This window comes from Salvelinus namaycush, chromosome 14 (assembly GCF_016432855.1).
Source record: "Salvelinus namaycush isolate Seneca chromosome 14, SaNama_1.0, whole genome shotgun sequence".
Classification (NCBI taxonomy): domain Eukaryota; kingdom Metazoa; phylum Chordata; class Actinopteri; order Salmoniformes; family Salmonidae; genus Salvelinus; species Salvelinus namaycush.
In genome coordinates, this window is record NC_052320.1 from 37,535,135 (window position 1) to 37,641,445 (window position 106,311).

A 106,311-nucleotide genomic window follows, 5' to 3' on the forward strand; every position below is an offset into this window, starting at 1 on the left:
TGGGTGATCAGAATGTCTTTGTGTCTTATGAAGAGTTTTCTGCCCAAAACTACAACATCAAACCATGGACACTGGGACAATATATTTGAACATCCGAATATTGGGAATGATGCCTATTTTGTGACGTTATTAAAAGTTGCATGAAGATGTTATAACGAAAACATTGTAACTTGAAGAGTTTTCATACTGTGTATATCATGTTTACATACTTTATGTTGTGTGGAAAATATCCAGGATAAAGAGAATGTTTTTGTGACAATAAGATTGTGATTTCAGTTCTCTAATGAGATCATAGTAAATTGTGATACCTTGCATCGTAACTAGCCACGCCCCAGGGAACCCAGAGAGCGTGTCAGCCTGATGTAAACGCACCCATTTTTTACCCGAGGGTATAAAGCATTTGAGTTAAGAATTAACATAACTGACTAAAATGGACCACAGCTGCAGTGTGGGCTAAGATAGTCGCGACCCCGAAAACACAACACGAGCTTGAAGACAAAGGAACCTCTTAACAATCAATGCTACAGTTGAGTAACTGCTATGGTTGAATACTGTATCTAAGAAGGTGAATTTAAGTAGGACCATCAAGTTATTCTCTTCAAATCATTGTGTCCTACACTTATTTCATCACCACTCTGATATTTTGGGGTATTTTATTAGGATACCCATTAGCTGTTGCAAAAGCAGCAGCTACTCTTCCTGGGGTCCACACAAAACATGAAACATAATACAGAATGACAAGAATAGATCAAGGACAGAACTACATAAAAAAATGTTAAAGGCACACAGCCTACATATCAATGCATACACACAAACTATCTAGGTCAAATAGGGGAGAGCCATTGTGCCGTGAGGTGTTGCTTCATCTGTTTAAAAAAAATCACGTTTGCTGTTTATTTGAGCGATATGAGATGGAAGGAAGTTCCATGCAATAAGGGCCCTTGTCATGCCCTGACCTTAGTTCCTTTGTTATGTCTCTATTTTTGTTTTGGTCAAGGTGTGAGTTGGGGTGGGCATTCTATGTTTTTGTTCTATGTTTTATATTTCTGTGTTTGGCCGAGTGTGGTTCTCAATCAGAGGCAGCTGTCTATCGTTGTCTCTGATTGAGAACCATACTTAGGTAGCCTCATCCCACCTGTGTTTTGTGGGTTGTTGTGTGTCTGCACCAGCCAGAACTGTTTCGGTCGTTATTCTTTGTTATTTTTGTTATTTCAGTGTTCATTTAATAAATATGGACACGTACCACGCTGCACCTTGGTCCTCTCCTTCCAACAGCCGTTACAGCCCTATATAATACTGTACGCTTTCTTAAATTTGTTCTGGATTTGGGGACTGTGAAAAGACCCCTGGTGGCATGTGTGTGTGTCAGAGCTGTGTGTAAGTTGACTATGCAAACAATTTGGGATTTTCAACACATGCGCATATACATACACATACATACATCTACACACGCACACCACTTTCCTCTCCCCGCTTCTCTCACCCCATCCCCATCATTGCGTCTCTCAATACATACATTTTAAACAAACTTACAAACAGAAATTAAACAAAAGCTCAGTTTAAACTAAGAAGTTAGGTTCCACACATGGAACGTACAGTGTAATTCTGAAATACATAGATCACCACCATTCTAAGAGAATCCTTGCAGCATAATAGCTGATACCTCAGGTTCTAGGTAATTTAGATAGGGTTCCCATACTTTGTAGAACTGATCTGTTTTAGAATGCAATGTACATGTCAGATATTCCAGAGGTACCCATTCAAATAGTATCTTATGCCAATCTTTAATAGAAGGAACCTTCTCACTAATCCACTGTAAAAGGATGTTTTTCCTTGCTGCAAAGGTAAGGATGTTGTAAAGCCTCCTCTTACCCACAGAAGTAACATGCCTACTAGGGAGACCCAACAGTAAAGAAACTGGGTCCAATTCTAGATCAACCCCTAGGATCTTTTCAATTTCTTGCAGAACACCAGACCAGTATCTTTGTATTTTGGTACATGACCATAAACAATGTGTTAGGGTGCCTGTATCAGTTTTACATTTAAGACACTGAGGAAGAGGGGCTAAAAGCATGTCTGCGATTTGGGGATATATGCAATCTGTGTATTATTCTTAATTGGATTGCTCTAGTACGATTACATATAGATATTGTTTTTGCATATCTCCAAATGTCCTCCCACATCTCTTCGTCAATAGTGACAGACAATTCTTTCTCCCACACTTGTTTCACCCTCTGTGTGTCGACAGCAGAAAAGGACCTTAAAGCATCATAAAACAGACTTACAGACATTTTCCTTTGTGGGGAAAAAAGCATTCTTTCAATGACAGACATATCAGGGTTACCAATTAAGGTGGTGCTCTTCACAATATAATGTCTTACTTGTAGGAAGCGGAAAAAGTCCTGCTTTGGGAGTCGATATTTCTCCCCCATCTGCTCAAATGACAATAAAATCTTATCAGCAAATGTCACGCTCTGACCTTAGTTCTTTTGTTATTTCTTTGTTTTAGTATGGTCAGGGCGTGAGTTGGGTGGGTTATCTATGTTTGTGTTTCTATGTTGTTTTTTTCCTTTGGCCTGGTATGATTCTCAATCAGAGGCAGGTGTCGTTAGTTGTCTCTGATTGAGAATCATACTTAGGTAGCCTTTTTTCACCTGGGTTTCGTGGGTGGTTGTCTTCCGTGTCTGTGTTCCACACGGAACTGTTTCGGTGTTCGTTCGTTCAATTTATTGTTTTGTATTTCAGTGTTCAGTTTGTTCTATTAAAGTTTCATCATGAACACTTACCACGCTGCGCTTTGGTCCTCCTCTCTTTCTCCAGACGAAGATCTTTACAGCAAATAAGTCATTTAGTCTGCGTATGCCCGTATTAAGCCAAAAGTTAAAGCCAGCATCCAGCAATCCTGGACCAAAATCTGGGTTAAGAATTGGGGTAAGAGCAGAGGTTAGTTTGGACCTTCCCAGAAAGCGCTGAACTGACCTCCATATGTTGAGTGTGTTAAGTGTAATAGGATTATTGCAGTGATCTTCTACAGACTTGAAACTTCTGAAAAATTAAAGATCCTGTAAGGGGTATTTTGAAAGAAGTCTCAATGTCTAACCAAATAGAGGAGTCATCGTTTGTGATCTAATCAGAAATATAACATAGGTGGGCACACCACTGATAGAACCTGATATTGGGCAGATCCAAGCCCCCCATAGAACTTGGCAGCTGCAATATTGCCATCTTAAGTCTTGGCTTGTGTTTACTCCATATAAAGGAACTTAGCCATCCATTTACATCCTTTATTACCTTATTGGAGAGTAATACTGGGATCATTTGGATTGGGTAAAGTAGTCTAGGTAAAATGTTCATTTTCAAGAGGGATATTCTACCCAACCAAGAAATCGGGAGAGAGTTCCAGCGCTCCAGATCCTGTCTTATTGTATCAAACAAGGGAACAAAATTGGCTTTGTACATTTGCTGGAAATTAGGAGTTACAAATATACCCAGATACGTAAAACCTGAGGGAGACCATTTAAAAGGGAAGGGAAGGGGGGAGAAGTATTAGGTACAGAGTGAAGGTTACCAAGTGGCATAGCCTCTGATTTAGTTAAGTTAATCTTGTAGCCTGAGAATTCGCTGAATAATTCAATAATATTAATAAGAGATGTAGTTGAGGTCTCGGGATTAGAGATGAATATCAGGACATCATCAGCATACAAGCTTATTTTTATGGTGAACATCACCAATGAGCAGCCCCTGTATAGCAGGCGTTACCCTGATGGCCTCGGCCAGTGGTTCCATAACGAGTGCAAATAGGAGAGGGGACAAAGGACAGCCCTGTCTGGTACCTCTGTATATAGAGAAGCTATTTGACCTTAGCCCATTAGTAAGGACAGCAGCCTGAGGATCATCATATAAAACTTTTACCCATTTTATAAAGTTGTCCCCTAGACCAAATGTATTTAGGGCAAAGAATAGGTAAGACCACTCCACACGATCAAATGCTTTCTCAGCATCTAGGGAGAGCACAAGACCATCCCTAGCACTTTGTTGGTAGGCTTGAATTACATTAAGAAGTCGCCTGACATTGTTGCATGACTTACGGCCCTTAATGAAGCCAGTTTGGTCTCTTTTCACAATTAGTGGCAGTGAGTCCTCTAATCTTGTGGCTAGAATTTTAGAAAGCAATTTTCTATCCACATTCAGAAGGGAAATTGGTCTGTACGAGGAACAAGACTCTGGACATTTTCCCTTTTTGAGAATAAGTGATATGTTGGCTTCTCTCCGCGTTTGAGGGAGCTGGTCATTTGAAAATGAGTGGTTAAACATATCACGCAATGGCTCAAGGATCAGGCCATGGAACTCTTTATAGAACTCACTACAAAACCCGTCTGGTCCTGGGGCCTTACCATTTTGCAGATTCTTAATTGCGAACATTATCTCTTCCTCGGTAGTAGGGGCATTAAGGAGAGACCTCTGTTCTTCGGAGATAGTAGGGAGCTCAATCTTAGAAAAGAAGTTCTCCATTAATTTGGGTGCATCATTTGGCAGTTCTGAGGCATTAAGATTTGCATAGAATTTCTCAAATGAGTCATTTATCAATTTATTTTCATATAAATGATTGCCATCAGTAATAGTAGCAATTGACTGTGAGTAGGTACGCCAAGTACGTTCCTGGCTTATCGCCATGTTCATATAGCTTTTGCCTGACAAATCTCATTTTCTTTTCAGCGTCCTGTGTTAGGAGAGAGTCCAACGTTGATCTAAGAACTGATATTTCCTTTAATAGGGCAGGAGTGGGAGTTTTAATATAGTCCTTCTCTTTAGTTCCTAATTCACCCTCTAACGTTTTTTGCTTTTCACGCTTTTTCCGCCTCTTAGTGGCTGTGTATGACATAATCAGACACCTGGCGTACGCTTTACAGGTTTCCCAAAGGAGCGAGGGGTTATCTGTTGATTGAGAGTTAATAGAGAAAAATGCTTTAAACTCTGTAATAAAATATGATGTGAATGTATGGTCTTGACAGATTGAATGCCCCGTTGAGTTTTATGTCCAGGATCACCTCTGCATGATCAGATATGACTATGCTTCCTATCCCAGCGGATAAAACAGACTGCAAAGACGTCCTGGGCATAAAAAAGTAATCTATTCTAGTCTGACATCTATGAGGTGCAGATAAAAAAGTGAACTCTCTGTTGGAGGGGTGAAAAGTTCTCCAAACATCAGCGTACCCCAGATCATCACAAATAGCTTTAAGTGACTTAGCTCGAGGAGAGAGTGAAGCTATACCGCTGGGAAACTTATCAATAAGGGGGTTCAACAAACAATTAAAATCTCCTCCAACCACTGCAGTGTCTGAGTTTAATTCTGAAAAGTCTAGAAATACCTTAGTGAGGAAATCAGGGGGGTGGGCAGGGGGGAAGTAAATATTCATTATGGAGATGTTCTGCCCTTGTAAAGTACCATTAATTATAACAAAGCGACCAAATGTATCTTTCACACAATTCAAGACCTTAAGTGGTAAGTTATTTTTCACAAGAATTGCTACACCTCTACTTCTGGATGTAAATGATGTCCCCCGAATTCAGGTATTCTTGAAAGTCAGGACAATCCTTGCAAAGAATTTTTTTTGTAGTTGAAAAAATATCTAATGTTGTGGATCTCTTGAAAATGTCTCCTATGTGTGACGTTTCCATTACACGTCACAAAGATACATTTTTTGCGACATTGCTTTTGTCAAATAAACCTAGGTCAATGGACAAAATTCTTGCTTGAGAAAAAGAAAAGCTATTTTAGCCCATTTGAATGGAAATCTATTACAGTAAGGTACTTAAAGGTCCAATGTAACCGTTTTTATCTCAATTCCCAACATTTTTTGGGTAACAATTTAAAAAAAACATAAATAGCTTCTTAGCAAAGAGCAATTTCTCAAGCAAGAATTGTGCTAGGACTGTCTGAGTGGGGAGGGGAAAACAGAAAAGGAGCTGTTATTGGTTATTTCTTATTGTCCTGGTAACTAATTTACTGCCTGTTGATGTCACTAGGCAGGCCAAAACTCCATCCCACCTAAATAGGCTGAAATTTCAGGCAGGCTTTTCAAACAGCTCTTACACTTAAAGGGCATTATCATCACTTTCACAATAATATTAAACATAGTGTGTAAATATATATAAAACACAGGAAAATGTTGTTTGATTGCACTGGGCCTTTCATTGTTACTCATAAATAATTTGATATTGATATGAAAAGGCTGCATTGGGCCTTTAAATCTTAAACTGATGGATTTCTTAAGACTGTATGAAATATATTTAACAGATACACTCAGTGCTTGAATTGGGCAGGAGCTCACCGGAGCTGAGTACCGGCACCTCAAATGTTCTACTACTTGAGCTCCTGCACCTCTTATAGAGTATTAGCTCAAAAGTATTGTGGAGCTCCTGCACCTAAATATAAACAGTACCGACACCCAAAATGAGTACCGGAACCTATTTCAGTCCAAGTCAAGCACTGGATACACTACAGTCAGACGGTAGCAGTTGGGGTGTTTAAGTGTGCTTGTTCTCTAAAGCAGTCTTACACTCAAAAAATTAAGGATTCAACAAGGGCTCTTCTAAGATCTTCAAAGTTCGTCAAAGAACCGTAGGGTTCTTGGCCCTGAAAATTGTCCCAAAAGGTTCTTCCAAGAACCCCACAGGAGGTGGGATTCATCAAGGAACCTCAGTTGGTGGGGGTTCATCAAGGAACCTCAGTTGGTGGGGGTTCATCAAGGAACCTAACTCTCCAACTGAAACATTTGGATTTGAAAGGACAGCAGGTGCTCCTCAATTTAAGGTAACGTAAATTGATATTGTTGTATGATGACACCATCTATCTTTTCATATTTGTGCAAATCTTTCTAAAACAGAAAATGGACACAATTCAATGGATATCAATTAACAAAGAGGTACGAATATGTAGGCTATAAGAATATGTTGAAGGCTAGCTGAATTGGATGCAGATGACTGAACTGCTCAGTTTTGTGTCTGCAGGTATACAGACGAGGAGGCATACAAAGGTATGTCAATTGGTATTGGTATGTTATGCACATCACATGTACCAACCGTGAAGCATCGAGGAGGAGGTGTGATAGTGCTTTGCTGGTAACACTGTTGTTGGTGATTTATTTAGAATTCAAGGCACACTTAACCAGCATGGCTACCACAGCATTCTGTAGCAATACGCCATCCCATCTTGTTTGCGCTTATTGGGACTATAATTAGTTTTTCAACGGGACAATGACCAAAAACTCCTTCAAGACTGTTGGAAAAGCATTCAACCTCATGAAGCTGGTTGAGAGAATGTCAAGAGTTTACAAAGCTGTCATCAAGGCAACGGTGGCTACTGTAAAGATTCTAAAATATATTTTGATTTGTTTAACACTTTTTGGTTACTACATGATTCCATATGTGTTATTTCATAGTTTTGATGTTTTCACTATTATTCTACAATGTAGAAAATAGTCAAAATAAAGAAAAACGAGTAGGTGTGTCTAAAATGTTGACTGCTATTGTAACGGCAGCCTTCCTCCTCTTCGTCTGAAGAGGAGGTGTAGCAGGGATCGGACCAAGACGCAGCGTAGCTCGTGTTCAACATGTTTTTTAATAAACAAAATAAACAAAACTGTGAACACTTACAAAATAACAAACGTGGCAAACCGAAACAGCCCTATCTGGTGCAGAGAAAACACAGAGACAGGAATCAACCACCCACAAACCCCAACACAAAACAAGCCACCTATATATGATTCCCAATCAGAGACAACACAAAACACCTGCCTCTGATTGAGAACCATATTAGGCCAAACATAGAAACAGACAAACTAGACACACAACATAGAATGCCCACCCAGCTCACGTCCTGACCAACACTAAAACAAGCAAAACACACAAGAACTATGGTCAGAACGTGACAGGTACTGTATGTAAATGAGATATTTATGTATTTCATTGTCTAATAAATTTGCTAATATTTCTAAAAACATTTTCACTTTGTCATTGTGGGTTATTGTGTGTAGATCGGTGAGAAAAAAAATCGAATGAAGCCATTTTGACTTCAGGCTGTAACACAACAAAATGTCCCTCTCGTCACCAGTGAAAGTTAAGCCCCTGCTCAGCACAAGAGATCAATTTAAGTTTTGCAGACTCTATTGAGTAATTCCAATGTAAACTCGGCAAAAAAAGAAACGTCCTATCATGTTTCAGTGTTACTTGCCTCGAAGCGAGCATAGATGTTATTTAGCTCATCTGGTAGGCTCGCGTCACTGGGCAGCTCGCGGCTGTGCTTTCCTTTGTAGTCTGTAATAGTTTGCAAGCCCTGCCACATCCAACGAGTGTCGGAGCCGATGTAATACGATTCAATCTCAGTCCTGTGTTGACGCTTCGCCTGTTTGATGGTTCGTCGGAGGGCATAGCGGGATTTCTTATAAGCTTCCGGGTTAGAGTCCCACTCTTTGAAAGCGGCAGCTCTACTCTTTAGCTCAGTGCGGATGTTGCCTGTAATCCATGGCTTCTGGTTGGGGTATGTACATACGGTCACTTTTTTGGACAACGTCATCTATGCCCTTATTGATGAAGCCAGTGACTGATGTGGTGTACTCCTCAATGCCATCGGAAGAATCCCGGAACTGTAATGGTCCTGTGTGTAGCTGGTGTAGAGTGTCAGGTGCAGTATGAGTATTCAACGTACTTTACTCAAAATATACAAATACAAAGCAATATAGCAAGCCCACAATAATGGACCAATGTACAACGAACAATTACTCACAAACAAACATGAGGAACAGAGGGTTAAATAACAAACAAGTAATTGGGTGAGTGAAACCAGGTGTGTAAGACACAGACAAAACAAATGGAAAATGAAAAGTGGATCGGCGATGGCTAGAAGGCTGGTGACGTCGACCGCCGAACGCCGCCCAAACAAGGAGAGGGACCGACTTCGGCCGAAGTCGTGACAGTACCCCCCACTTGACGTGCGGCTCCAGCAGCGTGCCGACACCGACCTTGGGGACGACCCGGAGGACGAGGCGCAGGGTGATCCGGATGGAGACGGTGGAACTCCCGCAGCAACGAAGGGTCCAACACGTCCTCCACCGGCATCCAGCGTCTCTCCTCCGGACCGTACCCCTCCCACTCCACGAGGTACTGAAGGCCCCTCGCCCGACGCCTAGAGTCCACGATGGCTCGAACAGCATACGCTGTCAAGGGGGCGGAGGCGGAGGAACCTCCCGCACCTCAGACTCCTGGAGTGGACCAGCCACCACCGGCCTGAGGAGAGACACATGGAACGAGGGATTAATACGGTAATCTGGGGGAAGCTGTAACCTGTAGCATACCTCATTCAGTCTCCTCAGGACTTTGAATGGCCCCACAAACCGCGGGCCCAGCTTCCGGAAGGGCAGGCGGAGGGCAGGTTTCGGGTCGAGAGCCAGACCCGGTCCCCCAGTGTGAATACCGGGGCCTAGCTGCGGTGGTGGTCGGCGCTCGCCTTTTGCCGCCTCACGGCCCGTTGTAGGTGCACATGGGCGGCGTCCCAGGTCTCCTCCGAGCGCTTAAACCGTTCTTCCACCACAGGAGCCTCGATCTGGCTCTGATGCCAAGGTGCCAGAACCGGCTGATACCCCAGTATGCACTGGAAGGGGGAGAGGTTAGTAGATGAGTGGCGGAGTGAGTTTTGGGCCATCTTTACCCAGGGGATGAACGCCGCCCACTCCCCCGGCCGGTCCTGGCAATATGACCGCAGAAACCTACCCACATCCTGGTTTACTCTCTCCACATGCCCGTTACTCTCGGGGTGAAAACCTGAGGTGAGAAAACCTGCCCTCCAGACCCTGGACGTGAACTGGGGACCCCGATCAGAGACTATGACCTCAGGAACATTGTAGTGCCAGAAGACGTTAGTGAAGAGGGCCTCTGCAGTCTGTAGGGCCGTAGGGAGACCGTAGGGAGGAGACGGCAGGACTTAGAAAACCGATCCACAATGACCAGGATCGTGGTGTTGCCCTGTGAGGGAGGAAGATCCATCAGGAAGTCCACCGACAGGTGCGACCACGGCCGTTGTGGAACGGGTAGGGGTTGTAACTTCCCTCTGGGCCGGTGCCTGGGAGCCTTGCACTGGGCGTACACCGAGCAGGAGGAAACATAAACCCTCACGTCCTTGGCCAAGGTGGACCACCAGTACTTCCCACTAAGGCAACGCACCGTCCGACCTATGCCAGGGTGACCAGAGGAGGGTGACGTGTGGGCCCAATAGATCAAATGGTCGCGGACAGCAGACGGAACGTACAGGCGCCCAGCTGGACACTGGGGGGGAGTGGGCTCTGTGCGTAACGGGACAGTGCGTCTGCCTTAGCGTTCTGGGAACCTGGTCTGTAGGACAGAGTGAAAACAAAACGAGTAAAAAACATGGCCCACCTTGCCTGGCGAGGGAACCTGGTCTCCTCGCCGCCCGGATGTACTCCAGATTGCGGTGGTCAGTCCAGATGAGAAAATGGTGTTTAGCCCCCTCAAGCCAATGTCTCCAAGCCTTCAGAGCCTTGACAACAGCCAACAGCTCCCTGTCCCCCACATCATAGTTTCGCTCCGCCGGGCTGAGCTTCTTCGAAAAGAAAGCACAGGGGCGGAGCTTTGGTGGCGTGCCCGAGTGCTGAGAGAGCAGGGCTCCTATCCCAGCCTCGGACGTGTCCACCTCCACTATGAACGCCAAAGAGGGATCCGGATGAGCCAGCACGGGAGCTGAGGTAAACAGAGCCTTCAGGTGACCAAAAGCCCTGTCCGCCTCAGCCGACCACTGCAGCCCCACCGGTCCCCCCTTCAGCAGTGAGGTAATGGGAGCCGCCACCTGACCAAAACCCTGGATAAACCTCCGGTAGTAGTTGGCATACCCCAGATACCGCTGCACTTCCTTTACCGTGGTGGGAGTCAGCCAATTACGCACGGCTGAAATGCGGTCACTCTCCATCTCCACCCCTGAAGTGGAAATGCGGTACCCTAGGAAGGAGACGGACTGTTGGAAGAACAAGCATTTCTCAGCCTTGACGTACAGGTCATGCTCCAACAGTCAACCAAGCACCCTGCGCACCAGGGACACATGCTCGGCACATGTAGCGGAGTATATCAGAATGTCGTCGATATACACCACTACACCCTGCCCGTGCAGGTCCCAAAAAATCTCGTCAACAAAGGCCTGGAAGACTGATCGAGCATTCATCAACCCGTACGGCATGACGAGGTACTCATAGTGCCCTGAGGTGGTACTAAATGTCGTCTTCCACTCGTCCCCCTCCCGGATACGCACCAGGTTGTAAGCGCTCCTGAGATCCAATTTTGTGAAGAAGCGCGCACCGTGCATTGAATCGATCACACTGGCGATGAGAAGCAGCGGGTAGCTGTACCTCACAGTGATCTGATTGATACCCCGATAGTCAATACACGGGCACAGACCTCCATCCTCCTTCTTCACAAAAAATAAACTTGAGGAGGCAGGTGAAGTGGAGGGTCGAATGTATCCCTGCCCAGGGATTCGGAGACATATGTTTCCATAGCCGCCGTCTCCTCCTGTGACAGTGGATACACGTGACTCCTGGGAAGTGCTGCATCTACCAGGAGATTTATCGCACAATCCCCCCGTCGATGGGGTGGTAATTGAGTCGCCCTCTTCTTACAGAAGGCGAGAGCCAAATCGGCATATTCAGAGGGGATGCGCACGGTGGAGAACTGGTCTGGACTTTCCACTGTAGTCGCACCGATGGAAACCCCTACACACCTCCCTGAGCACTCTCTTGACCACCCTTTGAGAGCCCTCTGTTGCCACGAAATAGTGGGGTCATGACAGGCCAACCAGGGTAGGCCCAGCACCACGGGAAACACAGGAGAATCAATAAGGAAGAGACTGATTCTCTCCTTGTGACCCTCCTGCGTAACCATGTCAAGTGGAGCGGTGGCCTCCCTAATCAGTCCTGACCCTAATGGTCGACTATCTAGGGCGTGCACAGGGAAGGGCATATCAACAGGAACAATGGGGATCCCTAAACTATGGGCAAATGAACGATCAATAAAATTCCCAGCTGCGCCTGAATCTACGAGCGGAAAACTCAGAAAATGTAATAAACACATACATGTGAGCCACAGGGGGCTCTGGGTGAGCCTGGTGCCGACTTACCTGGGGTGACACGATAGTGCCCTGCCTGCTGCCTCGACTCCCTGAGGAACCCCCCCAGCACCGACCAGCAGTGTGCCCTCTGCGGCCACAGATGGTGCAGGGAATGGCCCCTCCTCCGGTCGCCCTAAGCGCAGCACCTCCCAGCTCCATGGGCGTCGGAGCGGAGGTGCTGGGGGATGGAACTGACAGGCCCCGATCCGGATGTCCGCGGGTAGCCAGCAGGTTGTCCAGCCGGATGGACAGCTGGTCCAAATGGACAGCTGGGCCAACTCCCGACGGACATCCTCGCGCCCACTGCACCGGTAGTGATTGATCAGGGCCCTGTTGTTCCATCCCGCGCTGGCGGCCAGTGTCCGGAAGACCAAAGCGAAATCCTGCGCACTCCTCGTCCCCTGCCTAAGGTGGAACAGACGTTCACCCGCCGCTTTCGAGCAGTGTTACGGGTGAACGTCTGCGTAATGGTCCTTCACTCCATACGGCGTTGGCCCACTCCAGGGCTTTGCCTGAGAGGCAGGAGACGAGGGCGGACACGCTCTCACATCCCGAAGGAGCCGGGTGGACGGTCGCCAGGTAGAGCTCCAGCTGGAGTAGCATCCGGCAGCCGTCCCATCATACTCCCTCGGGAGCGCGAGTCGAATCCCGCTGAGACCAACTGAAGGAGGGGTGGACAGTGGGACCTGCTGTAGTGGGGCTGGTGGAGGCGCTGGAAAACCTCCTCCTCTCTCCCAACGATCCATCGTCTGCAGCACGCGATCCATGGCGGTGCCCAGACGTTGCAACATGGTCGCGTGCTGCTGGATGCGCTCCTCTACTGCCACAGGGAGGGCGTCTGCTCCTGCTGACTCCATTCGAGTTGAGTGATTCTGTAATGGTCCTGTGTGTAGCTGGTGTAGAGAGTCAGGTGCAGGACAGCAGATATGAGTAATCAACGTACTTTACCCAAAATATACAAATACAAAGCAATATAGCAAGCCCACAATAACAGACCGATGTACAACGAACAATCACTCACAAACAAACACGGGGAACAAAGGGTTAAATAATAAACAAGTAATTGGGTGAGTGAAACTAGGTGTGTAAGACACAGACAAAACAAATGGAAAATGAAAAGTGGATCGGCGATGGCTAGAAGGCCGGTGACGTCGACCGCCGAACGCCGCCCGAACAAGGAGAGGGACCGACTTCGGCGGAAGTCGTGACAGGAACATATTCCAGTCTCTGCTAGCAAAACAGTCTGCTTCACGGATTTAAGTTTCCCTGCATTAAAGTCCCCGGCCAACAGGAGCGCCGCCTCTGGATGAGCATTTTCCTGTTTGCTTATAGCCGTATATAGCTCATTGAGTGCGGTCTTAGTGCCAGCATCGGTTTGTGGTGGTAAATAGACAGCTACGAAGAATATAGATGAAAACTCGCTTGGTAAATAGTGTGGTCTACAGCTTATCATGAGATACTCATGAGACTTCCTTAGAGACTTCCTTGAGACTTCCTTAGATTTCGTGCACCAGCTGTTGTTTACAAATATACATAGACCGCCACCCCTTGTCTTACCAGAGGCCGCTGTTCTATCCTGCCGAAAAAGCTTAAAACCCGCCAGCTGTGTTATTCATGTCGTCGTTGTCACGTTCCTGACCTGTTTTATGTTATTTTTGTATGTGTTTAGTTGGTCAGGGCGTGAGTTGGGGTGGGCATTCTATGTTTTGTGTTTCTATGTTTAGGTCACTTGTAATTAGCCTTATATGGTTCTCAATCAGGGACAGGTGTTTGACGTTTTCCTCTGATTGAGAACCATATATAGGTTGGCTGTTCACACTGTCTTCAGACAGGCTTGAATGATGTGTCTACCCAGGGAGGGGAAAGACCTTGGGTTGGTTGCAGATATTTTAACAGGTGGCAGATAGTAATGAGAACGCTAACTATACTGCCATTGTATCCGAGAGGAGGGTGGACATTAAAACCTATGACATCATCTTTATTATATAACCTGATGTAAATTGTACTATGATTCAGTACTCTCGAGAATAAACGCTATTGATTGATTGATTTTAAGACTGGTTTCTGTCCATTTAATGCTTATAAGTATCTTACAAATTCTTATGTATGGACAGAGTGTTTTAATTGAATTGGTTGATAACATATAGGAATTGAAATTCCTTTAACACATAGCCAGAGAGAAGTCCTTTCATGACAAGTCACAGTTCACAGATATTTGAAGTTTATTTTTGATCAGCTCTGTCACAGAGCCTCTGTGCTGCATCTGTTTCTTGAGTCTGGCCATTTAATGGTCATCAGAGAGAAAATATTCTCTACAAAGGCATTTGAGCCTGGCACACTGAGGACAAATGAGACAATCCTGAACATGTTGATCAAGTAGGCTTTCCCTAGGTTTTGGAAAACTGCCACCCACTGGTGGATTTTGTGGTATCCTGTCTGGCTTTCTTTCCCGGCTAGCACAAAACTCTTCATAGAGTTGGTCCATACTGACTGTCTCTGCCATTTTGAGGGCAACCACCACCTGCTCCAGGTCAGTGAAGGAGAGCTCCTCATAGAGGACGATTGGTTTCAGTTTCACCATTACATTTTCTGGTGAGAAATCAAACCACTTGTCAATGTATGTAATGACAGTGTCATAGAACTTCAAAGTCCTGTTGATGCTTGGACCTTTGTGATGACAATTGTTAGTCCATCAGCTGCTTGGTCTGGTATCCAAAAAAGCTGTCCTGTTTCTGCTGAAGCATCTTCATTTTGAAATGTTGGACTTCCTCATAAACATCTGTGACCGCAGAGCGTCGTTTCCTCCAGCTTTTTACGAGTTGGTCAAAAACACACCCCACGTTGTGGAGAAAGCACAGATAAATCTCAGCAGCTTCCGTTTTTTCTTCATACTCAAAAATACTCTACAGTGCCACAGGACAGTTCTCCCCAAGGGACTTGAAGTATGAAGTGAGAGTTGGCCAGCTTTGCAGGAGACGATCGACAGCTGGACGAAGAGAGAGCCATCGTATGCAAACATGTCGCAGAATTTCACGCCACTCAATGTCAACAAAGGCAAAAAATGCACGCAGTTCCTCTCTTCGGGAAGCAGATACTGAGAAGTGGCTGTAGATCTTTAAAACAATTGTCTCAATATCCACTGACAGCTGGCGTGCATGCAGGCTATGTGAGCTGGGCAATTAGCTTTCTGAATGCGATTGTTGGCACTGCTCAATAACTGGTAAACGGAGTGGTGTTTTCTAAAGTTGACATTGGCATTATCTGCTGCATAGGCTGTGATGTGTCTAATATCCAGTTCATGCTTTTCCAGACAGTTCATCAGAGCTTGATGTATGCCATTTGCAGTTTCATCACTGTCTTCATAAAAGTCAAGTAACTTGCACTGCACTCCATCAGACACAGAGAAATATCTCACGCACACTGGACACATTTTCATATTTGACTTGTTTGAGGCATCACTGGCAACTGAGAAATACACGGGCTCGCCTTCGGTCGGGGACAGATCATCCAAAATATCCCACACAGTCTTTGGTCTTAAAACATTCATTGTAATCATCTCCGCTTTCGTTCTTCCCAAGTGCATCTTCTTCACAACATTTGAGTCATGAAACAAAGCACCGTTGAGCTTCTTGAGCTTAACAAGACCGTCGGTGCTGTTGTAGCCGAGTCCGTGTTTAACCGTGTGGTACACATACGAGACTTCACTTGCCGCGATTTTGTCATTTTCAGTAGACGTCACGAAGAATGCACCGATATTTCTAGCACCTTTAGCTAGCGTGGCCTTCTTGTGCATTTCTGTGGATACATGCTGAGTTAGGTCATTCTCCCCTCCATGGCCAGTTGAGAATTCCCGACGGCAGAAAGTACAGAAAGCTTTCGTCGACACACCTGTGGTGGAATTACCACGCTGCACATTGGTCCTCCGATCCTTCTCTCCTCTCCTCGTCCGAGGAGGAGGAAGAGCTAGACTGCCGTTACAGAATCACCCACCCAACTCGGACCAAGCAGCGTGGCTACGGGCAGCGACAGCAGCAGCAGCGGCCAACTACACAGGACTCCTGGACATGGGAGGAAATTTTGGAGGGTAAAGGACCCTGGGCTAAGGTTGGAGAGAATCGCTGCTCTCGGGAGGAGATGGAGGCAGCTAAAGCCCAGGAGCGGTGGTATGAGGAGGCAGCACGGAAGCGTGGCTGGAAGCCCGTGAAGAAACCCCAGACATTTCTTGGGGGGGGGGGGTGGCGAAGGCAGGTAAGATACCGGCGCCCACTTCCCATGCTTACCGTGGAGAGCGGGAGTACGGGCAGACACCGTGTTATGTGGAAGAGCGCACGGTGTCTCCTGTACGTGTGCATAGCCCGGTGCGGGTTATTCCACCTCCCCGCACTGGCCGGGCTAGATTGAGCATTGAGCCAAGTGCCATGAAGCCGGCTCAACATATCTGGCCTCCAGTACGTCTCCTCGGGCCGGTGTACATGGCACCAGCCTTACGTATGTTGTCCCCGGTTCGCCAACACAGCCCAGTGCAGGTTATTCCACCTCCCCGCACTGGACGGGGTACGGGGAGCATTCAACCAGGTAAGGTTGGGCAGGCTCGGTGCTCAAGGGAGCCAGTACACCTGCACGGTCCGGTATATCCGGCGCCACCTTCCCGCCCCAGCCCAGTACCACCAGTGCCTACACCACGCACCAGGCTTCCAGTGCATCTCCAGAGCCCTGTTCCTCCTCCACGCACTCTCCCTGTGGTGCGTGTCTCCAGCCCAGTACCTCCAGTTCCGGCACCACGCACCAAGCCTCCTGTGCGTCTCCAGAGCCCTGTACGCACTGTTCCTTCTCCCCGCACTCGCCCTGAGGTGCGTGCCCTCAGTCCGGTACCACCAGTTCCGGCACTACGCACCAGGCCTATAGTGCGCTTTGAGAATCCAGTGTGCCCTGTTCCTGCTCCCCGCACTAGCCTTGAGGTGCGTGTCTCCAGTCCGGTACCACCAGTTCCGGCACCACGCACCAGGCCTACTGTGCTTCTCAGCAGGTCAGAGTCGGCCGTCTGCCCAACGCCCCCTGCACTGCTCGTCTGCCCAACGCCGCCTGCACTGCTCGTCTGCCCAGCGCCGTCTGAGCTGCCTGCCTGCCCAGCGCCGTCTGAGCCATCCGTCTGCCCAGCGCCGTCTGAGCCATCCGTCTGCCCAGCGCCGTCTGAGCCATCCGTCTGCCCAGCGCCGTCTGAGCCATCCGTCTGCCCAGCGCCGTCTGAGCCATCCGTCTGCCCAGCGCCGTCTGAGCCGCCCGTCTGCCCAGCGCCGTCTGAGCCGCCCGTCTGCCCAGCGCCGTCTGAGCCGCCCGTCTGTCCCGAGCCGTCAGAGCCGCCCGTCTGTCCCAAGCCGTCAGAGCCGCCCGTCTGTCCCGAGCCGTCAGAGCCGCCCGTCAGTCAGGAGCCGCTAGAGCCGCCAGCCAGTCAGGAGCCGCCAGCCAGTCAGGAGCCGCCAGAGCCGCCAGCCAGTCAGGAGCTGCCAGAGCCGCCAGCCAGTCAGAAGCTGCCAGAGCCGCCAGCCAGTCAGGAGCTGCCAGAGCTGCCTTCCAGTCATGAGCTGCCTTCCAGTCATGAGCTGCCCTCCAGTCATGAGTTGCCCTCCAATCATGAGCTGCCCTCCAGTCATGAGCTGCCCTCCAGTCATGAGCTGCCCTCCAGTCATGAGCTGCCTTCCAGTCATGAGCTGCCTTCCAGTCATGAGCTGCCTTCCAGTCATGAGCTGCCCCTCAGCCCGGAGCTGCCCCTCAGCCCGGAGCTGCCATTAGTCCGGAGCTGCCTTTCAGTCCGGAGCTGCCTCTCTGTCCGGAGCTGCCCTTCTGTCTTGAGCTACCTCTGTGTCTTGAGCTACCTCTGTGTCCTGAGCTACCTCTCTGTCCTGAGCTACCTCTCTGTCCTGAGCTGTCTCCTAAATTTAGTGGGGACCTTGGTGAGGATTCCTAGGCCAAGGTCGGGGGCGAGGGTTGCCACTCAAAGGACGCTAAGGAGGGGGACAAAGACAATGGTGGAGTGGTGGCCTCGTCCACCGCCGGAGCCGCCACCGCGGACAGATGACCACCCAGACCCTCCCCTTGAGTTTTAGGGGTGCGTCCGGAGTCCGCACCTCAGGAGGGGGGTACTGTCACGTCCTGACCATAGTTCTTGTATGTTTTGCTTGTTTAGTGTTGGTCAGGACGTGAGCTGGGTGGGAATTCTATGTTGTGTGTCTAGTTTGTCTGTTTGTGTCCAGCCTAATATGGTTCTCAGAGGCAGCTGTCAATCGTTGTCCCTGATTGAGAATCATATATAGGTGGCTTGTTTTGTGTTGGGATTTGGTGCGTGGTTGTTTCCTGTGTCAGTGTTTGTGCCACACAGGACTGTGACGGTTAGTTTGTTTGTTATTTTGTATAGTGTCTATGTCTAACGTTAGTAGCTTGTGTATTGCACTTTCGTTTGTAGCTTCACGGTCGTTTGTTGTTTTGTATTAGTTTGTCAGTATCTTGTCTTTGTGTTAATTAAATTCATGGAAAATTACCACGCTGCACATTGGTCCTCCGATCCTTCTCTCCTCTCCTCGTCCGAGGAGGAGGAAGAGCTAGACTGCCGTTACATAATTACTGCAGTAATGGAGCTGGTCGGTAATCACCCCTGAAGGAGATCACTGAGAACTCAACGAGCTGGTTTAAGCCACATCATTTTATAGCAAAGTCCATCCTCCTTCAGTCTACATAACACACAACAGATGTATGGAATGGGTCACAAGGTTAAGATTTGTATGAAAGATACTTATAATTATGTGTCAACAGTTTTCATTGTGTAGAGACCAGTGTCTGGCCCCCCAACTCCATACAGGAGCCATGTCTCCCTGGTACCGTATAGAACAGAAACATTAACTCATGCTCTGGAATGTGGTATCCCCAAAGACATCGTAAATCTCCTGTCAGTGTTATCTCCCAGAGGCCCACTTTCAGTTCACACAGACACAATAGGGAGTTATAAGAACCCCCTTTTCTGTTGCATAAAACAACCATTTGATGAAATAAAAGTATTATAACATAGGCTTGTAATTTCCACCATGCACCACTGACGGGTTTAACCCACATATTTTTTGCTTCCTATTGTTGTTTGTAGCTGCACAGTCTTTTCTTTTTTGCAGGTTTATCCATATTTCCTTGATATGCCAAACCGACCGAACAACAACAGGTACTACTTTGCAGGAATTGGCGCGTTTACTTTATACTGTGATTGGATGAATATACAGGACAGGGGAGGTCCCGTATGGGACAAACCAATTTAGCCTAATATCCCGGCTAACACGGGACAGTTGGCGACCCTATAAGATCTCCTAACCCTATAAGGGGCAGAAACATTATGTACAAAATAAGTTACAAATAACGCGAAAAAACACGCACAATAGCACAATTGGTTAGGAGATCGTAAAACGGCAGCCATCTTCTCCGGCAACATTACCTAACTTAAGTAGTACTTTCCAGTAGTTTTACTTAAGTACTTTACACCACTGATTAAAAGTTGATTTCTTTAAATATAGCAGACACAATAGCTTTTCAACATACCAGTTTTGGTGTAAACTTTCTAAAGAAATGCTGGTATAAATAATACAATATTCAAAATAAAAGTACGTCAAATGATCCACTTAGTTTTTCAAAGGGGGTTGCAATGCTGTAAAAAACAGTGGCTCTAGAGTGCTAAAAACAATCGATATTCCCGAAGTTTAGAATGTCTTGGCAGGGGACTCTTATTTTGAAGAAAAAAAATCAGTAATCGTGCTGCCAGCATAATATCAAAGACAGTAGAGTATGAAGATGGGCTAAAACTACTTATTCAATAGAAATCCCCCCTCAGACTTGTAGGCGATGTCATGGCGACGTTGCCTAGTTAAACTCATGTGTAGAAACACGTAATCGGGTCTAACTGTCGCAGTGTTGCCATGTTCGTAGTATTCCAGCATTGGGCTACTTTGAAAACGATGACGCGGGTGTAAATGTATTGGTCGCGTGTTATTGGGCTATTTCTAAGTTGCACTGCGGCCGCCAATGCATTTTTCTAAATATATACATATTTCACTGTGACCTGCTCCTGACTGTCAGGAAGTGAGACAGGCCGTTGCTGAGTAAGTGAATGAGTGAGTGATGATCTGATGATCTTGTGCTTCTGTCACCAACCAAGGAGGGCCTACAGCAGCACCTAGATATTCTGCACAGATTCTGCCAGACCTGGGCCCTGACAGTAAATCTCAGTAAGACCAAAATAATGGTGTTCCAAAAAAGGTCCAGTCGCCAGGACCACAAATACAAATTCCATGTAGACACCGTTGCCCTAGAGCACACAAAAAACTATACATACCTTGGCCTAAACATCAGCGCCACAGGTAACTCCCACACAGATGTGAACGATCTGAGAGACAAGGCAAGAAGGGCATTCTATGCCATCAAAAGGAACATAAAATTCAACATACCAATTAGGATCTGGCTAAAAATACTTGAATCAGTTATAGGACCCATTGCCCTTTATGGTTGTGAGGTCTGGGGTCCGCTCACCAACCAAGAATTCACAAAATGGGACAAACACCAAATTGAGACTGCATGCAGAATTCTGCAAAAATATCCTCAGTGTACAACATAGAACACCAAATAATGCATGCAGAGCAGAATTAGGCCGATACCCGCTAATAATCAAAATCCAGAAAAGAGCCGTTAAATTCTACAACCACCTAAAAGGAAGCCATTCCAAAACCTTCCATAACAAAGCCATCACCTACAGATAGATGAACCTGGAGAAGAGTCCCAACCTAAGCAAGCTGGTCCTGGGGCTCTGTTCACAAACACACCCCAAGGAGCCCCAGGACAGCAACACAATTAGACCCAACCAAATCATGAGAAAACAAAAAGATAATTACTTGATAGAATGAACAAAAAAACTGAGCAAACTAGAATGCTATTTAGCCCTAAACAGAGAGTACACAGTGGCAGAATACCTGACCACTGTGACTGACCCAAACCTAATGAAAGCTTTGACTATGTACAGACTATGTACAGACTATGTACAGACTCAGATCCACTAAGAATTCGAAAACAAACCCGATTTTGATAAACTCACACATCTCTACTGGGTGAAATACCACACTGTGCCATCACAGCAACAAGATTTGTGACCTGTTGCCACAAGAAAAGGTAAACCAGTGAAGAACAAACACCATTGTAAATACAACCCATATTTATGCTTATTTATTTTCCCTTTTGTACTTTAACCATTTGTGCATTGTTACAACACTGTAAATATACATAATATGACATTTGTAATGTCTTTATTCTTTTGGAACTTCTGTGAGTGGAATGTTTACTGTTCATTTTGATTGTTTATTTCACTTTTGTATATTATCTACCTCACTTGCTTTGGCAATCCCATGCCAATAAAGCCCCTTGAATTGAATTGAGTGAGTGAGTGGTGGAGAGGGGTGTGTGTGTGTGTTGAGAGAGTGCTACAGTTATTGGCTTGAGTCACGTGAGGGAGAGAAGAGAGAGCAGCATGCGCATTGTGACAATTTTTTTTACCAGTTGTAGGTAGGCTATTTAGATTGTCCTTATGGAGACACTTATTTACAAACCTTTTTCCATAAAACATATTAATACTCAGGAACTGATGCACATCAATAACTAATGGAGACAAAGCACTTAAAAATGACTTTGGGCACACTAGAGCACAAGTCAGTTAAGAACAAATTCTGATTTACAATGATGGCCTACCAGGGAACAGTTGGTTAACTGCCTTGTTCAGGTGCAGAATGACAGATTTTTGCCTTGTCAACCTTTTGGTTACTGGCCTAAACGCTCTAACCACTAGGCTATGCCGCCTAGTGGCGGCTACTTGCCGCCTAGTAGTGGCTACCTAGTGGCTACCTGCCGCCTAGTGGCGACCTGCCACCTACTGCCGCCTAGTGGCTACCTGCCACCTATTGCCGCCTAGTGGCTACCTGCCACCTACTGCCGCCTAGTGGCTACCTGCCACCTACTGCTGCCTAGTGGCGACCTGCCACCTACTGCCGCCTAGTGGCTACCTGCCACCTACTGCCGCCTAGTGGCGACCTGCCACCTACTGCCGCCTAGTGGCTACCTGCCACTTAAAAAGAAAACGGTACCAAGGGAAGTGCTTTATGCATGCTCATTTCTTGGGTCTCAGGGGCTGCAGGTGTGAACATTTGTAATGGAAATTATGGAATTCCCTCGCGTGGTTATTTTAATGGAGAAAAGTCCTCAATGAAACTGACATTAGGCTAAATGTGGAGATTTATACATTTGCCTCTGTTGGCCATCAAGTAACCTATTAATGTATATGCTTTTGTAGGCTACCATTTGATATAATAAACATGTTGAATTTACAATATCACTGGAGTCATTGCAAATCAATTTGTGCCACTTGTAGTCTACCTGGAGCTGGCAAATCAATGTAATAAATTGCCTATAACTTCAGTGTATTGTTGTTGTAGCCTTGTGATATTATGAACGCATTAGATTGGGGCGGCAGGCTGCCTAGTGGTTAGAGCGTTGGGCCAGTAACAGAAAGGTTGCTAGATTGAATCCCCGAGCTGACACGGTAAAAATCTGTCGTTCTGCCCCTGAACAAGGCAGTTAACCCACTGTTCCTAGGCTGTCATTGTAAATAAGAATGTGTTCTTATTATTAACTGACTTGCCTAGTTATACAAATATATATTTTTTATTGACGGTAACAATAGTCAGACTAGGCTACAGGTAAAACAAATTCCCCAAAATTAACACTGGCTATTGTTGACAAGAATATTCAGCTCATGTACGTATTATTAGTATTTAATTCAGGGATTGAAATTACGACCCCATCCTCAGTAGCCTATTCCAGGAGGCTATTGGGAAATAAACACTTCTTATTTCGAAATCTCCTCGCTATGCATGTTGAATAAATTAGTCTGTTAATTCGAACTAAGCAAGTTGCTAAATTGTTCAGTTTACATCTTTCCTACATCTTGTCTAGGCTACTGTAGACTATCTGAAATGAGACATAGGCCTATTAGGCTATCATTTATCTAAGCAAACAATGATTATATACAATTTTATTAGAATCATAAACACAGATTTGAATCATAAATCATAGCCCTTAGCCGTGTTATATTGGCCATATATCACAAACCTTGAAGTGCCTTATTGCTATTATAAACTGGTTACCAACTTAATTAGAGCAGTAAAAATACATGTTTTGATATACCCGTGGTATACAACTGTCAGCCAATCAGCATTCAGGGCTCGAACCACCCAGTTTATAATTACAATAATAAACCTGGTTCGAGCCCTGGATGCTGATTGGCTGAAAGCCACGATATATCAGACCATATACCACAGGTATGACAAAACATTACTTTTTACTGTTCTAATTACATTGGCAACAAGTTTATAATAGCAATAAGGCACCCCAGGGGTTTGTGGTATATGGCCAATATACCACGACTAACGGCTGTATCTAGGCAATCAGTGTTGCGTCATGCATAAGAACATACCACCTTATGCCTTGTCACTCAATCATAGCAGTCAAGCGAGATAAACCGACATCCATTAATGGAAAATAATCTGCCGAGTTTAAAAGCCTCTTAAGGATCAGACTCTTTTTTTCAATTTTCGCATAAAATGGCATACACAAATCTAACTGCCTGTAGCTCAGGACCTGAAGCAAGGAAATGCATATTCTTGATACCATTTGAAAGGAGACACTTTGAAGTTTGTGTAAATGTGAAATTAATGTAGGAGCATATAACACATTCGATCTGGGAAAAAAACAAGAGAGTAAAAGATAATACAAACAAAAAAACATGCATTTTCAATTTTTTTTGTTCCATCATCTTTGAAATGCAAGGGAAAGGACATAATATAATATTGCAGTTTAGGCACCATTTTGATTTTGGCCACTAGAGGGTAGCAGTGTGTTTCAGATTGATCCAGTGAAGTGTTGCAATAGTGCACAATATTTTGTATCTTGTATCAAGTTTGCCCAAACTTGCCGGATTGGTCAATTGATAAATTTTTAAGTACATAACTATAGAGAACATACAAAACTGATATGGTAATTTAAAATGTAAGTTTACACACTCCCAGGAATGTCACAGATGATTAGCTTATACACTAACTTTCACACATCTAGATGGCCGGGTGGGCTGGGTGTGGAGCCAGAGACAACAGGGGTTCAAACTGTAGAACCCAGTTCCTACATTTTAATTTAAAAATTGATTTTATCAAACAAAACTATGCTACATTTTATCTCTGGGAACCTCAGGATGACAAATCAGAGCAAGATTACTGAATGTAAGTACATTATTTACCTTCGGAGGTGAATGTTTCAAACCAGTTGCCGTGATAAACGTTTTTTGTTGTTGTGCACTCTCCTCAAACAACAGCATGGCATTTTTTCACTGTAATAGCCACTGTAAATTGGACAGTGCAGGTAGATTAACAATAATTTAAGATTTCTGCCCATATAAGACATGTCTATGTCCTGGAAAGTTGCTGTTACTTACAACATCAACCGGTATAGGGACAGCGATCCAGTAGAGGTTTTAATATGGGATAATTATATTTTCTCTTGTCACATATTCAAATTCCTTTATTACATCATGTCATAGCTTGCAATAAGTATTATTTTGAGGAAACCCAAATTTTGCTTCTAACGTCGTTACTATGATATTCCTTCTTTAATTGGCTCGATAACGTTATGGAAAAAGGGTTTATTGTATAGATATGGCAACTCCTCTCTTGCTGTGAAAAATAATAGTAATTGGACTAGTTTCAGGCATTTTGTGCTGGTTTTGAGTGGTCATTGGGCAATACATTGTGTGCAGAACCTGGCAACCCTGAACCGTCGTCTCGCGCCGAACAGCGCATGATCAAGCCTTCAAATCAACCGCACTACTTTGATATAACGATATAATATTCTGTTGCTAGGATAGGGGTGTGTTAAACTCATTCCGCGGAGGGCGGAGTGCAGAGTGTCTGCGGGTTTTTTGTTTTTCTTTTCAATTAAGACCTAGACAACCAGGTGAGGGGAGTAATTTACTAATTTGTGAACTTAATTCATCAATCAAATACAAGGGTCAGGTGAAAACACGCAGCCAGACACTCTGTGGAATGAGTTTGACACTTGTGCTAGGACGAGAACGGTATTCAAATGCTTCTTCCCGGCTGTTCTTACGGTCCGTGTTATCCCGGGATCCTTGGGACGTCCCTACTCCATTGAATTTGAAATGTAAAATTAAGTTCAGGGTAGGGACGTCCAAAGGATTCGGATAGAACTGACCCAGTTCCTACACACGAACCGCCCATAGACGTAGCTAGAAAATCCCGCTTCGTTGAACTCATGATTGACACTAGGCTGAACAAATGACGTGCAAGGGAATTGATGGAGGCGGTGTCGGGAAGCTTCCTACCCCAAGTCATGGGGAGGAAGATCTATATTGCATTCATAGATATCCTATTACATTAAGTTTTTAATTATGTGATTATTATGTGTAAGTAATCTAATTATTAATAGTAAGTAATCTAATTCCTAATTCTATGATTGCATAGTCCTCGCTCCTTATCAAAACCCCATTGCATGAGAAGGTCAGAGGGGAGGAGCCTTTGGCTTTTCATCCAATGGCTTTTGAGAAGGAGACGATGAGAGAAGACGCGAGAAGTATGCATTTGAGATTTTTCAATGTTGAAGCAACGAAGGGGATACCAAAGACTGTACAGAATGTTTAGAGACTATGTGGGGAAAACGTTACCTCCAAGACATTTTTTCATTCTGTCCAGTCATAAATATTGTTCTATAGCTGTCTTCATTTCCGGGTACGTATTGATTGTTTTACATGAAAGACCATGTATTCCTTTAGTTTTAGTAACATAAAGCGTTTAAAATCGGCATATTTCTCAATGTGAACCGGGAAACTTGTTATTAGCTAGTTAGGTACAGTAACGCGTTAGGCTAACTAGCTAACTTGCTATCCAGCAGAGCCCACTGAACGCAAAGAAAGTTGTGGTAAATCCAGTTTGATATAGTTAGCTAGCTACACTTTGCAAGTGTGAAGTATATTTAAGTACTGTAGATAGACACAATGAAACAACCTAGCTAGCAACAATATAGTCTCACCCTACTGTTAATGCCTTTCACCCTGGCCTGTCACTTATTCAGCCATGCCTGACCTCCTGACCCCAGCCCTCACATTCAAGAATAACAACGTTGTGCAACATATTTATTTTAGTATAGGTTGTCAAACCATATCGACATGAGTTGTTATGGCATGATTTGGCTTCACCTTATCAGTTGTACAAATGCCAGAAATCAGATATCTCAATGTCTGCATGTCATCATGTCCCTGTAGTGGGAGTACAGTGATGGATGACTTTTTCTGTACACTTCACTTTTTAAACCTAGCTAACTCCTAACTGTTCCAGGAACATTACACAATGGTCAAGGGACCAGGAGTATGAGCTGATTTATAACCAATCAAAGTAGGCCTAACCCTTTCAACAACATTTGCCATACAAATTTGTCAAACAAGTGTTCACTGTAACCTGGCCTAGATCCCCAAAAAGAGCACGTAGCAAAAGGCTCAGAGCTATAACCATCTGGCCAAACAGTTGTCCTTTTAGGCAACATAGAGCATAAATTGTTCAGAGGAGCATACATCTTATTTATCTAGGCTAGACAGCTGTCAAATTAGGCAAGGCGACTAAAGTAACATTTAGCACTTAACCAGTGACACGTATTCATTCAGAGACATCAGGGAAGAGTCAGCGGTGGCAATGGTGAAACAGTGAGGGTTTTGGGGCGGCAGGTAGCCTAGTGGTTAGAGCATTGGACTAGTAACCGGAAGGTTGAACCCCGGAGCTGACAAGGTAAAAATCTGTTGTTCTGCCCCTGAACAAGGCAGTTAACCCACTGTTCCTAGGCCGTCATTGTAAATAAGAATGTGTTCTTAACTGACTTGCCTAGTTAAAGAGAGGTTAAATAAAAAATAAATAAAAAAAGGGATAGGGGCGCCTGAACCTGTATTTAATAGCCTGACTGTCGCTTTTCTCCATGTATTCACTAGAGGACAGCATTGCACATGTGTTTGTTATAAAACCAATGACCTCTGTGTTCTTCAGGCCCCACTTCTCCACCAAGCACACATCCTGTGCTCACAACAACATTTCCTTTGTATAGATATAATCACTTTTCTATTCACAAGCCGTCCCTGTGGCAAGGAATGGTAATCAAAGTTACAAGCACAGAGTGTTACCATTGCTGTGACCTCTGTGTTGTGAGTGTGGCCTGGTTGGCTATTTAAAACCTACTCTAATTGACAAACTCCTGTCTGGGATCACGAACAATAACAGACAGGCTGTTACCTAGGTATAGTGAATTATTGATGATTTCACAAAGCACATGATGCAAGCGGGAGGTTTCTTGGAACACACCTACATGCACCCACTGTAACCTTCTTGGGTCTGGCATTACAAAATGCCATCCCTTTCCCCAACTTTTCTAATGTATTACGCACCATTTCCAACCTCAATTGTTGGACCAGAAATTAACTAGCCTAGGCCTGCCTATATGTTATGGATTAGGCCTTATAGAATACTCCAAAACAATAACCATCCACAAAATAGAATATTACACAGCTGGGATATCCCTACAACAAACATACACACAGCCCCAAAATAAGCGATTTTATATATTTATTTTCTAAACTTAATTTTAGCAAAAACAATATGGGACTTTCATTTTGAGGAGGCCCACTTGCATGTTTCACTTTGTCTATTTGGCCTGTACTTTAAAATAATGATTTTTGGCCTGATGATTTATTAATTTTATTTTGGAACAAGCCCATATATAGCCTTTTGTATTGAATTCATTTATATTTATTACAGAATATTTTTAACATGTTTCCTTTTATGTTAATCCTAATTTTTATATAATATGGATTTACCATTTAGTTATTTTTAATTCCACTAATGTTATAGGGGCAGATTCCCTGGTCTACATTCTATATGGTGTGCAATTTCTTCTAACCTTGGTTGTAGTTGTTTTGGTGAAGAACCGTGTGCCCTCTCTCGCTCGCCTGAAGACAGTTGAGGAGGAGGGAGGGGTTTAGACAAAGGCCTTCTCTACAAAAATGGAGGCTACAGCAGAGCAGCCCTGTTGTCCTTTTTTCATTTTCTACATGCTGACATTTCTAATATATTATCCATGAAAATAACACAACGTGCATCAGATGCAACCTTAGGTAATGGTATTACATTGTTATGTGTGTTCTTTAGGCCACAGAAATGCAGTTAAATGTGTTATTTTGTAATTAGGGCCTAGCTTTCTCTCTTTTTTTCTCTTCTGTCTCTCCCGCACTCAGAGCTGCTCCTGCCTGCGCTGAACAAAGATAATTACTCAGGAAATGCTTCGGCCAATCGGATGCGGCCTTACATCCCGCTTGTGAGAAAGGGGCCAGTCAGGGCCTGGCTACCATCAGACGGGCCTGATCGCCTTGCCTGAAGAGAGGAGCCTTCCCGGGCTGAGAGTGTCCTCCATGTTTTATAAGTGTTGACATAACAGTGTGTCAGGCAGCCATGCATCCACAGAGGTAAGCCCTGTCTTTATTTTGACTCTAATTACAACATTCCTTTCTCCTTCTCTGTTGTGTGACTGTTGTGCAAATCTAAATGTGAATACCTGAAAATCACAGATTGCTTTCCCAAAGGAGTAGGGGAGCTTTGTGGGCGGGTTAGGCCTCGCAAGGCCCCTGCTCCATAGAGAGCTGAAATGGGGGGGGGGGGGGGGGTTGGATAAGGACTCACCCCTGCTCTCTCTCTGTGTAGCAGGGTCACGTGTGCCCAAGACATCCAGACTGCCATGCAGTGGGCCATGGCAAATCCTTTTTTCCCATGGCTTTTTTTTTATTTTTTACAATGCTAAAGAGAGTGAGATCCAAGTGTGCACTCTCTTTTCTCCTCTCTGCTGCGCCAGCCTAGTTGTGTGTCATGGCAGAGTCAGAGATGATGGGGGATGGGTGGCAGAAAAAGGGTTAATGGGGGGGGGGGGGGGGTGTTATGTATCTTTTGTAAGCAGATTGCCTGTTTTTGTGATCTAGTGTGTCATGCCAGGCCAGAGAGAATGGACGTGAGGGCAACAGATGTGCCTGTTAGAGGGACCATGGGGGGGTCTTTAGGAAGGGGCTGATGGCTAACTGAACACTGGTTGCTTACAGTGAGAGGTGTGGGGGGGGGTGAATGTAATGATTTTCTCTGCAGATATGATCATAATTCTTCACCAATTGATGCAAGTACAAACAAGGCAGTGAATGCCTGCCGCATGAGGCTAAATGCCTCTCCAGTCTCCCCCGCATCAGAACTCACACAGGGTCCTCAGAGTTCATTCATTGTCCCAACCAAAAATGGGTTATCTGAGGGGAGTTCTTGAATTTCAGCCTGTCAATTGAACATTTATTTTATTCTTCCTCTACACATTAATAGCCCTGTGTAGGCTAGTTGTTTTGAAGCTAGTTGGGATACAGGGAGGCCCGAGGCCTCAAGTTTACAGGCCTGTGCTACGTTGACTCTGTAGCACTCATCTATGTAAAGCTGCTTCCTCTGCTCTGTGCCCCTCAAACGGTGGCCATTTTGTGTGAAGCTCTGCTCTTGTTATCACAGATATAAACTACCAGAGAAGCTCTTCATTTTTTGTTGTTGTGATTGTTGATTGCGTGTATTTCGTATGCGTGATGTTGTGTTTGTCTTCAGCTCGACTCATATTTGTCCGTATTTGCGTGCTTGTTTTCTCTTCCCCTCCTTGGCACTGCTCGGGCCTCACTCACCTATTTATAGCTGTAGAGACAAAAACACCATTGATCTGCTGCTTCATTTAAATGCCTGGTTTGACGTTTCTGTAATACTTGGTTCAAGAGAATCCTATCTCCCTTTGTAAGTAGGTAAGTGAAACTGCATAGCTGGCTCTCAATTCACAAGAATGCTTTTTTGGTAGTACTTTATTTTATAGTACTGTTTCCACTGGTGTTTGAATTGGAAATTACTTTATGGTTCTTAGTTCAAATAATTCATCACAATTAATAACTAGCCCCCTACTTGTTTTCAAATAGTGCCTAGGAGTGATTCATTTGAATGAATCAGAAAGTAATTCATAGGTTCTAAATGTGTAATAAGTTACCATGGCACGGCAGATCTTAAAATGCACATTTCACTTTGAAAAAATGATGAGCAAAAGCCAGTGTCAAACCTAGATTATAGTTTCTAAGCTTTTTGCTTTGTAATCTGTACGGGGGGGGGGTTTCTACGTTCCTTACTCTCAACCATCTTGGTATAGCTCTACACAAGCATGCTTCATTATGCGAATGGCACATCAGCCGCCATTACGTTAGCGTTCTCCTTTTTTAATGTGATTTATGTTAAATACACTTTCATGGACAAAACCGAAAACAAACGTGATCCAACACACCGGAATACAATTAATTTTGAACAGTCATTGACATTTAGGTGAGCTTGGAGACGTGTATAAATTCATGCCGTGCTCTGTTAGTGTTATGTTAGTGGGTATGTTAGTAATCTGGTGACAGGTTATCTTTAGACGATCGTCTGGGGTTGCTGGGGGTTTGCTGAGGCAACATTGCTCGTAAATTGTGATTTACTGCCTCTCAACCACAAAGAACAACTCATCCCTCTTCTAAAGCCTCTACCCGGTTCACTCAGTCACGCTCAAAACAGACAACCTTCTAAACCGAGGGGAAATTACACCGTTTGAATGCAAGGGGAATCTCTGCATTGCAGCAGAAAATGTTTTTAAGGAAGAGGGAAGCCTGCACACAGGGAGCCATATGGCATAGCACAGCCGACCAATCCTGTCCCGCCCTGCAGACCCTCCAGCCAATTACAGCAGCAGCTGAGGTTAAAGCTTGAAAATCGCTGTGAGTGCGGCAGCACAGGGAGAGCAGGGGCCTTCTGGAAAATTCCACAGCCATCTTTGTTTCGTCCCTTCCAGCCAAATGTAAAAACCAGGCTGAAGGATTTTCTTGCATATTCTGTGCTATATCACAAGGTATGCTACCACACTTCAATTATCTCTGTTGAAGAACATGTTATTCGGTTAAGAAATTCAGACAAAATTCAATCATGTGTATAATGAATCTTATAGTATGAAAAAGCAGGCAAAAGCCTGGCACCTATTTCTGTACCTAAAACGAGTTGTTTCATATTGTCTTGAGGGAACAGTACATTTAACCTTGATGGTATTGTTTGTATCTTGTTATGTCTCTCAGAGTCAGTCTTCTCTCTGGAGGACAGGGGCTGCATGGTGAAGAGGGTGCCAGGTTGTTTCTCTATCAACAATACTGGTTCTCAGTGGATTCAAGGACACATTACCAACTCAAAGCATACAACAAAACCACCCTGCTTTTATGGCACCACTTACAGAGCAGGATAGCAGGTTTTTAATCAGGACCCCAGACCCTCGCTCACATGAGACACCACTGTGTTGCATGAGACCAAAACAGTGTATTCTCCTCAGGGATACAGCATAGGTTTGTCAGATCTGTCTTTAGTCTCATAGTGTCTTCCCCCTTCTTATTATTAAGCCTAATTATTCTTCGACAGCAGTGTGTTCAATGAAGTCGAGACTGAAGACGGGGGGGTAAAATGGATAAGAGTGATCTCCAATTAGCTGGATTTATCTTCTATCCCTCTCGCTCTCCATCTGTCTCTCATCTATGTCTCCCTTTCTCTGTACTCTGAAGCAAACGTGGTTCGGCTTAACTGTGTTTTGATGTTTGGATGTTGAACTGTAATCTCCACGGATCTCCTGGTCCTCCTGTGTTTGTGTGTGTGTGTGTGTGGTGGTGGTGGTGGGGGGGGGGGGGGGGGGGGGGGTGCCAGTGCCTGTGACTGGAGCCTCGGTCTGTGTGGGGGATGTGTGAGAGGGGGGAGGGGAGCCGGCTGTGGCCTCCATTTTCTGTGACGAGAGAACCCTGCTCTGCCTCTGCTCGACTGTCTCTCTGAGGAGCCAGTGGAATCTCAAGGCACAGAGTCAGTGTGTGTGTGTGTGTTTTTTTTCTTTTATCAGGCATTCCTCCTTGCGGAGGGTGGGTGTTTATCAATGTTATCCTGAATTTTGCTCATCTGGAATATTCCCAGATCCTGAAGATTTTTCTGCTATCTGTTCTGGCATGTTTCTGGAATACTGCTCCTGGTCTGAAATGCCCTCTGGAAGAACATAGGATGACCAGTTGAGAGAGAGAAACTATCTGCCTAGTCAGAAGCTACATGATCAGGTGGTTATTATGTCACGCTGGCTGCTCGGTGAGCCTATTTTTGAGTGAATAAAAGAGTGTAAACCTTGGCTCACTGCTGGGCTGCATGCTAACAGTACTCTGTCATCTCACAGTGCTCTCGCTGCTAGCACACGTAGCACAGAGAGTTGGTTAACATTAGCTCTCTTTCATGTGGGCCTTGTTTTGTTTGTTCGCTCTCTGTGTCCAGAACAGCAAGGCCCTGTAGGGGGATATCTGTCAGCGGCGTGTCTAAACAAGAAAAGGCTCATATGCTGGATTATTTGTATTTTTCTTCATTTTTGTGTCCTCTTAATCTTCTTTCATTATCCAAATGACATTAGGGATTATTTGATGCTACAGTCGTTTTGATAGTGGCGATTTAACCTGGTGATCATTGATTGAGACTTTCCCCCGTTGGGTTTATGAATGATCAATGTCACGGACTTGGTTTGACGAGCAGGACATCAAGGTTTACAGTGTGTGTTAATGGGGGTGGCTGTATTGGTTTAGTATATTTAGTTAATGGCCTCTTTTACAGTGGTAGTCATGCTTGGGCTCATCAATGGCTGCCCTCAGCTCTGGAGCATTGTGCTGTCTCCTTTTTCTACTCAGTCCTTTTTTCCCTTTTTAGATCAATGACTGTGATGGATGTGGATTCTTAAGAATAGATCAACTCTAATCTCATTCAAGACTTTCCCATGTGACCACTTCTTGAACCTTGTCCAAAGGCTGTTTTTCTATCTAGCTAGTGCTGGATATTTGCCTGTTAGGCTACCTGTACCTAGACGTTCTTTGCCCACTGCCACATCCACCTACCAGGAGCCACCAGGGCTAAGAGCCTGAACTGGTTCAGCGTGTGTCCTGTGGTGGGTCCATTCCCGAGGAGGATTTTCTTTAAGAGGACGATGAATGGGACGACATCCTTGGAACGAGGCCCTCAGTGGCACTGACAAAGGAGGGGCTGAACTCTCAAAGAACCCCATTCATCACCAAGGACCCCCCCCTTTCTTCTCCTCCTCTTTCTTCCTGAGAGGAAATGAGATGAGAGCGGAACCAGAGACAGAAAAAGCTACAGGCTTTGATTTGGGCATTTCTTTGAATGAAAGAAGCTCTATTTTTTTTTTTTATATATTTTTTAATATATTGATATGATTTGCTGTGGAAATCTGGTTTATTGTTTGGGCTGTTCAGAACATGATGTTTAGGCTAGTTAACAGACCTATGTAACAGGTAAAAACCCTGTAGTTAGCTAATAAGACCAAGGTTGACTCCGTAAAGCTTACTAAAGTGATCTGGTGCAGTGGGTTTCTAGGAATAGGCTAAACAGCCTTTAGGGACACCTGTTGTTAGAGCTGGAGTTTGAGTGGCTACCAAGAAGCACCTTCGCTTGACACTCTCATCCATGACTGTCTGAGGCAATTTTCTGTGATTCATCGTCCATTTTGAAGGTGCAAATCCTTGCGTGACATAGCCTATGCAATTGTTTGTGTTTTTGGAATCATTGTTTTCAAGGCATTCCGCTTTTGAACGAACTTGCGTTGGACAGAAAGAGCATCTTGAATGTAGGTAGGTGGGCAAAGTGAGACGCAAACAAACTCGTCAATGCATGGCCCTCATCAGGACTGAAGCCCTTGTCTCTCCGTTGTCTCCTGGAGGACAGGAGCACACAGCCTACTCTCTGTTGGGTGGCCTTGTTTGTTGTGCTGAGGCACGAGTTGTGGCCCAGCTGAATCAAGAGGACTTGTTGCCATGGAGATCCTCTCCAGTGGCACCCCATGGAACACAAACACCCAAGTTTATCTGACTGTGATGACCAATGATTATAGACACGCATAGGAAGACATGGTGATCATGAAGGCCATGGTTCTGAGGTCCAAGTACATTTTGTGACACGTCGGGTTGCACCTTAGATTTGGTAGCCTAACATTGTTAACCTATTGATGTTTCTCATTAAAGCAGGCATGAGGAAACAGCAATGGAAACTCTGGTGACTTTGTCCTCTGGGGTCCTGCCTTAGGTGGTGTTCCACTTGTTTACTGTGTGGCAGGATTTCGTTCGTGAACACCGTTTGTGACTGACTCTCCCTTTCTTTTTGTCTCCGTGCCCTCGCTCTGTGCAGTCTGGCTGAGGAGGAGGTAAAGACCGAGTCCGAGGGGGTAGAGGGGATGGATGTGTCCATGCGATCCAAAGGTAAGAACAAGGCCTTGCGTACTAAGACAAATGTTACTGTGTTTTGAGAGGACCACTTATTCTAGTATTCTTCTTTTAGTCTTGATCTTACATTTAAACATGTTTGTTGTGAATCTCATTGAGCTACACTGAGCAACCATTCTGCCAATGAGTTAATATCAGATCACTGTAATGGAGCAACACTGCCTCAGGGATTGGTGAGGGAGGCATCCTTCACATGGGATCACTTGTCACAGGGCCCGAACACACTTCTCTTGGAATGTGGTTGCCATGTTGGCGTAGCAAGGATGATCAGATGTTAACTTATCATATGACATTTGTTGCCAGATTGAGAAACCAAGCGGTAAGGTTTGGTGGCCAAACTCTCTTATCTGGTCGGTATCCCTGGGCAAGCACTACTGTATTTAGTCTCTCGGTGATGGGGTTCTGCTAACAACAGAAAGGTCTGGGCTTTACACTGCCTTTGACCTTCACAATGACTCTTATCCCCGTCTGAGGAAAGATTAGTTGAGTAGTACTGAAGAAGATAGAGCCGGTCATTGTTGTGTAGACTGGCCTGAGACTGGGAGTGTCTCTGCTTCTCTAGTCTTTCATGCCAGGCGTCTAGTCTCACCTTCTAAGCCTCATATTCATGAGTTGCCCCTCCGTCACTCGGTCGCGTCGTTGCCATTGCTATCAACGTTCTACAGATGCTGCAGCCATATTAATGCGCAAAAGTTTGACGGGGGCTAATGACTGTTTTGTCTAAATTACACTTATAGGGTCTTGAGAATACGATGACATTGCTAAAGTAGGCACATATTTAGTAGGAATCAACTTTGCCATCATCAAGTTGTCAATTTACTTTAGACAGATGGCAATGTTGTCATTAGCAAGCAAAGTTTGTCAAATGAACGAGCAATGCTAACGTTAGCTAGCTAAAATCTGTGTCTCCCTTCAATCTTAGCTAGCTAGCTAACATTATACTGCATCTAAAGTCAATCTGGCTACCTCAAAATAATGACAAAAGGTTTTCCAACTAATTATTTGCCGCCTTTAGACACAGTAATGCACTTTAGACCAAATCTCCATCGGTGCCCAATGAGGACGCATTGAATAGAATGCTCAGTTAGGCAGCAGTCCTAAAACGAACAATCAAAACCATATCGTGACGCAACGTGGAACCCATTAATAAGCTGCTACTCTTGTTCCGTGTTGTATGTATGGTGACCTGGTCTCCCCTCTACTTTGGCCACTAGTGTCTGACCCTGGGTCAGCAGAGCGGGCGCTGGTGGCTCAGAAGAGGAAGGTGTCCAGCCCCACCCACTCCTCCAATGGCCACTCCCCCTCAGACACCTCCCCCAGCCCCCTGAAGAAGAAGAAGAAACCTGGAGCTGTCCATAGCAACAACAAAGACCAGGTGTGTGTGTGTGTGTGTGTGTGTGTGTGTGTGTGTGTGTGTGTGTGTGTGTGTGTGTGTGTGTGTGTGTGTGTGTGTGCGCAGGGGTGTGTGTGTGTAGGGATGTGTGTGTGTGTTACGGCTGGGCGATATTTTTTTAATGAGCGTTTTATGTCCGCTTGTTCTCATGTTGTCTTTTTGGTCTCGTCTCATTCACTCCTTCTGTACTGTACACCTTCCCATTTACACCAGAAATCTGTATATAATAACGAGATGCTCATGTCTCTGCCCTAACAATGGGAGTCGTCGTCCCAAAGGTGGGAAGGCAGGCGACAAGTTAGGTTCAAAATAAGCACATAGAAACGCATTGGGCTTATTTTGGACAGATTTAGGCAAGAGTGATACCTCTCACTTCGCCTCTTTCTCCCAAGCCCCTCCTCTACCATTCACAACAACAAAGATGAGAGATCACTTCTTCCACTCTGACAAACGGTTTCAAAGCGCTATTTGCATTTTTTTTTTTTTTTTTTACCTTTATTTAACTAGGCAAGTCAGTTAACAACAAATGCTTAATTACAATGACGGCCTACGCCGGCCAAACCCTAACCCGGACGACGCTGGGCCAATTGTGCCCTGCCCTATGGGACTCCCAATCACAGCCGGTTGTGAAACAGCCTGGAATAGAACTAGGGTCTGTAGTGACGCCTCTAGCACTGAGACGCAGTGCCTTAGACCCCTGCGCCACTCGGGAGCCCTTTCGTCCAACAGAATGGGTTATATGGACACCGAAACACATTAAGACATTATTTTACTCTAATGTAGGAGAAGTTAACCTTTCGAACCGTACGCTGTTTGTTTCAACTTCTCAAATTTCGAGCAGTCAGACACTACTAAAACAGATGTACAAATGAACATTCATTCTGGAAAATGAATGCTCAGTTTGTCGCGCGCGCATTAACCGTACCACATATCGCCAGCAACATTTTAGTCAAATAAAGATTCTTATACTAGCCGTTTAGTCTGTGTTTTTATAAATGTGCAATAAGCATATAAGGAATTGGCAACTTGTTCTCATTCTGAGAAATAAGGTAGGGCCACTCATGCTGTTCAAACAGTTGGAGACGGACAGCAGCTTGGGTTCATAACAATTCAACTGTTTTGCCTTTTTAGCTGAATTTAGAGCTTGTGAAATTATAGATCCAAGTTGGCTAAACTTGAAATATAAGTATTTGCTGCCTACTCACTAGCACGTGGGCTTGTACTTGAGAGTTTGTTCATGAGACCGGTGTCAATTTTCTACAATGCCTGCTACATTATTAGTGAATGTGCATTATGCATGGTTCTGATTTTAAATTTGTAACAAAAATGGCATTTTTCTAGACAGACCTGAAAGCCAGATCAGTGATTTATTAACTATTTTAATACAATTATTACTGGGTCTTATGGTCGTGGAAGGAATATATTCATCCTTGTTATAATTTCACAAGCTCTGAATTCAATAGATTATTGATGGCTGTTTTTAAATGCAGTGTATTTTACCTTTAAATTGTACAACAAAGCTTATTTAGAGAACATAAAAAAAAAAAAAAATCTAGATATATTTTGTGAATCGCCCATAAGTTAGAAAACATTTCTCATATGAATTTTAGGCGTTATCGCACAGCCCTAGCGTCTGTTCACAACGTATTATGCCACCAGGTTTGCATTAGTTCATATCAAAAACATAGATGTTTGTGTATCATGTATTGATGATTAAATGTTAAAATAATTGCTCTGATGATTGGTAATCATAACTGTTTATAGAGTGGAATAACTTAATTACTTTTCTAAACCTAAACAGCCTTTTGGGAAAGAATAGATATTAATGCATATTATTGTATGCTTGCCAAATATTTTATATTTTTGCACATTTATTCCCATTTGTTGTGAATGCTTTGTTTTACATGCATGACACAATTAAACCCCAAGCCAAAACCTTTGAATTCAGTTCCGCTGACAAATGAAAAAGTTGCATGTTCTGAACAGTGACATACAGTGAGGGAAAAAAGTATTTGATCCTCTGCTGATTTTGTACGTTTGCCCACTGACAAATAAATGATCAGTCTATAATTTTAATGGTAGGTTTATTTGAACAGTGAGAGACAGAATAACAACAAAGAAATCCAGAAAAACGCATGTCAAAAATGTTATAAATTGATTTGCATTTTAATGAGGGAAATTAGTATTTGACCCCCTCTCAATCAGAAAGATTTCTGGCTCCCAGGTGTATTTTATACAGGTAACGAGCTGAGATTAGGAGCACACTCTTAAAAGGGAGTGCTCCTAATCTCAGTTTGTTACCTGTATAAAAGACACCTGTCCACAGAAGCAATCAATCAATCAGATTCCAAACTCTCCACCATGGCCAAGACCAAAGAGCTCTCCAAGGATGTCAGGGACAAGATTGTAGACCTACACAAGGCTGGAATGGGCTACAAGACCATCGCCAAGCAGCTTGGTGAGAAGGTGACAACAGTTCGTGCGATTATTTGCAAATGGAAGAAACACAAAAGAACTGTCAATCTCCCTCGGCCTGGGGCTCCATGCAAGATCTCACCTCGTGGAGTTGCAATGATCATGAGAACAGTGAGGAATCAGCCCAGAACTACACGGGAGGATCTTGTCAATGATCTCAAGGCAGCTGGGACCATAGTCACCAAGAAAACAATTGGTAACACACTACGCCATGAAGGACTGAAATCGTGCAGCGCCCGCAAGGTCCCCCTGCTCAAGAAAGCACATATACATGCCCGTCTGAAGTTTGCCAATGAACATCTGAATGATTCAGAGGACAACTGGGTGAAAGTGTTGTGGTCAGATGAGACCAAAATGGAGCTCTTTGGCATCAACTCAACTCGCCGTGTTTGGAGGAGGACGAATGCTGCCAATGACCCCAAGAACACCATCCCCACCGTCAAACATGGAGGTGGAAACATTATGCTTTGGGGCTGTTTTTCTGCTAAGGGGACAGGACAACTTCACCGCATCAAAGGGACGATGGACGGGGCCATGTACCGTCAAATCTTGGGTGAGAACCTCCTTCCCTCAGCCAGGGCATTGCAAATGGGTCGTGGATGGGTATTCCAGCATGACAATGACCCAAAACACACGGCCAAGGCAACAAAGGAGTGGCTTAAGAAGAAGCACATTAAGGTCCTGGAGTGGCCTCGCCAGTCTCCAGACCTTAATCCCAGAGAAAATCTGTGGAAGGAGCTGAAGGTTTGAGTTGCCAAACGTCAGCCTCGAAACCTTAATGACTTGGAGAAGATCTGCAAAGAGGAGTGGGACAAAATCCCTCCTGAGATGTGTGCAAACCTGGTGGCCAACTACAAGAAACGTCTGACCTCTGTGATTGCCAACAAGGGTTTTGCCACCAAGTACTAAGTCATGTTTTGCAGAGGGGTCAAATACTAATTTCCCTCATTAAAATGCAAATCAATTTATAACATTTTTGACATGCGTTTTTCTGAATTTTTTTGTTGTTATTCTGTCTCTCACTGTTCAAATAAACCTACCATTAAAATTATAGACTGATAATTTCTTTGTCAGTGGGCAAACGTACAAAATCAGCAGGGGATCAAATACTTTTTTCCCTCACTGTAGATATGTGCTGACTAGTATTGTCTTGTTCACTGATTGGTTGATGTGGGTTAATGAGGTGTCAATCATGATATCCAACACAAGACTGATTATTGGTCCACCAGGTAAAGTCACCAATCAAATTGCATTTAGTCTGTAACGACATAAACAGATGACAAAACCACAAACTTCTGTTATAGATAAAGAACAATGGCATTACTATCTTATAGACAGACCTACATTGATATTGACGAGACCAACCAAAACAGTCTTGTGTTTTGGTGCCTGCTTGCTTATTACCCTGCCTTACTTGCCACTGTGTATTTCTCTCTGTGTTCTGTTGCACTGCACCTTTTGTGTTTTGTTTTCTGCGTGTGTTTTGAAACCCGCCCCCTGTTTCTCTTGCCGCATTTCAGTCAGAGCTAAGACATGGTCCCTTTTACTATGTGAAGCAGCCATCACTCACCACAGACCCTGTTGATGTTGTACCGCAGGACGGCAGGAATGACTTCTACTGTTGGCTGTGCCACCGCGAGGGCCAGGTGCTCTGCTGTGAGCTCTGCCCGAGGGTGTACCATGCCAAGTGCCTCAAACTGCCAGCAGAGCCCGAGGGCGACTGGTTCTGTCCAGAGTGTGAGGTACTCGCTTGTGTGTGTGCCGCGTAGGTGTATATACGTGCGCATGTTGTGGGAGTGTTCCCCGGCACCTTTTCGCTTTAGCACTAGCTTAATATCCGCTTGCTCTTTTGGTGTCAGGTGATGGGGTTGGAGGCAGGCTTGGGTCAATTTCAATTCTTAATTTCAAGTAAATAATGTAAAAATACTTATACCCATACTTCCGGGGTCAGTTCCCTAACCTTTTGAGTGGTTTTGACGATGATATCATACAATTCGTGAAAACGCGGTCATTTTAAGATATGTATAAAATAATATTTGTGTTTGTGGATGAGTTTACTTCTGCCAATTATTGCGCTGAAGACCATTGCGCTACGTTTTTCCCCATTTGAAGACCATTCAAAAAGCCTACAAAAGTTCAAAAACTACAAGGCTTCTTCCTGGAAAATGACGTGTGACTTTCATAGTGTATTATTCTGTAAAAAGGATAATACACATGGCACATTTTAAGTCTCGAATTGAAATGGAATCGAGCCCAAGCCTGTTTGGAGGGCAAACATAAAGTGGGCAGGATCTATATCTTCCCTCTGTAAATGGATTTCGCTGCTATGAGGACTAGTACTTATGTCTCCTATAGATCATAACACAGATGCATAGTTAATAGCCAGCCTAGCAGACTGCTGTGAGTGGTTGTGGGTTAGCCCAGTCCCTGTGCTTGGTATAGTATCCCTTTTGGTTTTACCAGCTACTGTTTGTCATTGGTACTTTGCCCTGACTTTTTAAAATGTTTCCAGAAAATCACAGTAGCAGAGTGCATAGAGACACAGAGCAAAGCCATGACCATGCTAACGATAGATCAGCTCTCATACCTGCTGAAGTTTGCCCTCCAGAAGATGAAACAGCCAGGGGTAAGTTCAAATCACATTTTTAAATCACATTTTGTGTGTCACATTCTTAGTGAACAACCGGCATAGACTAACAGTGAAATGCTTACTTAACGTGTCCTTTTTCAACAATGCAGAGTTAAAGATACATTTTTTGTTGTTGAAATAGTGACACAAGGAATAAGTACACAGTGAATAACGAATAACAATAGCTAGTAGAAAATAACATGGCTATATACAGGGAGTACCAGTACCGAGTCGTTCATTGACATTGATAGTTCTTTTGACATCCTCCAGGTGCCCACTGTGAGTCAGAGAGGGCTTTTGGTTGAATGGTGTGTTTATGAGAACTGATGCCTGTGACTGTTTCCTCTCTGGGCAGACTGAGCCCTTCTGGAAGCCTGTGTCTCTGGAGCAGCACCCTGACTATGCCGAGTACATATTCCATGCTATGGACCTCGCAACACTGGAGAAGGTACCGTTACATTCCCATTTGTCATTTCGCAGGCGCTTTTATCTAGAGCGACTACATGCCATAAGTGAATTCAACTGAAGTCGAAATGGTGTTATCTAATACTGTAAATTTTTCTCTGCTATATTTGTAGAATATGAAAAAGAAAATGTATGGCTGCACGGAAGCCTTCTTGGCTGACATGAAATGGATATTGCACAACTGCATCATCTACAATGGTGGTAGGTCACAAACACCTGCTTAACACCGTTTCCTTTCTGTACTGCTACTTGTTTTGGAGATCAACAACTTGGCTTTTACGAACATGCTTTTCTGTCTTTTGGTTTTGTTGCAGGTAATCACAAACTAACAGCAACAGCAAAGGTCGTTGTGAAGATCTGTGAACATGAAGTGAGTCATTTTTACACGATGACTAAAATGCCAGCCTGGGTTGTGTTTTTTGTTTTCTCCCTCCCATGTGTAAAATGGCCATTTCAGTGATGTGGAAACTGCTGTCTGTTTCAGATGAATGAAATCGAGGTCTGTCCAGAGTGCTACCTGTCCTCGTGCCAAAAGAGGGACAACTGGTTTTGCGAGCCATGTGTAAGACAAACGTTGCCTCACCTTCTTTTGCAATGGACATTTTGAATAGATGTAAATGTAACTTTTTGTCCTTCCACATACTATGTGACTTGGGGTCACAATTAGGTTTGTCCCGAAGACAAATGTAGACTAGCCTAAATGTCATTTTTGAAATCTCAAAAACACTCTTTAGAGCACAGGAAAGTCTTTGCGAATCTTATTCCACTGTCTGGTTTTATGCTGTCTTATCGGACCTTTCCCCTGGTGTGTCTCCCCTCTTAGGGTCATACCCACCCCCTGGTGTGGGCCAAGCTGAAGGGCTTCCCCTTCTGGCCAGCCAAAGCACTGCGGGAGAAAGACGGACAGGTGGACGCACGCTTCTTCGGACAGCATGACAGGTGAGCCTTGCCGTTGGATGAAAGGAGAGGATGGGAAGGGACTTTTCATCGTTTTTACTTGGACTCCTCTGAAGTAGTTCTATGCTTATCCTACTCCTAACAAGTCTGTCTGTTTTTTTTGTTTTTTTTTCTCCCGTAGGGCGTGGGTTCCCATCAACAACTGCTACCTCATGTCCAAGGAGATTCCCTTCTCTGTGAAGAAGACCAAGAGCATCTTCAACAGCGCCATGCAGGAGATGGAGGTCTACGTGGAGAACATCCGCAAGAAGTTTGGGGTGTTTAACTACGCCCCCTTCCGCACCCCCTTCACGCCCAACAACCAGCTCCAGATGCTGCTGGATCCAGCCAACCCCGGGGCAGGGGCCGTGAAGATGGAGAAACCCGACAAGATGCGCTTCAACTTCGACATGACCGCGTCTCCCAAGATGCTCCTGGGCAAGAGCTCTCTGTCGAGCGGGATGGGGCGGAGGATCTCTCTGACGGACATGCCTCGCTCTCCCATGAGCACCAACTCCTCTGTACACACGGGGTCTGACGTGGAGCAGGATGGGATGGAGAGAGGGCCCAGGAACCCCCCATTCCACTACAGTGCTGGGGAGGAGTCTATGGACTACACCGGTAATTAACATGCTCCTGACTCTCTAACACGTCATACGACTAACTAACACAGGGGTATTATCTACAGAATAGTCACAGTCAAAACATGGGTTGGGATCAAGACTCAAACCATTTGTGGCGGTTAAAGTGTTATGTGTTCTGGCCACAGCGTCCCCTGGGTCAGTGAAGATGGGCCATGCAGGCAGCTTGACGGGCAGCCCCAAGCCATTCTCCCCTGGTCTGGTGCCCAAGCAGGAGAGGGCCCCGGGCACAGGCAGCATCCTCAATCTCAACCTGGGTGGGTCCCATCTAACCTCTCCTCCTCCTGTAGCACCTTGTCTTGTGCTGTGTGTTTGGTTAGGGGTTATGTTTCGGTTGTGTGTTGAGTTCGAGTGTCATTTGCCACAGATCGTGTGAAGGCTGAGATGGACCTGAAGGAGCTCAGTGAGGCAGTACAGCAGCAGCAGCAGCAGCAGCAACAACAACAACAACAACAACAACAGGGGTCATCACTCCTCACCACCGCCCCCAAGAGACCAATCAGGAGCCTGGACAAGACCATCGAGAGCTGCAAGGCCCAACTCGGTACACTCACAAACCATTCATGAATTGTGTCTCAAGGCCTATAAATGATATGCTCATGACTTATGATACATATACAGTACCAGTCAAAAGTTTGGACACACCTACTCTTTCAAGGGTTTTTCTTTATTTTAACTATTTTCTACATTGTAGAATAATAGTGAAGACATCAAAACTATAAAATAACACATATGGAATCATGTAGTAACCAAAAAAGTGTTAATCAAAATATATTTTATATTTCAGATTCTTCAAAGTAGCCACCCTTTGCCTTGATGACAGCTTTGCACACTCTTGGCATTTTCTCAACCAGCTTCAACTGGAATGCCTTTCCAACAGTCTTTAAGGAGTTCCTACATATGCTGAGCAATTGTTGGCTGCTTTTCCTTAACTTTGCGGTCCAACTCATTCCAAACCATCTCAATTGGGTTGAGGTTGGATGATTGTGGAGGCCAGGTCATCTGATGCAGCACTCCATCACTCTCCTTCTTGGTCAAATAGCCCTTACACATCCTGGAGGTGTGTTGGGTCATTGTCCTGTTGAAAAACAAATGATTGTCCCACTAAGTGCAAACCAGATGGGATGGCGTATCACTTCAGAATGCTATGGTAGCCATGCTGGTTAAGTGCCTTGAAATCTAAATAAATCACAGGCAGTGTCACCAGCAAGCACCATCACACCACCTCCTCCATGCTTCATGGTGAGAACCACACATGCAGAGATCATCCATTCACTTACTCTGTGTCTCACAAAGACATGGCGGTTGGAACCAAATATCTCAAATTTGGGCTCATCAGACCAAAGGACAGATTTCCACCAGTCTGTCCATTGCTCATGTTTCTTGGCCCAAGCAAGTCTCTTCTTCTTATTGTTGTCCTTTAGTAGGGGTTTCTTTGCTGAAATTCGACCATGAAGGCCTGATTCACGCAGTCTCCTCTGAACAGTTGTTGAGACGTCTGTTAGGTGAATTCTGTGAAGCATTTATTTGGGCTACAATTTCTGAGGCTGGTAACTCTAATGAACTTATCCTCTGAAGCAGAGGTAACTCTGGGTTTTCCTTTCCTGTGACGGTCCTCATGAGAGCCAGTTTCATCACAGCGCTTGATGTTTTTTGCGACTGTACTTGAAGAAACTTTCAAAGTTCTTGAAATGTTTTACGGATTGACTGACCTTCATGTCTTAAAGTACTGAAGGACTGTCGTTTCCCTTTGCTTATTTGATCTGTTCTTGCCATAATATGGACTTGGTCTTTTACCACATAGGTATACCACCCCTACCTTGTCACAACACAACTGATTGGCTCAAATGCAATAAGAAGGAGAGAAATTCCACAAATTAACTTTTAACAATGCACAACTGTTAATTGAAATGCATTCCAGGTGACTACCTCATGAAGCTAGTTGAGAGAATGCCAAGAGTGTGCAAAGCTGTCATCAAGGCAAAGGGTGGCTACTTTGAAGAATCTAAAATATTAAATATATTTTGATTTATTCAATACTCATTTGATTCCATATGTGTTATTTCATAGTTTTGATGTCTTCACTATTATTCTACAATGTAAAAATAAAGAAAAACACTATGTATTGTTTCTTTGTCCTTGTGCAGGCATTGATGGGATCTCTGAGGACGTGTATAAGGGTGTGGAACACAGTGACTCAGAGGATTCCGAAAAGTCTGACTCCAGCGACAGCGAGTACCTTAGCGATGAGGAGCACAGACAGAAGAGCGCCACCCATGACGACAAGGACAAAGCAGAGAGGGAGTCAAGGAAGAGGCCCAAGGCGAGCGCACAGGGAGAGGACAAGGAGGCAGTCACAGAGACCAGGGATAAAAAAAACTCTGAAGCCCTGCTCAAAGACAGACAGGGCATCAATGGCCCAGAGAGAGACTCCCAGGAGAAGCCCAGGACGCCCCAGACTCAGCCCCCCACAGACATGCCCAAGGCCCCAGAGGGGAGGGCCCTTGCTGGCCCAGACCAGGACTCCGACTCGGAGAGGGAGCTGGTTATTGACCTGGGGGATGAACAGGGGGGTCGCGACCGTAAGGCCAGGAGGGAGCCAGGGGCTGGAGTCGCTAAGGCCATGAAGGAGCCCCTTGGCACCAAGCTGGAAGGTGAGGGTTCAGTTATTGTCTTGTTTCATTTGATTTGTGCACCCTAGTTGCTTTGTATCAGACATTTGTAAGAGACTGAGGCCTAAAGGCTCAGCAGAAAGGAGGAAAACACGTGATTGTTCTGTTATTTAATCAGTGTCATTTCTTCTCCGACCAGGAAAATTCCCTGCCGCGGTGACACCCTCTCCAGCCTCTGCCACTTTGTCCAACCTCAAAGACCCCAGTCAGCCACTCATCAACCCTCCACTCAACCTGTCCTCCAGCACAGGCTCTGGTCAGCCCAACACGGCCCTCAGCACCACCCCCTCTCCAGCCCCCACCTCTGCCCCCACCCTCTCCTCCGCCGCCTCGGCAGTGAAGAAACAGCGCCCTCTGCTGCCCAAAGAGACGGCTCAGGCAGTGCAGCGTACGGTGGTGTGGAACCCGGCCAACAAGTTCCAGACGTCGTCCCAGAAGTGGCACATGCAGAAGGTGCAGCGGCAGCAGCAGCAGGAGGAGCAGCCGTCTACGCCAACACAAACACAGGTTCCTGTTCCGGTCCAGGTGCCGACGCAGACCCAGGCACAGACACGCAGCCCACAGCAGCTCCAGTCACAGCAGCAGTTGCCGGCATCTTCCAGTATGCGCTACCAGACCAGACAAGCAGCAAAAGGTACATAGAAACTCACAACTCCCCAAATTCTTTACACACATTCATCTCATCTTAGTTAATATGAGCTATTGAATGTTTATTTTCATTCCTTTTCCCTCTTCTGTGTTTTGCAGCCGTGCAACAGAAAGATGGTCCCCAGACCTCCACCTCATCAGTCACCTTGGTCACCTCTGGTGCCTCCTCCTCCTCGTCTTACCTGGCAGGAGACTTTCAGATCCCCACAGCTTCAGCAGATGTGGCAGCTGACATAGCAAAGTACACCAACAAAGTGAGTCAGCAAGATGCTATATGCCTGCTTCACACAGAATGAATGTACTTTACAGAGGGAAGTTTATAGATTCACAGATTATATTTGTGTTTTATTGATCTGGAAAGTTACCTGTGTGACATCAATCTGTGAGTTGTAATAATCTCACCGGAACTTTTCAGATGATGGAAACGATAAAAGGAACGATGACAGAAATCTACAACGACCTTTCCAAAAGCACTTCAGGAAACACAATCGCAGAGGTGAGGGCTACGGTGAATAGACTTTTGGTTGAGTCCATAAAATAGATCAACCTCTCTCTCCCCTGTCTCACTGCTTTGTGACAACTGTTGAATATTTTTGCACAGATCCGGCGGCTGAGGATAGAGATTGAGAAACTTCAGTGGCTACATCAGCAAGAGCTTTCAGAGATGAAGCACAATCTTGGTTTGTTCCACTTGTTCCTTACAAATATGCACCTCTTTTAGGTTGGTATCATATATATATATATATATGTTTGTCTATAGACTGGTTGGTTGTTTAGCAACAAAAGCGTTGTGTGCGCAACTATGGGGCAAAACAGACAAGGTTGGGGCCTCCCGAGTGGCGCAGCGGTCTAAGGCGCTGCATCGCCGTGCTTGAGGCGTCACTACAGACCTGGGTTCGATCCCAGGCTGTGTCACAGCCGGCCATGACCGGGAGACCCATGAGGCGGCGCACAATTGGCCCAGCGTCGTCCGGGTTAGGGGAGGGTGTGGCCGGATGGGATTTCCTTGCTCTAGCGATTCCTTGTGGCGGGCCGGTACTGTACATTGTTAGAGTTGTTGGTTGGTTAGCTGGCTAGTAAATTTGAGCCATATTCGCATTGACATGAAGTCAGTCAAAGCACCTCAAAACAAGACATGGTATCAACAACAAGATAAAACTAGCTGAAAGCCACCTACAATTCCCCACATGGCTGGTTCTTGTCATTGTTGCTCGCAATCTGAATGTACAGAATCAAAACGCACGACTTCAGCCAACCAGTCTGTCAGCCAATTCATGTGTGTATGAGATGGACTTCATATCTGTGTTTTCTGACATCTTAATAATGCAAGTGTGTGCATTATAGCTGTATGTATAATATACTCATTCAATTCCTGTGTTGTAATCATAAAACATGCATCGTATACATTTTAATGCATGTTACATTCATATTAATAATTCATTATTTTCAATATAATGTGAATTCTATTGTTTTCTAAATGTCTATGTGTGCCGTGTAGAACTGACTATGGCGGAGATGAGACAGAGTCTGGAGCAGGAGAGGGAGCGCCTGGTGGCGGAGGTGAAGAAGCAGATGGAGGTGGAGAAACAGCAGGCGGTGGATGACACCAAGAAAAAGCAGTGGTGTGCCAACTGCAGGAAGGAGGCCATATTCTACTGCTGCTGGAACACCAGCTACTGTGACTACCCCTGCCAGCAAGCCCACTGGCCAGAACACATGAAGTCCTGCACACAGTCAGGTATTACATACACAAGCAACGTAATTTGCACGAATGCATAGAAGAAAGTGCCTGTGCACTAAAACTTCAGGCACCAACATGCCATACACATTACACACTCTCTTTAGCTCTCTCTCTTTATTTTATTTTACTATCTGAACTTATGTTTCATGTCTGCCTCCCTCTGTTCCTACAGCAACAGCTTCTCAGCAGGAACCAGAGGCGGAGTCTACCTCTGACCCTTCAGCCAAACCACCAGGTCACTCCTCCAGTGCCCAGACCCCTTCTGGTACAGGATCTGCTGCCACAGACAAAGGCCCCTCTCCTACCTGCTGTGTGGACAAGAGCAAGGACAGTGCCAGTGTTACTGTGCCCTAACCACTACACTGCACACACACACACATTTTTACTCTACAATCCTGCAGTCTGTAAAATGTATGTATCTGTTGCAAAGAGACAGATCCAATAAACCAAGCCTTTTTGCGACCAACTAATCTGGGAATGTCCAGCAAATCTCCGTATGAAAGACCACAGAGGTATCAAAACCACCCTCACCCTCTCCTAGCCAGGCTTAGGGCTTTAAAACGCCAAGGACACTCCTTGCATAAAGTCCTGCTCCTCTGTGATTCAGCTGACTCATCCCCTGTCCCGTGTTTTGTTCAACGTCTGCCTCGTGATCCGATGTTTTAAGCCATCCTTCATCCTCCTCAAAGTCTATGTGCTAGACTGGAGGATTCACTTACCTTGTCCTTGTGACTAGTTCATCTGGATATCAAACTTCAGTCTGTATACATTTGAACTCTTTCTTTCCTCTTTTCATCCTATTTTTATATCCCTCTTACCATCTATCCTAACGCTAGTTATCTACAGGAAAGTACATCAAAAGATCAGATATCAATGTTTTGTGTGTTCTTACAACAATCTTAAACTTGAAACCTGTGATGCTGCTCTTTAAAATATACCACAAGTCTTTATAGTTATTTGCCACCAGAAGTGAAACCGAGCACATTACTGTGCCAGCCCTTTTTGGTACACCCAAACAATCTCAAATGTAAATGATTCTACATTGTTAATGTGGTTTAAAAGGTATTGTCAATGCGGTTTAAAAGTTTCATCATTTTGTAAGGAGTTGACAAGGGTGTATTTGAAAATCCATGAACAGTATACACAGACATTTCATTCAAAGGGATAGCATTAAGTTGGTAATCACCCCCCCGTGTGTACGTTATTGTTTCATACTCATATATCGTAGTTCTTCAGTGTATACATAGATTTTAATAAACTGTGATGTATAAAAACTATAAAAAGGTTAAAACTGTACAAAGTTTTTGTAATAAGACACATGGACAATATTTATAGTGCTATGACAAGCATATGAGATTTGTTTTTTTTTTAAGTACTGTTTGTGAATGAAAATCACTTTCCAAATGTTTTGAAACGGCTCAGCTCTGGAAATCATTTTATTTAAATGCATTGTAAGACTTTATATGAATGTCACCTGGACCCTCTGTTCAGATTCTGTCAGAACTATTTGTCTCATCAACCTTCAATGGTTTGGTTATTCATTAACAATGTAAGCCTACTCCAGAATGACTTTCGACCATGATAGTGTTTTTGGAGGGTAAAGGAAACAGCAAAAGTGACTGACTGTATATTATTCTGAGCATGTTTATTTACCCCTTTGTTTGTCATATATTCCCTTGTTTACATATTGTACATATAGTAAATGGATTGTTAATGTCTTTAAGAAAAAAAATTAAACCGGTCTGACCAATGTTTTTTAAAAGTATTTTATTGGCATAAGTGGGCTTTGTTGCCACCTGGTGGACTACTGGGAACTGGTTTGGCTAAGTAAACATGACAAGCTTTGGTTTAATGTAGTAAATGTAATTTGTTGGTGTGCTCAAATTCAAAGTAAGGGATTGTTGCATTTAAGGGCAAATGGAAGGAGGATTAGGACTTCTTGGCAGGCTACTGTTTGAGCAGAGAAGGCAGATTTTGTACTAACTTGCTTTTTTGTAGCTATACTCTTGAGCCTCTTGCAAAAAGTGTTTGTCATAAGTTGCATCTGCTGTCCAGGTAGGGTTTATATAGAAGTATCACTGAAATATGTGAGAATAAAAACATTTAACCTCTCACACCTGCGCCATCAATTGACCTCGCGAGCACTGCATCATATATCCAGCGTACACCAAACTTCTCGCGACAGATTTATTTCAACCGCGAGAGCGAGAACAAAACTCTCACAGTGGAGGAGAAGAGAAAATGGAAGGTTGTGTAGGCTTCGTCTTATGATAGGACACAGCTGGATAACCAGAAAGGTATTGTTTAAAACAATTCTCGTTAGATGAACGTATGCAATGATATCTTACAACAACAGTTTGTTAGATGCAAGGTAGCCAAATTAATTTACACTTAAAAAAAGTCACGCGGTATGTATGGCTGCTTGACCCTGGACTGTGCATAGGTCAGTAAGCTAGCTACCGCTACTATAGTTAGTATACGTTATTGTAGTAAATTAGTGTCCAACTGTGTTCTTTTTGGTTTTGTATTAATAATGGATGGTTGGTATGGTAGATAAATATGCCCCCTTCACTTTTATGCCACCTTCACTTTTTTTGTTATACTGCTATCCATAATAACACTAACTATATACTCTGCTTGGCCAGCAAGCTAGTTTAAATTGTTTTCTTTTTTAGAACCAAATCTAAAGAAATATGGAAATTGAGCCCCGCAGTGGTCGTGTCATAATACCCATAACACCTAGCGGTCAAAGACTGAAATGGTTCCAATCGTTTTTTCACCATTTAAAGCTGCAATATGTATCCAAATTCTCATACAAATGTGAGTTAAATATCTGTCATTCTCATTCAAAGCAAGTCTAAGAAACGCTAGATCTGTTCCATGTGTGCTATTTCTATGCTTCCAGTGCTTGTGTTTTGTTCTTGTATTTTTTTACTCTTGGTTTTGAACACCAGCGTCAAACAGCTGAAAATACAGTATGTTGCTTATGGAAAATGTATTTCACAATGGTTTAGGTGGTACAATTATTCTCTACACTAAACTTGCTTGTTTTGTCACAAACTGAAATTAGGCAAACTAATAACATATCAACCAGGAAATGGCGGAGCAATTTCTGCATAGTGCATCTTCAATTTTAAGCTTAGCATGGCGTGTAAATCTTTCAGACAAAGTGACTTATCAATATATTAGGCTCTATTTACTATTAGTAGAAAATTCTAATTAGCATCCTGCAAGTCATCTCCCGCTGACACCATTGCTGACATCTATTAGCTACCTTGATCCCAATAATCTACTGTTCCATATTTTATTGAACTAATATTTGTATTATGAATTTGGACTTGTCTTGTACAGAACTATCCTAGTAGCAGTCAGGTATTTGTGTCATGAGTACTAGGCTAGTTTTTTGCAAAGAAGCTATGTAGCTAGCTAGCTACCTACCTAGATATTAGCAACATATACAGTGCATTCGGAAAGTATTCAGACCCCTTGACTTTTTCCACATTTTGTTACGTTACAGCCTTATTCTAAAATTGATAAAATAGTCCCCCCCCCCCCCTCAAACTACACACAATCCCCCTTAATGAAAAGGAAACACAGGTTTTTAGAGATTTTTGCTAAAAATAAATAATGAAATCACATTTACATAAGTATTCAGACCCTTTACTCAGTACTTTGTTGAAGCACCTTTGGCAGCGATTACAGCCTCGTCTTCTTGGGTATGATGCTACAAGCTTGGGACACCTGTATTTGGGGAGTTTCTCCCGTTCTTCACTGCAGATCCACTCAAGCTCTGTCAGGTTGGATGGGGAGCGTTGCTACACAGCTATTTTCAGGTATCTCCAGAGATGTTCGATTGGGTTCAAGTCCGGGCTCTGGCAGGGCCAGTCGAGGACATTGAGAGACTTATCCTGAAGCTATCCTGCGTTGTCTTGGCTGTGTGCTTAGGGTCATTGTCCTGCTGGAAGGTGAACCTTTGCCCCAGTCTGAGGTCCTGAGAGCTCTGGAGCAGATTTTCATCAAGGATCTCTCTGTACTTTGCTCGGTTCATCTTTTCCTCGATCCTGACTAGTTTCCCAGTCCCTGCTGCTGAAAAACATCATGTAAAACATGATGCTGCCACCATGCTTCACCGTAAGGATGGTGCCAGATTTCCTCCAGACATGACCCTTGGCATTCAGGCCTTAGAGTTCAATCTTGGTTTCATCAGACCAGAGAATCTTGTTTGTCTTTTAGGTGCCTTTTGGCAAACTCCAAGCTGGCTGTCATGTGCCTTTTTAATGAGAAGTGGCTTCCGTCTGGCCGTTACCATAAAGGCCTGATTGGTGGAGTGCTGTAGAGATGGTTGTCCTTCTGGAAGGTTCTCCCGTCCCCACAGAGGAACCCTAGAGCTCTGTCAGAGTGACCATTGGGGTTTTGGTCACCTCCCTTACCAAGGCCCTTCTAATCAAATAAAATGTTATTGGTCACACATGTTTAGCAGATGTTGTTGCGGGTGTAGCGAAATTCTTGTGTTTCTAGCTCCAACAGTGACGTAATATCTAACAATTTCACAATACACATCTGAAGGAATGGAAGTAAGAATATCAATATTTGGACAAGCAATGTCGGAGCGGCATAGACTAAAATACAGTAGAATAGAATACAGTGTATACATATGAGATGAGTAATGCAAAATATGTAAACATTATGAAAGTGGCCATTGATTTCAAGTCTATGTATATAGGGCAGCAGTCTCTAATGTGCTAGTGATGGCTATTTAACAGTCTGATAGCCTTGAGATGGATTCTGTTTTTCAGTCTCTAGGTCCCAACTTTGATGCACCTGTACTGACCTCGCCTTCTAAATGATATCGGGGTGAACAGGCAGTGGCTTGGGTGGTTGTTGTCCTTGATGATCTTTTTGACCTTCCTGTGACATCGGGTGGTGTAGGTGTCCTGGAGGGCAGGTTGTTTGCCCCGGTGATGCGTTGGGCAGACCTCACCACCTTCTGCAGAGCCCAGGTGGTGATACAGCCCGACAGGATGCTCTCAATTGTGCATCTGTAAAAGTTTGAGGGTTTTAGGTGCCAAGCCAAATTACTTCAGCCTCCTGAGGTTGAAGAGGTGCTGTTGCACCTTCTTCACCACACTGTCTGTGTGGGTGGACCATTTCAGTTTGTCAGTGATGTGTCAGTGATTCTCCTCTGCGGTCCCCTTGATGTGGATAGGGGGGTGCTCCCTCTGCTGTTTCCTGAAGTCCACGATCAGCTCCTTTGTAATTGTTGAGGTTATTGTCCTGGAACCACACTCCCAGGGACCTCACCACCTCCCTGTAGGATGTCTCGTCATTGTTGGTAATCAGGCATACTATTGTTGTCATCTGCAAACTTGATGATTGTGTTGGAGGCTTGCGTGGCCACGCAGTCATGGGTGAACAGGGAGTACAGGAAGGGGCTGAGCATGCACCCTTGTGGGGCCCCTGTGTATAGGATCAGCAAAGTGGAGGTGTTGTTTCCTACCTTCACCACCTGGGGGCGGCTCGTCAGGAAGTCCAGGACCCAGTTGCACAGGGCGGTGTTCAGACCCAGGTCTCGAGCTTAATGATGAGCTTGGAGGGTACTATGGTGTTGAATGCTAAGCTATAGTCAATGAACAGCATTCTTACATAGGTATTCCTCTTGTCCAGATGGGATTGTGCAGTGTGATGGCGATTGCATCGTCTGTGGATGCATTGGGGCGGTAAGGAAATTGAAGTGGGTCTAGGGTGTCAGGTAAGGTAGAGGTAATATGATCCTTGACTAGTCTCTCAAAGCACTTCATGATGACAGAAGTGAGTGCTACAGGGCGATAGACATTTAGTTCAGTTAACTTTGCTTTCTTTTTTTTGGTACCCTTCCTCAGATTTGTGCCTCAACACAATCCTGTCTCAGAGCTCTACGGACAATTCCTACGACCTCATGGCTTGGTTTTTCCTCTGACATGCACTGTCAACTGTGGGACCTTATGTAGACAGGTGTGTGCCTTTTCAAATCATGTCCAGTCAATTGAATTTACCACAGGTGGACTTCAATCAAGTTGTAGAAACATCTCAAGGATGATCAACGGAAACAGGATGCACATGAGCTCAATTTCCAGTCTCATAGCAAAGGGTATGAATACTTATGTAAATAAGGTATTTCTGTTTTTTTTTATTTTTAATAAACTTTGAAATTTTTCTAAAAACCTGGTTTCACTTCGTCATTATGGGGTATTGTGTGTAGATTGAAAAAATATATACACTACTGTTCAAAAGTTTTTGGGTCACTTAGACATGTCCTTGTGTTTTTAAAGAAAAGCACTTTTTTTGTCCATTAAAATTGATCAGAAATACAGTGTAGACATTGTTGTAAATGACTATTGTAGCTGAAGTTTTAATCGAATATCTACGTTGGTGTACAGAGGCCCATTATCAGCAACCATCACTCCTGTGTTCCAATGGCACATTGTGTTAGCTAATCCAAGTGTATCATTTTAAAGGGCTAATTGATCATTAAAAAACCCTTTTGCAATTATGTTAGCACAGCTGAAAACAGTTGTGCTGATTTAAAGAAGCAGTAAAACTGGCCTCCTTTAGACTAATTGAGTATCTGTAGCGTCAGCATTTGTGTGTTCGATTACAGGCTCAAAATGGCCAGAAACAAATAACTTTCTTCTGAAAGTCGTCAGTCTATTCTTGTTCTGAGAAATGAAGGCAATTCCATGCGAGAAATTGCCAGAACCTGAAGATCTCGTACAACGCTGTGTACTACTCCCTTCACAGAACAGGGCAAACGGGCTCTAACCAGATTAGAAAGAGGAGTGGGAGGCCCCTGTGCACAACTGAGCAAGAGGACAAGTACATTAGTGTCTAGTTTGAGAAACAGAAGCCTCACAAGTCCTCAACTGGCAGCTTCATTAAATAGTACCTGCAAAACACCAGTCTCAATGTCAACAGTGAAGAGGCGACTCCGGGAGGCTGGCCTTCTAGTCAGAGTTCCTCTGTCCAGTGTCAGTGTTCTTTTGCCCATTTTAAACTTTTTTCTTTTTATTGGCCAGTCTGAGATATGGCTTTTTCTTTGCAACTCTGCCTAGAAGGCCAGCATCCCGGAGTCGCCTCTTCACTGTTGACATTGAGACTGGTGTTTCACATAAGTTCTGAACCTATATACATTTTACTGATACAGTATATTTTACATTGGTTACCTTGTTAGTCCCACCCTTCAGCTCCACTCAACCCCTCTAATCTATCTCTTAACTCCATCCATTTTTATTTCTGTTTCAAATCAAAATCAAATTTTATTTGTCAAACGCTCCGAATACAACGGGTGTAGACGTTATAGTGAAATTCTTACTTACAAGCCCTTAACCAACAATGCAGTTTTAAGAAAATACCTAAGTAAAAAATAATTAAAGAGCAGCAGAAAAATAAGAAGAGCGAGGATATATAGAGGGGGTACCAGTACAGAGTCAATGTGCGGGGGCACTGGTTAGTTGAGGTAATTGAGGAAATATACCCTGCTCAAAAAAATAAGGGGAACACTTAAACAACACAATGTAACTCCAAGTCAATCACACTTCTGTGAAATCAAACTGTCCACTTAGGAAGCAACACTGATTGACAATAAATTTCACATGCTGTTGTGCAAATGGAATAGACAACAGGTGGAAATTATAGGCAATTAGCAAGACCCCCCCCCCAATAAAGGAGTGGTTCTGCAGGTGGTGACCACAGACCACTTCTCAGTTCCTATGCTTCCTGGCTGATGTTTTGGTCACTTTTGAATGCTGGCGGTGCTTTCACTCTAGTGGTAGCATGAGACGGAGTCTACAACCCACACAAGTGGCTCAGGTAGTGCAGCTCATCCAGGATGGCACATCAATGCGAGCTGTGGCAAGAAGGTTTGCTGTGTCTGTCAGCGTAGTGTCCAGAGCATGGAGGCGCTACCAGGAGACAGGCCAGTACATCAGGAGACGTGGAGGAGGCCGTAGGAGGGCAACAACCCAGCAGCAGGACCGCTACCTCCGCCTTTGTGCAAGGAGGAGCAGGAGGAGCACTGCCAGAGCCCTGCAAAATGACCTCCAGCAGGCCACAAATGTGCATGTGTCTGCTCAAACGGTCAGAAAGACTCCATGAGGGTGGTATGAGGGCCCGACGTCCACAGGTGGGGGTTGTGCTTACAGCCCAACACCGTGCAGGACGTTTGGCATTTGCCAGAGAACACCAAGATTGGCAAATTCGCCACTGGCGCCCTGTGCTCTTCACAGATGAAAGCAGGTTCACACTGAGCACATGTGACAGACGTGACAGAGTCTGGAGACGCCGTGGAGAACGTTCTGCTGCCTGCAACATCCTCCAGTATGACCGGTTTGGCGGTGGGTCAGTCATGGTGTGGGGTGGCATTTCTTTGGGGGGCCGCACAGCCCTCCATGTGCTCGCCAGAGGTAGCCTGACTGCCATTAGGTACCGAGATGAGATCCTCAGACCCCTTGTGAGACCATATGCTGGTGCGGTTGGCCCTGGGTTCCTCCTAATGCAAGACAATGCTAGACCTCATGTGGCTGGAGTGTGTCAGCAGTTCCTGCAAGAGGAAGGCATTGATGCTATGGACTGGCCCGCCCGTTCCCCAGACCTGAATCCAATTGAGCACATCTGGGACATCATGTCTCGCTCCATCCACCAACGCCACGTTGCACCACAGACTGTCCAGGAGTTGGCGGATGCTTTAGTCCAGGTCTGGGAGGAGATCCCTCAGGAGACCATCCGCCACCTCATCAGGAGCATGCCCCGGCTTTGTAGGGAGGTCATACAGGCACGTGGAGGCCACACACACTACTGAGCCTCATTTTGACTTGTTTTAAGGACATTACATCAAAGTTGGATCAGCCTGTAGTGTGGTTTTCCACTTTAATTTTGAGTGTGACTCCAAATCCAGACCTCCATGGGTTGATTAAATTTGATTTCCATTGATCATTTTTGTGTGATTTTGTTGTCAGCACATTCAACTATGTAAAGAAAAAAGTATTTAATAAGAATATTTCATTCATTCAGATCTAGGATGTGTTATTTTAGTGTTCCCTTTATTTTTTTGAGCAGTGTATATACATGTGGTTAGAGTTATTAAAGTGAGTTATGCATAGATAACAGAGTAGCAACAGTGTAAAAGGGTGAGGGGGACAATGCAAGTAGCCATTTGATTAGCTGTTCAGTAGTCCTATGGCTTGGGAGTAGAAGCTGTTTAGAAGCCTCTTGGACCTAGACTTGGCACTCCGATACCGCTTGCCGTGCGTTAGCAGAGAGAACAGTCTATAACTAGGGTGACTGGAGTCTTTGACAATTTTTAGGGCCTTCCTCTGACACTGCCTGGTATAGAGGTCCTGGATGGCAGGAAGCTTGGCCCCAGTGATGTACTGGGCCGTACGCACTACCCTCTGTAGTGCCTTGCAGTCGGAGGCCGAGCAGTTGCCATACCAGGCAGTGATGCAACCAGTCAGGATGCTCTCGATGGTGCAGCTGTAGAACCTTTTGAGGATCTGAGGACACATGCCAAATCTTTTCAGTCTCCTGAGGGGGAATAGGTTTTGTCATTCCCTCTTCACGACTGTCTTGGTGTGCTTGGACCATGTTAGTTTGTTGGTGACGTGGACACCAAGGAACTTGAAGCTCTCAACCTGCTCCACTACAGCCCGGTCGATGAGAATGGGGCGTGCTCGGTCCTCCTTTTCCTTTAGTCCACAATCATCTCCTCAGTCTTGATCACGTTGAGGGAGATGTTGTTGTCCTGGCACCATATATTTTTCAACTGTGCTGTGATGTTTCACAAAAGTTCTGAACCTTTCTGTTCTCGTAATTTATACAGATTGTAAATTAAAGATAGACATTTTTGCTAAGAGTATTATTATATTATTGATCGATTGCCTATGTGTTTTCAAATCACCCAGCAGTGCTACTTGCAGAGTTGGCTCCAGATAAATGTTGCAATTCTTCAGCCAATCCTGGTCCTGCGACCAAAAACAAGCTACATATGGACAGTACCAAAACAAATGATCTCATAATTCTGTCTCTTCTCAGCAACATCTGCAGAGCTGGGACAAAATAACATTATTTTGGTTGCAAGAATTTTGTATAGTCATTTAAATTTAAAAAGATATTACGTTTTGAATCCGGTGTCGTTTTGCCTATCAGTTCATAAACCAGGTGCCATGGATTCCGTACATCAAAAATCTCTTCCCAACTATTTTGCAATCTGTATGGCACAGCTGTCAATTTGTTTGTCCTTATAAAACTGTAATAGTTTTATCACAATTTTCTTTAACCAATTTTGGTTTTTAATGCAGGTCTGACAGACAAATTCCTGTTTCCCCCTTCCACTTCCGCCCGTTCCCCCCTTCCGCCTCTTCAATGTTTGCAGTAATGCTGCCATTAGTTGGTTGTAATTTTGGGAGAGCAGATATTTTATATGTATGTTAGCTGCATGTGTGACAACTCCACCAGTCCTATTTATGATTGATCAAGTACTATATTTGAGTTTAGCCATAATATTTGTTGTATTATTTGTTCTGTCTTTTCTGCTGGATTAAACAGAAATTGCAACCAACTTTCTATGGCTTGTTTTAAAAATAGCAATATTTTGGAGATTATTTCATTTTCAAAGAACCGAAAGTGAGAGGTATTCATTTGAATAAAGGGAAAAGGACATTCTTGAACAAGGGGTAAGACATTCTTACTAATCTGCTAGAGAACAATTTCAGATTTAAGTATAACATGCTGACCACACTGCCCGCGTGCACGAGCGTTGCAAATGCATGTTATTCAATAATTGCGCCCACACTGCTCGCGCGACAACGAGCGTCTGTGTAGCCAGGCGCTAAAATAGAACTTGGGTCTATTTGTGATGCTTGATGCGCTGCAAGTCCCGCCTCTCCCATCTTCTCATTGGTTTTTACCCACGTGGGTGATTGAAAGATGAGCTGAGGTCCACACTCCAGTCCAGTTGGTGGTGGTAATGTGCCTTAAAGTTGGTTGCCAACTTCCATATAAAGTCCAAAGAAGAAGTTTGAAGGAGGGATTACTAGAAACAAACTCAGTTGACCCTTTTTGCTCATATAATTAAAAAAGCTGGTCGCTAGGTGTAGGCAAGGCCATAGCAAATAGGTAAACTGGGATATGACTAAAGAGTTAATCAGGGTGATTCTTTTCCCCCCACAAGTAGACAGTTATTTTTAATTTCCATTGTAGCAAGATCTTATCTATAAACGTTCTATTAAAATGTATTGTAGTGAGAATTTCTTTATTTCGGGATATGAGTACTGAGTATGTCCACATCACTGTCAAACCATTTTTATTGGTAAACTACACAGTAATGTAAAAGTAGTATTTTTTTGTAAACCAATACGTATTATAAACTGGGTGGTTGGAGCCCTGAATGCTGATTGGCTGATAGCCGTGATATATCAGACCATATACCAGGGGTATGACAAAGCATTTATTTTTACTGCTCTAATTACGTTGGTAACCAGTTTATAATAGCAATAAGGCACATCTGGGGTTTGTGGTATATGGCCATGGCTAAGGGCTGTATTGAGGAACTCCGCGTTGCATCGTGCATAAGAACAGCCCTTAGCTGTGGTATATTGGCCAAATACCACACCCCCTTGGGCCTTATTACTTAAATATACACTTTTGGTGTAATTCATAATTTGGTTGTAATCCAGAGAGGTTAGAAAAAGTAGGCTGAGGAGGGATCCAGATTGTGGATTTAAAAGAATGTGAATCGTCCGCGTACAGTGATATTTTTGTTTTTAAACCCTGGGTTTCTAGCCCCTTGATATTATTGTTGGATCTGGCGCCAACAGAGATGGTCGCTTGGCTTCACGTTCTTAGGAAACTATGCAGTATTTAGTTTTTTTATGTAATTCTCTGTTTCACGGAGACATGGCTCACTCGGGATACGTTATCAGAGTTGGTACAGCCACCCGGTTTCTTCACGCATCGCACTGACAGAAACAAACATCTCTCTGGTAAGAAGAAGGGCGGGGTTGTATGCCTTATGATTAACGAGTCGTGGTGTGATCATAACAACATACAGGAACTCAAGTCCTTTTGATCACCGGACCTAGAATTCCTTACAACAAATGCTGACCGCATTATCTACCAAGAGAATTCTCTTCGATTATAATCCCAGCCGTGCATATCATCCCCCCAAGCAGACACCTTGACGGCCCTGAAAGATCTTCATTGGACGCTATGTAAACTGGAAACCACATATCCTGAGGCTGCATTTATTGTAGCTGGGGATTTTAACAAGGCTAATCTGAAAACAAGGCTCCCGAAATTTTATCAGCATATCGAATGCGTGACCCGGGCTGGAAAAATTCTGGATCATTGCTACTCTAACTTCTGCGACGCATACAAAGCCCTCCCCCGCCCTCTTTTCGGCAAATCTGACCACGACTCCATTTTGTTGCTCCCAGCCGATAGACAGAAACTAAAACAGGAAACGCCCGTGCTCAGGTCTGTTCAACGCTGGTCGGACCAATCTGATTCCACGCTTCAAGATTGCTTCGATCACGTGGACTGGAATATGTTCCGGATAGCCTCAGGCGACAACATTGATGTATACGCTGATTCGATGAGCGAGTTTATTAGCAAGTGCATCGGTAATGTTGTACCCACAGTGACTATTAAAACCTTCCCCAACCAGAAACCGTGGATTGATGGCAGCATTCGCGCAAAACTGAAAGCGCGTATCACTGCTTTTAATCATGGCATAACGACCGGAAACATTACCGAATACAAACAGTGTAGCTATTCCCTCCGCAAGGCAATCAAACAAGCTAAGCATCAGTATAGAGACAAAGTAGAGTTGCAATTCAACAGCTCAGACACGAGACGTATGTGACAGGATCTACACTCAATCACGGATTACAAATAGAAAACCATCCCCGTCAAGGACACCGATGTCTTGCTCCCAGACAAACTAAACAACTTCTTTGCTCGCTTTGAGAACAATACAGTGCCACTGACACAGCCCGCTACCAAAACCTGCGGGTTCTCCTTCACTGCGGTCAACGTGAGTAAAACATTTAAACGTGTTAACCCCTGCAAGGCTGCCGGCCCAGATGGCATCCCTAGCCGCATCCTCAGAGCATGCGCAGACCAGCTGGCTGGTGTGTTTACGGACATATTCAATCAGTCCCTATCCCAGTCTGCTGTTCCCACATGCTTCAAGAGGGCCACCATTGTTCCTTTTCCCAAGAAAGCTAAGGTAACTGAGCTAAACGGGTATCGCCCCGTAACACTCACTTCCGTCATCATGAAGTGCTTTGAGAGACTAGTCAAGGATCATATCACCTCCAACCTACCTGACACCCTAGACCCACTCCAATTTGCTTACCGCCCCCATAGGTCCACAGATGACGCAATCGCAATCACACTGCCCTAACCCATCTGGACAAGAGGAATACCTATGTAAAAATGCTGGTCATCGACTACAGCTCAGCATTTAACACTATAGTACCCTCCAAACTCATCATTAAGCTCGAGACCCTGGGTCTCGATCCCGCCCTGTGCAACTGGGTCCTGGACTTTCTGACGGGCCGCCCCCAGGTGGTGAGGGTAGGAAACAACATCTCCACCTCGCTGATCCTCAACACTGGGGCCCCACAAGGGTGCGTTCTCAGCCCTCTCCTGTACTCCCTGTTTATCCATGACTGCGTGGCCATGCACGCCTCCAACTCAATCATCAAGTTTGCAGACGACACTACAATGGTAGTCTTGATTACCAACAATGACGAGACGGCCTACAGGGAGGAGGTGAGGGCCCTCGGAGTGTGGTGTCAGGAAAATAACCTCACACTCAACGTTAACAAAACAAATGAGATGATTGTGGACTTCGGGAAACAGCAGAGGGAGCACCCCCCTATCCACATCGACGGGACAGTAGTGGAGAAGGTGGAAAGTTCCTCGGCGTACACATCACGGACAAACTGAAATGGTCCACCCACACAGACAGCGTGGTGAAGAAGGCGCAACAGCGCCTCTTCAACCTTGGGAGGCTGAAGAAATTTGGCTTGTCACCAAAAACACTCACAAACTTTTACTGATGCACAATAATAAATGTATCACTAGTCACTTTAAACAATGCCACTTTATATAATGTTTACATCCCCAACATTACTCATCTTATATGTATATACTGTACTCTATACCATCTACTGCATCTTGCCTATGCCGTACGTCCATCGCTCATCCATATATTTATATGTACATATTCTTATTCATTCTTTTACACTTGTGTGTATAAGGTAGTTGTTGTGAAATTGTTAGATTACTTGTTAGATATTACTGCACGGTCGGAACTAGAAGCACAAGCATTTCGCTACACTCGCATTAACATCTGCTAACCATGTGTATATGGTATTGTGACCAATAAAATTTGATTTGATTTAATAGCTAACATTTTGATGGACATAATAAATAGATATGCCGATAGTGGACAAACTTGTTTTACTCCTCTTGACAGTTTAATACCTTCTGAGAAGTAGCCATTATTTACTATTTTACACCTAGGTTTACTATACATAACTTTAACCTATTGTATAAGAGATTCTCGAAAATTTGAAATTTTCCAGGCATTTACAGTGCATTCGAAAAGTGTTCAGACCCCTTCACTTTTTCCACATTTTGTTACGTTACAGTGTTATTCCAAAATTGATGATACAAATGTATAATTGTCATCAATCTACACACAATACCCCATAATGACAAAGCGAAAACAGTTTTTTGGACATTTTTACAAATTAATAAAAAATAATTTTTAAAAACGTATTTATATAAGTATTCATACCCTTTGCTACGAGACTCGAGGTTGAGTTCAGGTGCATCCTGTTTCCATTGATCATCCTTGAGATGTTTCTACAACCTGATTGGATTCCACCTGTGGTAAATTCAATTGATTGGACATGATTTGGAAAAGCGCACACTTATCTATAGAAGGTCCCACAGTTGACAGTGCATGTCAGAGCAAAAAACTAAGCCATGATGTTGAAGGAATTGTTCATAGAGCTCAGACAGGATTGTGTCGAGGCACAGATCTGGGGAAGGGTACAAAACATTTCTGCAGCATTGAAGGTCCCCAAGAACACAGTGGCCTCCATCATTCTTAAATGGAAGAAGTTTGTAACCACCTAGAGCTGACTACCCAGCCAAACTGAACAATTGGGGGAGGTGACCAATCAGGGAGGTGAACAAGAACCCAATGGTCACTGACAGAGCTCTAGAGTTCCTCTGTGGAGATGGGAGAACCTTCCAGAAGGACAACCTTTGCTGCAGCACTCCATCAATCAGGCCTTTATGGTTGAGTGGCCAGACGGAAGCCACTCTTCAGTAAAAGGCACGACAGCCCGTTTGGAGTTTGCCAAAAGGCACCTCTGGTCTGTTGAAACCAAGATTGAACTCTTTGGCCTGAATGCCAAGCATCATGTCTGGAGGAAACCAGGCACCACTCATCACCAGGCTAATACCATCCCTACTGTGATGCATGGTAGTGGCATGCTTTTCAGCAGCAGGAACTGAGAGACTAGTCAGGATCGAGGAAAAGATTAACTGAGCAAAGTACAGAGATCCTTGCTGAAAACCTGCTCCAGAGCTCTCTTGACCTCAGACTGGGGTGAAGGTTCCCCTTCCAAAATGGCAACGACCCTAATCACACAGCCGAGACAACGCAGGAGTGGCTTCGGGACAAGTCTCTGAATGTCCTTGAGTGACCCAGCCAGAGCCCGGACTTGACCCCAATCGAACATATCTGGAGAGACCTGAAAATAGCTGTGCAGCGATGTTCCCCATCCTACCTGACAGCTTGAGAGGATCTGCAGAGAAGACTGGGTGAAATTTCCCAAATACAGGTGTCCCAAGCTTGTAGCGTCATCAAATGTATTTATAACGCCCTTCTTACATCAGCTGATATCTCAAAGTGCTGTACAGAAACCCATCCTAAAACCCCCAAACAGCAAGCAATGCAGGTGTAGAAGCATACCCAAGAAGACTCATGGCTGTAATTGCTGCCAAAGGTGCTTCAACAAAATACTGAGTAAAGTGTCTGAATACTTATGTAAATGTGATATTTCAGGTTTTTATTTTGAATGCGTTTGCAAAATAATTCTGAAACTGTTTTTGCTTTATCATTATGGGGTATTGTCTGAAGATTGATGAGGGGGAAAAACTATTTAATACATTTTAGAATAAGGCTGTAACGTAACAATGTGGAAAAAGTCAAGGGGTCTGAATACTTTCCGAATGGGGTTGTATATATAAATTCCAGTAGTACTTTATCCAAAGCCTTTTCAAAGTCAGCTATGAATACCAGGCCTGGTTTCCTAGATTTTTAATATTGTTCTATTGTTTTACAGTACTTGTCTTGTATTATCTTCAATGTATTGTCCATGTAAAAACCCTGTCTGATTAGGATGAATAATATCCGACAATACCTTTTTAATTCTATGCGCTTTGCACTTTGCTCAATTTTTTTGCATCACAACACTGAAGTGTAAGGGGCCTCCAATTTTATGTTTTCCACTTCCATCCTGTTTCAGTAATAATGAAATCAGTATCTGATAATCTACCATTTTTGTAGGAGTGGTTAAAACATGCTAATAATGGTCCTCTGAGTACATCAAAAAAGGTTTGGTATACCTCAACTGTTATGCCATCCAACCCTGGAGTTTTCCCAGACTTAAAGGCTTTAATTGCATCAAGAAGTTCCTCTGTAATTTGGCCTTCACTTGAGTCTTTCTGTAGAGCTGTTAATTTTACATGATTAATTGGGGAAAAAATCCATACAATTAACTTTGGTTAGTAAGATGGAGGAGATTGAAACGAAAACATATGCTTAAAGTACTTTGCTTCCTCTTTTCAAAATATTGTTTGGTGAATAATGGGTGATTCTGTCATTTGTAATAAGTTTCAGAAAATTATTTTTGGTATCATTTCTATGTTGAAGATTTAAAAAATAATTTGGTACATTTCCCCCCATCTTTCATCCAGTTCACTTAATTTTTTTATAATATATTACACTCGATCTTTCTTGATGTTCCTTCATTTCTCATTTCTCCTCTAACTTATTCTGTGCCTCAATGGTACAGTTTTTATTGCTATCTATCTGTACTGTTAGTCCTTCTATTTCCTTTGTTAATATGGACTCTTTTGGCCTAAATTGCTTTTGTTTTGGAGGATTATTGAATTGCATGGCGTCTTAAGGCACATTTAAAAGTGCCCCATACAATAAGGGATACCTATATTATGTCGGAAAAAGTCAGTTATACATTTAAAAACAAGTTTTCATCCAATAGGCTTTGATTAAATTTCCAATATCCTCGTTCACGTGGAAATTCTTGGAAGACTAATTCATATGCCATTTATTTGATGGTCTCATACCCATATTTTACCAGATCCTCTTCTCCTTCAGCCGGTAGAGGTCTTTCTTTAATCCCTTATAATTTCTGGCAACTATATGAACAAGGTGAAATCTTTCAATTCATGGTGTCAGAATGCACTGCTGTATTAAAGCAATTCAGGAGAACTAACTTGTTGACAAGTTCTGCTGCAGATTCTAAGCCAGATTAACTAATTGCAGAATGTGTCCATAATCATGAATTAATAAGCATATTTATTTGACAAGAATGCTCATAGTCAATCACGTCAAACACCAGAACTCCAACAATTACATTGTTTTTAAAGAAATCTAAATGGTAAACAATGCATACATATGCCTTTTATACATAACATATAAAAGCTCTGATTTTAAGTAAATATTGAATGATTTATTCATCAATGCCACAAACCTGGGACATCGAAGAGCACTATTATTACTCTCTGAGAACGCACAGATTCTTCATTTCCATTTGAGGAATTAGACCAGCACAAATAACACAATGTAAACCGCATACTGTGATTTGGTGGGTGAGTTACAAATGGAAAACCTGGATGTGTAAGGTAGGTTTTTTATAAAAAGTGTTTCTCAACAGAACGACAAACACACTTGACAGACTCAACAAAGAAGCCATGCCTAATACGCAGCTATAATAACACCATTCTTGTCAATTTAACAACACTTTTAAACGTGTTGCTGAGTCTAGATGTTTTCAAATCAGGAGAAGAAGTGAAGGAAGCAGCATAGGGAAAATGGGTGAAGGTAGGGTGGGTTTATAGAGATCAGATGGAGAGTTCCAAAGTGGCTGAAGTTGAGGGAACATGGGGCATAGAAGGCATAGTGTGGAATAAGGTGTAGTTAAAGAGATGGTTGGCTATGGAATACACAAAATGGGGTGCTGTTGTGCTTCTGCACCCCTTTTAGGTTGTCATAAATATCTGTCCCCTGTCCCTCTGCGTTATTCCATCTGTTGCAGCATTTAAAATCGTGGTCTTCGTGTGTCTGTGAATCACAATATTAAAGACGATGAGTGATCACAGCATTTCTACAAATTGAGCCATAGACAATACAACTTAAGCATTGAGGAGTGCATTTTGTTGACAACATGGTGGTTTACACTATGTCTACTGTGTGTGAATGATGGAAGAATCTTACCCCAGCTGTAGGTCCATTTTTGAGTGTGTGTGGTCACTTAGGACTGCACATCAACCAGTACTGGGACCATTGGAGACTTGGGATACTTGCTCTCAAAGTGCTGCTTGGATGTCTTTGGGTCTGCACTTCTAAAGGTCAAGTACAAAATGGAGGAAGATAACAATCTGTGGCTTAGATTGAAATCAAAGTTGACACAAATGATAAACTAAGAAATACGATGCAACAAACTGCTCCACATATGAAAGACCGTACCACACAGGCCAGTACAATAGCCTACACATGGAGAGGAACCTAAAGGCACATACAGTACCAACCAATACTACTCACCCGACAGACATGGCAGGTGTACTGTGGACCTGTGCTGCCTTGGCTTCTGGTTCGGGGCTGCTCCCTTAGTAGCCGCCGCCATGGCATCAGTCAACAAGTTAAAGTTCAACTTGAGAGTGGAGCATGCATTATACAGTGCCTTCAGAAAGTATTTACAAGCCTAAATGAGTTCAGGAGTAAAAATGTGTTTTACAAGTCACATAAGTTGCATGGACTCACTCTGTGTGCAATAATGGTGGTTAACATGATTTTGAATGACTACCTCATCTCTGTACCCCACACATACAATTATCTGTAAGGTCCCTCAGTCGAGCAGACATTGAATATCCCTTTGAGCATGGTGAAGTTATTAATTACACTTTGGATGGGGTGTCAATACACCCAGTCACTACAAGGATACAGGCGTTCTTCTTAACCTCTCTAGGGTATGTGGGACGGTAGCGTCTCACCTCGTCAACAGCCAGTGAAACTGCAGGGCGCCAAATTCAAAACAACAGAAATCCAATAATTAAAATTCCTGAAACATACAAGTATTTTACACCATTTTAAAGATACACTTGTTGTAAATCCAGCCACAGTGTCCGATTTCAAAAAGGCTTTACGACGAAAGCACACCAAACGATTGTTAGGTCAGAGCCAAGTCACAGAAAAACACAGCCATTTTTCCAGCCAAAGAGAGGAGTCACAAAAATAAGAAATAGAGATAAAATGAATCACTAACCTTTGATGATCTTCATCAGATGACACTCATAGGACTTCATGTTACACAATACATGTATGTTTTGTTCGGTAAAGTTCATATTTATATCCAAAAATCTGAGTTTACATTGGCGCGTTATGTTCAGTAGTTCCAAAACATCCGGTGATTTTGCAGAGAGCCACATCAATTTACAGAAATACTCATAATAAACATTGCTAAAAGATACAACTGCTATGCATGGAATTTTAGATCCACTTCTCCTTAATGCAACCGCTGTGTCAGATTTCAAAAAAACTTTACGGAAAAAGCACACCATGCAATAATATGAGTACAGCGCTCAGAGACCAACACAACCCAAACAGATATCCGCCATGTTGTGTAGTCAACAGAAGTCAGAAATAGCATTATAAATATTCACTGACCTTTGATGATCTTCATCAGAATGCACTCCCAGGAATCCCAGTTCCACAATAAATGTTTGTTTTGTTCGATGAAGTCCATCATTTATGTCCAAATACCTCCTTTTTGTTTGCGCGTTTAGCCCAGTAATCAAAATTCATGACGCGCGATCACTAGGTGCAGACAAAGTCAAAAAGTTCCGTTACAGACCGTAGAAACATGTCAAGCGATGTATAGAATCAATCTTTAGGATGTTTTTAACATAAATCTTCAATAATGTTCCAACCGGAGAATTCCTTTGTCTTCAGAAATGCAATGGAACGCAAGCTAACTTTCTCACGTGAACGCGCCTGGTCAGCTCGTGGCTCTCTGGCAGACCTCTGACTCATTCCCCTCTCATTCGACCCCACTTCACAGTAGAAGCCTCAAACAAGGTTTGACTGTTGACATCTAGTGAAATCTTTAGGAAGTGCAATATGACCCCATTTCCACTGTATCTTGGATAAGCAAAGAGTTGAAAAACTACAAACCTCAGATTTCCCACTTCCTGGTTGCATTTTTTCTCAGGTTTTTGCCTGCCATATGAGTTCTGTTATTCACAGACATCATTCAAACAGTTTTAGAAACTTAGGAGTGTTTTCTATCCAAATCTACTAATAATATGCATATCCTAGCATCTGGGCCTCAGTCGCAGGTAGTTTACTCTGCACGCTTTTCATCCGGACATGAAAATACTGCCCCCTACCCAAGAGAGGTTAACTCAGTTGCTGGAGAGGAAGGAAACCGCTCTGGGATTTCACCATGAGGCCAATGGTGACTTTAAAACAGTTACAAAGTTTAATGGCTGAGATAGAAAAGGAAGGTTGGCTCAACAACATTGTACACAGAACAAAAATATAAACGCAACATGTAAAGTGTTGGTCCCATGCTTCATGAGCTGAAATAAAAGTTCCCAGACATTTTCCATATGCACAAATGTTGTGAACAAATTTGTTTACATCCCTGTAAGTGAGCATTTTATCCTTTGCAAGATAATTCATCCACCTGACAGGTGTGGCATATCAAGAAGCTGATTAAACATGATCATTACCCAGGTGCACCTTGTGCTGGGGACAACAAAAGGCCACTCTAAAATGTGCAGTTTTGTCACAAAACACAATGCTACAGTCTCAAGTTTTTAGGGAGCATGCAATTGTCATGCTGACTGCAGGAATGTCCACCAGAGCTGTTGCCAGAGATTTGAATTTGTTTACCGTAAGCCGCCTTCATCATTTTAGAGATTTTGGCAGTACGTCCAAATGGCCTCACAACCGCAGACCACGTGTTACCACGCCAGCCCAGGACCTCCACATCTGGCTTCTTCACTTGCGGGATCGTCTGAGGGGGGGGGGTGTCTGTAATAAAGCCCTTTTGTGTGGAAAAACTCGTTCTGATTGGCGCCCCTGCCCAGTCGTGAAATCGATAGATTAGGGCCTAACGAACTGTAACTGGAATCTTTAATGTGGCATTTTTGTTCAGTATAGTTACTCCTCAATACTAATCTAATTGACACAGTGAAAAGAAGGAAGCCTGTACAGAATAACAATATTCCAAAACATGCATCCTGTTTGCAGTAAGGCACTAAATTAAAACGGCAAAAAATGTGGCAAAGAAAGGTACTTTAAGTCCGGAATACAAAGTGTTATGTTTGGGACAAATCCAACACATAAAAACACTGAGTACCGCTCTTCATATTTTCAAGCATGGTGGTGGCTGCATCATGTTATGGGTATGCTTGTCATCGACAAGGACTTGGGAGTTTTTTGGGGGGATAAAAATAAACGAAATAGAGCTAAGCACAGGCAAAATCCTAGAGAAAAACCTGTTTGTCTGCTTTCCAACAGACACCGAGAGACAAATTCACCTTTCAGCAGGACAATAACCTAAAACAAGGATAGCAGTTTGGCATCGATAACATGACATTTAATTGTACCTCAAAAACAAACGTGTGAATATCAATTAAATTAAAACCCACCATAGCAGGTAGGACTAAATAAGGTTACATAACCTTGTCTACTAGCTATACTAATGATCTGCTGTCCAGAGGGTAACAGCAAACATATCCATGTTTTCCGGCAGTAAAGTGTTGCCCCGAGAGGATGCTAATCAGTCTGTCTCTGAAACCCCTCAAAAAGAAAGACTAAAATAATACAGCTAGCTAGAGTAGCATTATCAAGAACGCCTAGCCCTAGCCTCACCATCTAAGTTAGCTAGCTAGTAAACTAGCAAGCTAAACTGTTGGTTTATAAAAGTCAAAGAAAGCTAAATGTTTTTTTCCTGAATTTGACATGTATTTAAATGGCTAGACAAATAAACGGCTAATGTAGCCATCTAGCCAGGCTAATGTTGCTAACCCTGAGCTAGCTACCTAGATGGTAACAGGCATTTTCAATTTAAAACTTGCCCAAGACAGTTCACAGAATTGTCCTTTTTAAACAACTTTAGCCAATTTATTAATTAGTTAATCCAGAGATTTTTACCTTTGCCTCGATTTGTCAGTGTCATCCAAATCATCATGGCATTGGTGAGGACGTGAGGCTTGAGACAGGCATTTGTAGTTCTGTATAATAGCCACATTAGCAGCTAATTAGCATTTCATTTTTGGGGGGTAAATACAGGCGAATATATTTATAAAAGTCACCTTGTTGGAGAGAGTTTTACACGGTTATCAAAACGTCACGCCAGGGTAAGCCTACACAAAAAACAGCCCTTATTTGAAGTGTTTCTAAAATCACAAAGGATAAAATTAATGGTGGAAAACGATTGTGTAGTATGAGGCCCCCCAAAAAACATGAACAAAGACTCCAAAAACACCCAAATATGTCCTTTTAGAAACGGCAAATCTCCCAGTATTGTGATGCCGGTCTTTAGATGTTGTACACATGAAATTGTGTCATTCTGAACTTTATCTGCAACGTTGTATTCCATTTCGTTGCGACTCGAGCAATACCTCTCCGTCCATTCTACAAGTAACTGCCAAAAATAAAGGAAACACTTGAGTAAATGAGGTCAAATCAGATATACAAAGTATATTGAAGGCTTGGGGTGCTTCCACACATGACATTCCAGACACTTGTAGAATCTATGCCAAGGCGTATTGAAACTGTTGTGGCGGCTAGTGGTGTCCCAATGCGCTATTAAGACAACTTTATGTAGGTGTTTCCTTTATTCTGGCAGTTACCTGTAGCAGCAGGCTACATGGAGGATGAAACAGCTGGATAGGTGAAACGAATAAAGTTCAACTAAAGACCTGCAACACTATACTGAGAGCTTTGCTGTTTTTAAAAGGACATATTTGTTTTGTTTTTTAACCTTGGTTAATGTTTTTTCGGGGCCCCCATAACACACAACTAGGATGATGAAGTGTTTTGCTCTTTTCCGGTAAGTCTCTCAAACATGTAAAATCATAAAGGTGTCTGGACCCTTCTATAACATGCCATTTACATCAAAAATAGAGATTTCGTTGTAAAAAAAAAAAAAAAGAACTTCTCCTTCAAGTTCCATGTGGTTCAGTTGGTAGAGCTTGGCCCTTGCATCACCAGGGTTGTGGGTTCGATTCCTACGGGGAGCAGTATGAAAAAATATAAATACTCAGCAAAAAAGAAACGTCCCTTTTTCAGGACCCTGTCTTTCAAAGATCATTCGTAAAAATCCAAATAACTTCACAGATATTCATTGTAAAGGGTTTAAACACTGTTTCCCATGCTTGTTTAATGAACCATAAACAATTAATGAACATGCACCTGTGGAATGGTCGTTAAGACACTAACAGCTTAGACGGTAGGCAATTAAGGTCACAGTTATGAAAACGTAGGACACTAAAGAGGCCTTTATACTGACTCTGAAAAACACCAAAAGAAAGATGCCCAGGGTCCCTGCTCATCTGCGTGATCGTGCCTTAGGCATGCTGCAAGGAGGCATGAGGACTGCAGATGTGACCAGGGCAATAAATTGCAATGTCCGTACTGTGAGACACCTAAGACAGCGCTACAGGGAGACAGGACGGACAGCTGATCGTCCTCGCAGTGGCAGACCATGTGTAACAACACCTGCATAGGATCGGTACATCCAAACATCACACCTGCGGGACAGGTACAGGATGGCAACAACTGCCGTGTTACACCAGGAACGCACAATCCCTCCATCAGTGCTCAGACTGTCCGCAATAGGCTGAGAGATGCTGGACTGAGGGCTTGTAGGCCTGTTTTAAGGCAGGTCCTCACCAAACATCACTGGCAACAACGTCGCCTATGGGCACAAACCCACCGTCACTGGACCAGACAGGACTGGCAAAAAGTGATCTTCTCTGACGAGTCGCGGTTTTGTCTCACCAGGGGTGATGGTCAGATTCACATTCATCGATGAAGGAATTAGCGTTACATCGAGGCCTGTACTCTGGAGCGGGATTGATTTGGAGGTGGAGGGTCCGTCATGGTCTGTGGCGGTGTGTCACAGCATCATCGGACTGAGCTTGTTGTCATTGCAGGCAATCACAACGTTGTGCGTTACAGGGAAGACATCCTCCTCCCTTATGTGGTACCCTTCTTGTAGGCTCATCCTGACATGACCCTCCAGCATGACAATGCCACCACGCACAGAACGAGCAGTATGGCTGATTTCCTGCAAGACAAGAATGTCAGTGTTCTGCCATAGCCAGTGAAGAGCCCGGATCTCAATCCCATTGAGCACGTCTGGGACCTGTTGGATCAGAGGGTGAGGGCTGGGCCATCCCCCCCAGAAATATACTGGAACTTGCAGGTTCCTTGGTGGAAGAGTGGGGTAACATCTCACAGCAAGAACTGGCAAATATGGTGCAGTCCATGAGGAGGAGATGCACTGAAGTACTTAATGCAGCTGGTGGCCACACCAGATACTGACTGTTACTTTTGATTTTGACCCCCCCTTTGTTCAGGGACACATTATTCCATTTCTGTTAGTCACATGTCTGTGGAACTTGTTCAGTTTATGTCTCAGTTGTTGAATCTTGTTATGTTCACACAAATATTTACACATGTTAAATTTGCTGAAAATAAATGCAGTTGACAGTGAGAGGACGTTTCTTTTTTTGCTAAGTTTTTATACACTAACGTTCAAAAGTTTGGGGTTACTTAGAAATGTCCTTGTTTTTTAAAGAAAAGCAATTATTTTGGCCATTAAAATAACATAAAATTTATCAGAAATACAGTGTAGACATTGTTAATGTTGTAAAGGACTGATTTTTTAAAATGGAATATCTTCATAGGCGTACAGAGGCCCATTATCAGCAACCATCACTCCTGTGTTCCAATGGCACGTTGTGTTAGCTAATCCAAGTTTATCATTGTAAAAGGCTAATTGATCATTAGAAAACACTTTTGCAATTATGTTAGCACAGCTGAAAACTGTTGTCCTGATTAAAGAAGCAATAAAACTGGCCTTCTTTAGACTAGTTGAGTATCTGGAGCATCAGAATTTGTGGGTTCGATTACAGGCTCAAAATGGCCAGAAACAAATAACTTTATTCTGAAACTTGTTAGTCTATTCTTGTTCTGGGAAATGAAGGCTATTCCATGCGAGAAATTGCCAAGAAACTGAAGATCTCGTACAACGCTGTGTACTACTCCCTTCACAGAACAGCGCAAACTGGCTCTAACCAGAATAGAAAGAGGAGTGGGAGGCCCCGGTGCACAACTGAGCAAGAGGACAAGTACATTAGAGTGTCTAGTTTGAAAAACAGACGCCTCACAAGTCCCTCATCTGGCAGCTTCATTAAATTGTACCCGCAAAACACCAGTCTCAACGTCAACAGTGAAGTGGCGACTTATGGTTGCTGGCCTTCTAGTCAGAGTTGCAAAGAAAAAGCCATATCTCAGACTGGCCAATAAAAAGAAAAGATTAAGATGGGAAGAAGAACACAGACACTGGAAAGTGGAAGATTGGAAAAAAGTGTTATGGACAAACGATTCTAAGTTTGAGATGTTCGGATCACAAAGTAGAACATTCGTGAGACGCAGAAAAGATGCTGGATGAGTGCTTGATGCCATCTGTCAAGCATGGTGGAGACAATGTGATGGTCTGGGGGGTGCTCTGGTAGTGGTAAAGTGGGAGATTTGTTAAAGGGATCTTGAAGAAGGAATGCTTTCACTCGATTTTGCAACGCCATGCCATACCCTGTGGACGGCACTTAATTGGAGCCAATTTCCTCCTACAACTGTACAATGACCCAAAGCACAGCTCCAAGCTATGCATGAACTATTTAGGGAAGAAGCAGTCAGCTGGTATTCGATCTATAATGGAGTGTCCAGCACAGTCACCGGATCTCAACCCTATTGAGCTGTTGTGGGAGCAGCTTGACCGTATGGTAGTGTGCCCATCAAGCTAGTCCAACTAGTGGGAGGTGCTTCAGGAAGCATGGGGTGAAATCTCTTTAGTTTTCCTCAACAAATTGACAACTAGAATTCCAAAGGTCTGCAAGTCTGTAATTGCTCCAAATGGAGGATTCTTTGACGAAAGCAAAGTTTGACAGACACAATTATTATTTAAATTAAAAATCATTATTTATAACCTTGTCAACGTCTTGACTATATGTCCTATTCATTTTGCAACTAATTTCATGTATGTTTTCATGGAAAACAAGGACATTTCTAAGTGACCCCAAACTTTTGAACGGTAGTGTATATGCACTCATTACTGTAAGTCGCTCTGGATAAGAGTGTCTGCTAAATGACTAAAATGTAAATGTAAATGAGCTATTAGCTAAAGTTAGTGCAAACATTCCATGAACTTGCTAGCTTATTAGCTACCTCACTAGTTGTGGAGTATATCTGTATTTCTGTTTAAAACAGCATACTTTTGGGCCTCCCGAGTGGCGCAGCGGTCTAAGGCACTGCATCGCAGTGTTTGAGGCGTCACTACAGTCCCGGATTTGATCCCAGCGCCCAGTGACTTTCAACGTGGCACCATCATAGGATGCCACCTTTCCAACAAGTCAGTTTGTCAAATTTCTGCCCTGCTAGAGCTGCCCCGGTCAACTGTATGTGCTGTTATTGTGAAGTGGAAATGTCTAGGAGCAACAGCTGCTCAGCCGCGAAGTGGTAGGCCACAGAACGGGACCGCCGAGTGTTGTCGCGCATAAAAATTGTCTGTCCTCCGACGCAACACTCACTACTGAGTTCTAAACTGCATTTGGATGCAACTTCATCACAAGAACTGTTCGTCGGGAGCTTCATAAAATGGGTTTCCATTGCCCAGCAGCTGCACACAAGCCTGAGATCACCATGCGCAATGCCAAGCATCGGCTGGAGTGGTGTAAAGCTAGCCGCCATTGGACTCTGGAGTAGTGGAAACGCGTTCTCTGGAGTGATGAATCTCGCGTCACCATTTGTCAGTCTGATGGACAAATCTGGGTTTGGTGGATCCAGGAGAACACTACCTGCCCCAATGCCAACTGAAAGTTTGGTGGAGGACGAATAATGGTTTGGGGCTGTTTTTCATGGTTTGGGCCAGGCCCCTTAGTTCCAGTGAAGGGGAGTCTTAATGCTACAGCACATTCTAGATGATTCTTTGCTTACAACTTTGTGGCAACAGTTTGGGGATGGCCCTTTCCTGTTTCAACACAAAGCGAGGCGCATACAGAATTTTTTTTCTCCAGAGATTTGGTGTGGAAGAACTTGACTGGCCTGCACAGAGCTCTGACCTCAACCCCATCGAACTCATTTGGGATGAATTGGAACGCCGACTGTGAGCCAGGCCTAAGCGCCCAACATCAGTGCCCTACCTCACCAATGCTCTTGTGGCTGATTAGAAGCAAGTCCCCTTATCAATGTTCAAACATCTAGTGGAAATCCTTCCCAGAAGAGTTGTGGCTGTTATAGAAGCAAAGGGGGGACCAACTCCATATTAATGCCCATGTTTTTGGAATGAGATGTTCGACGAGCAGGTGTCCACATACTTTTGACCATGTAGTGTATCTAACTTTTACATGCCTCCTGTAGTAAGCAGCCAATCTTGCTCGAAATTCACCTTTTCTCTATGGGATGCATGAATGAGGGAGGAATGCTCCTTTACCAGAAATTATCTGTGTTAATTAAATGTTATGGACATGGGGAAATGAACACCCAATTCCTGTCTTTTTCTATTCATAACTTGCCATAGTGCTTATAGTCTTGTCTACTAGGTCGATGCCTGGATTTTATGTTTGTCTTATTTTGAATTCAAATGTGGCCTTTGTATAGCTCTGGTCCAGGGCTCCGGTAGGCTCAGGCATAGAACTACACTGAACAAAAATATAAACGCAGCATGTAAAGTGTTGGTTTCATGAGCTGAAATAAAATATCCCTGACATTTTCCTGGAAATATCTCTGAAATTTTGTGCACAAATTTGTTTACATCTCTGTTAGTGAGCATTTCTCCTTTGCCAAGATAATCCATCCACCGGACAGGTGTGGCAGCATGTGATTAAACAGCATGATCATTACACAGGTGCACTTTGTGCTGGAGGCAATAAAGGCCACTCTAAAATGTGCAATTTTGTCACAACACAATGCCACATATGTGCAATTGGCATGCTGACTGCAGGAATGTCCACCAGAGCTGTAGCCAGAGAATTGAATGTTAATTTCTCTACCGTAAGCCGCCTCAAACACCGTTTTAGAGAATTTGGCAGTACGTCCAATCAGCCTCTCAATCGCAGACCATGTGTATGGCGTCGTTTGGGCGAGCGGTTTGCTGATACCAACGTTGTAAACAGAGTGGCCCATGGTGGGGTTATGGTATGGGCAGGCATAAGCTACGGACAATTAACACAATTCCATGTTATTGATGGTAATTTTGAATGCACAGCTACTGTGATGAGATCCTGAAGCCCATTGTTGTGTCATTCATCAGTCGCCATTACCTCATGTTTCTGTATGATAATGAACGGCCCCATGTCGTAAGGATCTGTACACAATTCCTGGAAGCTGAAATGTCGCAGTTCTTCCATGGCCTGCATACTCACCACACGTCACCCATTGAGCATGTTTGGGTTTAATGAGTCGACGTGTACGACAGCGTGTTCCAGTTCCTGACAATATCCAACAACTTTGCACATTCATTGAAGAGGACGGGCTCAAAATTCCACAGGCCACAATCAACAGCCTGATTAACTCTATGCGAAGGAGATGTCGAGCTGCGTGAGGCAGATGGTGGTCACACCAGATACTGACTGGTTTTCTAATCCACGATCTACCTTTTTTTTTGAAGGGATCTGTGACCAACAGATGCATATCTGTATTCCCAGTCATATGAAATCCATAGATTAGGGCCTAATGAATTTATTTCAGTTGACTGATTTCCTCATATGAACTGTAACTCAGTAAAATCTTTGAAATTGTTGCATGTTGCGTTATTTTTGTTCAGTATAGACAGTGATTCATTCTATTTTTATAGGCTCATTGTTAGTAAACCTCACTAACACCCTGGACCAGAGCTAACCTTTGTAGTGACAAACTGTCTGTTATGTCCCCCCCCCCTTCCAAGTCAACGGGAATAAAGAGTGAAATAAAGTCTGCCTGTTTGCGTTGTGTTGTAGGCTTTTATTTTTTTCCTGAACTTGTTCCATAGTCTTGATTACATTATTATCATTTTACTAGTTTAGCATTGTCTGCTGTTGAACTACAGATGACAACTGTTGGGCAAATGGAGATTTCCTGCATTAATTCAAAGTGAGGGATGGCTCTTCAGTAGGGGTGTGCTGAGTAGTTGGACAGAAATGCTATTGTAACGTATATGGGCAATATTCTGGATCCGGTTATGATCAGAGTATTTTGTGTAATTATCCGTGATTGAAAAAACTATTCTTGGGGGGTGCCAGCTCCTATCTTTCTCCAGTCAGTCGTGCGAGGTTCTATGTGGTCAAAATAACGCAATTGGCTGTCTGTAAAGAGAAGGGTGGGCTGTATGTTGATCCTGCTGCTCTGATTGGATAGAGTGAAGCTGTATTTCTCTGTCCACTCCCTTCATAATTTCACCAGATCAGTTTTCCACACGTGTTTTCAGTCTGGTCATTTTGATTGCTGCTGTCTGCTACTATGATAGATCACATGGCGAGGACGTTTGCTATCAATGTGCATAATATCTAACAAGCAAGGAAAGGGTAGGTAGAAAAAGTCAACGATGGTGGGCATTCTAAGTGACAGCAAACTTGGCTGCCTGCGCAGGTTGAGGACAGACACACACCCACCCCTCTGCGCGCTGTTCCTACTGTAATCTGCAGTGTTTTTGCAGGGAGAATGTGCATTTAGCCATCTACTTAGTCATTTAAACACTTAATTCTTTCCCCCGATTGCTCGTGTCATCCGATCCGACTGTTAATTTACGAATATGATTATGAATACGAGTATGGCCATGTCGGCACACTCTGACCCTTCAGGTCAAGCTCTCACAAGTCTTTCAACTTGTAAATGTACTTCAATTAAATCAACAGCATTTCTGGTAGATTGGATAACATTTGACATGCATTTTTCTATCTTGATTTGACAGTTTGTCTTCCATGGAGGGCTTTATGGATATCAATGAGATCCATGACCTCACTGGCACTGATACAGGTATGACCTTTCACTTTCCTCCCCCTGTTAGTTGGATTGGATTGGTCTGACCATTAGTTGTTCAAATGATGTGATTGGATTGAGATTATATATTTTCGTATTAAAGGTACGTCATATTAAAGGTAGACTCAGGGCAATGACGTTGCCATGAGCAAGACAGCAGATATTGAGTTGAGTAAGAAGCAAGACTTCACTCTCACACAGTGGGTGTTTCTCAAAATGCATACTCCCGTGCTTCGAGCACCCACATTGAAAGAAGTCCAGAGAGGACATATGAATAAATAAAAAATATCCCACGTTATGTCAATCATAACTTATTTATTTCATAAGTGGTGTGTTGAGATCACAAGATAAAAGTACCATGCATCATCCATTGATTTGTTTAGATGCACGATAACCACTTCATGAAGAAGCCCTGTGGCAGCGTTGATCGCATTGTGGGGCATTTAAGCCTTGAACAATGCCTGAGAGGCAGCCCTGTCTCCCAGTCTGCGTGCCGCCCCCCAAGACCACAGCCAATCATATGCAAGGAACAACACACATAACTTGGCTAGTCTTGTGAGATAGTTAGTTAGTTAGTCTTGTTAACTACCTAGCTAACAATCAAGCTAGTTATCTATGCTGGTTGTTAGCTTGCATAACTGATATGTGTATAATTATAAGGAACACTTCATGTTTTGTGGATAATATTTACATTTACAGTTGGTAAACTCCATTCCTGACAGGCTGATCAGATTACATTTCAGCCTCAGAGGCTGATGAATCAGGATGCAGCCTTGCAGGCTATTTCATATGTAAGGCTCTTTGCAGACAGCCTACAAGGCAGCATCATGGCTTATTAGTCTCTGAGGCTGCTATTGAATCTGATCAGCCTGCCAGGAATAGAGCGCACCCAGTCTAGATCACATACATAATACACTGACTTCTAATCTGCCTGCAATGACCTTTAACTATGAAACAGCCTACAAAACAGAATCCCAATTTAAAAGCCTCTGAGGCTGCTATTGAATCTGATCAAGCTCTGAGGCTGAAATGTAATCTGATCAGCCAGTCAGGAATGGAGCTCACCCACTCTGTAAATATTATCTATAAAACATGAAGTGCCCCTTACAATTATACACATATCAGTTATGCACGCTAAAAACCAGCATAGATAACAAGCTAGGTAGCTAGCTAGCTAACAAGACTACCTAGCTAGATAGCTCTCTCGCTCACAAGACTAGCCAAACTAGCTGCGTTGTTTCTTTCATGGGATTAGCATCGTTCAGGGCTTAAATGCCCCACGAGGGCTTAGATGCCCCAAGAGCTCTTAGCTCAAGGTAAGGGTCATTTTAGCTTGCTAACATTCTAATTTATGAACTGATAATGAGCTCCAAACAAATGAAAGCATGATGTTCACATGAAATGTACCATCCCTTAGTGTAACAATCAATAATCAGCTATTTTTATTCCTTATAACTGGAACTGCAATCAGGAGCTAGCCAGCTAACTAGCTACTAGTCTTTGTTAGCCACGGTTAGCGGTCTTCACCTTTTTCTCGGTCACCAGCCAGCCTTAGCTCGGACCACACCTGCCAGTCTGCACAGAGCGATATCAACCCAGAGCATATCGGACTGCTTCTCTCTACCACATCACCGGATTCCTGCCGCTCTGGATCATTACACCGGGTCATCGCAGCTAGCTAGCTGCAAACGAGTGGCTACTGTTAGCGAACACCTCTGTCCCGAAGCAACACAGGCTAGCTCAAGCCTCGAGCTAGGCCCATATATCAGCTAATTATAGGGCTACAATACCTCCTTTGCCAATTGGCCTGGACCCTTTTATTGTCGACACGGAGACCTGCCGATCCATCACGACTGCACTGCCGACGTGATCTCAACAGGCTATTCTGTTACGATGTCGCCGAAGAACCATCTACTAGCCCGCTAGCTTTTCTGAACGCTGTGCCCCCTGCTCGCCTAGTGTAGTAGTGACTACCGAACGGCACCCTGACTCACCTATCGCTGCTCTTTTGACCCTATGATCACTCGGCTACACAGCTGATACCCCCTGGACTGTTTCAATGACACGGTACCTCATTTTGTTTACCTGCCGGCCCCAGCCTCAAACTCCTGTATGTACCTAACTGACCCGCAGGCGCTATCATTTGTTGACTTCTGTAACCGTAAAAGCCTTGGTTTCATGCATTTTAACATCAGAAGCCTCCTCCCTAAGTTTGTTTTATTCACTGCTTTAGCACACTCCGCCAACCCTGATGTCCTAGCCGTGTCTGAATCCTGGCTTAGGAAGGCCACCAAAAATTCTGAAATTTCCATCCCCAACTACAACATTTTCCGCCAAGATAGAACTGCCAAAGGGGGTGGAGTTAGCCTGCAGAGTTCTGTCATGCTAGCCAGGTCTGTTCCCAAACAGTTCGAGCTTCTACTTTTAAAAATCCACCTTTCCAGAAATAAGTCTCTCACTGTTGCTTGTTATAGACCCCCCTCAGCCCCCAGCTGTGCCCTGGACACCATATGTGAATTAATTGCCCTCCATTTATCTTCAGAGTTTGTACTGTTAGGTGACCTAAACTGGGATATGCTTAACACCCTGGCCTTCCTACAATCTAAGCTAGATGCCCTCAATCGCACACAAATTATCAAGGAACCTACCAGGTACAACCCTAAATCCGTAAAGACGGGCACCCTCATAGATATCATCCTGACCAACCTGCCCTCTAAATTACACCTCTGCTGTCTTCAACCAGGATCTCAGCGATCACTGCCTCATTTCCTGTGTCCGTAATGGGTCCGCGGTCAAACGACCACCCCTCATCACTGTCAAACGCTCCCTAAAACATTTCAGCGATCAGGCCTTTCTAATCGACCTGGCCTGGGTATCCTGGAAGGATATTGACCTCATTCCGTCAGTAGAGGATGCCTGGTTATTCTCTATAAGTGCTTTCCCCACCATCTTAAATAAGCATGCCCCATTCAAAAAATGTAGAACTAAGAACAGATATAGCCCTTGGTTCACTCCAGACTTGACTGCCCTTGACCAGCACAAAAACATAATCTGCATAATCTGGGCCCCTACAAATCAGCTGGGCTAGACAATCTGGACCCTTTCTTTCTAAAATTATCTGTTCAACCTCTCTGTCGTATCGTCTGAGATCCCTAAAGATTGGAAAGCTGCCACGGTCATCCCCCTCTTCAAAGGGGGAGACACTCTAGACCCAAACTGTTACAGACCTATATCTATCCTACCCTGCCTTTCTACAGTCTTCGAAAGCCAAGTTAACAAACAGATCACCGACCATTTTGAATCCCACCATACGTTCTCCGCTATGCAATCTGGTTTCCGAGCTGGTCATGGGTGCACCTCAGCCACGCTCAAGGTCCTAAACGATATCATAACCGCCATCGATAAAAGACAATACTGTGCAGCTGTCTTCATCAACCTGGCCAAGGCCTTCGACTCTGTCAATCACAGCATTCTTATCGGCAGACTCAACAGCCTTGGTTTCTCAAATGACTACCTCGCCTGGTAGAGTTAGAGTTCAATGTGTCAAATCGGGGGGCCTGTTGTCCGGAACTCTGGCAGTCTCTATGGGGGTGCCACAGGGTTCAATTCTCGGGCTGACTCTTTTCTCTGTCTACATCAATGATGTCGCACTTGCTGCTGGTGATTCTCTGATCCACCTCTACGCAGACGACGCCATTCTGTATACTTCTGGCCCTTCTTTGGACACTGTGTTAACAAACCTCCAGACGAGCTTCAATGCCATACAACACTTCTTCCGTGGCCTCCTACTGCTCTTAAATGCAAGTAAAACTAAATGCATGCTCTTCAGCCGATCGCTGCCCGCTCCCGCCGCCCATCTAGCATCACTACTTTGGACGGTTCTGACTTAGAATATGTGGACAACTACAAATACCTAGGTGTCTGGTTAGACTGAAACTCTCCTTCCAGACTCACATTAAGCATCTCCAATCCAAAATTAAATCTAGAATCGGCTTCCTATTTCGCAACAAAGCATCCTTCACTCATGTTGCCAAACTTACCCTCGTAAAACTGACTATCCTACTGATCCGTGACTTCGGCGATGTCATTTACAAAATAGCCTCCAACACTCTACTCAGCAAATTGGATGTAGTCTATCACAGTGCCATCCGTTTTGTCACCAAAGCCCAATATACTACGCACCACCGCGACCTGTATGCTCTCATTGGCTGGCCCTCGCTTCATATTCGTCGCCAAACCCACTGGCTCCAGGTCATCTATAAGTCTTTGCTTGGTAAAGCCCTGCCTTATCTCAGCTCACTGGTCACCATAGTAGCACCCACCCGTAGCACGCGCTCCAGAAGGTATATTTTACTGGTCATCCCCAAAGCCAACTCCTCCTTTGGCCACCTTTCCTTCCAGTTCTCTACTGCCAATGACTGGAATGAATTGCAAAAATCACTGAAGCTGGAGTCTTATCTCCCTCACTAACTTTAAGCATCAGCTGTCAGAGCAGCTTACCGATCATTGCACCTGTACACAGCCCATCTGTAAATAGCCCACCCAACTACCTCATCCCCATATTGTTATTTTTTTTGTTGTTGCTCCTTTGCACCCCAGTATCTCTACTTGCACATTCATCTTCTGCACATCTATCACTCCAGGGTTTAATTGCTAAATTGTAATTATTTCGCCACTATGGCCTATTTATTGCCTTACCTCCCTAATCTTACTATATTTGCACACACTGTATATATATTGTTATATTGTGTTATTGACTGTATGTGTGTTTATTCCATGTGTAACTCTGTGTTGTTTGTGTCGCACTGCTTTGCTTTATCTTGGCCAGGTCGCAGTTGTAAATGAGAACTTGTTCTCAACTGGCCTACCTGGTTAAATAAAGGTGAAAATAAATAATACATATGCACTGATCCACCGTGGGCTCTGCCATACTGTCAATCTATCATCAATACGTCCACTCCTATTTATAGAGCTTATCTTGTGATCTCGACAAAACAATTTTTGAGATAAATAAGTTGTGATCTTGACATAACGAGGGAATAATTTTTTATTCATATGTCCTCTCTGGACTACAAATTGGAGCATTGGCGGGTCGGAGTATGAGTCCAAATCAAAGAATGCGAAACAACGCACGGAGGGCACTTCTCGAATGCGTACTCCATTTGTACATATTTTGAAACATGCATCGACGCAAACTTCAACGGAAAGTATGTAAAGGATATGACGCAACAACATAAATAATTGCGCAAAATTTCTTGAAATAACTGGCGGCCATTAAAATACGCTCAGATTTCAGAATGAAATGTTGCCTATTCACATTTCATATGTTGCCTGACTGCAATATTTTATTTATTAACCTATGTTAATTTTGGCATGTTTACCTGCCTACAAAGCCACTAGTGTGCGTCGATCGCAAGCCCATAATAGGTCAATAGGGTTAACTGGCCAGATAGCCATAAAGAATTGTTAGCTAGCTAACTACCCATGAAGAATTTACATCTACCTTGCATAACATTTAGTTTTAGGTCATTTTTGCCTGTTAAACAATCTGATTAGCTACATTATTACAATTCACAAATACTTTGAACAAAAATATAAAAGCAACATTTGAAGTGTTGGTCCCATGTTTCATGAGCTGAAATAAAAAATCCCAGATATGTTCCAAATTTTGTGCACAAATTTGTTTACATTCCTTTTAGTGAGCATTTCTCCTTTGCCAAGATAATCCATCCACCTGACAGGTGTGGCATATCAAGAATCTGATTAAACAGCACGATCATTACAGAGGTGCAGCTTGTGCTAGGGACAACAAAAGGCCACTCTAAAATGTGCAGTTTTGTCACACAACTCAATGCCACAGATGTCTCAAGTTTTGAGTCAGCGTGCAATTGGCATGCTGACTGTAGGAATGTCCACCAGAGCTGTTGCCACGTGTAACCACGCCAGCCCAGGCCAGCCAATTCCGTCTTCTTCACCTGCAGGATCGTCTGAGGGGTGGGTTGCTGAGGAGTATTTCTGTCTGTACTAAAGTACTTTTGTGGAGAAAAACTCATTCTGATTGGCTGGGCCTGGCTCCCCAGTGGGTGGGCCTGGCTACCAAGTGGATGGACCTATGCCCTCCAAGGCCCACCTATGCCTGCAACCCTGCCCAGTCATGTGAAATCCATAGATTAGAGCCTAATTCATTTATTTCAATTGACTGATTTCCTTATATGAACTGTAACTTAGTAAAATCTTAAAAATTGTTGCATGTTGCTTTTATATTTTTGTTTATTATAGCTAGCTGATAGTTATGAGGTAAAACATTTGTCTTGTGTAAATGTAACCGATGTGAAATGGCTAGCTAGTTAGCAGTGGTGCGCGCTAGCAGCCTTTCAGTCGGTTACGTCACTTGCTCTGAAACCTAGAAGTAGTGGTTCCCCTTGCTCTGCAAGGGCCGCGGCTTTTGTGGAGCGATGGGTAACGATGCTTCGTGGGTGACTGTTGTTGATGTGTGCAGAGGGTCCCTGGTTCGCGCCCGAGGTCGGGGCGAGGGGACGTACTAAAGTTATACTGTTACATATATCTTGTTTGGTCTCTATTGCCGTTGTCCTGGCTGGAGGAAGGGTCAGTGAATGGGGAGGTGCAGCGTGAGGTAATACAGAGTGTGAGTGCTTCTGAAATGGAACGTTTTATGCGTTCTTCAGACTCTCATCCTCACAAGAACGTCCTGGGAGAATGCACTCTGAGCATGAGAGTTTGGAGCACGGTAGAATGCATATTGAGAAACATCCAGTATCTGTGCATTGGTTCGCTTCACGCTGTTACAGCTTGGTAGCCAGGGCACCAAAGCTGCGGAAAAGTTGAACCAAAGCTCTTAGTTGTTGCGGAAATTGACCAGCTATTTTACCTTTTTATTTAAACAGGGAGTCACCATTGAGACCAGGACCTCTTTCGCAAGAGTGCCCTGCACATACAATTCATAGACAAAATCAAAATCGGACAGTACAAAGCAAACTAAATACAGCACAACAAACGATCAAGAAAAACAGCCACATTCCTCAGAAAATAGTTCCCTACCAAATATTTTAAATTGCCCAAGCGTCATCCACAGCTTATTGCAGTGTATTTTGCAGTTGGTTCCAGCAATGAGGTGCATTAAAACTAAAAGCGGATTTGCCTAATTCGGTGGAGACCCAAGGAACCTCGAGGGTTAACCAACCTTGTGAGCGGGTTTGGTAGCTCATGTTTGTTTTAAATTCTGTAACAACGAAGTTAGGTAAGTTGGAAGCTTGTGTAGTAGGGCTTTGTAAACGAAAAAGGGAGTAATGAATTGATCTGCAGGACTTTAAAACAGGGTGCTGTGGTGAGTATTAAAACTGTCACCAGTGATAAAACGAGTGGCGCTATGGTAGACGGCATCCAAAGGTTTAAGAGTAGTGACTGCTGCTTGATGTTTATACTGTTTACTTTCTGCATCATACTGCTACCTTTTTAAATCTAAGGTTTTTCCATCCCTGCTCTTCTCTTCTTGGTGTAGAGGAGCACATAGGCGATGGTAATGCAGAGCAGCAGGTGGAGGGGGCCGAGAGGGGTGCTAGGCCGACCATCAGCGAGTTCAAAAAGACCTGGGGCTTCAGGCGGACCACGGTTGCCAGAAGAGAGTTTGTGGGATTGGATGAGACTGAAGATCCAGAATCTCCGCCCCTACCCACACGTCGGGGCAGAGGCCGCCCGGCCCAGACCTATTCAAGACGTGGGCGAGGGGGGAGAAGGAGCGCCCCGGCTGACCTGGAGCACTCCGAGACGGGCTCCCCTACTCCAATGGACACAGAGCCTGCCTCAGAGGCCCTAGAGCCCTGCCCAGGTGCCAGATTAGACCCCTCCTCTTGGCGGGACTTTGGATCTGCATTCAGCACGGCTTTTTCCCTACTTGGGGAGAAGAAAGAGGAGGACAGGACCACAGCTGCCCCTCCTAGCTATGGGGGTAGTGGGGACATGGACGCTGCCTCCAGTATAGAGGAGGACAGTGATGAGCTGACCCTGAAGCAGCTTCAGGAGCGGCTGAGCATTAGGGGGAGAGGTGAGGCCAGAGGCAGAGGGGTCAGAGGGAGAGGCAGGGCTAGGGGAAGGGGTAGAGGGAGAGGGAGAGGACGAGGGAGAGGTAGGGGGCGTGGGAGGGGTAGGAGGGTAGAGCCAGAGTCGAGCACTGCAGATGAAGAAGAGGTGATTTTTGTAAATGAGTTGGAACAGCAGCAGGTGTATCAGCCTCAGGAGGAGGAGAGGGAGCAGAGTCCCGAGGAGGCTGTTGTAGTGGTTGAACCGCAAAGCCCTTCTCCTTCTCAACAGTCCAGCTCAGAGTCTATGCCTCCTCTCGAGTCTGATCCAGAGCCAGAGACAAAAGAAGAAAAGCCCAGCCAATATGATAATGTAACAGAGGAGGTGGAGGAGGAGGTGGACGAGGTGGAGGAGGAGAAGGACGAGGTGGAGGAGGAGAAGGACGAGGTGGAGGAGGAGAAGGACGAGGTGGAGGAGGAGAAGGACGAGGTGGAGGAGGAGAGGGACGAGGTGGAGGAGGAGAAGGACGAGGTGGAGGAGAGGATCGAGGAAGAAAAGTCAGAGTATTCTAGCATATCGGACAGTGAGGGCTACAACCCCAATGCCCTTTACTGCATCTGTCGACAGAGGCAGAATAAAAGGTATGTGGTGTAGCGTTGTCAAGGACGATATTTACCTCTGAAAACAAGCAAGCCTAATGTTGTTGGTATCGCAGCACCACATCTCAGCTCTTTCCATCTGCCATACTCATTATTTTGGATGGTTATGGACTTTAGTTAATTGCTGTTCTTTAGCTGTCATTTTCTTATTGCCCGTTTGATTCCTTGTCCAGGTTCATGATCTCCTGTGACAATTGTCAGGAGTGGTTCCATGGCGACTGCGTTGGCGTCAGCGAGACGCATGGCAGCAAGCTGGAGAGGAGCGGACGGGACTGGATCTGCCCCAACTGCACGAATAAGAGCCAGAGCCAGCCAGACCCCCAGCAGAGCCACCCTGACTGCCTGACACTGCCCTCCTCTGGGGAGGAGGAGAGAGTGCATGAGGAGCAGGCCAGTAAGGTGAGAACGAACGTTTACTGATTCCTTTGCGAGGAAGAATGGAAATCAATTCTAGTTTGTAGTGTTATTTGGTTTCCCTTGCTTTGTACAGCCCATTTCACAATGGTATTTAGTTGCAAGTTTGAGATCTAGGCTGACAAGCGAGTCTGGTCCTAGGAGGCTGTGGCGCAGGAGGAGACTGAAGTGGTTGCTGAGGCTGAAATGGAGACGGACAGTTCTCTGCCCCAGTGCATTGGCCCAGGGTGCAGTATGCACGCTCTTCCCGACTCCGTTTACTGTGGCACAGACTGCATCCTCCGGCATGCGGCTGCCACTATGAAGACCCTATCTGACTCCAAAGAGACCAATGCCGAGCAAAGCCCACAGAGTAGAGCAGCAGCCAAACCTGGCCCTAAGGTACCCAGTGCCTAAACTTTTTTTTCTCCCTTTTGGTCATTTTTTTAAAAATTTTCGGCATCTTCTGCATGTTGTGCTTGTTTCATTTTGCATGTTGTGCTTGTTTCATTTTGTTGATGAATGTGTGCCGAGATTACGTTTGCCTTAGAAACAGATAAAGCTGCCACTTTGACTCTCACATAGTATTAGTTAATTAAACCCCAAATTAGCTGATGTTGACCTCCTGTGAACATTTTGACCTCAGGGTCAAAGGTCGGCTAGGATTCCCCAGAGGTTGTCGGCGGAGCGGCCCGAAGATGAGAAGGAGGCTGAAGAAGTTGAGGACAAGGAACCTGACACATCTACATCTCCCTTATCCTGCAACCCTAGTCTCACTGCAGTACAGGCCACATCCATAGAATCATCTATGTTTTACAAGTCGAGTATGTATCACTCACAGCACATCCATATCCAACACATACAGAATACTTTACTTTCACTCAGTTGGTATTCATCAGACAGCAGCTATAACGTTACCTCTGCCATCACACAATCTTTAGGTATAGGGATACAAAGTTATTTGCAGTAGTCAGCAGCAGTGGGTAATTGTACTATAAAATGTTTTTCTTCAGCTAGTTGAAAACATTGAAAAAGAAAACCAGCCAAACCAATCAACAATCCAAATGTACATTTCCTCAGTTACTAGATAGTAGAAGAATGTTTAGTATAGTTGGGTTCAGAGATCATTCTACTTCAATACCACCATTTTTCTACAGTCCAGTATTTCAATAGTTGTCAATGTTTTTATTTGACAAATAATACATCCGGTTCAATAAGAGCCTTATACGGCAACAAAATATAACTACAAGGTATAGGCTGATGCGTCAGTCTTACGAATACTAGTAAATACTTCACACAAAATTACTAATGCACAGAGTATTGTCCCAGGGAATAAATAATAGGATACACAAGTTGTACAGATAGAAATCACTGCTTGATGGAAAGCGCAAAACATTCACTGAGTGACACATGGATATGGTTTTAGTTCGAAGCAGTTAGAAAACAAACATTCCCTCTGAGTCAAAGAAAATGAATGTTTGCTCACTGTGTCCAAACACAAGGCCTCTCAAGTCATCCAGTAGTGCCTGTTATGGGAAATAGATTCCCATAATTCAACCATGGATGAAAAACACAGGCGATACAGATCAATGCGGGCAATAACACATTTTCTGCCTCTCAAACCAGAGCAGTTGAGCTTTTGGAGGAATTGGTTTGAACACTTTGTGCAATGGAGTTGGACCAGTTACCGGGGGAGTATACAGAGGAATATACAGAATCATCCAGTCTTGCTTATGATTAGATTTATAGAGCAATGTAGAAGAGGCCAAGGATTGCCACCAACCTCCTCCTGTGGCTTTCATGTAACCTGTCTTTTCATATCAGTGCTCATGGAGAGAGGACGAGCGCCACGCACCTGCACCTTTGTCCATTTTTGTAATGAAACATTTCTATCTTCAACAACCCGCAGTGCCATACACACACATACACACGGGACGCCAACACACACAGACACACTGTACATTCAGACTAGTGCTCATGAAGGAGAGTGGACGAGGAGGGAGGAAGCCATTCTAGACTATTGAGAGGCATTAGTCTTTACATGCAAGATCGAGCTCATCGTCACATGACTAGCTTCTTCAGCTCCATTGCTTCACTTATAAACCACGTCTACAAGGCTGTCTTTGCCGTTTTAAAATCAAGCTTCAGCTATTCATCAAAGGAAAGGATGATGACATTCACCTGAGCACCAGAGACTTCACTATCTATCCAGACATGGGGTTTGTTTTCAGAAGCATCTGTTCATAAAGGGTACATTTGTAGCTTATATGTGTGGTTGGAAGAAAGCTACCATTTTTTGGCAACTTTTTGCTACATCCCCAGAGAGCCTTTTTAATGTCAAGTTGTCGCAAAGTGCTTGGCAGTAACCTGGCCTAGAACCCAAAGGACAAGCAGAACCACAGCAGCAAAGGGGGGGAAATAAAATAAGCCTTGAGGTTAACCAGACTGAGAGGAGGCCCATCCTCCTCTGGCTGTACCAGGTAGAGGTTACATACATTGTACTCGTATGTTGTTCAGAGAATACAAGTAGGGATAGACTGTTTTCCGTATCTGCGAGACGCATACAGTTAAGGACCTTTTGGCCAGATAGTTGTCTGTAAAAATTGTACGTTTTTGGTTGTAGACATTGCTGACACAGCATGATGGGACAGAACAATATGGCGGGCCAATGTGGAGGCATCAGCGGGTAGGGTAAAGCAGCAAGGGAGGGAATGGGGCAGTAGAGCAGCATCTGGAAGTGTTGGTGGACAGCTGTCTGTAATGGTAATAGTAATTGTGTACAACAAAGGCAGTCCCACCCAGTGCTTATGTTCACTTTTGCACCTTTTCCATACCAGACCATTGACATGTTCAGTGTTGTTGAATGTGGCCTTGATTTGGTTGTCACCTGGATATGCATGATAGGGTCTCTAGATACATTCTTGAGCACAGTTTTCTCCTCAGTGACTTTGAACCTTTCCACCCTACCAAAGAAATTGAGAGTTTGGACATTGGTCCTTTTCACTAATGTCCACAGAGGCACTTGGTCTTCAAGGGTCCTCTGCTTTGCCCTCTGGTAATGCTACCCCTTTACCCGTGCCACTTCCGATTTAGTATTCAAAAGAGTACTCATGTTCCGCAGTGTGAAATGGTCTATCAGATGTTTTCCCAACAAATTTCTGACTTCTCACACTCGCCAGCAACTGACATGATTTTACAGGTTCTAGTTAGTACATTTAGCCAAAAAATGTCATAATATTGCAGTACATGTCATTTGTTGATGAAACACAAACTCAAACAATTCAAAAGGGTAACCTTTTTTTTTTTTGTATTTGCCTTTTTTTGGTCCTGTGTAGTCTTCAAACTTCTTCTTTTTAAGGGGAACTTTTGTCATTTTTTGTAATGAAGAATTTTGATCTTCAACAACCTGGAGTGTCATTCAAAAATACAGACACACACACACACACACACACACACACACACACACACGAGACATCAACACACACAGACATACTCTACATTTAAGACACTCAAACCAGAGGGAAAGAGGAGTCCATGCAAACAGGGACTCGGGAGAGATTGGAGAGCAGAGCAGTTTTTCAGCTGCAGCATGGAGGCCCTGAGAGGATGACCAGATGCCAGGAAGGATTTCCCACAGGATCCTGACAAGCAGTGAATGCCAGACACATTGATTAATTTCAATGAAGAAGACTGAAGTACCTAGCTGGCCAATTCCACTGACGTGCTCAATACTGAAATGCCTGACAGATCAGCAGGAGTTGTAAAATGCTCCTTCCAATAATTCCTTTTTGGAAATCACTTATCACTCACAAAATGACAGTTGCTCCTTTGCTTTACCGTTGGGTTATAGGTTATAGGCAACTGGGATAACGTGCCTCAATGAACATCTGTTTGAATCCTGCACATGAATGGGCTTCAGTGAAGTGTGTGTGTGTGTGTGTGGAGTACAGTAAGTTGTTTAGTTAGTGTCAGTTCACACATGGAACAACGATGGTTCCCAGTTACACATTTAGTAACTTGGTTCAGTACACAAGCATTATTCTATACCATCGAAGGATCCGCCACACAACAGACATGCATTTCATGTGCATCTCGTTTCTTTAGTTTTTCCTGTGGTTATGTTTTTTATTTTTGGCAGTTAAAAGTCCTGAACACATCTGCCACTTGCATCTGAGGAAAGCAACCTCATTGCTAATACCCTTTCAATGTGACCACAAGTGTCTCCCATCAGCCCTCACCATTCATATGGCAAAAATAGTTATACATGATCAGTTGAATTTTGAACATCGATCATGTACGTGTCAGATTCACATACAAGTTAATCAAATGGTCATTTTATGCAATCATACCCTAACTGGTATTTTGCAGAGGTGGACTGCGTCATGACCAATCACGCTACCTGAGATGACTTTTGACTACCACTACTATGGTAGGACACAGACTGAGACATCTAGCCCCAGACCAATACCTCATATACTGTATTTAGTGACAAGCAAAATGTAGGCCACATTCAAATAACCCCTATCCTTTACCACCTCAGTTTGTTCTGATCTGAATGAACTATAGGAATGCTAGGTGGAGCCCTCCCCATTTCTTATGTTGCCAATGTTACTCAATACTTTAATGGGGGCTCCAGGAGGTGTGCACCTGCTTGGTCCTTATGATTAAGGAAAAGTGGTATTCCTTTAGTGTTGGCAGATCTGAATGAACTGGATAGGTGTAGCTAAGCATTATGGGTATTTTTTCCCCCCACATTCTGCTTTCTGTTAAACAGTTATAAATACACATGACCAAAAGTATCGGTCGAACATCTAATTCCAAAATCATGGGCATTGATATGGAGTTGGTCCCCCCTTTGCTGCTATAACAGCCTCCACTCTTCTGGGAAGGCTTTCCACTAGATGTTGGAACATTGCTGCGGGGATTTGCTTCAATTCAGCCACAAGAGCATTAGTGAGGTCGGGCACTGATGTTGGGCGATTAGGCCTGGCTCGCGGTTGGCATTCCACTTCATCCCGAAGGTGTTCGATGGGCTTGAGTTCAGGGCTCTGTGCAGGCCAGTCAAGTTCTTCCACACCAATCTCGACAAACCATTTCTGTATGGACCTTGCTTTGTGCACGGGGGAATTGTCATGCTGAAACAGGAAAGGGCCTTCCCCAAACTGTTGCCACAAAGTTGGATGCACAGAATCATCTAGAATGTCATTGTATGCTGTAGCATTAAGATTTCCTTTCAATGGAACTAAGGGGCCTAGCCCATACCATAAAAAACAGTCCAGACCATTATTCCTCCACCACCAAACTTTACAGTTGGCGCTATGCATTGGGATAGGCAGCGTTCTCCTGGCATCTGCCAAACCCAGGTTAGTCTGTCGGACTGCCAGGTGGTGAAGCGTGATTCATCACTCCAGATGTTTCCACGTTGGCATTGCGCATGGTGATCTTAGGCTTGTGCTGGCTTAGGCTGCTCGGCCATGGAAACTAATTTCATGAAGCTCCCGACTAACAGTTCTTCTATTGATGTTGATTCCAGAGGCAGTCTGGAACTCTATAGTGAGTGTTGCAACCGAGGACAGACGATTTTTACGTACTATGCGCTTCAGCACTTGGTGGCCCCGTTCTGTGAGTTTGTGTGGGCCTACCACTTCGTGGCTGAGCCGTTGTTGCTCCTAGATATTTCTACTTCACAATAACAGCACTTACAGTTGACCAGGGCAGCTCTAGCAAGGCAGAAATTTACCGAACTGACTAGTTGGAAAGGTGGCATCCTATAACGATTGAAAAGTCACTGAGCTCTTCAGTAAGGCGGTTCTACTGCCAATGTTTGTGTATGGAGATTGCATGGCTGTGTGCTTGATTTTATACACCTGGCAGCAACGGGTGTGGCTGAAATAGCCCGAATCCACAAATATGAAGGGTTGTCCACATACTTTTGTATATATAGTGTATCTGCCATTTTATCTTATCTTCTTGTTAAACACAAGCACCCTCTACTGGCCAGACATTAGAATAGCTTTTCAACAGTGCACTCGTACTTTGTGTGTCTGGTGTTCTGCTATGCTGAGAATCTAGCACATTCACATTCTCCCGAGCAAGTGTCAGGTAAACATCTCCAATACTAATACTTCAATGACTGTGACAATAAGATGTTTATTCCTGAAATGTCCTCATTTAATTTTCGGATAGCGTTTTTCTGCCTTAGACATATCAGATGCTGTAAAAGTCCAGAGAAAGAGATGATAAAACTACACACAATTTAATGCCCAGGTCGTAATTAGTTTAATTGTTCATTATGGCCTGTATATCCAAGTCACTTGATTGCTGCAAGGTTGCAGTTTCATTCACTTGCTAATGTGACTTTTTAATAATTAAGCGTACAGCTGATTTTAAAGCAACTATCTAAACAGATGCCTTAAAGACATACTTTAACCTCAATCGGACTAATTATCATATGAAAGTCTGATAAAGTGCATAAATTTTCATCTGTACGTCATCATTATAGCCTTGATCAACATTGGAAGTGACCTTATCTAGATTATCCTAAATAGTAGGGTCACAACAGGATCTGTTTAGAATCTCAACATACCCTTACCGAAAAAACAGGCTTCTGGCAAGCAGTTGTGGTAAATTTTTTGGATAACTTACCATTATTTTCACATGCACATTAGTTTTTTGGCTAACTGTTGCTGCAAATTTGCGTCGACTTCTGAACCTCTGGGAAACTTGTGGCGAACATTGTACTGTTTGTTGCAAACTCAGTATGAGTATGCAAATTAGATCAGGTTTTTGGTTGCTGTGTGTTACATTTTAATGTTATCTACACTGAACAAAAATATAAACGCAACATGTAAAGTGTTGGTCCCATGTTTAATGAGCTGAATAAAAGATTGCAGAATTTTCCATACACACAAAAAGCTTATTTCTCTCAAATTTTGTGCACAAATTTGTTTACATCCCTATTGGTGAACATTTCTCCTTTGCCAAGATAATCCATCCACCTGACAGGTGTGGCATATCAAGAAGCTGATTAAACAGTTTGATACTTTCACAGGCCACCTTGTGCTGGTGAAAACAAAAGGCCACTCTAAAATGTTCAGTTTTGTCACACAACACAATGCCACAGATGTATCAAGTGTTGAGGGAGCGTGCAATTGGCATTTACTGTAGGAATGTCCACCAGAGCTGTTGTCAGACAATTGAATGTTAATTTCTCTACCATAAGCCGCCTCCAGTGTTGTTCTAGAGAATTTGTCAGTACGTCCAACCAGCCTCACAACCGCAGATCACGTGTAACCATGCCAGCCCAGGACCTCCACATCCTGCTTCTTCATCTACGGGATGGTCTGAGACGAGCCACCCGGACAGCTGATGAAACTGTGGGTTTGCACAACCAAAGATTTCTGCGCAAACTGTCAGAAACCGTCTCAGGGAAGCTCATCTGCATGCTCGTCGTCTTCACCAGGGTCTTGACCTGACTGCAATTCGGCGTCGTAACCAACTTCAGTGGGCAAATGCTCACCTTTGATGGCCACTGGCACGCTGGAGAAGTGTGCGCTTCACGGATTAATCCTGGTTTCAACTGTACCGGGCAGGTGGCAGACAGCGTGTGTAGTGTTATGTGGACGAGCGGTTTGCTGATGTCAAACGTTGTGAACAGAGTGTCCCATGGTGTCAGTGGGGTTATGGTATGGGCAGGCATAAGCTACGGACAAAGAACACAGTTGCATTTTATCAATGGCAATTTGGATGCACAGAGATAGCGTGACGATATCCTGAGGCCCATTGTCGTTCCATTCATCCGCCGCCATCACCTCAAGTTTCAGCATGATAATGTGGCCCTATGTCGCAAGGATCTGTACATAATTCCTGGAAGCTGAAAATGTCCCAGCTCTTCCATGACCTCCACACTCACCAGACATGTCACCCATTGAGCATGTTTGGGATGCTCTGATTCGATGTGTACGTCAGCATGTTCCAGTTCCTGCCAATATCCAGCGACTTCGCACAGCCAGTGAAGAGGAGTGGGACAACATTCCATAGGCCATAATCAACAGCCTGATCAACTCTATTCAAAGGAGATGTCGCGCTGCATGAGGAAAATGGTGGTACTGACTGGTTTTCTGATCCCTATTTTTTTTTTAAGGCATCTGTGACCAACAGATGCATGTATGTATTCCCAATCATGTGAAATCCATAGAATAGGCCCTAATGAATTTCTTTCAGTTGACTGATTTTCTTATATGAACTGTAACTCAGTAAAATCTTTAAAATTATTGCATGTTGCGTTTATGTCTTTGTTCAGTATAGAAAGAAAATCAGCCCTAGCAGATGTCATTGTGTGCTAACATACAGTGAGGCTTTTCCTCTGTTAAGGAGCATCCTGCACACACACAAGGGGACACTTCAACAAAAGCCTTGGAGTAACAAAGAGTATAGGGGTCATTTTTCCATTTTTCCATCAATATAGAATTGAAGCGAGAACAGCTAAAGCGGCGCTTGAACCAGCGACCACTGTAGTTAGAGGACAATTCAAGTGTGCCTGTGCCATAATGTTCCAGACCTCATGGCGGGACCCATAATATACTTTCCGGTATATACAGGCAGGCTCCAATATCAGTGATCATAAAAGGGGGCCACATGGCTGAAGGAAAGATAAATGAATGTACCGCATGTCCCTCCAAGACGGGGGTCTACCATTGCTGGCAGTCGTACTTGTCGTGTCTCCTTGGCACTTCATCGATCAATTTGTGTCATCGATTAGCCATTGGCCACCTGAAAATCCAGGTTTCAGTTTCTTATGAAAAGGGAGCGTATACTGCGTCCAAGTACTAGTTTTGTGTACCTCTGCTTTATAATGACAGGAGATGAATTAGGAAGTTAGAATACACACTATCTGTATGGAACAAATCTGTCATGTCCAGTGGTGTCACTAGGGATTTTTCACTGGGGCAGTTTGAAAGCACCCCTTCGCAAACACCAATCTATGGTGTGCATGTACTAATGGTCTCTTGGGGGTGCTAGGCCTATTTTTGAGGAGGCTTCAGCACTGTCAAGCCCCTCGCTGGAGCCGACCCGTTGCCCTTTCTTTTATGATGCATGTAACCAAAGATGATCTATTATATTGACAAGTAACCGCTCTAACAATGGAAATACATGTCCTCAAAGATGCAAGCACTGTACTGTCTATGATGGAAACAGGCAGGATCAGGTGGGACCATTCTAGACAATGAGTGGGCAAATACGCGTGTGAACAACAGGCACACCTCTGATACAAAGTTGTCTTTTAAAAAGTTGCCGAAATGCCACGTGCGCCCAATTTATATCAGTGCATTCGTAAAACAAACTAAATATTTCGAAACTTATATTCAATCAAATATGCCTCACATAGCAAATTCGCAACTTTTTTGTTGTTGACCAAATTCTATACTCATTGACCACCATACAAAAGTCCCCCAGCTAGCACATAACATTCTGAGAACCATATGTTTCTTAGAGCTTGGTGAGAGCGTGGTTGTCCTATGGTTATTTTGCGTACAACCAGCCCACAACATCCTGGGAATGGTGCAGGATGATTGCTTGGCTTTTGGAACATTCAGCACATTTAAGGAACTTGACCAAAAAAAGTATTGGTATTTCATTACTTTTAACAGAATTTTTCCTGAAAGTTCAAACATGGTTACATTTCATTTAAATGTTTGTAATGTTCTAGGAATGTCATCCAACTGTTTTGAAATTGGGAATGTTCCCAAATAGTTAAGAGAACATTAAGAAACAACGTTCTTCTGTAAAAATGTTAGTACTTCAGCATAACGTTTCCTACAAGTTTACTCATGGTTCTATTTAAACTCATGTTCTCAAATTGTTCCAAGAACGTAAAGAAACAATGTGGGAATTTCAGTACTTCGAGATAATATTTCCTCATGGTTCTATTTCAAGTAGTTTTCTCCAATTGTTTATAGAACGTAAAGAAACAACGTTCTTCTGTGGGAATTTCAGTACTTTAGCATGATGTTTCCTCATGGTTCTATTTAAAGTTCAGAGAATGTTCTAAGAATTATATACCATGACGAGATCCTGAGGCCCATTGCCGTGCCATTTATCCGCTGCCATCATTGAACATGTTTGGGATGCTCTGGATCGACGTGTATGACAGCATGTTCCAGTTCCCGCCAATATCCAGCAACTTTACACAGCCCTTTTGTCCATGTGCAATGTTTTCCCACTCCTCTTCAATCAACAGCCTGATCAACTTTATGCGAAGGAGATGCATGAGGAAAATGGCGGTCACACTAGATACTGACTGGTTTTCTGATCCACGCCTCTACCTTTATTTAATACAGATGAATATCTGTATTCCCAGTCGTGAAATCCATAGCTTAGGGCCTAACAAATGTATTTCAATTGACTGATTTCCTTATATGAACTGTAAAATCTTTGAAATTGTTGCGTTTATACTTTTGTTCAGTATAATAATATCTTTATTGTCCATTATACTACAAATACAGTGCATTCGGAAAGTACTCAGATCCCTTGACTTTTTCCACATTTTGTTACTTTACAGCCTTCTTCTAAAATTTGATTACATTTGGTATTTTATAGGATCCCCCATTTAGCTGTTGCAAAAACAGAAGCTACTCTTCCTGGGGTTCACACAAAACATGAAACATAATACAGAATGATATAATACATAACATCAATAGACAAGAACAGCTCAAGGACAGAACTACAATAAAAAAATGAAAAGGCACATGTAGCCTACATATCAATGCATAGACACAAACTATCTAGGTGAAATAGGGGAGAGGCATTGTGCCGTGAGGTGTTGCTTTATCTGTTTTTTTAAACCAGGTTTGCAGTTTATTTGAGCAATATGAGATGGAATGAAGTTCCATGCAATAATGGTTCTATATAAAATGCTGTACGCTTTCTTAAATTTGTTCTGGATTTGGGGACTGTGAAAATGTCTGACGGTGGCATGTCTGGTGAGGTAAGTGTGTGTGTGTCAGAGCTGTGTGTAAGTTGACTATGCAAACAATTTGGGATTTTCAACACACTGTTTCTTATATTAAAAGAAGTGATGCAGTCAGTCTCTCCTCAATTCTTAGCCAAGAGAGAATGGCATGCATAGTATTTATATCAGCCCTCTGATTACAATGAAGAGCAAGACGTGCTGCTCTGTTCTGGGGGTGACCAAGAACCCGATGGTCACTCTGACAGAGCTCCAGAGTTCCTCTGTGGAGATGGGAGAACCTTCCAGAAGGACAACCATCTCTGCAGCACTCCAGCAATCAGGCTTTCATGGTAGAGTGGCTAGACAGAAGCCAGTAAATATTGGCGGGAACTGGAACATGCTGTCATACACGTCGATCCAGAGCATCCCAAACATGCTCAATGATGGGAGCGGATAAATGGCACGGCAATGGGCCTCAGGATCTCGTCATGGTATATAATTCTTAGAACATTCTCTGAACTTTAAATAGAACCATGAGGAAACATCATGCTAAAGTACTGAAATTCCCACAGAAGAACGTTGTTTCTTAACGTTCTTGGAACAATTTGAGAACATGACTTTAAATAGAACCATGAGGAAACTTGTAGGAAACGTTATGCTGAAGTACTAACATTTTTACAGAAGAACGTTGTTTCTTAATGTTCTCTGAACTATTTGTGAACATTCCCAATTTCAAAACAGTTGGATGACATTCCTAGAACATTACAAACATTTAAATGAAATGTAACCATGTTTGAACTTTCAGGAAAAATTCCAGGCACATGACAGCCTGCTTGGAGTTGGCCAAAATACACCTAAAGACTCTCAGACCATGACAAACAAGATTCAATGCTCCGAATGCCAATCGTCATGTCTGGAGGAAACCTGGCACCATCCCTACGGTGAAGCATGGTGGTGACATCATCATGCCGGGTGGATGTTTTTCAGTGGCATCGACTGGGAGACTAGTCAGGATCTAGGGAAAGATGAAAGGAGCAAAGTACAGAGATCCTTGATGAAAATCTGCTCAGGACCTCAGACTGGGACGAAGGTTCACCTTCCAACAGGACTACGACCCTAAACACACAGCCAAGACAACGCAGGAGTGGCTTCTGGACAAGTCTCTGAATGTCCTTGAGTGGCCCAGCCAGAGCCCAGACTTGAACCCGATTGAACATCTCTGGAGAGACCTGATAATAGCTGTGCAGCAACGCTCCTCTTCCAACCTGACAGAGCTTGAGAGGATCTGCAGAGAAGAATAGGAGAAACTCCCCAAATACAGATGTGCCAAGCTTGTAGCGTCATACCCAAAAACTCGAGGCTGTAATCACTGCCAAAGGTGCTTCAACAAAGTACTGAGTAAAGGGTCTGAATACCTATGTAAATGTGATATTTCAGTTTTACATTTTTAATACATTTGCAAACATTTCAAAAAAACTGGTTTTTCTTTGTCATTATGGGGTATTGTGTGTAGATTAACGAGAGAGAAACTATTGAATCAATTTTAGGATAAGGCTGTAACGTAACAAAATGTGGAAAAGGTCAAGGGGTCTGAATACTTTCCAAATGCACTGTATATATTTTGACCATGACAGTTTACAATCTAAGGTAACGCCAAGTAATTGAGTCTCCTCAACTAGTTCAACAGCCACACCATTCATTACCAGATTCAGCTGGTAGTTTTTACAACAACAGGTTGTCAATAATATCAAAGGCTGCACTGAAATCAAACGGCACAGCTCCCACTATTTTTATTGTCAATTTCTTTCAACCAATCATCAGACATTTGTGTCAGTGCAGTACATGTTGAGTGCCCTTTTCTATAAGCATGCGGAAAGTCTGTTGTTAATTTGTTTACAGAGAAATAGCATTGTATTTGTTCAAACACAATTTTTTCCAATAGTTTACTAAGAGCTGGCAGCAAGTTTATAGGTCTGCTGTTAGAACCAGTAAAGGCTGCTTTACCACTCATGGGTAACGGAATTACTTTGGCTTCCCTTCAGGCCTGAGGACAAAGACTTTCCTCTAGACTCAGATTAAAGATATAACATATAGGAGGGGCTATAGAGTCAGCTACCATCCTCAGGAGCTTTCCATCTATGTTGTCAATGCCAGGAGGTTTGTCATTATTGATAGATAACAATAATTTTCCACCTCTCCCACACTTACTTTACAAAATTCAAACTTGCACTGCTTTTCTTTCATGATTATTTGTTTTTCTATGCATTTATACGATGGCTCACTGTTCATTGTTGGCATTCCCTACCTAAGTTTGCCTACTTTGCCAATCATTCAAATTATTATCAACATCAAATGGTTATGTGATGAAAAAGCCATCTGATTCGATGAAAGATGGAGTTGAATTTGTCTTTCTGCCCATAATTTCATTTAAAGTACCCCCCCCCCCCCCAAAAAAAAATCCATCATTCTTTATTTAATTGATCTTGGCTTCATAATACAGTTTCTTCTTCTTTTTGTTGAGTTTAGTGTGACATCATTTCTCAATTTGCAGTAAGCCAGCTAGTCAGATGTGGAACCAGACTTATTAGCCACTCTTTTTGACCCATCTCTTTCAACCATATAGTTATTCAATTCCTCAGCAATCCATGGAGTCTTAACAGTTCGTTTCTTAACAGGTGCATGCTTCTCAATAATTGGACAAAGCAATTTCATAAATTCATCAAGTGCAGCGTCTGGATGCTCCTTATTAATCACATCAGACCAACATATATTTTTTACATTATCCACATAAAATTCACAGCAAAATCTTTTGTATAATCTCTTATACACTATTTTACACCCAGCTTTTGGAACTTTGGCTCTCCTGGATTAGCCACTATATTGTGATCACTGCATGCAATGGGTAGGGATACAGAGTTCTAACGTATTAGTAAAAATGTGATCCATACATGTGGATGATCTTGTTCCTGTAGTGTTTTGTAAATACCCTGGTAGGTTGGTTAATAACCTGAACCAGATTACAGACACTGGTTACAGTAAGAAGCTTCCTCTTGAGCGGACAGCTTGATGGAAATCAGTCAATATTCAGGTCCCCAAGAAAGTAGACCTCTCTGTTTACATCACATACGCTATCAAGCATTTCACACACATTATTTCGATACTGACTGTTAGCACTTGGCTTTCAGCAACACCCCAAAATAATAACACTTGACATTAGATATTTTCTAAGCATTACAGGGATATGGTTCTGAATATATATATATATACACTGCTCAAAAAAATAAAGGGAACACTTAAACAACACAATGTAACTCCAAGTCAATCACACTTCTGTGAAATCAAACTGTCCACTTAGGAAGCAACACTGATTGACAATAAATTTCACATGCTGTTGTGCAAATGGAATAGACAACAGGTGGAAATTATAGGCAATTAGCAAGACACCCCCAATAAAGGAGTGGTTCTGCAGGTGGTGACCACAGACCACTTCTCAGTTCCTATGCTTCCTGGCTGATGTTTTGGTCACTTTTGAATGCTGGCGGTGCTTTCACTCTAGTGGTAGCATGAGACGGAGTCTACAACCCACACAAGTGGCTCAGGTAGTGCAGCTCATCCAGGATGGCACATCAATGCGAGCTGTGGCAAGAAGGTTTGCTGTGTCTGTCAGCGTAGTGTCCAGAGCATGGAGGCGCTACCAGGAGACAGGCCAGTACATCAGGAGACGTGGAGGAGGCCGTAGGAGGGCAACAACCCAGCAGCAGGACCGCTACCTCCGCCTTTGTGCAAGGAGGAGCAGGTGGAGCACTGCCAGAGCCCTGCAAAATGACCTCCAGCAGGCCACAAATGTGCATGTGTCTGCTCAAACGGTCAGAAACAGACTCCGTGGTATGAGGGCCCGACGTCCACAGGTGGGGGTTGTGCTTACAGCCCAACACCGTGCAGGACTTTTGGCATTTGCCAGAGAACACCAAGATTGGCAAATTCGCCACTGGCGCCCTGTGCTCCTCACAAATGAAAGCAGGTTCACACTGAGCACATGAGCACGTGACAGAGTCTGGAGACGCCGTGGAGAACGTTCTGCTGCCTGCAACATCCTCCAGCATGACCGGTTTGGCGGTGGGTCAGTCATGGTGTGGGGTGGCATTTCTTTGGGGGGCCGCACAGCCCTCCATGTGCTCGCCAGAGGTAGCCTGACTGCCATTAGGTACCGAGATGAGATCCTCAGACCCCTTGTTAGACCATATGCTGGTGCGGTTGGCCCTGGGTCCCTCCTAATGCAAGACAATGCTAGACCTCATGTGGCTGGAGTGTGTCAGCAGTTCCTGCAAGAGGAAGGCATTGATGCTATGGACTGGCCCGCCCGTTCCCCAGACCTGAATCCAATTGAGCACATCTGGGAATTCATGTCTCGCTCCATCTACCAACGCCACGTTGCACCACAGACTGTCCAGGAGTTGGCGGATGCTTTAGTCCAGGTCTGGGAGGAGATCCCTCAGGAGACCATCCGCCACCTCATCAGGAGCATGCCCCGGCTTTGTAGGGAGGTCATACAGGCACGTGGAGGCCACACACACTACTGAGCCTCATTTTGACTTGTTTTAAGGACATTACATCAAAGTTGGATCAGCCTGTAGTGTGGTTTTCCACTTTAATTTTGAGTGTGACTCCAAATCCAGACCTCCATGGGTTGATAAATTTGATTTCCATTGATCATTTTTGTGTGATTTTGTTGTCAGCACATTCAACTATGTAAAGAAAAAAGTATTTAATAAGAATATTTCATTCATTCAGATCTAGGATGTGTTATTTTAGTGTTCCCTTTATTTTTTTGAGCAGTGTATATATATATATTTATTTATTAAGAAACATCCCTTTTTCAGGACCCTGTCTTTCAAAGATAATTCATAAAAATCCAAATAACTTCACAGATCTTCATTGTAAATGGTTTAAACACGGTTTCCCATGATTGTTCAATGAACCATAAACAATTAATGAACGTGCACCTGTGGAACAGTCGTTAAGACACTAACAGCTTACAGACGGTAGGCAATTAAGGTCACAGTTATGAAAACGTAGGACACTAAAGAGGCCTTTCTACTGACTCTGAAAAACACCAAAAGAAAGATGCCCAGGGTCCCTGCTCATCTGCGTGAATGTGCCTTAGGCATGCTGCAAAGAGGCATGAGGACTGCAGATGTGGCCAGGGCAATAAATTGCAATGGCCATACTGTGAGACGCCTAAGACAGCGCTACAGGGAGACAGGACGGACAGCTGATCGTCCTCACAGTGGCAGACCACGTGTAACAACACCTGCACAGGATCGGTACATCCGAACATCACACACGCGGGACAGGTACAGGATGGCAACAACAACTGCCCGAGTTACACCAGGAACGCAGAATCCCTCCATCAGTGCTCAGACTGTCTGCAATAGGCTGGACTGAGGGCTTTGAAGCCTGTTGTAAGGCAGGTCCTCACCAGACATCACCGGCAACAACGTCGCCTATGGGCACAAACCTACCGTCGCTGGACCAGACAGGACTGGCAAAAAGTGCTCTTCACTGACGAGTCACGGTTTTGTCTCACCAGGGGTGATTGTCGGATTACCGTTTATCGTCGAAGGAATTAGCGTTACACCGAGGTCTGTACTCTGGAGCGGGATCGATTTGGAGGTGGAGGGTCCGTCATGGTCTGGGGCGGTGTGTCACGGCATCATCGGACTGAGCTTGTTGTCATTGCAGGCAATCTCAATGCTGTGCGTTACCGGGAAGACATCCTCCTCCCTCATGTGGTACCCTTCCTGCAGGCTCATCCTGACATGACCCTCCAGCATGCCATACTGCTCGTTGTCAGTGTTGTGCCATGGCCAGCGAAGAGCCCGGATCTCAATCCCATTGAGCACGCCTGGGACCTGTTGGTTCGGAGGGTGAGGGCTAGGGCCATTCCCCCCAGAAATGTCCGGGAACTTGCAGGGGCCTTGGTGGAAGAGTGGGGTAACATCTCACAGCAAGAACTGGCAAATGTGGTGCAGTCCATGCACTTGCAGTACTTAATACTGACTGTTACTTTTGATTTTGACCCCCCCCCCCCCCCCCCCTTTGTTCAGGGACACATTCCATTTCTGTTAGCCTGTGGAACTTGTTCAGTTTGTCTCAGTTGTTGAATCTTATGTTCATACAAATATTTACACATGTTAAGTTTGCTGAAAATAAACGCAGTTGACAGTGAGAGGACATTTCTTTTTTTGCTGAGTTTTATATATACCAACACCTCCCCCATAAGCATTTCTGTCTCTTCTATAGATGTTATATCCTTGTATTGGTACTTCTGTATCATCAAATAATATATGAGTGATATCAGATTTGAGCTAATTATTGATTTCATGAACCTTAATTTCTGAGGCTACATATTAATATGGGCTATTTTCAGCCCTTTCCTGGGTAGGTTATCAGAGATAGACATAATACTGAAAAGAGCAAACAAAGCAAGAGAAAAAAATATACCTTCAGCAGTCCATAATCAATTGGTGTGTGTGCTGCGGGGTTGAAGCTACGAAACCATAGGCTTGGCTCTCTCAACCTTTCCAGGCTTCTGGGAGGGAGGGTGGACAATGAGCCTGTCATAGCGGATGTAAGCAATGTCCCCACTCACTCTGGCAGCTTTCATGACTGGGATAAGTTGTTTCCTCTTCTGGTGCACAACTTCAGGATAGTCCTCGTTGAGGAAGATATACAGTACCAGTCAAGAGTTTGGGGACACCAATTCATTCAAGGGTTTTTATTTATTGAAGTCGGGTGATTTGTGGAGGCCAGGTCATCTGATGCAGCACTCCATCACTTTCCTTCTTGATCAAATAGCCCTTACACAGCCTGGAGGTGTGTTGGGTCATTGTCCTGTTGAAAAACAAATAATAGTCCCACTAAGCGCAAACCAGGTGGGATGGCGTATCGCTGCAGAATGCTGTGGTAACCATGCTGGTTAATTGTGCCTTGAATTCTAAATGAATTGCAGACAGTCATTAGCAAAGCACCCCCACACTATCACACCTCCTCCTCCATGCTTCACAGTGGGAACCAAACATGCAGAGATCATCCATCTACCTACTCTGCGTCTCACAAAGACACGGTGGTTGGATCCAAAAATCTCAAATTTGGACTCATCAGACCAAAGTCTGGGCAGCGTTCCCCATCCAACCTGACAGAGCTTGACAAAATCTGCAGAGGAGAATGGGAGAAACTCCCCAAATACAGGTGTGCCAAGCTTGTAGCGTCATACCCAAGAAGACTCGAGGCTGTAATCCCTGCCAAAGGTGCTTCAACAAAGTTCTGAGCAAAGGGTCTGAATA

At 44.0% G+C, this 106,311-nt stretch overlaps 2 protein-coding genes across 6 annotated transcripts; both read left to right on the top strand.

The window, feature by feature from the left end:
- Positions 1-25,879: 25,879 nt before the first annotated feature.
- LOC120059488 (protein kinase C-binding protein 1-like) lies at positions 25,880-50,069 on the top strand. 5 transcript variants are annotated; one of them, XM_039008585.1, is made up of 21 exons: positions 25,882-26,037; positions 28,581-28,808; positions 34,621-34,691; positions 35,930-36,090; positions 40,104-40,325; positions 41,096-41,209; positions 41,568-41,660; positions 41,791-41,878; positions 41,992-42,047; positions 42,162-42,239; positions 42,501-42,616; positions 42,756-43,234; positions 43,383-43,511; positions 43,622-43,798; positions 45,402-45,908; positions 46,066-46,560; positions 46,674-46,828; positions 46,990-47,070; positions 47,176-47,254; positions 48,073-48,312; positions 48,488-50,069. In XM_039008585.1, the coding sequence occupies exons 2-21, from the start codon at positions 28,795-28,797 to the stop codon at positions 48,667-48,669; spliced, it is 3,537 nt and encodes a 1,178-aa protein (XP_038864513.1). In that variant the 5' UTR covers positions 25,882-26,037; positions 28,581-28,794; the 3' UTR covers positions 48,670-50,069. The 5 variants fall into 5 exon arrangements, with proteins under 5 accessions (XP_038864516.1, XP_038864513.1, XP_038864514.1 ...); XM_039008586.1 differs by having other exon boundaries at positions 40,182-40,325; XM_039008588.1 differs by lacking the exon at positions 48,488-50,069 and having other exon boundaries at positions 25,880-26,037; positions 47,176-47,295; positions 48,073-48,184.
- A 459-nt stretch (positions 50,070-50,528) lies between these two features.
- On the top strand, positions 50,529-90,670 carry LOC120058741 (death-inducer obliterator 1-like). Its single transcript, XM_039007482.1, has 8 exons — positions 50,529-50,612; positions 78,858-78,922; positions 86,445-87,025; positions 87,254-87,358; positions 87,452-87,603; positions 87,795-88,020; positions 88,177-88,416; positions 88,661-90,670. Exons 2-8 carry the CDS (start codon positions 78,868-78,870, stop codon positions 88,982-88,984), a joined length of 1,683 nt encoding a protein of 560 aa, XP_038863410.1. The 5' UTR covers positions 50,529-50,612; positions 78,858-78,867; the 3' UTR covers positions 88,985-90,670.
- The last annotated feature ends 15,641 nt before the right edge of the window (positions 90,671-106,311 follow it).

Bases quoted from the DNA above. Each gene is read 5' to 3' on its own strand.
- LOC120059488 (XM_039008585.1), top strand. The intron at 43,235-43,382 runs GTAATTAACATG...TTCTGGCCACAG, and splicing joins GGAGTCTATGGACTACACCG to CGTCCCCTGGGTCAGTGAAG. The intron at 45,909-46,065 runs GTGAGGGTTCAG...TTCTCCGACCAG, and splicing joins CCTTGGCACCAAGCTGGAAG to GAAAATTCCCTGCCGCGGTG.
- LOC120058741 (XM_039007482.1), top strand. From the start codon at position 78,868: ATGGAGGGCTTTATGGATATCAATGAGATCCATGACCTCACTGGCACT. The intron at 87,026-87,253 runs GCTAGGGGAAGG...CCTTCTCAACAG, and splicing joins GGGTCAGAGGGAGAGGCAGG to TCCAGCTCAGAGTCTATGCC. The intron at 88,417-88,660 runs GTACCCAGTGCC...TTTTGACCTCAG, and splicing joins CAGCCAAACCTGGCCCTAAG to GGTCAAAGGTCGGCTAGGAT.